This window comes from Hordeum vulgare, chromosome 5H (assembly GCF_904849725.1).
Source record: "Hordeum vulgare subsp. vulgare chromosome 5H, MorexV3_pseudomolecules_assembly, whole genome shotgun sequence".
Lineage (NCBI taxonomy): Eukaryota > Viridiplantae > Streptophyta > Magnoliopsida > Poales > Poaceae > Hordeum > Hordeum vulgare.
In genome coordinates this window covers 252,514,315-252,658,493 of record NC_058522.1, presented here as the reverse complement: position 1 = coordinate 252,658,493, position 144,179 = coordinate 252,514,315, and the positions used below count along the sequence as shown (strand labels likewise).

The 144,179-nt window shown below is 48.7% G+C and overlaps 2 protein-coding genes, 1 non-coding gene and 2 pseudogenes across 3 annotated transcripts; 2 read left to right on the top strand and 3 right to left on the bottom strand.

Annotated features, from left to right (window-relative positions):
* The first annotated feature begins 49,087 nt into the window (after positions 1-49,087).
* Positions 49,088-49,949, top strand: LOC123396569 (annotated as a pseudogene).
* A 22,039-nt stretch (positions 49,950-71,988) lies between these two features.
* On the bottom strand, positions 71,989-72,060 carry TRNAP-AGG. The gene has a single exon. It is a non-coding gene; the product is annotated as a tRNA-Pro (tRNA).
* Positions 72,061-72,114: 54 nt separating this feature from the next.
* Positions 72,115-99,211, top strand: LOC123452497 (translation initiation factor eIF-2B subunit alpha-like). Its single transcript, XM_045129154.1, has 5 exons — positions 72,115-72,543; positions 96,179-96,331; positions 96,412-96,553; positions 97,855-98,096; positions 98,788-99,211. Exons 1-5 carry the CDS (start codon positions 72,199-72,201, stop codon positions 98,992-98,994), a joined length of 1,089 nt encoding a protein of 362 aa, XP_044985089.1. The 5' UTR covers positions 72,115-72,198; the 3' UTR covers positions 98,995-99,211.
* LOC123452496 lies at positions 76,044-77,348 on the bottom strand (annotated as a pseudogene).
* An 11,318-nt stretch (positions 99,212-110,529) lies between the features above and the next one.
* Positions 110,530-124,923, bottom strand: LOC123395874 (proteasome subunit alpha type-5). The gene is made up of 9 exons (XM_045090905.1): positions 124,812-124,923; positions 124,592-124,673; positions 121,643-121,723; positions 120,826-120,939; positions 120,648-120,749; positions 120,505-120,563; positions 111,365-111,467; positions 111,015-111,080; positions 110,530-110,923 (listed from the first exon to the last, which is right to left on the bottom strand). Exons 1-9 carry the CDS (start codon positions 124,823-124,825, stop codon positions 110,831-110,833), a joined length of 714 nt encoding a protein of 237 aa, XP_044946840.1. The 5' UTR covers positions 124,826-124,923; the 3' UTR covers positions 110,530-110,830.
* Between the last annotated feature and the right edge of the window lie 19,256 nt (positions 124,924-144,179).

The following is a 144,179-nucleotide window of genomic DNA, read 5'->3' as shown; positions in this document are numbered from 1 at the left end:
CCCCTGAGGAGATTAGAGTTGAACCTAGTGTTGCTATTATCAAAGATCTCTTAGTCGAAGACATAGATGGGCATGTTATCAAATTCTGTGAGGACTCCGCTAGAATTGCTAAACCTCACGCGAAAGACAAATACGGACCTGTAGTTGGCCTGCCCGTTGTTTCTGTCAAGATAGGAGATCAATGTTACCACGGTTTATGTGATATGGGAGCTAGTGTTAGTGCAATACCCCGTTCCCTGTATGATGAAATCAAAGATGAGATTGCACCTGCTGAGCTAGAACCCATTGATGTCACTATTACGCTAGCTAATAGAGACACTATTTGTCCTCTGGGAATTGTGAGAGACGTAGAAGTCATGTGTGGTAAGACGAAGTATCCTACTGATTTCCTCGTCCTTGGTACTGCACAAGATAGCTTTTGTCCCATCATATTTGGTAGACCCTTTCTCAACACTATCAATGCTCACATTGATTGCATTAAGCAGACTGTCACAGTTAGTTTTGAGGGTGTGTCTCATGAATTTAACTTCTCCAAGTTCGGAAGACAACCCCATGAAAAAGAGTCGTCCGGTAGGGATGAAATCATTGCTCTTGCCTCTGTTGCCGTACCTCCTACGGATCCTTTAGAGCAATATCTGCTTGAGCATAAAAATGATATGCATATGGAGGAAAGAGATGAGATAGATAAAATTGTCTTAGAATAATATCCTATTCTCAAGAATAATCTGCGTGTTGAACTGCTTGGGGATCCTCCCCCACCGAAGGGTGATCCTGTGTTCGAGCTTAAACAGTTGCCTGATACTCTTAAGTATGCCTATCTTGATGAGAAGGAGATATATCCTGTTATTATTAGTGCTCTCCTCTCAGAGCATGAAGAGAAGAAGTTACTAAAAACTCTGAGGAAGCACTGTGCTGCTATTGGATATACTCTTGATGATCTTAAGGGTATTAGTCCCACTCTATGTCAGCACAAGATTAAAACCGATCTTGATTCTAAACCAGTTGCTGATCATCAAAGGAGATTAATTCCTAAGATGAAAGAGGTCGTTAGAAAAGAAATATTAAAGCTTCTGGAAGCAGGAATCATTTATCCTGTTGCTCATAGTGATTGGGTAAGTCCAGTACATTGCGTACCTAAGAAGGGAGGTATCCCCGTCGCTCCTAATGATAAGAATGAATTAATCCCACAAAGGATTATTACTGGCTATAGGATGGTGATAGACTTCCGGAAACTGAACAAGGCAACCAGGAAAGACCATTATCCTTTGTCGTTTATCGGCCAAATGCTAGAAAGGCTGTCCAAACACACACACTTCTGCTTTCTAGATGGTTATTCAGGTTTCTCGCAAATACCTGTTGCACAATCCGATCTGGAGAAAACCACTTTCACCTGCCCCTTCGGTACCTTTGCTTATAGACGTATGCCTTTTTGCTTATGCAATGCACCTGCCACCTTTCAAAAGTGTAAGATGGCTATATTCTCTGACTTTTGTGAAAATATTGTCGAGGTTTTCATGGATGACTTCTCCGTTTACGGGTCTTCCTTTGATGATTGCCTCAGCAACCTTGATCGAGTCCTACAGAGATGCAAAGATACCAACGTCATCTTGAATTGGGAGAAGTGCCACTTTATGGTTAATGAAGGCATCGTCTTAGGACATAAAATTTCTGAAAGAGGCATTGAAGTTGATAAGTCTAAGGTTGATGCAATTGAGAAAATGCCTTGCCCCACAGATATCAGAGGTATACGAAGTTTCCTAGGTCATGCTGGTTTCTATAGAAGATTCATTAAAGACTTCTCTAAGATTTCTAGGCCTCTTACCAACCTTTTGCACAAGGATGTTCCTTTTGTTTTTGATGAGGATTGTGAGGAAGCTTTCGAAATACTTAAGATGGCTTTGATAACCTCACCTATTGGAAACCACCTGACAGGAACTTGCCCTTTGAAATCATGTGCGACGCAAGTGATTATGCTGTTGGTGTTGTTCTAGGACAAAGAGTTGACAAGAAGTTGAATGTTATTCACTATGCTAGTAAAACTCTAGACAGTGCCCAAAGAAACTATGCCACTATGGAAAAGGAGTTTTTAGCAGTCGTGTTTGAATGTGAAAAGTTCACATCTTATATAGTTGATTCCAAAGTCACTATTCACTCTAATCACGCTGCTATTAAGTACCTTATGGAGAAAAAGGACGCTAAGCCTAGGCTCATCATATGGGTTCTCCTGCTACAGGAATTTGATTTGCACGTCGTTGACCGAAAGGGTGCTGAAAACCCTGTAGCAGATAACTTGTCCAGGCTAGAGAATGTCCTTGATGACCCACGACCTATTGATGGCAGCTTTCCTGATGAGCAATTAAATGTCATCTGCACTTCACATAGTGCACCGTGGTATGCGGATTACGCAAATTATATCGTAGCCAAATACATACCACCCAGTTTCACCTATCAGCAAAAGAAGAAATTCTTCTTTGATTTGAGACACTACTTTTGGGATGATCCTCACCTTTATAAGGAAGGAGTAGATGGTGTTATTAGACGTTGTGTGCCTGAACATGAACAGGGACAGATCTTGTAGAAGTGTCATTCCGAAGCCTACGGAGGACACCATGCTGGAGATAGAACTGCTCATAAGGTATTGCAATCACGTTTCTATTGGCCCACTCTCTTCAAGGATGCCCGTAAGTTTGTCTTGTCTTGTGACGAATGCCAAAGAATAGGTAATATCAGTAAGCGTCCGGAAATGCCTATGAACTATTCACTTGTCATTGAACCATTTGATGTCTGGGGCTTTGATTATATGGGACCCTTCCCGAGTTCCAATGGGTACACTCACATCTTAGTTGCTGTGGATTATGTCACTAAGTGGGTAGAAGCTATCCCCGCTAAAAATGTTGATCACCACACCTCTATTAAGATGCTTAAAGAAGTCATTTTCCCAAGATTTGGAGTCCCTAGATATTTGATGACTCATGGCGGTTCACACTTCATTCATGGTGTTTTCCACAAGATGCTCGCTAAGTATGATGTCAACCATAGAATTGCATCTCCTTATCATCCTCAGTCTAGTGGTCAAGTGGAGTTGAGTAATAGGGAGATCAAATTGATCCTACAAAAGACTGTCAATAGATCTCGAAAGAATTGGTCTAGCAAACTTGATGATGCACTATGGGCTTATAGGACTGCTTATAAGAATCCCATGGGCATGTCGCGGTATAAAATGGTTTACTGTAAGGCGTGTCATTTACCTCTTGAGCTGGAACACAAAGCTTATTGGGCAATCAAAGAGCTCAACTTCGATTTCAAACTTGCCGGTGAGAAGCGGTTGTTTGATATCACCTGATTAGATGAATGGAGAGCCCAGGCATATGAGAATGCCAAGTTGTTCAAGGAAAAGGTTACGAGATGGCACGATAAACGAATACAGAAACGAGAGTTCAATGTAGGTGATTATGTCCTGCTATACAATTATCGCTTAAGATTCTTCGCATGCAAGCTTCTCTCTAAATGGGAAGGTCCTTACATTATCGAGGAAGTATATCGTTCCGGTGCCATCAAAATCAATAACACGGAAGGAAATTTTCCTAGAGTGGTAAATGGGCAAAGAATCAAGCATTATATCTCCGGTACTCCATAAATGTTGAGACCAATATCATCAATATCATAACTCCAGAGGAGTACATAAGGGATGTTTATCAGCCTATTTCAGACCCTGAAAACGAAGAGGTATCTGTTTCGGTAAGTAATTGGACTCCGAAACTTTTCCAATAGGAAATTTCCTCCGTTTTGGAATTTTTGGAAAATTAGAAAAATAAAAAGCAGTCCGGAGAGCGCACGAGGCGGCCACAAGCTTGGTAGCCGCCACCTACCCCCCTGGCGGCGGCTAGAGGGCTTGTGGGCACCTCGTGTGCCTCCTGGACTCCATTTTCTTGCGGAGCACTCCTTCTGGTCCAGAAAAATCATTATATATACGCCCGAAGGTTTTGATCTCCGTATCGCTCAGTTTTCCTATGTTTTCATTTCGAGCCTGTTTCTGTGGCAGATCTAGATCATCATGACTTCCCCAAACGCTCCTAAGGACAAGATCTTCGAGAAGGTCATCAATCCCTACCTCACGGAAGTGCTGAAACACCCTCAATCTATCAAGATGAGCGAGGGGATGTTGCACATCCGTGATGTTGAGGGGCCTAAGAAGACCGGAAGCGTGGAGACGAGGCTCGAAGCAATGGAGCAACAAGTCTTCAAGTGCCAAGGGATGGTGGAGCGTGGACTCAATGCCAACCACATGATGATCACGTAGTTCACCATCAATCACAAGATGGATGCCATTGACATTGGGAAACACCTCTTGTTGAGGGGATAACCCCGGGGTAGGCTCATCAAGCATTCATTTCCGGCCCAATGGACATGAAGGTATGGAGATTCCCAAGGCCCAAGTCTTCTGATCGGCTAGGCATCACCTGCCGGCTGGAAGACGAGGCGGCCACCTTTCTGGCCGGCCAGGCAACCCGTGCCGGCTAGAATCCAGGCGGCCTCCCCTTCAGAGCCGGCCTGGCCCCGCCAGCCAGACTGAGGAGGAGGCGGCCACCCTCAAGCCGGCTGACCAAGCAGGCTAGCCGGCCGAGGATCACAAGTCACATCAGATCATAGGTCAGGAACAGACCTCATGATTAAAGGTAGCTACGCATCAGCAAAGGTACAGGATCAGGGCGCCGAGCAGGTACGAGCGTCGGCGGCCACGCCGCTGACCTACCCTGGCTCTGATCCATCACCTAGCATAGTGTCGGACCGTCACACTCCCACTCCATTACTGCACTCGGCATGGGGAACAGTGGAGGCGGTCGTACTGCCTGCCCATGAAGAATCTCGTGGGGCGACGCTCGACGTACAGCGCGTGCTCAGCGTCAGCCTTACGCGAGAGCCTCATTGGCCAGCCGGTGGGTCCCACAGGCAATCGAGACCATGCAGCCGGCGGGCCCCTCATCGACAAGACAAGACCCTTGTGGGCCCCTGGCCAGCCGGCGAGGCAGCCAGCCGGGTCCCACGCATGTACCCTTTATCCATATTGTAGGTCGGCGGGTTCGTCTATAGAACCCCCCAGCCGCCCCCCATGCAAAGGGGCCGATGACTCACCATTCATTCAACACTACACACTCACCAACCCACAGAGAGAGAGGCATAGACGAGCCGGCTGCTCCCCTCTTTCTCCTCCCAACACAGCTCCAGGAGCGACATTGTACTCTGTTCCCATACACCAAACACACCAGCAGGATTAGGGGTATTATCTCTACGGAGAGCCCTGAACCTGGGTACATCGTGCGTCCCATGCGTGTACCAACCTCGTTCCCAGCGTCCACCTTTGTCCCTTCGGTTCTCAGCGACTTTAGCCTACCTATGGCATATGTTGTGAGTATTCACCGACATTTGGCACCCACCATGGGGCCGATCGCGGCATCGGCTGGATTTACGCGCTGGGCGTGGCCCCGCACCTACACCACCGGATGCATCGCGCTCGGATCAGTGTGCATGCCCGTGGAGCTCGCTTTTGACGAGGCGACGCCCATGATGATCGATGTCCCCATCCGCCATGCGGATTTGGACGAAGGTTCTCATGACGAGGCGCTCCCTAGCGTCGTCGTCGCTACTATGGAGAACCTCAGCGTTCTATTCAGCGACCTTCACCTCAACGACGGCCCGCGCTACTTCGGCGAGGACTACAACGTTGAGGCGCTCTACGCCAGCTTCAGCAGGCTCTCTATTGCTGAGATGTCTGCCCACGATGTTTACCCTAGTAACATCCTCATCTTCGACGGCCCTCCGCCGTCGGTGGGGTTCTTCACCCCATACGACATTGCTGCCGTCACCAACGCCGTGGAGGTGATGGTTATCGGCGCTGGCACCAGCGCGGCTCCCGGCAAGGCCTCCGCAGGCGCCGGCGAGCCCGCTGCGGCCCCTGCTGACACTCTTTGGGACGCCATCGCCGGCCTAAAGACACCGGTCACCGCTTCCGCCGACCCTACAGACACTCGGGCCTCACTGGAGGAGGCTCGCAAGCGTATCTTGGAGGAGGGCATCGCCGTGGCCTCGGCAAAACGTCGGTTGGAGGCTACACATCGTGAGTATAACTCCGCATACGGTCTCACTCCGATTTCCGAGGCTCCCAGCCGGCTTGGATCGGTCCGCAGCTGCGGCCGGTTCATCACCGAGGTTCTAGGCAGGGACCTGCCCACCTACGAGACTCCCGCGGCCAACATGCGAGCGGCGCAGGCGGCCATGGAAGAGATGGCAAGCCTGGAAGGTGAGGAGCGCGCCTTCCAGGAAAAGCCTGTCAAGGATCTCCTTGACGCCGCTAACTAGCAGCACGCTCGGTTTGACCCCGGTCAGGCTCAATCAGAGTCCCCGGGACCGAACTCGAGGGCTCGCTGCAACCCTAGCGGCCAGCACCACGCTGAAGGATCTTCCTCGCATCGCCCTTCCGGCTGGAGGGGCGAGGGAAGCAAGACCGGCGTTCTCAGCGCCAAAGTGACCACACTTCAGGCTTGCGTCGCGGAGGTGACAAGGGTGATTCGGAGTACGGGGATCTTCCCCCGCGCAGAACTCACGCCTCCGGCTCCCGAGGCGCCTCCCCTCTAGCCACCGGGGCTGGCACCCCTCCACCCAGGATGAGCGGGACGCTCGCCGACGTATCATCGCCCTGGCCCATTCGGCCCTCCTAGAGGAAGACGGACCCGTCGGTCCAGCATGCTTCGGCCCCCGGATCCGAGGGGAGCCGTTCCCCCGAGGTTTCACTCTGCCTCGGGATACGCCGAAATACAACAGCACAGCCAAGCCAGAAGACAGGTTGATCGACTACACCACGGTCTTAGGTATCGCCAGGGGAAACAAGCGTGTAGCGGTTCACTACGTGCCACTCATGTTGGCCGGCTCGGTCCGGACTTGGCTTAACAGCCTCCCGACCGGCAGTGTCAACTCCTGGGTGGACTTCGAGGAGGTGTTCGTCCGCAACTTCACCGGCACCTACAAGCGCCCTGGCCGGCCCCGCCAGCTGGCCATGTGCGTCCAGAAGGCCGACGAACCCCTCCGCGACTACGTCACCCGGTGGACTGAGCTCTACAACTCGTGTGAGGGGGTGCATGAGGTACAAGCCATCCAATACTTCATCGATGGATGCCGATACGGCACCCTCCTCAAGCACAAGCTCATGTGCTCCGACCCACCTCTTTGGCGGTGCTCATGGCCAAGGCGGACAAGTACGCCACGGCCGACTCCGCAATGCGCATCAAGGTGACCGCCTTGGACAAGGTTGTGCCTGCCCTGGCTACTCCCAAGCCGGCTGGGGACAACCGAGGCGGCCAGAACAACTACAAGCGCAAGGCGGATCAGATGGATCCCTGCTCCAACAACAAGCTAGTGGCCAATGTGGAGGGCGAGGCGTCGGCTTCCCAAGCCGGCCCTCCACGAAAGCGTCGCAATTAGGGCAACCCCAACTGGCTGCCCAAGCAGTCTCTCGAGCAGCTGCTCGACTGCCCCTGCAAGATACATTCTGCGGCGACGCGGTCTACCCATACCCTTCGACAGTGCAGCGTCGCACGCCGACTGTCGCAAGGGGAGGGCATGCCGGCTCCTCTGGGTGCGCAGGCGGCGCCCCGTGCATCGGCTCCCCATTACGCTCCGCTTCCGCTGACACCGCCTCGCGATGACGGTCCTCACCCTGACGACTATCCTCACCAAGATGGAGCGTTCGTTGTCTTCACCAGCGAAGGCAACGACAAACACAGCGTGCGCCAAAGACAACGCTAGGTAAACGCCACTGTCCTCCCGGTTCCCCAGTGCATGCATTGGTCTGACAAACCAATCACATGGAGCCGGGTGGACCATCCTGCGGTGATGCCCAACCCGGGGTCATACGCACTCGTCCTCGACCCCACCTTCGCCTCCAAAAGGCTCACCTGCCGAGTCTCCCGGGTGCTGGTCGATGGCGGCAGCAGCATCAACATCCTCTACCTCGACACTCTCCGCAAGCTCGGGCTTAAGGATATGGACGTCCTGCCAACCAGCATTGTCTTCCATGGCATCGTGCATGGGCAGTCATGCTCGCCCATCGGCAAGATCCAGCTGGACGTTCTCTTCGGCGACAAGGCCCACTTCCGCCGAGAGTCCATATGGTTTGAGGTAGTGGACCTCAATAGCCCGTATCACGCGCTGCTGGGGAGACCGGCTCTGGCCAAGTTCATGGCTATTCCGCACTACGCCTACCTGAAAATGAAGATGTCGGGCCCCAAGGGCATCATCACTGTTGTTGGCGACTACAAGAAGTCACTCGAGTGTGCCCAAGATAGCAGCCGCCTCACCGATGCCTTGGTGATTGCTGAGGAGAAGCGGCAGATCGACCGGTTCGTGGCCCAGGCTATCGAGCAGCCGGCGATTCCTTCTCCTCCGTCCCAAACGGCTGGCGAGGGCTCTTTCAAGCCGGCTAAAGAGACCAAGCAGGTCCCACTTGACCCTGCCAACCCAAAGCAGTGCATCACCATTCGGGCTGGCCTCAACCCCAAATAGGAAGGCGAGCTCGTCGACTTCTTCCCTGAGAATCGGGACATCTTTGCATGGTCCCCCAAGGACATGCCGGGTGTTCCGAGGAATTACGCCGAGCACAAACTTCACGTGCGACCGGATGCAAAGCCGGTGAAACAACCTTTGTGCCGCTTCACCGAGGGGAAGCGGCGCACAATCGGAGAAGAGATCACCCGGCTCCTTGCAGACGGCTTCATCATGGAGGTTTTTCCACCCAGACTGGGTGGCGAATCCAGTCCTGGTGCTGAAGAAGAATAACACATGGCGAATGTGTATCGACTACACTAGCCTGAATAAGGCCTATCCGAAAGACCCTTTCGTGTTGCCTAGGATAGATCAAGTGATCGACTCCACTGCACGCTGCAAACTGTTGTCGTTTCTGGATGCTCAATCGGGCTACCATCAAATCAAGCTGGAGCCAGCTGATCGCCTGAAGACCTCCTTCATCACGCCCTTCGGGGCCTACTGCTACACCACCATGACGTTCGGTCTGAAGAACGCACGTGCGACATTCCAACGCTGCATGCAGCAGTGCCTACTGCCATAGATTGGCAGAAACATCCACGTCTATGTGGATGACATCGTTGTCAAGACGAAGCAACACTTCAGCCTCCTCGACGACCTGCGGGAGACATTCGCCAACCTGCGCGAATACAAGATCCGGCTCAACCCTAAGAAGTGCGTCTTCAGGGTCCCAGGCGGCAAACTCTTGGGGTTCTTCGTATCCGCCTGCGGCATCGAAGCGAACCCTGAGAAGATCAGCACCATCGAGCGGATGGTGCGGCCGGCTCGGATGCTCGACGTCCAGAAGTTCGTCGGCTGCTTGGCATCCCTCAGCAGGTTTGTCAGCTGGCTTGGCGAGAAGGCCCTTCCACTCTACCAGCTCATGAAGAAGACGACGAAGTTCGAGTGGAACGACCAGGTGGACGAAGCCTTCCGCGACCTCAAGCGAGTAATCTCGAGCCTGCCAATCTTGGCAGCCCCATCTGAAAGGGAACCCATACTCATATACATCGCGGCGACCACTCGCGTGGTCAGCGTAGTGTTGGTAGTTCAGCGCAAAGAGGAAGGCAAGGCCGTGCCAGTGCAGCGCCCTGTCTACTACCTTAGCGAGATCTTGTCCGCCTATAAGCAGAACTGCCCTCATTATCAGAAAATGTGTTATGGTGTTTACCTTGCTGCAAAGAAATTGAAACAATACTTCCAAGAGTATGCCATCACTGTGGTGAGCACTGCTCCTCTCTCAGAGATCATGGGCAACCGTGATGCCACGGGCAGAATTGCCTAATGGTCCATCGCCATGGTGGACCATGATATTCGGTACGAGCCTCGCACCGCCATCAAATCTCAGGTTGTGGCCGACTTCTTAGTCGACTGGGCCGAGACCCGGTTCGAGACACCGCCTCCAGACTCCACGCATTGGCGGATGCACTTCGACGGCTCGAAGATGCGGACAGGACTGGGAGCCGGCATCATCTTGACGTCTCCGAAAGGGGACAAGCTCAAGTACGCTCTCCAGATCCATTTCGCCGCCTCCAACAACGTCGCCGAGTACGAAGCACTGTCTCATGGCCTCCGGTTTGCCAAGGAGATCGGCATACGGCGGCTCATGTGTTTCGTCGATTCAGACTTGGTGGTGCAGCAGGTCTCTGGCGAATGGGACGCCAGGGACACCAACATGGCGAGCTACCGCTTCCTCATCGAGCAGCTCAGCGGCCCCTTCGAGGGTTGTGAGTTCCACCATGTTCCCAGGGCGGAAAATGAGGTGGCCGATACGCTCGCAAAGATCGGCTCCACGAGGCACACCATCCCAGCCAGCGTCTCCCTCGAGCAACTCCACAAGCCGTCTATCAAGCCGTCTCCCGAGTCGGCATCAATCTTCGTACCAGCCGACTCGACGATGCAAGCGTCGCCGGCTCCGCCAGTTATGCCGGTTGTGGACCCCATGCCGGCTGCGCTGGCGGCACCGGCTCCAAATGCGGCACCAACTGAGTCTACGGTGCAAGCCCTGTCGGCTCCGCCGCCTACGCCGGCTTCGGATCCTAATCTGGCTTCATTGGTCCAACCGACTCCAATAGCGGCGCCAGCTACAACGACAACCCCGGCTCTATCCGGGCTCGAATCCTCCCAGTGGGTGGACGTCATGGAGATAGACGGTGAGCCGGCTGCAGTAATAACACCATCAAGCTCGGGGGCTGCAGAAGCCCCCAACAGTCAAATCAAAGCGGAGGCGACCCTTGTGTCGGCTCCATCATGGGCTCAGGCCATTTTGGCCTTCCTTCTTTGCGGCAAACTTCCTCAGAACAAGGCGGAGGCGAGACAGATCCAGCGCAGGTCCGTCGCCTATGCCATCATCAATCGCGAACTGGTGCGACGCAGCACGACCAGCGTGTTCCAACGCTGCGTCGAATCAGAAAAAGGGCAGGAGATCCTCATAGACATCCACCAGGGGGGTGTGGGCATCATGCCGCCTCCAGAACCCTGGTGTCCAAAGCATTCCGCCATGGATTCTACTGACCCACAGCCCTCGAGGAGGCCGTGGATCTGGTGGACAAATGCGAAGGCTGCCAACGTTTCAGTGCACAAAGCCATATGCCGCCTTCAGCGCTGAAAACCATTCCCTTATCATGGCCATTCGCCGTCTGGGGACTGGACATGGTTGGGCCCTTCAAAACGGCTCACGGAGGGATGACACATCTTTTGGTAGCCGTCGACAAGTTCACCAAGTGGATCGAAGCCAGGACTATCAAGAAGCTTGACGGCCCCACTGCTGTCAGGTTCATCACAAACATCTCTATCCGATATGGCGTTCCCCACAGCATCATCACCGACAATGGCACCAACTTCGCCAAAGGCGCCCTGGCGCTCTACTGTTACAAGGTAGGCATCCGGCTTGACCTAGCCTCAGTGGCACACCCTCAGTCAAACGGCCAAGCGGAGAGGGCCAACGGCCTGATCCTAGCCGGCATCAAGCCGAGGCTGGTGGCACCACTTGTCAGGTTAGCCGGCTGCTGGATTGAAGAACTGCCGGCTGTGCTATGGAGCCTCCGCACCACGCCCAACCGGTCGACCGGCTTCACTCCATTCTTTCTGGTATATGGGTCTGAGGCTATTATCCCCACGAATGTCGAGTTCGACTCGCCTCGGGTCACCCTATACATAGAAATAGAGGCGAAGGAGGCCAGAGAAGACGGTGTGGATCTCCTCGAAGAAGCAAGGGACTTGGCTTTAAGCCGGACGGCCATCTACCAACAGAAGCTGAAATACTACCACAGCAAAAGGATCAGGCCTCTCTCTTTCAGAGAGGGAGACTTGGTCCTCAGAAGAATCCAGCGCACTGCCGGCCAGCAGAAGCTCTCACCCCCCCTGGGAGGGACCCTTCATCATCAGTAGGGCGCTGCACAACAACGCTTACTACCTGATTGACGCCCAGAAGCCAAGGAAGCGCAAGAGGGACGACTCCGGCCAAGAAACGGAGCGCCCATGGAACGCGGTGTTACTTCACCCATTCTATTGCTGAAAAGCAGAAGACAAGCAAAGGAAAGAGCATGCACATGTATCTTCCTCCCTCTTCAGGGAACGACGAAGGCAATAAAAAGAACATGCTCCATGTTTCTTTTTGTCAAGAGTTTTCACTCAGTGTACGGGCTACACAGCGTACCACCTCTAGCCAGCTCAATCAAGCTCAGAGGCTACGCAGCGCGGCCCCTTGCTAGCTTAAACAAGCTCGGGGGCTCGCTAGCCGCCTGAATGGTCCACCCTTATAACGGCCACATAGTGTACCGGCTGACTCCTAGTCCGTCGCTCGAGCCTGCGGGCTGACTCCGGTCGCTCGGTTCGCGATATGACGCCAGGTTAGGTCGAATACATGCAAAGTCCGGCTATACTTGGGATGACCGGCTCGGACTGGCTCGATCGTATATACGATCTCATTCAAGACTCAAGACGGCCTCTGACTGCCGGGAACAACAAATACGATAAAAAGAGCATGCTCCATGCTTCTTCTTGCTAAAGAGTTTTCACTCAGTGTACGGGCTACACCACGTACCACCTCTTGTTGGCTTAATCAAGCTCGAAGGCTACGTAGCGCAGCCCCTTGCTAGCTTTAAACAAGCTCGGGGGCTCGCCAGCTGCTCGGACGGTCCACCCTTGTAGACGGGCACATAGTGTACCGGCTGACTCCTGGTCCTTCGCTCGAGCCTAGGGGCTGACTCTGGTCGCTCGGTTCGCGATATGATGCCAGGTCAGGTCGAATACATGCAAAGTCCGGCTATACTAGCGACGACCGGCTCGAGTTGGCTCATTCAAGCCGGCCTCTGATTGGCTTATGTCTTGTGATTTATGTCTTGATGGCTTCGGATAAGAGAAGTCAACCAGGAATCAAAAGATGGGATCATAAGACAACACGCTTGGTGACGAATATAATGCTGAATATATACATTCATAAAAAGCATTGGCCCACGGCCCACGTTCGTTACATCCCTCCAGGGGTAGAACCAAAAACACAGAAGGACACCAGTTACGGGACAGCGGCCTGAGTGGTCGTCTCGGCTGCTGCTCCTGATGTGGTAGCATCGCCACCTCCGGCTCCTCCCAAGGTGGTTGCGCCGTCTCCCCCGCTGCGGCCCTCGGCTCCGCTGATCCCGGAGTCGGCATACGCCCCACCGCTGGAGGCGGCTGCAGATTCCGCAGCCCAGGCCTCCTCGTCGGAGATGTCGTCGGCATCGTAGGGTTGAAGGCCATGTAGATCTTCAGCGATCACACCGCCGTCTTCACCCTGCTCCAAGACGAAGTCGTCCCAGGCTGCGTACTCAGCGACGGCGCTGGCTCTCACCCGGAACTCCTCCTCCATGCCTTGCAGCTCCGCCTCTGAGCCGTCGCGCTGGGCAGCCAGCTTGCCCAAGTTCAGGTTATGATACCATGACTTGGCCAAGCGCAGGGCCATATAAGCCCCAGACCGCGCTGCGGAGGCACGCCAGGCGTCCAGGCGCTCTCCACCCGCTGTGAGCCAGCGGGCAAGCCGGCTCATGGTCGTCGGCTCCACGCCCTCCGGCCACAGGGCCGCCACCATTGACGAACCTGCAACCTGGAGCTGAGTCACAGACTCGCCCAGGACGTGCAGGCGGGCCCGAAGGCCCATCTAGATCTCCTCTGCGCTCCAGCCGGAGGTAGTATCTACCTCCTGCCGGGCCGCGCGGCGCTCCTCACGGCACACCTCAACGACGGTGTCGGCTGCGACCTGGGTCTCGGGGAAGAGGTTTGGGGTAACGGCAACCAGGACGTAAGAACACAGCAAGAGGAGGAGACGACAAAAAGACCAAACCCAAAACAAGGAAAAGAGACCCACACTGGAAGGCGTCGTCGGTCTCATGAGAGACCTCGAGGACCTCGCGCTCCCGCACCTCACTCGCATGAGTGAGGCGGGCGATTTCCTCCTGGAGGGTCGCGGCAGACTCCAGCACCTTGGCCAGCTGCGCTTGCTTCTGGGTAAGGGCTTCATCCTTCGCCCTCAAGGCGGCGTCCTTGAGGTTCACCTCCTCGAGGTGAAGCGACGCGAGGCGGTCCACATCGGCAGAGTAGGAGGCCTCCTTCTCCTGCAGCGTGGCCTGCAGCCGCTCCAACTCGACCCGGCCAGCCACCTCGAGCTCCTTCTTCTCCGCCTGAAGAAGGTCCAGCTGCTCTTGGAGCCGGCCACTGGCATCGCGCAGGGCATCACGCTCCGCGGCAGCCTCGCCCAGCCGGGCTTCAAGCTCGGCGATCCGGCTATCAGCCCCCAGGTGCTGGTCCCGAAGCTCGTTGTACGCATGTACCTGAGCATCGTAAAGCACGTGCCAAAGGGGAGAGAAAGGGAACAGGATTAAGATTCGACCTGGTTAAAAGCCTAACCAGCCCGATTCTCGGGGGCTACACCCAGTGGGTGCGCTTGCGCGCCCCCACTGAAGAAAACTGTGCAGGGAAAAAGGCCTCCAAGAGATTCGAACCGGTTGGCAATCAACCCGCCCGATTCTCGGGGGCTACACCCAGTGGGTGCGCTGACGCGCCCCCACTGACGACAAGAGAAGAGAAAAAGTGCAAAGAAAAACCAAAAAAGGCAAGGCCTACCTGGGTGCGGGCTTCCAGGCGCTCCATGTTGCCGCATACCACGCGGGCCGCCTGCTCCACCTTCGACCAGCCGCTGGAAAACAGCATCACCAGCTCCGGTACGCCGGAAAGAACGGTGTCGGCGGGCATTCGCGGGCGGGCCAAGTTCGCCGCCCGCCATGACTTCATGGGCCGGCTCCCAGCCCGGACCCCGGACCTTGGCACAACAGGGCCCTGCTGGGGGACGACGATGGCGCCGGCTCCTGGGGCCGGCTCGACGGCCGGCTCGGGCGCCGTCCCAACCGGCGCTACCTCCCCCGCAGGAGGCGGATGAGCCGCGTCCGGCGCATCCATGGTCGCCCCTGGGGCATCAGGGGCCGTGTTCGGCGCGGTCACATCTAGCACCGGCGCGTCAGGAGACGCTTCGGCCCTGGGAGAAACCGGGATCGTCTCCAGGTCCACCTGCTCCGGGGTTGCCGGTTCAGACGGCTGGGCCCCTTCGGTCCTTGGGGCCGGCCTGGAGGCGGCCTCGCTAGCTGGCTCCTCCACACGGGCATGTGTGGAGGGGTCCTGTCTAGCCTTCGCACACTTGTTCGCCAGCCTCTCGACCCGGCTGGAACGAGGCTGACCCACGGCGGCCTTCCCCGCAGCCGTATCCCACCGGCGCTTGGACTCTATCTCGAGCTCCCTCTCGGCAGCATCAGTTGCTGCCCAGCCAGCCCGCTCAGCTGCGGAGGTGGTGTCTTCATCCGCATCCTCCGCCTCCCTGTCAAGCCAAGCTTCTCAGGAACAAAGCTCATCTCAAGATGAGGAAGGGAAAAGAGGAGGAAACCATACCCTGCGACTACCGGGACCTGCCTCCGGCCACCACCACGGCGCCTTTTGGCGCCGTCTGCTCGCTGCCCGGCTGGAGGACCCGGCGCCAATCACTTAGAGGCCGGCCGGGAAGCTGTGGCACCCTTGCCCTTCTTTCCGGCTGCCTCGTCAGCAGCGGTCGCTCCGCCACCTTGACGCCGGCCACGCGTCAGTAGTGAGCTGGTGACCTCCTCCACCTCGTCGGAGTCTTCCTCGAAGGCTGCATCAGAACAGAATGAGGCTTCCTCATCATCGTCCGTCCAGTCTGCTACGGCATGCCACGGGTACTCACCATACGGCTCGGTCGCTTCCGACTCCAAGGGATCTTCCGAGCCGGCGGAGGAGTCTGAGCGGGGCTCCATGGAACCCTCATCCTCCATCTCGGAGGCGTCGGACACCTCCACATCAGGAGCAGGCTGACGAAGGGACCCGTGTAGGGTCTTGAACATCTACAAAAAAGGAATTCAACCAGGCTCAGCAGCGCCACCGGCTCCAAGACAAAACAACGGAGAGGAACGGAGAAAGGCTACCATCGGAGGCGGGTGAGCCCGGTTGAACGGGGGCATCCCCCATGTCCATTCCCCGCCCTCATCCATGCGGGCGGTGGAGATCAGGTTCACCCTTCGCGCTACAGCGCCCGGGGTGAACCTCTTGGCGGACAGCTGGCATGGATCAAGCCGGCCGCTCATCTCGCAGACCAGATGTGGCCGCCTCTGCAGAGGCAGAATCCGGTGGACCACCATGGTGGCAAGAAGGTCGCGGCCGAGGAGGCCGCTCTTCCCCAAGATGTCGAGGTGGGCGCAGATAAGCGCCACCTCGGGATGCGGCTTGGGAGTCTTCGCATTCCAGTTCCGCCGCGTCGGAGGAGCGATGGCGAACGGGGGCATGTCGAGGGCGTCCTCGGCCGGGTCGGCGCTCTTCACGTAGAAGAAGCCCTTCTGCCAGTGCTTGATGGAATCTTGCAGAGGCATCTAGGGGAAGTCGGACTTCAGGCGGTGATGCACCAACACGGCCCCGCACGGCGTCATAGGGCGCGGCCCCTTGAGCTTCTCCACCTCGGATTTCTCCATGGCGATGGACTGTTGCTTGAAGAAGAACAGGTTGCGCCATAGATCGACGCGAGGCTCGATCCCCACGAAACCCTCGCACAACACCACAATGGCAGCCAACTGCAGTATGGCGTTCGGTGCCAGGTGGTGCGGCTGCAGGCCGAAAAACTGAAGCCATTCGGCAAAGAAGGAGCTAGCCGGGAGCCCAAAGCCCCGGTAGAAGTGCTCGACGAAGACCACAACCTCTCCCGTGGCGGGTGCAGGAGCAGTCTCGAAGCTAGGAAGGCGCACCGACACTTGGGAGGCCGGGGGCAGCAGTAGATGGTGGCGAAGCGCATCAATGTGCCCCTCGTCGACGTCGCTGCCCAGCTAGGCCCCCTGCAAGGACGCATGCTGCGCCGACGACTTCTTCTAAGAAGATCCACCGGTCATGGCTGCGGGTGGCGAGAGCTCGAAGCGGTCGACGGAGGTCTCGGAGGCGAACATGAAGAAGACGAAGGGCGCGAGCTTTTCTTTCTCAGGACGCAAGGAGGAAGAGATCACGGAGCAGGGCGAGAAGAGGGGGCGAATGGCCTCCTCGAAACCCTCGCGTTCCATTTAAACCCCCACGAAGCGTTGTGGGGAGGGGATCCGGTGCGCGCCGGGCCCCATTAATTATGTGTATTACGGGCGATAACGCCCCCCTAAGTCCAACCGTCGCGGAGTAAATCCGCAGAGGATCTCCCGCGCGGAGGCCAAGGGGGTGTCGTGGCGGAACCCAGGGCCCAGGCCCGGTCCCGTCAGCAGTAATCGCCATCATTACGCCAGGCACGGCCCGGCCCGTGGCGTTCTCCGGGCCAGTTACGACTGGACCGAGGCGTCGCTTCGAAGCTACCCGGTTCCAAAGCCGGCGTCCTTCACCACGAACAACAGCCAGAATATCAAGACAAATCAACAAGCCGGTGAGGCCGCCCGCCCGCAGGCCGCAGATCTCGCCAGCTTCGGGGACTACTGTCGGGGGGATAACTCCGGGGTAGGCTCATCAAGCCTGTTCCTTCATTTCCGGCCCAATGGACATGAAGGTATGGAGATTCCCAAGGCCCAAGTCTTCTGACCAGCTAGGCATCACCTGCCGGCTGGAAGACGAGGCGGCCACCTTTCTGGCCGGCCAGGCAACCCCTGCCGGCTAGAATCCAGGCGGCCTCCCCTTCAGAGCCGGCCTGGCCCCGCCAGCCGAACTGAGGAGGAGGCGGCCACCCTCAAGCCGGTTGACCAATCAGGCTAGCCGGTCGAGGATCACAAGTAACATCACATCATAGGTCAGGAAGAGAGCTCACGATTAAAGGTAGCTACGCGTCAGCAAAGGTACAGGATCAGGGCGCCCGGCAGGTACGAGCGTTGGCGGCCATGCCGCTGACCTACCCCGGCTCTGATCCATCACCTAGCATAGTGTCGGACCGTCACACTCCCACTCCATTACTGCACTCGGCGTCGGGAGCAGTGGAGGCGGTCGTACTGCCTGCCCATGAAGAATCTCACGGGGCGACGCTCGACGTACAGCGTGTCCTCAGCGTCAGCCTTACGCGAGAGCCTCATTAGCCAGCCGGCAGGTCCCACAGGCAATCGAGACCATGCAGTCGGCGGGCCCCTCATCGACAAGACAAGACCCTTGTGGGCCCCTGGCCAGCCGGCAAGGTAGCCAGCCGGGTCCCACGCATGTACCCTTTATCCATATTGTAGGCCAACGGGTTCGTCTATAAAAAAACCCGGCCGCCCCCCATGCAAAGGGGCCGATGACTCACCAGTCATTCAACACTACACACTCACCAACCCACAGAGAGAGAGGCAGATACGAGCCGGCTGCTCCCCTCTTTCTCCTCCCAACACAGCTCCAGGAGCGACATTGTACTCTGTTCCCATACATCAAACACACCAATAGGATTAGGGGTATTATCTCTATGGAGAGCCCTGAACCTGGGTACATCGTGCATCCCATGCGTGTACCAACCTCGTTCCCAGCGCCCACCTTTATCCCTTCGGTTCTCACCGACTTTAGCCTACCTATGGGATATGTTGTGAGTATTCACCGACACATCTCCAGGCTCTATGACAGGGTTGACCAACTCCAGGGCCAGATCTATGACTTGCGGAACCAAAACTGTGAGTATGAGTATAGATCTAAATCAATAAGGTTGGCTGTAGATTTGAGGATTCCGACGACTCGTTCATCCTGCCATGATGGAGCACCTATGCCTTGGAAGACGGAGGATCAGACTACTTCAACAACTCCACCACCATCACCACCAAAGGAAGACAACTAAGCATTGGTATGGGCAATCCCCTTGGCTACTTCAAGTGCCAAGCTTGGGGGAGTTGCCCTGGTATCGTATCACCTTTATATCTTTTGCTTTTACCTTTGTATTAGTTCTTTCATTTTCATTTTTTATTTCTTCTCTTAGAGGAATAAGTCTTTAGTGTTTAGTTTGAGTCGTTTGCCTTGTGTATCCCCCGATGTATTCAAGCTTATGAGCTATATAATAAAGAGTATCTTAGTCAAGGGCTTTGCTTTATGTCGTGATCAAAAGTATGAAAAGAACGATAGCATGAAAGATCATGAGATGATCTTATGGAAAGTGATAGCTTCACATATGACACGTATGATGATTGAAACTTGTTGAGAATAAATCAACATAGACCTCAATCATTGTTGCAATTAATAAGAAGAAATAAGGAAAGAGAGGTTCACATATAAATATATCATCTTAGACGCTTTTTACAATTGTGAGCACTCACCAAACTATTACATGCTTAGGAGTAGATGTTGGACAAGGAAGACAACATAATGAATTGTGTTTTCTTGGTTCCAAACAATGTTATATGATTAGAGATCCCTTAGCATGTGACGATTGCTTCCACCTCATATTAGCCAAAACTCCCGCATCAAGTAGAGATACTACGTGTGCATCCATAAACCTTCAACCCAGTTTTGCCATGAGAGTCCACCATACCTACGTATGGATTGAATAAGATCCTTAAAATAAGTTGTCATCGGTTCAAGCAATAAAAATTGCTCTCTAATATGTATGATCTATTAGTGTGTGGAAAATAAGCTTTGTACGAACCTGTGATGAGGAAGACATAAAAGCGACAGACTGCATAATAAATTTCTTTATCACAGGAGGCAATATAAAGTGACGTTCCTCCGCACTAAGAGGACACGCATTCAAACCTCAAAAGCGCATGGCAACCTCTGCTTCCCTCTGCGAAGGGCCTATCTTGTACCTTTACTTTTTGCCCTTGTAAGAGTCATGGTGATCTTCACCAATTCCCTATTTTTGCCTTTGCCTTGGCTACCGTCACATTCTTGGGAAAGATCTATATACATATATCAACTTGGAGTTGAGTACTTATGCTTTATTATTGTTGACTTTACCCTTGAGGTAAATAGTTAGGAGGCAAAACTATAAGCCCGTATCTTCCTCTATGTCCAGCTGAAACTTTGATACCATGAGTACCACGTGAGTTGTAACAATCATGGAAAATAAAAGATATGATTGAGTATGTGGGTTTGCCTTACAAGCTCTTATTTGACTCTTTCTGATGTTATGATAAATTGCAATTGCTTCAATGTCTTTGGACTGTTGTTGGTTACTTCTCGGTAAGGTTTTTGCTTCATACTTTGCTTTGTGAAGGAATTGTTACTTTCCCATAAGAATCTTTATGATGTATTGTTGTTCTATGTGTGATCATGATGCCCTCATGTCCGTATTATGTTTTATCGACACCTTCGTCCCTAAACATGTGGACATGTTTATGGAACTTGGTTTTCGCTTGAGGACAAGCGAGTGCTAAGCTTGGGGGAGTTGATACGTCCATTTTGCATCATGCTTTCATGTTGATATTTATCGCTTTATGGGCTGTTATATTACTTTGTGGTACCATATTTATGCATTTTCTCTCTTATTTTGCAAGGTTTATTTGAAGAGGGAGTATTTAGGCAGCTGGAATTCTGGACTGGAAAAGGAGCAAATCTGAGTCCTCTATTCTGCACAACTCCAAATACCCTGAAAATTTATGTGAAATTTTTTGGGAATATATAAAAAAATACTAGGCGAAAGAAGTACCAGAGGGGAGCTACCAAGGCCCCACAAGCCTCGTAGCCGCCACCCTCACCCTGGTGGTGGCTACAAGGCTTGTGGGCTTCCTGACGGCCCACTGGCCCCCCTCTTTTGCTATATGAAGGGTTTCGTTCCAGAAAAAAATCAAGAGGGAGCTTTTTCGTGGTTTCGCCGCCGCCACGAGGCGGAACTTGAGCAGATCCAATCTAGAGCTCCGGCAAGACGATCCTGCTGGGGAAACTTCTCTCCGGGAGGGGGAGATCGTCGCCATCGTCGTCACCAACACTCCTCTCGTCGGAGGGGAGGCATCTTCATCAACATCTTCATCAGCACCATCTCCTCTCCAATCCCTAGTTCATATCTTGTAACCAATATCCGTATCGCGACTCCGATTGGTACTAGTAAGGTTGCTAGTAGTGTTGATTACACTTTGTAGTTGATGCTAGTTGGATTACTTGGTGGAAGATTTTATGTTCAGATCCTTGATGCTATTCATTACACCTCTGATCATGATTATGATTATGCTTTGTGAGTAGTTACTTTTGTTCCTGAGGACATGGCATAAGTCATGTTAATAATAGTCATGTGAATTTGGTATTCGTTCGGTATTTTGATATGATGTATGTTGTCTTTTCCTCTAGTGGTGTTATGTGAACATCGACTACATAACACTTACTTGGGCCTATAGGAAGGCATTGGGGAGTAGTAAGTAGATGATGGGTTGCCGGAGTGACAGAAGCTTAAACCCCAGTCTATGCGTTGCTTCGTGAGGAGCTGATTTGGATCCACTAGTTTAATGCTATGGTTAGACGTTGTCTTAATTCTTCTTTCGTAGTTGCGGATGCTTGCGAGAGGGGTTAATCATAAGTGGGATGCTTGTCCAAGTAAGGGCAGTACCCAAGCGCCGGTCCACCCACATATCAAACTATCAAAGTAACGAACGTGAATCACATGAACAAGATGAAACTAGATTGACAGAAATTCCCGTGTGTCCTCGGGAGCGTTTTTCCTCCTATAAGACTTTGTTCGGGCTTGTCCCTTGCTACAAAAGGGATTGGGCCACTTGCTACACCATTGCTATTACTTGTTACTTTTCGCTTGCTACGTTTCACCTCACTACACCATCACTTGTTACCACTACTTTCAGTGCTTGCAGTTATTACCTTGCTAAAAACTATTTACCAGAGCCTTCTGCTCCTAGTTGGGTTCGACACTCTTACTTATCGAAAGGACTACGATTGATCCCCTATACTTGTGGGTCATCACTCACACACACACACTACATGAATAGGTGCAGCATGAGGGCTAGGCCCTCTTGCACATGTGCATGTGCAACCTCATGCACACACACACACTCACATGTACATACACACACTCATGTACACATACACATACACATCCACATGCACTCATATGCTCGCACATGCACTCTAGGCCTTAAAAGAAATATAACATCCCCTGGTTTTGTTAAAAGAAACAAAACAGCATTACTTGCAGCAAAAGAAAAGAAAAAGAAAAAAATAGTTCAAGGGAAAACAAAAATGGGGAGGCCCTGGGTTCGAACCCACAACCTCCTGCACCACTACACGCCTATGCACCACTCGGCTACCACTTCGGCTCTCGACAGAGGAGAGGAAGGAAGCACGGTAACCTCTGTGCACTGCACTGCTACTAGCAAAACAATAGAAAATGAAAAAGTGGGCATGCGGGGGATCAAACCCGCGACGCGTTGCGCGTGCCCTGGCTCGGTTGCCACTGCGCTATGGGAAGGAACTTAACAAAGAAGGGGGAGATGCTCTTTTGAGCAGCCCCCTCTGCTCCTCCTACACACAACCACGACGGCCGAAACAGGGGAGGTTCTCCGATGACGCTCCGGTGATCTAAGCCGAACGGCTGCTACGGCTCGTGACGCGGGAGGAGTGGGGAACCCATTCCCATGCCAACCGCAGCAGGAGGAGGCCCTCGGTGGCGGCGCACCAGAGCACCTAGCTATGGCGACGGCGGCGACAACTACGTGCTAACAGAGAACTACGGCGAGGTGAGTAGGAGGGAGGAGGAAGAGGTGGTCACCCTGGTGTGCTCGGAGGCGCGCTTGCTACCGAGGAGAGGAAGAAGGGGAAGAATACCTGCGGCGACCCGACGCACCGCTCCGGCGAGGTCGTCGTGGAGGAGGCGCCAGGTAGGGGGAATAGCCTCACTAGCGAGGGGAATGGAACGGTGGAAGAACCCCCATCCTCGTGGACGCCTCAGACGCCGCGGGGAAGGCTGCCGGCGACAAGGAGGACGCGGGATCGACGACGGCGCTCTCTGAACCTCACCTTTCTCTCTCTCTCTCAACTTACCTGACGAGGAAGAATATGGAGGGAGAAGAAGGAGGGTGGCGGCAGAGGAGGAACCCTAGGCAGGGGCTCGCACGCCGAGGGGTTATATAGGTGGTCTCGACGTCCGTGAGGGCACGGCGTCGGGAGCTCTCTCTCTCTCTCTAGCGACGACCCTCTCTGACGGAAAAGAGGGGGAAAAGGGGATGGCGTCAGGGGAAGAAGAGGAACGCCGAGCGGGCTTCTACACGAAGGAAAGAAGAAAAGGGCAAGGCCCAGGTAAGAGGAGGGAGCCAGCCCACCTGGGCCTCTCTGAATAAGAAACAAAATGGTTTTCTCTTTTTAAAATAAACAACACACAAACAAAAATGCCCATAGCCACATAGTGGTTTGAAAAAAAAATACTTAGGGCATAAGGGAATTATGCCCTATTTCAATAAAATACAAAACTAATTTTTGGAGCAACTAAATTATATACAAAACAGGATTTAATATGTTGTTTTGTTAATAAAAACCCTATATGACTTAGGTTTAAAAAACCCAAGATAATACCCCTTCAAGCACAAGATAAAACACTAAATGATCAACATTTTTAAAACATGTTCTAGCAAAGTTTGACACACAAGTTAAATAAATAGAAAGGGGGAGAAGGTTTTGACATAGAATGAAAGCAAGGTGTTTGAAAGCATAGTTTTGAAACCCCCACATCATCACACACCACCACAAGCATAGCTAGCAACACCAACAAGAATGTAAATACAAAAGAAAAGAATGGTGCCATGATGCAAAGATGATGACAAGAGATGATCCACATGAAATGATTACTCATAACAACCACAACATGGTATTCCAAAATAGGAAAGGTTCAAATATGGCGAGGATTACATCTGGGGCATTACAGTACTTGTGGTTATCTCCTCCATGGGCCAGCCAGCGGTGGCGTCCACCTCAATGCTGGCAGCACGACGCTTGTCGCGACTGGCCTCCACGGCTGCTTCCGCCACCTCTCGTGTCCCTCTGAAGAGTCCTCGGGAGCAGGAATAGGGGCGTGGCGTGAGCAGGAAGAGAAAATAAAAGGTAGACAGCAAGAAAAAGACAAGGCAAGGCAAAGAAGGCTCACGGTTGAGATGAATGTCGACCTCGCCCGCCTACTCTAGAGCCCCACGGTACCGAACTATGCGCTCTTGAGCCAGGCGGGTGACCTCGCTCCGGAGGGTCTGGGTCGCCTCGGTCTCCTACGCCAACTGGGTCTGCGCTCCTTCACGGCGGCATCCTTCTGCGCCTTCTCATCAAGGTGCAGCTTCTTCTCCAAGCGTTCAAGGTCGGCGGTGTGGGAGGCCTGCTTCTGCTTTAGGGCGTCAGCATGGGCGGCGCACAACTAATACAGCTCCGCCTGATGGGCCGCCTCGCGGTCCTTCTTCTCCGTGTGGAGAAGATCCACCTCCTGGCGGATCCAACCATCTTCACCATGCAAGGCATCATGCTCCGAGACGACTTTGTCCAGTCGGCTCTGAAGGTCACTGGTCCGGCCCTCAGCTTCTTGGTTCCGTGCCAGCATCATGTTGTGAGCCTACACTTGGTTGTTATGAAGATCCTATGAAGAAAACAAGCAAAGCAAATCAAGAGTAAGACTCGGCCCGGCTAACTCTCAGTCGGCCCTACTCTCGGGGGCTACACCCAGTGGGTGCGCTGGCGCGCCCCCACTGAAGCAAAGGAAAGAAGAAGAAGAAAAATCTCAACAAAATCAACCAAAGGGTGTGGGAATTGAAGACTTACCGCGGTCCACTCCTCGAGGCGGTTTAGGTCTTCCTTGGCCACCAGAGCCGCCTGCGTCACCTTGTCGCGGTTGCAGGAGAACGCGGCCACCAATGCACGGACCCCACTCAGCATGGTGCCAGGAGGCAAGGTCACGCGTCTGGCCTTGGCCGTGTTCGAGGACTCTAGGGGCCGGCTCCCGGAGAACGAGCCGGCTCCGGAGGCGGACGGGCCACGGCCGGATACGACTATGGTGCCATCTCCTGGCGGTGCGCTTTTGGTCGGCTCCTTCGATGCATCGGTCCGGTGAGGCGCCTCCGAACCCTCGGTCAGCACGGTCTTGTCCCTTACCACGAGAGTCGTCTCCGTGTCTGGTGGTGGGATTTTCGCTTCCGGCACATCCATGGCCACCTCTGGTGCGGTGTCCGCTCCAACGTCAGGCAAGTCGGGCGCCGCGTCAAGATCCATGTGCGCGGAGGCAGGCTCTGGCCCAGTGGTCTTGGCGGTCTCGGCCGCGCTCGCGCTGGCCCGAGCCGGTTCGCTGGTCGGGGTCTCCACACTCACCCGCGAGGCGGGGTCGTTCTTCGACTTGGACCACTAATGACCCACAAGTGTAGGGGATCTATCGTAGTCCTTTCGATAAGTAAGAGTGTCGAACCCAACGAGGAGCAGAAGGAAATGACAAGTGGTTTTCAGCAAGGTATTCTCTGCACACACTGAAATTATCGGTAACAGATAGTTGTGTGATAAGATAATTCGTAACGGGTAACAAGTAACAATAGTAACAAAGGTGCAGCAAGATGGCCCAATCCCTTTTGTAGCAAGGGACAAGCCTGGACGAACTCTTATAAAAGGTAAAGCGCTCCCGAGGACACATGGGAATTCTGTCAAGCTAGTTTTCATCATGTTCATATGATTCGCGTTCGCTACTTTGATAGTTTGATATGTGGGTGGACCAGTGCTTGGGTGCTGTTCTTACTTGGACAAACATCCCACTTATGATTAACCCCTCTCGCAAGCATCCGCAACTACGAAAGAAGAATTAAGACAAAGTCTAACCATAGCATTAAACTAGTGGATCCAAATCAGCCCCTTGCGAAAGAACGCATAAACTAGGGTTTAAGCTTCTGTCACTCTAGCAACCCATCATCTACTTATTACTTCCCAATGCCTTCCCCTAGGCCCAAATAATGGTGAAGTGTTACGTAGTCGACATTCACATAACACCACTAGAGGAAAGACAACATACAACACATCAAAATATCGAACGAATACAAAATTCACATGAATACTTATAGCAAGACTTATCCCATATCCTTAGGAACAAACGTAACTACTCACAAAGCATAATTATGTTCATGACCAGAGAGGTATTGAATAGCATTAAGGATCTGAACATATGATCTTCCACCGAGTAATCCAACTAGCATCAACTACAAGGAGTAATTAACACTACTAGCAACCTTACAAGTACCAATCGGAGTCGCGAGACAGAGATTGGGTACAAGAGATGCACTAGGGTTTGGAGATGAGATGGTGTTGATGAAGATGTTGATGGAGATGAGTCCCCTCCGATGAGAGGAGTGTTGGTGATGACGATGGCAACGATTTCCCCCTCCCGGAGGGAAGTTTCCTCGGCACGACAGCCCTGCCGGAGCTCTATATTGGCTCTGCTCAAGTTCCGCCTCGTGGCGGCGGTGTTTCTTCCCGAAAGCTCTCCCCTGATTTTTTTTTCTAGGACGAAACCCTCCTTATAGCAAAAGATGGGATCCGGAGGGGCAACAGGGGGCCCACGAGTCCACCAGGCGCGCCCACGGGGTAGGGCGCGCCTGCCAGGCTTGTGGCCTCCTCGTGGCTCCCCTCCAGTACTTTTTCCGCCCATTATTTTTTATATAATCCAAAAAAATTCCTTGCTGATTTTCATGACTTTTGGAGTTGTGCAGAATAGGCATCTCAAACTTGCTCCTTTTCAAGCCCAGAATTCCAGCTGCCGGCATTCTCCCTCTTCATGTAAACCTTATAAAATAAGAGAGAAAAGGCATAAGTATCGTACCATAATGTGTAATAACATCCCATAAAGCGATAAATATCAACATAAAAGCATGATGCAAAATGTACGTATCAACTCCCCCAAGCTTAGGCCTCGCTTGTCCTCAAGAGGAAGCCGAGATCAATAAATATGCCCACATGTTTAGAGATAGAGGTGTCGATAAAACAAAATACGGACATGCACGCATCATGATCATATTTAGAACAGCAATATCTTCATATAATCTCTTATGCTAAAGTGACAATTCCTTCACAATGTAAAGTATGGATCAAGAACCTTACTCAGAATTAACAACCAATAGTCTTTAGTCATTGAAGCAATTGCAATTTGTCATAATATCGGAAAGAGTCAAATAAGAGCTTGTAAAGCAAATCCACATACTCAATCATCTTTTAATCTTCTACACTTGCTAAAACTCACGCGGTACTCATGAGATCAAAGTTTCAGTTGGACACACAGAAAGATAGGGGCTTATAGTTCCGCCTCCCAACTGTTTACCTCAAGGGTAATGTCAACAATAATAATCCATGATTACTTACTTCCAAGTTGATAAATGAATATATATCTTTCCCTAGCACATGACGCTAGCCAAGATAATAGAGAAATAAGGAATTGGTGTCGATCACCATGACTCTTTTAAAGATAAAAAGTAAAGGTAGAAGATAGGCCCTTCGCAGAGGGAAGCAGAGGTTGTCATGCACTTTTGAGGTTTGGATGTGTGATCTCTTAGTGTGGAGGAACGTCACTTCATATTGCCTCCTGTGATAAAGAACTTTATTATGCAGTCTGTCGCTTTTATGTCTTCCTCATCACAGGTTCATACAAAGCTTATTTTCCACACACTAATAGATCATACATATTTAGGGAGCAATTTTTATTGCTTGCACCGATGAGAACTTACTTGAGGGATCTTATTCAATCCATAGGTAGGTATGGTGGACTCTCATGGCAAAACTGGGTTGAGGGTTTATGGATGCACAAGTAGTATCTCTACTTAGTGCGGAAGTTTTGGCTGATATGAGGTGGAAGCAATCGTCATATGCTAAGGGATCTCTAGTCATATAACATTGTTCGGAACCAAGCAAACATAATTCATTATGTTGTCTTCCTTGTCCAAGATCTACTTCTTAGCATGTAATAGTTTAATGAGTGTTCACAATCAAAGACGATGTCAAAGATGATATATTTATATGTGAACCTCTCTTTCTTTATTACTTCCTATTAATTGCAACAATGACCAAGGTCTACGTTTGTCCACCCACAACAAGTTTCAATCAACATTCTTTTTATATGTGAAGCCATCACTTCCCATAAGATCGTTACATGATCTTTCATGTTTTTGTTCTTTTATTATTCTTTTCTTTAGATCATGGCATGTAGCAAGGCCCTTAACTAAAACACTCCTTATTCTACTCACGAACTCGATTACATTGGAGGTAACACAAAGCAAAACTCAAGCCTAGATCATACTAAGAACTTTATTCTACTAGAAAAAGATAATACCAAAAAGGATCGAACTAAGATAAAGGTAAAGGCAAAATATGTGATGGTGATACGATACCGGGGCAACTCCCCCAAGCTTGGCACAAGCCAAGGGGAGTGCCCATACCCGTGTTCAATTGTCTTCCTTCGAAGGTGATGGTGGTGGAGTTGTTGCAGAGTTCTTAAACTTGTTTAGTTTCCTTTTGAGCACAAAATTATGCTCCTTTAGATCGTTAATTTCCTCTTCGGTCCTCAATACCCTTTGGCATAATTCTTGCTTACTCTCCTGCAAAAGACGAGAAGGGGTAAACAAAATCTTAGGCTTCTTCCTTGAGTCAGGGAGGCTCGACTTCTTGAACTCCACATGTATGTCTCCAGGTTGGAGTAGAGGAGCCTCCTCTTCATCGGAACTTGTTCCTTCCTTCCCCTTGGGATCATAATCTTCTTCCTCATCAGTGGTCCAACCATAAGGATCCAAGTACCTGTAGACCTTGGGGTTAGCAAGGTAATCAGCCACATAGCTCTCCCCCTCTGAATCTTGAGAAGACATCTTGATTAAAATCTGCGGCAGAAACAGGCTCGAAACGAAAACACACGATATTTGCGTGATACGAGAGTCAGACCTTTCGGAAGAATATATAATGAATTTTTACCGACCAAAAGGAGTATTCCACAAGAAAACGGAGTCCGGGAGGCACACGAGGTGCTCACGAGCCCCCCAGGCACACCCAGGGGGGTAGGGCGCACCTCGCAGGCTTGTTGCCTCCTTGTGCGCTTTCCGGACTACTTTAAATTTTTCTATTCTTCTAAATATTCCAAAACGGAGAAAAATTACTATTGGAAAAGTTTTGGAGTTGGTTTACTTACCGCATCACATACCTCTTCGTTTTTGGAGTCTGAAACAAGCTGGTAAATATCCCTTATGTACTCCTCCGGAGTTATGGTATTAATAATATTGCTTTCAACATTTATGGGAGTACCTGAGATATAATGCTTGATTCTTTGCCCATTTACAACTCTCGGAAAATTACCTTCCGCGTTGTTGATTTTGATGGCACCAGAACGATATACTTCCTCGACAATGTAAGGACCTTCCCATTTGGAGAGAAGCTTGCCTGCAAAAAATCTTAAACGAGAATTGTATAGCAAGACATAATCACCTGCATTGAACTCACGTTTTTGTATCCTTTTATCATGCCACCTCTTAACCTTTTCTTTAAACAACTTGGCATTTTCATATGCCTGAGTTCTCCATTCATCAGGTGAGCTAATATCAAATAACCTCTTCTCACCAGCAAGTTTGAAATCAAAGTTGAGCTCTTTGATTGCCCAATAAGCCTTATGCTCTAGCTCAAGAGGTAAATGACATGATTTACCGTAAACCATTTTGTACGGAGACATGCCCATGGGATTCTTATAAGCAGTTCTATAAGCCCACAGTGCATCATGAAGTTTCTTAGACCAATTCTTTCTAGACCTATTGACAGTCTTTTGCAGAATTAGTTTAATTTCTCTATTACTTAGCTCTACTTGACCACTGGACTGAGGATGATAAAGAGATGCAATTATATGGTTGAAATCATACTTAGCAAGCGTTTTATGGAAAGCACCATGAATAAAATGTGAACCACCATCAGTCATTAAATATTTGGGGACTCCAAATCTAGGGAAAATAACTTCTTTAAGCATCCTAATAGAGGTGTTATGATCAGCACTACTAGTTGGGATAGCTTCTGCCCACTTAGTGACGTAATCAAGAGCAACTAGAATATGAGTGTACCCGTTGGACTTTGGAAAAGGCCCCATATAATCAAAACCCCAAACATCAAATGGTTCAATAACAAGTGAATAATTCATAGGCATTTCCTGACGTTTGCTGATATTACCTATTCTTTGACATTCATCACAAGACAAGACAAACTTACGAGCATCTTTGAAGAGAGTAGGCCAATGAAAACTATATTGCAATACCTTGTGTGCAGTTCTATCTCCCGCATGGTGTCCTCCGTAAGCCTCAGAGTGACACTTCTGTAGGATTTGTCCCTGTTCATGCTCAAGTACACAACGTCTAATAACACCATCTACACCTTCTTTATAAAGGTGAGGATCATCCCTAAAGTAATGTCTCAGATCATAGAAGAATTTTTTTTATTTTGTTGGTATGTGAAACTAGGTGGTATGTATTTAGCAACAATATAATTAGCATAATCAGCATACTAAGGTGTACTGCATGAAGCATTGATGACATTCAATTGTTCATCAGGAAAGCTATCATCAATAGGTTGTGGGTCATCAAGAACATTCTCTAACCTAGACAAGTTATCTACTACGGGTTTCTGAGCATCCTTCCTATCAACGATATGCAAATCAAATTCTTGTAGCAATAGACCCCATCTAATAAGTCCAGGTTTAGCATCTTTCTTTTCCATGAGATATTTAATAGCAGCATGATCAGTGTGAATAGTAAATTTGGAATCAACAATATAAGATCTGAACTTATCACATGCAAACACAACTGCTAAATTTCTTTTTCAGTACTAGCATAGTTTCTTTGGGAACTGTCTAGAGTTTTACTAGCATTGTAAATAACATTTAATTTCTTATCCACTCTTTGTCCTACAATAGCACCAACAGCATAATCACTAGCATCACACATAATTTCAAAAGGTAGGTTCCAATCAGGTGGTTGAACAATAGGTGCAGTTATCAAGGCCTTCTTAAGTATTTCAAATGCTTCTTCACAATCATCACAAAAACAAATGGAATATCTTTTTGCAAGAGATTGGTAAGAGGCCTAGAAATCTTAGAGAAGTCTTTAATGAACCTTCTATAGAAACCAGCATGACCAAGGAAACTTCTTATACCTTTAATGTCTGTAGGGCATGGCGTTTTCTCGATCGCATCAACTTTAGCCTTATCAACTTCAATACCTCTTTCAGAAATTTTATGTCCTAAGACGATGCCTTCATTAACCATAAAGTGGCACTTATCCCAATTCAAGACAAGGTTGGTATATTTACATCTCTGCAAAACTCGATCAAGGTTGCTCAAGCAATTATCAAAAGAAGATCCATAAACGAAAAAATCATCCATGAAAACCTCAACAATCTTTTCACAAAAGTCAGAGAATATAGCCATCGTACATCTTTGAAAGGTAGCAGGTGCATTGCATAAACCAAAAGGCATACGACTATAAGCAAAGGTACCGAAAGGGCAAGTAAAAGTGGTTTTCTCCTAGTCTGATTGTGCAACTGGTATTTGGGAGAAACCAGAATAACCATCTAGAAAGCAAAAGTGTGTATGTTTAGACAATCATTCTAGCATTTGGTCAATAAAAGGTAAAGGGTAATGATCTTTCCTTGTGGCTTTATTTAATTTCCTAAAATCAATTACCATTCTATAGCCAGTAACAATTTTGTGTGGGATCAATTCATATTTATCATTAGGGACAACGGTAATGCCTCCCTTCTTAGGGATACAATGCACCGGACTTACCCAATCACTATGAGCAACATGATAGATAATACCTGCTTCTAGGAGCTTTAGTATTTCTTTTCTTACCACCTCTTTTATCTTAGGATTTAATCTTCATTGATGATCGGCAACTGATTTGGAATCAGGATCAGTTTTAGTTTTATGCTGGCATGGAGTGGGACTAATGCCCTTAAGATCATCAAGAGTATATCCAATAGCAGCACGGTGCTTCCTCAGAGTTTTCAATAATTTCTTTTCTTCATGCTCTGAAAGGTTAGCACTAATAATAACAGTATATATCTCTTTTTCATCAAGATAAGCATACTTAAGAGTATCACGTAATTGTTTAAGCTCAAACACAAGATCACCCTTTGGTGGAGGTGGATCTCCAAGTAATTCAACAGGCAAATTATTCTTAAGGATAGGATGTTGTTCAAAGATAACTCTATCTATCTCATTCCTTTCATCCATATGCATATCTTTCTCATGTTCAAGCAAGTATTGCTCTAAAGGATCAATAGGAGGCACAGCAAAAGAAGCTAGAGCAATAATTTCATCCTTACTAGACAATTCTTTTTCATGAGGTTGTCTACCAAACTTGGAAAAATTAAATTCATGTGACACACCTTCAAAGCCAACAGTGACAGTTTGCTTCTCACAATTAATCTGAGCATTAACAGTATTGATAAAAGGTCTACCAAATATGATGGGACAAAAGCTATCTTGTGTGGTAGCAAGAACGAGAAAATCAGTAGGATACTTAGTTTTACCACACAAGACTTCAACATCTCTAACAATTCCCAGAGGGTAGATAGTATCTCTATTGGCAAGTTGAATAGTAACATCAATGAATTCCATCTCGACAGGTGCAATCTCATCTTTAATTTCATTATATAAAGATCAAGGTATTGCACTAACACTAGCACCCGTGTCACATAAACCATGATAACAATGATATCCTATCTTAACATAAACAACGGGAATGCCGACAACAAGCTTATGTTTGTCTCTAGCATGAGGTTTAGCAATTCTAGCAGCATCTTCTCACAAGTGAATAACATGCCCATCAACATTATCGGTCAAGAGATCTTTAATAATAGCAATGCTAGATTTAACTTTAATTTGCTCAGGGGTGTAGGTGTTCTAATGTAGCCCTTACGTATCACAGTTGAAGCTTTAGAATGATCCTTTATTCTAACAGGGAAAGGTGGTTTCTCATTGTAAGCACTAGGAACAACAGGATCATTATAAGCAATGACTTTCTCTTCAACTTGATTGGGTTTTACCACATTGACTTCTATGGGAGGATGATATTTAAACCACTTATCTTTAGGGAGATTAATATGAGCAGCAAATGATTCACATAGAGAAGCTACTATCTCAGAGTCAAGTCCATGTTAGCGCTAAAATCACAAAAAGTATTTGTTTCAACGAAGGATTTAACGCAACCGAACTTAAGATTCATACCTGACTCCTTACCTTCATCAAACTCCCAATCTTCAGAGCTGCGTTTAATTCTTTCCAATAAATTCCTCAATATCTCTCTTCATAAAAGAACCGGTACAAGAAGTGTCAAGCATGGTGCGATTATCATGAGAAAGCCGAGCATAAAAGTTATGAATAATAATTTCTCTCGAGAGCTCATGGTTGGGGCATGAATATAACATTGACTTAAGGCTCCCCCAAGCTTGAGCGACACTTTCTCTATCACGAGGCCAAAAATTATAGATATAATTTCGATCACGATGTACCAAATGCATAGGATAAAACTTTTAATGAAATTCCAATTTCAATCGGGTGTAGTTCCATGATCCAGTATCATCACATAGCCTATACCATTTCAATGCTTTATCCCTCAAATATAAGGGAAATACCTTCTTCTTGACCTCATCCTCGGGCAAACTTGCAAGCTTAAATAAACCACAAACTACATCTACATAGATTAGATGCAAGTCGGGATGAGATGTTCCATCTCCTGTAGAAGGATTAGCCAACAGTTTCTCTAGCATACCTGAAGGAATTTCATAATAAATATTTTCAGTAGGTGCAGTAGGTTGAGGAGCAACTCTTTGTGCTTCTGGTCGAGGTGAAGATACCCCGAACAAGCTCCTCAAAGGATTAGTTTCCATAGTGACAAGTGACAATAAATTTCAGCACACTATATAAATGTTTCCTTACCAAATTCCACTTAGCAAAGGCGCTTCACTCCCTGGCAACAGCGCGAGAAAAGAGTCTTGATGACCCACAAGTGTAGGGTATCTATCGTAGTCCTTTTGATAAGTAAGAGTGTTGAACCCATCGAGGAGCAAAAGGAAATGACAAGTGGTTTTCAGCAAGGTATTCTCTGCAGGCACTGAAATTATCGGTAACAGATAGTTGTGTGATGAGTTAATTCGTAACGGGTAACAAGTAACAATAGTAACAAAGGTGTAGCAAGATGGCCCAATCCCTTTTGTAGCAAGGGACAAGCCTGGACGAACTCTTATAAAAGGTAAAGCGCTCCCAAGGACACATGGGAATTCTGTCAAGCTAGTTTTCATCATGTTCATATGATTCACGTTCGCTACTTTGATAGTTTGATATGTGGGTGGACCGGTGCTTGGGTGCTGTCCTTGCTTGGACAAACATCGCACTTATGATTAACCCCTCTCGCAAGCATCCGCAACTACGAAAGAAAAATTAAGACAAAGTCTAACCATAGCATTAAACTAGTGGATCCAAATCAGCCCCTTGCGAAGGAACGCATAAACTAGGGTTTAAGATTCTGTCACTCTAGCAACCCATCATCTACTTATTACTTCCCAATGCCTTCTTCTAGGCCCAAATATGGTGAAGTGTTATGTAGTCGATGTTCACATAATACCACTAGAGGAAAGACAACATACAACGCATCAAAATATCGAACGAATACAAAATTCACATGACTACTTATAGCAAGACTTATCCCATGTCCTCAGGAACAAACGTAACTACTCACAAAGCATAATTATGTTCATGACCAGAGAGGTATTGAATAGCATTAAGGATCTGAACATATGATCTTCCACCGAGTAATCCAACTAGCATCAACTACAAGGAGTAATTAACACTACTAGCAACCTTGCAAGTACGAGTCGGAGTCGCGAGACGGAGATTGGGTACAAGAGATGAACTTGGGTTTGGAGATGAGATGGTGCTGATGAAGATGTTGATGGAGATGAGTCCCCTCCGATGAGAGGATTGTTGGTGATGACGATGGCGACGATTTCCCCCTCCGGGAGGGAAGTTTCCCCGGCAGGACAGCCCTGTCGGAGCTCTAGATTGGTTCTGCTCAAGTTCCGCTCGTGGCATCGGTGTTTCTTCTCGAAATCTCTCCCCTGATTTTTTTTTCTAGGACGAAACCCTACTTATAGCAGAAGATGGGAGCCACAGGGTAACAGGGGGCCCACGAGTCCACCAGGCGCGCCCAGGGGGGTAGGGCGCGCCTGGCAGGCTTGTGGCCTCGTGGTGGCTCCCCTCCAGTACTTCTTCTGCCCAGTATTTTTTATATAATCCAAAATAATTCCTCTCTTATTTTCATGCCTTTTGGAGTTGTGCAGAATAGGCATCTCAAACTTGCTCCTTTTCCAGGCTAGAATTCCAGCTGCCGGCATTCTCCCTCTTCATGTAAACCTTATAAAATAAGAGAGAAAAGGCATAAGTATTGTACCATAATGTGTAATAACACCTCATAAAGCGATAAATATCAACATAAAAGCATGATTGAAAATGTATGTATAAACCGTCTCTCCTTGGTGGTCGGCTTCCCACTTGCTAGGCTGGGCGTGGATCGGAGTTGCCTTCTGGTCCGCCTCCTCCCAAGGACGGTTCTCTTGCTCAATCAGCGCCTTCTTGGCGGCGGCGGCCTTGGCCCAGGCGACCTACTCTGCAGCTGCGACGTCATCTTCCTTTGCCGTCTGGGCCTCCCTGCTAGCCATAAACTGATAACGGGAGATCTCCTACCTAAGAATCTAGAAAAGGGGAAGAAAGGATGAATGCAATTACTTACCCTGCAACGACGGGAACCGTCCGTCTGCCAACGGTGACCCGCTGCTTCTTCGAGCTGGCCCCGCGACCTCCAGCCGGAGGCCCTGCCATAGTTTTTTTGGGAGTCGGCTTGGCGGTAGCAACCTGCTTGTCTTTCTACCGCGCTCCTTTGCCCTGCACGACCGGCTCGCGGGCGACTCAACGTTGTCGCGTCATGGGAGGGCTGGAGACCTCCTCTAGCTCTTCCAGGTCTTCCACATCGGCTGCATCGCATAAGGGAGGTGACACCTCATCATCATCTGTCCAGTCAAGCAATGCAGACGCTAAAAACTCACCGGCCGGCTCGGTGCCCTCCGACTCCGCCACCCCTTCCACATCTTCGGAGGCGGAAATTTGGAGCTCCACCTCGTCCTCATCCTCAATTTCTACAGGGTCCGACACCTCCACGTCGGCAGCCGGCTATCGATAGACTTGCAGGTGCTCGAACAACTAAGGGTGTAGCCGGTGTCCGGCATCAGATGCCAGATAGAAGTCAAAGAAAAACAAGGAACATACTCAATGAGGAGCATACCGTTGGAGCCAGATGGCTTCGATCGTAAGGGGCCATGCCCCACTCTCACTCACCACCTTCATCCATGGAGGTGGAGGAGATCAGGTTCACCTGCTGGGCCACCTTGTCGGCTCGATAGTTCTTCATCGAGAGCCGGCATGGATCATGTCGGCCTCCCATATCGCAGATCGGGTGCGACCGGTGCTGCAAAGGCAGAATCCGACGGGTCACCATGGTGACGAGAAAATCTCTGGCCAAAAGGCCATGAGCCTTCAAAATCTCAAGGTGGGCGCATATCAGCTTCACCTCTGGGATGGGCTTCGGAAGCGAACTCCTCCAGTTCAGCTCCACAGTCGGCGAAGCGATGGCGAAAGGAGGAAGATTGATGAAGTCATGGAGGGGATCCACATTCTTCACGTAGAAGAACCCCCTCTGCCACTTCTTCATCGAATCCTGGAGAGGCAGCTTTGGGAAGCCGGAGGCGGACCGGTGATGGACAAAGGCGGCGTCGCAAGGCGTCGTTTTCTTGACGTCGGGGTCGTCGATCGGCACCGACTGATGCTTGAAGAAGAATAGCTTGCACCACAAATCGAAGCGGGGTTCGATCCCTAGAAACCCCTCGCACAGGGTGACATAGGCGGCGAGCTGGAGGAAGGCATTGGGCACAAGATGATGCGTCTGCAAGCCGAAAAACACCACGAATCGCGAGAAGAACTCGCTGGCGGGAAGCCCGAATCCCCGAAAGAAATGCTCCTTGAAGACCACCACCTCGCCATCGCGAGGGTTCGGAGATCCTTCGGCGTCGGGGAGACGCACCTCCACACGCTCCGCTGGGAGCAGCATACGGCGGTGGCAGAGCACCTCAATGTGCCCGTCGGTAACGTCGCTGCCCTCCCAGGCACCTCGGAACTTCGCCTTCTCGGCGGTGGATTGGGACATGGTGGAGCGGCGGTGAGAAGCTCGGCAAGACGCACGGAGCTCCGGCGACACGGCGGAGAAGGTGCGGGCAGTATCTCCTTCTCTCTCTGGCTCTGGGAGGGAAGGGGCGCTCGAACGGAGCGAGGCCGGAGCGAATGGCCGCTTCGGTGCCCCCGCCCCTCCATTTAAACTACCAAAGGGATCGTGGGGAGGGGAGCCGGTGCGCATGATCCCCACCCCTCCGGATTGTGCAGGAGCTTTGATGAGCCCCAAAATACCAACCGTCACGGCGCAATCCGCAGAGGATCCTTGTGCGCTGGCCGAGTGCACGGCGTGGCGGGCCCCATGATGCAGGCCCAATCCCATCACGTGCGTGGCTTGTCACGGCGCAGCGCCCAAAGCCCTACACGTGGCGCACCGTTGATGCATGCGACGAAGCTAAGACGTCCACCGGAAGCCGGTCGGCTCCCGACCCGGACGCCTCCCATACAACGACTCCCAAGACGGTCGACCGGATACTCAAGCCGGCGAGGCCCCTCGCCTCAAGACGGTGGACCTCCCCTGCTTCGGGGACTACTGGCGGGGGGATAACCCCGGGGTAGGCTCATCAAGCCTACTCCTTTCTACTTTGGTATAAAGGGGAGGAATAGCTTCCTCAACTGCCGGCTCCTCCTGGTCGGCTATGTAGTACTTGCCAGCTAGGAGCGTAGCCGGCTAACCTCTGGCCCGCTGGCCATGCTGCCAGTCGGCTGAAGGGCACTTGTCGCATCAATCCCTAGGATGTGACTGGGGCCTTCAATTAAAGGTGAAGATACGTCAGCGCGGGTATGAGGAGAAGCGCACGCATGGCTACAGTGTCAGCGGTCGTATCGCTGACCGAAGCCGGCTCTGATCCGTCAACCATGCACAGTACCCACACACCAGCGCCCACTCCATTACCCGGTCCGATGTGACTATAGTGGAGACGGCCGTACCGGTGACCAACGTCGGGCATACAAGACGCGTCCTGCGTGGGCATCATGCACCAACCCCATAGGCTGGCCAGCGGGTCCCATGGCCAGATGGGACCTTATAGCCGGCGGCCCCCTCCAGTGACAAGGCTAATCCATAGTGGGGCCCCTGGATGGCCCGAGAGGCTGCCAGTCGGGTCCCCCATAATGTACTTATATCCATTTTGTAGGCCGGTGGGTTCGTCTATAAAACCCACCGGCCCCTCCATGCAGAGGGTCGGCCATTCGTACACCCACACACACCATATAGGAGAGGTAGAACTCGAGTCGGTTGCTCCTTCTTCCTCCTCCATCGAACAGCTCCAAGAGCACATTGTAACACTTTGGTTCATCAACCACTCCGGCAGGACTAGGGGTATTATCTCCCACGGAGAGCTGATACGTCTCCAACGTATCTATAATTTTTGATGGTTCCATGCTATTATCTTGTCAACTTTGGATGTTTTATATGCATGAATATGCTATTTTATATCTTTTTTGGGACTAACCTATTAACTCAGTGCCAAGTGCCAGTTTCTGTTTTTTTCGTGTTTTTGGCCCATTTTCAGACGGAGTCCAAATGGAATGAAACTTTACGATTATTTTTTGGACCAAAAGAGCTCCCCGAAGCTTTGGGACAAGGCCAGATGGGCCACGAGGGAGTCACAAGCCCTCACGCCGCCACCACCACCCCCCCCCCCCCCCGGTGGTGGCACGCAGGCTTGTGACCTCCTCGTGGGCCCAACTGACGCAATTCCACCCTGCCGGCAAAAATCAATTTGGAGCCTGTTTCGGCACCCTGCCGGAGGGGGAATCCATCTTCGGTGGCCATCTTCATCATCCAGACGATCTCCATGATGAGGAGGGAGTAGTTCTCCCTCGGGGTTGAGAGTATGTACCAGTAGCTATGTGTTTGATCTCTCTCTCTCGTATTCTTGAGATGTCTTGATCTCGATGTACCATGGGCTTTGCTACTATAGTTGGATCTTATGATGTTCTTCCCCCTCTCCCTCTTGTAATGAATTGAGTTTCCCCTTTGGAGTTATCTTATCAGATTGAGTCTTTGAGAACACTTGATGTATGTCTTGCACGTGTCTATCTCCTGTGATCAACTTGCGGGTTTGTGACAATTGGGAACCTATCCATATGGGTTGGCACACGTGGATTCATGTGAGTACTTGATGTATGTTTTGGTGATCAACTTGCGGGTTCGTGGCATTGGGAACCTATGCACAGGGGTTGGCACACGTTTTGACTCTCTGGTAGAAACTTTGGGGCACTCTTTGAAGTTCTATGTGTTGGTTGAATAGATGATTCTGAGATTGTGTGATGCATATCGTATAATCATACCCACGGATACTTGAGGTGACAATGGAGTATCTAGGTGACATTAGGGTCTTGGTTGATATGTATCTTAAGGTGTTATTCTAGTACGAACTCTATGATAGATCGATCAGAAAGAATAACTTTGTGGTGGTTTCGTACCCGACAATAATCTCTTCGTTTGTTACCCGCTATTAGTGACTTTGGAGTGACTCTTTGTTGCATGTTGAGGGCTAGTTATATGATCCAATTATGTTATCATTGTTGAGAGAACTTCACTAGTAAAAGTATGAACCCTAGGCCTTGTTTCCACGCATTGCAATACCGTTCGTGCTCACTTGTACCATTTGTTACCTTGCTGTTTTAGTAATTTCAGATTACAAAAACCTATATCTACCATCCATATTGCACTTGTGTCACCATCTCTTCGCCGAACTAGTGCACCTATACAACTTACCATTGTATTAGGTGTGTTGGGGACACAAGAGATTCTTTGTTATTTGGTTGCAGGGTTGCTTGAGAGAGACCATCTTCATCCTACGCCTCCTGCGGATTGATAAACCTTAGGTCACCCACTTGAGGGAAAATTGCTACTGTCCTACAACCCTCTGCACTTGGAGGCCCAACAACGTCTACAAGGAGAAGGTTGCGTAGTAGACATCAAGCTCTTTTCTGGCGCTGTTGCCGGGGAGGTTAGCGCTTGAAGGTATATCTTTAGATCTTGCAATCAAATCTTTTTGTTTCTTGTTCTTTCGCTAGAAAACTACAAAAAAATGGAATTGAGGATGCCTCATATGCTCCATCTTTTCAATGTCTTCGTGAGCATGATGAGAAGGAAAATTGTGCTCAAGTGATGAAAGAAGAATTACATAGAATGCTTGGCATAGAATATGTGAATGATGAGCATGATTGCAATGTTCTTAGCATGAACTCTTTGAATACCCATGATGCTAATGATATGCAAAGCCACAAGCTTGGGGATGCTATATTTGATAAAGATAATCTTTTTAGTTCTTCCACTTTGAATGATCAAAATCATTTTGATCAAAGCATGCCCCCTATCTATGATGATTATTGTGAGTATACTTATGCTTTAAAGAAGAGGGATGATAAAACTTGTCATACTCTCGAGAACCCTTTTTCTAAACCTTGCTTTTTCATTGTGGACACAATTTGTAGTGCTCAAGTATTTTACGATACTCCCACTACTATTCTTGAGAATAGATTTTCTTATGTGGAGAGTAGTAAAATTTCTATGCTTGTAGATCATGAAAATAATGCTTTAGGTGCTGGTTATATTGTTGAATTCGTTCATGATGCTACTGAAAATTACTATGAGAGAGGATCATATGCTTCTACTTATTGCAATAGTATCAAGCTTCCTCTCCATATGTTGAAATTTTTGAAGCTATGCTTGTTTTGCCTTCCTATGCTAGTTGATTCTTGCTCCAATAAATTGTTTGATCACAAAATCCCTATGCATAGGAACTGGGTTAGAATTAAATGTGCTAGCCATTTGCTCCATGATGCTCTCGTTGTGTTTCAATCCTTACCTTTTATGTGAGCATCATCGAAATCAATGCCTAGCTAAGGGCGTTAAACGATAGCGCTTGTTGGGAGGCAACCCAATGAATAAATTTTTCTTTGCTTTTTTGCTTCCTGTTTTGTTTTCTCCAAATCATCATAATTCTGTTATGATTGTGTCTTTTGTGTTTCTTTTTGTGTTTGTGCCAAGCAAAAACGTTATGATTAGTCTTGGTGATGATTGTTTGATCATGCTAGAAAAAGACAGAAACTTTCTGCTCACGAAAAGAATTTTCATTTTTATTCTATAAGAGATTTTGAGTTGATTCTTTTTTGTACTGATTTCTATGAAATTTATTCAGACTGTCGTAATGTTTTAGATTTTTTGAAGTACCAGAAGTATACGAAGTATACAGATTGCTACAGACTGGTCTACTGTTAACAGATTCTGTTTTTGTTGAGTTGGTTGCTTATTTTGATGAAACTATGGATAGTATCGGAGGGTATTAGCCATGTAAGATTGAAAATACAGTAACCCAACATCAGCATAAGTAGAATTTAAGTTTGCTACAGTACCTAAGGAAGTGGTGGTTTGCTTTCTCATACTAATGTTATCACGAGTTTCTGTTTAAGTTTCGTGTTGTGAAGTTTTCAAGTTTTGGGTGAAGTTCTTATGGACAAAGAGATAAAGAGTGGCAAGAGCTCAAGCTTGGGGATGCCCAAGGCACCCCAAGATATTCAAGGATGTCGTAATAGCCTAAGCTTGGGGATGCCCCGGGAAGGCATGCCCTCTTTCGTCTTCAATCCATCGGTAACGTTACTTGGGGCTATATTTTTATTCACCACATGTTATGTGTTTTTGCTTGGAGCGTCTTGTATCGTAGGAGTCTTTTATTTTTGTTGTATCACAATCATCCTTGCTGCACACCTAGAGAGAGATACATGCACTCACCGTGATTTTGTCGAGCTTCACTTATATCTTTTGGTAGACAATTCAGCTCACATGTGCTTCACTTATATCTTTTGAGCTAGATACTTTTGCTCTGTGTGCTTCACTTATATCTTTTAGAGCGCAGCGGTGCGTGGCTTGGTAGTTGACCTATGCTTTGAAAGTAGTCTCAAAAGGGGTAGTTATCCAAAGGGATATGAAAACTTCCACCTTCATGTGCATTGAATAGTTAGAGAAGTTTGATTCATCTCAATTAGTTTTGAGTTGTGGTTATGGTAATATTGAAGTCATGCTAGTAAGGTGTTGTGGATCTAGAAATACTTGTGTTGAAGTTAGTGATTCCCGTAGCATGCACGTATGGTGAACCACTATGTGATGAAATCTGAGCATGATTAGTCTATTGATTGTCATCCTTTGCGTGGCGGTCGGGATCGCGCGATGGTTTATACCTACCAACCCTTCCCCTAGGAGTATGCGTTGAATGCTTTGTTTCGATTACTACTAAACAATTTGCAACAAGTATACGAGTTCTTCATGACTAATGTTGAGTCCATGGTTTAGATGCACTTTCACCTTCTACCATCACTATCTTCTTAGTGTCGTGCAACTTTCGTCGGTGCACAAAACCCACCATTAGCCTCCCTCAAAACAGCCACCATACCTACCTACTATGGCTTTTTCAAAGTCATTCCGAGATATATTGCCATGCAACTACCACCATGACATGTGCCACCACATCTACATTGCCATTGCATGATCGTAAGATAGCTAGCATGATGTTTCCATTAATGTCTATGCCATGCTAGATCATTGTCACGATACACTACCGAAGGCATTTCAGATAGAGTCATCATTGCTCTAAGTTTTGAGTTGAAAGTGTGATGATCATCATTGATGGAGCATTGTCCCATGTGAGGAAATAAAAGAGGCCAAAGATGCCCACCAAAAAAAAGAGGCCAAAGAGCCCACCAAAAATAATATTAAAAAAATGACAGAAAAAGAGAGAAGGGACAATGCTATCACTTTTCCACACTTGTGCATATTAAGCACCATGATCTTCATGATTGAGAGTCTCTTGTTTTGTCACCACCATATAGCTAGTGAGAAATTTTCATTATATAACTTGGCTTGTATATTCCAATGATAGGCTTCCTCAAAATTGCCTTAGGTCTTCGTGAGCAAGCAAGTTGGATGCACACCCACTAGTTTTCTTTAAGAGCTTTCACATACTCTTAGCTCTAGTGCATCATTTGTATGGCAATCCCTACTCATTCACGTTGATATCTATTGATGAGCATCTCCACAACTCATTGATATGCCTAGTTAATGTGATCATCTTCTCCTTATTTTGTCTTGCAACCTCCACCACACTCCACACCACTTATAGTGCTAAAACCATGGCTCACGCTCATGTATTGCGTGAGAGTTGAAAAGGTTTGAGAAAGTAAAGGTATGAAACAATTACTTGGCCAATACCGGGGTTGTGTATGATTTATATTCGTTGTGCAATGATGATAGAGCATAGCCAGACTATATGCTTTTGTAGGGATAACTTTATTTTGGCCTTGTTATTTTGAAAGTTCATGATTACCTTGCTAGTTTGCTTGAATTATTATTGTTTCCATGTCAATAGCAAACTATTGTTTTGAATCTAACGGATCTGAACATTCATGTCACATGAGAGAAGTTACAAAGGACAACTATGCTAGGTAGCATGCAACATCAAAAATTCATTCTTTATCACTTCCCTACTCGAGGACGAGCAGGAGTTAAGCTTGGGGATGCTTGATACGTCTCCAACGTATCTATAATTTTTGATGGTTCCATGCTATTGTCTTGTCAACTTTGGATGTTTTATATGCATGAATATGCTATTTTATATCTTTTTTGGGACTAACCTATTAACTCAGTGCCAAGTGTCGGTTTCTTTTTTTCCGTGTTTTTGGCCCATTTTTCAGACGGAGTCCAAATGGAATGAAAATTTACGATTATTTTTTGGACCAAAAGAGCTCCCCGAAGCTTTGGGAGAAGGCCAGATGGGCCACGAGGGAGTCACAAGCCGTCACGCTGCCACCACCACCACCCCGGTGGTGGCGCGCAGGCTTGTGACCTCCTCGTGGGCCCAACTGACGCAATTCCACCGCCATAAATTCCTATAAATTCAGAAACCCCCAAAAAGAAACCTAGATCGGGAGTTCCGCCGCCGCAAGTCCCTGTAGCCACCAAAAACCAATTTGGAGCCTGTTCCGGCACCCTGCCGGAGGGGGAATCCATCTCCGGTGGCCATCTTCATCATCCCGGCGATCTCCATGATGAGGAGGGAGTAGTTCTCCCTCGGGGTTGAGGGTATGTACCAGTAGCTATGTGTTTGATCTCTCTCTCTCGTGTTCTTGAGATGTCTTGATCTCGATGTACCATGGGCTTTTCTACTATAGTTGGATCTTATGATGTTCTTCCCCCTCTCCCTCTTGTAATGAATTGAGTTTCCCCTTTGGAGTTATCTTATCAGATTGAGTCTTTGAGAACACTTGATGTATGTCTTGCACGTGTCTATCTGCTCTGATCAACTTGCGGGTTTGTGACAATTGGGAACCTATGCATATGGGTTGGCACACGTGGGTTCATGTGAGTACTTGATGTATGTTTTGGTGATCAACTTGCGGGTTCGTGACATTGGGAACCTATGCACAGGGGTTGGCACACGTTTTGACTCTTTGGTAGAAACTTTGGGGCACTCTTTGAAGTTCTATGTGTTGGTTGAATAGATGATTCTGAGATTGTGTGATGCATATCGTATAATCATACCCACGGATACTTGAGGTGACAATGGAGTATCTAGGTGACATTAGGGTCTTGGTTGATATGTATCTTAAGGTGTTATTCTAGTACGAACTCTATGATAGATCGATCAGAAAGAATAACTTTGTGGTGGTTTCGTACCCGACAATAATCTCTTCGTTTGTTCCCGCTATTAGTGACTTTGGAGTGACTCTTTGTTGCATGTTGAGGGCTAGTTATATGATCCAATTATGTTATCATTGTTGAGAGAACTTGACTAGTGAAAGTATGAACCCTAGGCCTTGTTTCCACGCATTGCAATACCGTCCGTGCTCACTTTTACCATTTGTTACCTTGTTGTTTTTGTAATTTCAGATTACAAAAACCTATATCTACCATCCATATTGCACTTGTATCACCATCTCTTCGCCGAACTAGTGCACCTATAGAACTTACCATTGTATTAGGTGTGTTGGGGACACAAGAGACTCTTTGTTATTTGGTTGCAGGGTTGCTTGAGAGAGACCATCTTCATCCTACGCCTCCCGCGGATTGATAAACCTTAGGTCACCCACTTGAGGGAAAATTGCTACTGTCCTACAACCCTCTGCACTTGGAGGCCCAATAACGTCTACAATGAGAAGGTTGCGTAGTAGACATCAAGAGCCCCGAACTTGGGTACATCGTGCGTCTTGCTTGCTAGTTACCAATCTCGTTCCCAGAGCCCGCCGGTGTCCTTTCGGCTCCAACCACTCTCGATAAGCCTACCTATGGCATATGTCATGAGGAAACAACGACAAGTACCACTTCCACTCCGACGATTTCTGTCGAAACCATCTCTGTGAGCTCTGCCCTTGTCAATCCTTCTCTGCACGAGTACATTTCTCGCATCAACTCCTGGACTCCGCTCATCACCGAACAGGCGTCTGTCGTCGTGTCGGGACACATGCGTACCACTCCTCGGAGGAGAATGCACCCGACGACGATCATCAGATGATAACGGGGAACGAACTGGTTTCGCCCCTAGTCTCTGTGTTGATTCTCTTGGTACCCCCCGTCTCTGCGACGCTGAGGTGATCCTGGACTGTAAACTGAACGAACTGTATCTGCTCTGGGTGATATACTGTGCAACCTATTGAGCGACTGTGATAAAGCTGAGTTTTGTTGTTGCGCTGCTTGAAGCAAAGTACAAAACTGCTCTAAGCCTCTACCAGCCTCTGAGTTTGATGGCTGAATAGAATCTGCTATTAAAGCGGCGGCTGCACCATTTAGTACCGGAGTACGATATACCTCAATGTTGTCATGTCGCCCACTCGAGAAGAGTTGTCATTGATGCCGGCTAGAAGTTGAATGACGACGTGCGTGTCCAGTCGACGGTTCTCCGACCTCATGTTCGCTGCGACCGAACCCGAGCGGGCTCTCCATAGAACTCGTCATGAAGACCTCCGTTGCTGGATTGTAGTTCTCGCACTCGGAAGGGACATCAGACTGATCTGACGCTGAGTGGATCGGGCTTCGGAGAGGTTCAGCAAGCTCGATGGCAGCGACCTGCGACGATGGTGGAAATGACGCCTAGCGAGCCATTGTGTGCTTCATCCATCGCTGAAGTCGTGAGCGACCGAATCGCTTGTGATGACGAACAGCGGAGCGAACGGTCAACAACAGAGTCAATGGTTGCCGAAGGAGTACACCGTAGGAGCTTCCACGAAAGTGCGTCGCCTCGCGGATCGGGAGCGCCTCGATGTCGAGAAGCACCTCTTGAAGCCATGTCGAGTCATCGGCAACAAAGATGAGCGCGCCGAAATGGATCTCGTCACCCAAAAATGAATCGCAGCCGGAAGACATGACGGAGAGTGAAGATTGCAAACTTGTCAGAAGTCGCTTAGACGCCTGCCCCAAGGTGGGCGCCAACTATCGTGGGAATGAACCTAATAATAGAGGAGTAGGGTACGAAAGGAGAGGGCAGAGTCCTAGCTACGACAAGCTTGTACGCAAGATGTATGAGTTCAGGCCCCCTCTCGTAGAGGTAACAACCCTACGTCTCAGTGCTCAGGAGCTCTTGCGGTATGGAATATGTGTTATAGGGGGTGCGAACCCTTGTGCTAGAGGCGAGGGGTGGCTTATATAGAGTGCACTACCCCTCATCCAGGCTCCAACATCTAAGGGTTTGATCAATAGAGTTTAAAGGTGTACGTTATTGATAACGTATGTATGTAATCAATGCTATTCATGATGATCAGCCGAATGCTCGCCTGTTGGCTTCCCTGGAGTGGCTTCTGGTCTTCCACGTCGACTGGTTTCTTCCGAGTGAAAGTTGGTTGTCGAGTAAAGGGAAACATCTTCCAAGTGACTTCTAACCGAGTGACTTTAGACGCCATGGCTATCCAGTCAAAATCTTCTTCATGACCATCAAGTCTTTAACTAGGTACCCTTGGGTAGGACGTCTAGGTCAAGCATGTGACTCTACCCTAAGTATCCCCATCAGTATCCAGGACGCCGAGCAGGATCCTCGAGCATATGGGATGAATCCCACCTTGCGCTCCACGTCGGGCGAGTCATCGGGCGTGGCCACGGTCAGTATCAGACCTGTGTGCCGCCAGCGCGTGGGGGTGGGATGAAGGAGTGGTGCAATAGTGTAGGGCAGGCGGGAGCCGGAGGCGTTGCATCTTGCTGGTAAGGCACGCATCACCCTTCCCTATTGTTGTCGGCCTGCCGCGGCAAGTGAGGAGCGAGAGTGTTGTGGTCGGTGTAGATTTTTTTTTCCTTTTTTTGGTCCCATGGCTGTAGAATTTCAATTTCTGCACCTTTTTAATTTATTTTTTCTTAAGACGTGTAACATGTGAACTCAGGTTTTTAAGACAAAACTAACAATTGTAGAATCTTGGTTAGACTTTATTTTTTAGCCGAATCTTGGTTAGATTTTAGGAGAATAAGAGCGTCGGTTTGGCATAGTGACCATAGTGATTCGTGGATAAGCTTGCATATGAAATGGATATGAACAAAGACATGGATTTTCAAGGGCCAAAAATGTACAAAAATATTTCTGTCTTTTCTCACACACGAACCCGTCGTAATATGGAGCTGGGGCTATGTGTCTAACTAAAAAAATAATATCTTTGTTCGGTCTCGGTTTAAAAAACAATATCCTTGTTTTGCTTGATCTAGATGTATGTTTTTTTCCATTTATGCATGTTGTATATGATAATATACTTAAATTATATTTGTGTATATATTTTTTATTTTTATGGAACATGTGAGGGACATATGCGCAAGTGTGTAAAATTTGATAGATGTAGCAAATTGCCTTTTTTTATCAAATTGCCTTTTTATCAATTTGCATTGCAAGTGTAGTGGGTTTTAAATATTACCAGATTGTGCATGTGTTTTTTTCCTCTCTATGTGTAAAATTTTAACATGTAATATGTTTATATAACTCCATGAAAATATTTCGATGGGTATGAATAAAGACATGAAATTTTGAAGGGCGGAAAATGTACACAAATATTTCAACCTTTTTCCCACACACAAACATGTCGTAATATGGAGCTAGGGCTATGTGTCTAACTCAAAAAATTATCTTTGTTCAGTTTGAGTTTAAAAAAAGTTTTCCTTGTTTTGCTTATTCTAGATGTATGCCTTTTTCCATTTTATGCATGTTGCATATGATAATATACTTAAATTATATTTGTGTATATATACTTTATTTTTGCGGAATATGTGAAGGGACATCTATACTACTAATAAAAAATCAAACGTAAACTTCACTAGGTACACACACCTATTACCCCACAAAAACAAACATCAATCACCACCATACTATTAGACAACAAATAAAAATCTAACGGTCTTCCACCATCCACGCAGCACCACCGTGTGCATTTACCAATTAAAGTAAGACTGACCGTGCTCCACCTCCTCCTCAAAGGAAAATGAACGCCTGGTCAATTAGGAAACTGTAATCACGAGTGCCTATCTAATCCCACAAAATCAGCCTCCTCCTCCCCCTCCCCGTCCGCCCCCTCCCCCCCCTCCCCGTCCGCCTCCTCCTCCTCCCCTCCCCTGGCCTGCAGCGTCCCCGCCGCCGCCGGCCCACCGCCCCACCCCACTGTTCCAACGTTGCCCAGCATCCCCGCCGCCGCCGGCCCCTGCGCCCGCCCCGCGCATCCATCCCCGCCGCCGCCGGCCCCTGCGCCCGCCCCGCGCATCCATCCCCACCGTCGGCGTCGGATTGGCAAGCAGGGTGAACTGAGTCCGGCTCTAGGTGAAAGTAGGCGAGGCGGAGGTGCAGGGCCTAGCCGACCGGGGCCGAAGGAGGCGAGATGGAGGTGCGGGGAGCCGTCCAAGGAATAAGCAAGCGACGCAAGGCGGAGGTGCAACGAGCCGGTAGGCAGCTTCGACGCACCCGACGGAGCCATGCCAGCTGGGAGCTTGGGCAACGCAGGTGCTGCTCCGGCTCGACGCGCCGGAGATATGCCGCCTCGCGCGGCTCAACCACGCGTTCCGCGGCGCTGCGGGGGGCAGACTTCGTGTGGGAGGCCAAGCTGTCGAAGAACTACCGCCACCTCATCGGTACGTAGAGGGCGGGGGCGAGGAGGGCAGGCGCCGGCGCCACCGGGCCGGCACCAAGGAGATCTACGCGAGGCTCTCCAGGCCTGTCTCTTTTGACGACGGCACCAAGGTCAGATATTCTTCTACATAAATATAGGTCCCTTTCCATGTGCTTGTCTATGAATTTTTTTCGCAAGGCAAACAAGACCCCTCATGAGCTTGTCTATATGATTTTGGCCAATTAGTTTTGTGCTTGAATCATTGTTATTTACTGAGTCTAATGTCTTAATCCACATATCTGTTTATCCTAGCCAAATATTGACATATGAGTTGTTTCATAGTTAATTAGTGCAACAATACGTCACAAATTGGAGCCCGAATGCCTGATTTAATTATTCTCTGAAATTTGAAACAATTTCAGCACCGAAAACTATCTTGGTTCCCTTTTTTATCTTCAGGGGCTAGGACTATTTTTAGTGCTAAATGGCTTATATTTTGTGTGCTTTGTAATTGCAGGAATTTTGGCTAGAGAAGAGCAAAGGTAGGGTTTGTATGGCGCTATCCTCCAAAGCTCTGGTCATAACTGCCATCGATGACAGGAGATATTGGACGCACATGCCGACCACAGAATCAATCTCAAGCTCAGTCTTTTCAAGCTCCCTGGCTATGTTTTCTTTCAAAGATCTACGCGAGGCTCTCCAGGCCTGTCTCTTTCGATGATGGCACCAAGGTCAGATATTCTTCTACATAAATATAGGTCCCTTTCCATGTGCTTGTCTATGAATTTTTTTGGCAACGCAAACAAGACCCCTCATGAGCTTGTCTATATGATTTTGGCCAATTAGTTTTGTGCTTGAATCATTGTTATTTACCGAGTTTGATGTCTTAATCCACATATCTGTTTATCCTAGCCAAATATTGACATCTGAGTCGTTTCAGAGTTAATTAGTGCAACAATACGTCACAAATTGGAGCCTGAATGCCTGATTTAATTATTCTCTGAAATTTGAAACAATTTCAGCACCGAAAACTATCTTGGTTCCCTTTTTTATCTTCAAGGGCTAGGACTATTTTTAGTGCTAAATGGCTTATATTTTGTGTGCTTTGTAATTGCAGGAATTTTGGCTAGAGAAGAGCAAAGGTAGGGTTTGTATGGCGCTATCCTCCAAAGCTCTGGTCATAACTGCCATCGATGACAGGAGATATTGGACGCACATGCCGACCACAGAATCAATCTCAAGCTCAGTCTTTTCAAGCTCCCTGGCTATGTTTTCTTTTAGTAGCAACAACTTACTACTATTGGTCAGTCTTCTCGAATCCCCAGAACAAGAATCTTCATGTTGCAGTGGTTCAGTAAGGACATTGGCAAGGGAGCCAATGCGATCACCGTCAAGTTGACCTAACTTAATGGGGATTTCATCGTTGTAAGCCCGGACCTCTGCCCCAGGGATATCTTTATTGGACACTGTGACTGTATTTCCCGTCAGTTCACAGGATTTATCTTCACGCACTGCAGTTAAACGTGAAGGTAGCAGTCAGTTTTCAAGACATTTGATGTGCAGGTCTCTCCTGGCTCACTTCCATTAATAAACATGAAAAAAGTATCCTGACGGTAGCATGACAAAATGAAGATGTCGAGGACCAGCGGGATTAATGTCTATTAGGGGATGGAACGGACACTGTTTACATCCACATCCCCGATTGATTCATGGAATGGCGCCATGCTTCCTATCCTTACTGAGAAAGTTGTCGTGAGTTCTGCTTACCAAACTTGCACTGATGAGATCCAATCTTATGTGATGTTCTTTATTTTAAATTCACTGATTTCAATTTTAATGGACTAAATCTACTTGTGCCAATAGTAGTCCATTTAAACATTAAAAAAATGTATTCCAAGGGTCCATGATATGTTCCAGCCTTAATCTATTCTTACAAGTTACAATCTAGAAGGTCCTTAGTCCGGTGATCTGTATATGAATATGTTAAATTATTTATGTAATTTCACTCATAGGCAAGCCTTGTTCTTGGATCAATGGACAAAAAGGCACACTTAAGGGCATCATTTGAAATTGTTGCATAATTGTTAAGATTCAACAAGTTTCGGCTTGACTCCACATTAATCTCAGGTTCTATATTTCCTTTGATAGGTTTAGTATCCTCCTTTGAAGATATTGGCAGAGATGATGGCATGGAATTTGCGCGGTCTGTGAAGTTGCCAAGCTCTTCCGGTTGCTTGGGTTTAATTTGGTTCCCCCTGTTTTTCTACCAAGGAAGGTGACGACCTCTCCCCCCCCCCTATGTTCAAGTTATTCATTAGAGAATAAATCTGGGAGCAGAATCATATGTGTAAGTATTTCATATTTCATTAGGGAAAATATATTGCTTGTACTCTGGCATGTTTGTAGGCACGTATCTAAAGACTTGACCCTTTTGATAGATGTAATGAGAGGAGAATCACCCTGATGTATATATATTTCCAGAGCCGGGTGTCACTCCCATATCGCCGACCCGCACCTGACGTTGCAAAGGTGAGTGTGTAATGTCAAACGAACTTTCAGATCACATGCCCTCTTTGTTGTATTCACTGCAGCTTACATGTATGGATTCCCGCTGCCAGTTCGGTTCCTCATCTTTGTTGCCAGCTTATTAGCCATTTATTTAATATCAGGTACGAGCTTTAAGGCGTGATAATTAACTCTGCATCTTAGTCGGTTAATCTCCGTCGGAACATTGTCATACCTGAAGTTGAAGGTTTGCACTGTATATATTTCTGCTGCTTCATGCACATTAGAGATTTTGTAGTGGAATTTGAGAATAACAGAACCAGAGATGATAATTTTGTGGTTAGTGAAACTCAGTGTATGTTTTCATCTGCTATGATATGATGGTGATTGATCATTGTATGTACTAAGGCTTTCTCACTACAGGTTCAAGTCCGTCGTCCGAATGGTACAACTATCCATGCGTTCTTGGGGTTATGGGATGAAAAAATGGAAATTGCTATTGTCACGGCATTCAATAGACGATATGTCTACCCTGTGGATACATGTGACACTCTAGATCTGACCGAGACATAGATAAGTTTAATCTGTTTGCTGATGGCCGTGACTTCACGACACTTTGATGAGCATAAAACACAATGATCCTCATTTCAAAGAACACTCGTAACAATCCTAAGATTATCTTACATGTTAACAAAAAAGCTGCTACTGAACATTTCGAGGAACTATGATTTATGTGTACAAGCAAGAAGCAACATGCATGTCATTGAATTTTCTCTGTTTTCCCCTTGTATGATAGAGTGCTCACTAGCCAAAGGTGTGGAAATAAATTATGTACTACCAGCTTAGTAATTTGTATTTTCTCTCAACATGTAACTTATGTGGCTATGTGTTGCTCAAAACTAAGTATTCTACTATCTCATGATAATCTTTCGTGTGCTGCAAACCTTTTTCTAAGATTACACGTATCTCATGTTAATCTTTCGTGTGTTGTAAACCTTTTTTCTAAGATTATACGTGCGTTGCACGTGCACGATTACTAGTATGCGCAAATGTGTAAAATTTGGTAGATGTAGCAAATTGCCTTTTTCTATCAAATTATTTTTTTATTAATTTGCATTGCAAGTGTAATCGAATGGAGGAAGTACTAGATTGTGCATGTGTTTTTTTTCCTCTACGTGTAAAATTTTAATGGGCATTATACAAGTAAGAAAACAAGTCAAAAGGTTATTGGGGCATTTTAATGGGCATTATACAAGTAAAAAAACAATGTCAAAAGTTTATTGGGGCATTCCGAGAATTGAACTCAGGACCTCTGGCACCCTAAGCAAGAATCATACCACTAGACCAAATTATATTTGTGTATATATCTTTTATTTTTGCGGAATATGTGAGGGACATATGTGCAAACGTGTAAAGTTTGATAGCTCTAACGAATTGCCTTCTTCTACCAAATTTGATAGATGTAGCAAATTGCATTTTCCTATCAAATTGCTTTTTTTATTAATTTGCATTGCAAGTGTAGTGAATCTTAAATATTATTTATTTTTATTCATTTATGCGACAAATTTAATAGATGTAGCAATTTTCCTTTTTCTACCAAATTGCTTTTTTATTAACTTGCATTGCTAGTGTAGTGAATTTTAAATATTATTTATTTTTATTCAATTATGTGACAAGTAATTTCGGACGGAGGAAATACTAAATTGTGTATGTGTTTTTCCTCTACTTTTAGAGATTTGAATGGGTATTATACTAGTAATAAAACAATGTCAAATAGTTATTGGGTTTCTATAAAATTGTTTTTTTATTTGTTTTTATTCATTTACGCGAAAAGTAATTTTGGACGGAGGAAGTACTAAATTGTGTATGTGTTTTTCCTCTACTTTTAGAGATTTGAATGGGCATTATACTAAGTAATAAAACAATGTCAAATAGTTATTGGATTTCTATCAAATTGCTTTTTATTAATTTGCATGGCAAGTCTAGTGAATTCTAAATATTATTTGTTTTAATTTATTTATGTGACAAATTTGATAGATGTAGCAAATTGCTTTTTTCTATCAAATTACTTTTTTTAAATAATTTGCATTGCTAGTATAGCCAATTATAAATATATATTTTTCCATTTGTGAAAATAGTAGATTGTGCATGTGTTTTTACCTCTACGTGTAAAGATTTTAATGGGCATTATACTAGTGAGAAAACAATGCCCAAAAAGTTACTAGGGCATTTATGTGACAAATTTGATAGATGTAGCAAATTGCCTTTTTCTATCAAATTACTTTTTTACTAATTTGCATTGCTAGTATAGTCAATTTTAAATATTATTGAATTTTTTTAATCTAAAGCGTGTGCACGCGTGCGTTCCCGTGTGGCGGGCTCGTGGGCGGGATTCCCGCTTCCGTCGCTATCCCGCTTACAGTATTTTGCTACAAGGCCATATAGGATTGATACTTGTGGATCACATGTGCTTCTCGTGCACTGCAAGTGCTCAGCAAGCATGTGTTGTTAGTACGCTATAGTGCTTTGCAATAGTAGACCTCATAACGTTTTTCGCTAGAGTGTCCGCTGATAGTGATGCTTTTTTGCGCAGAAGCTTGTTGTGCTTTTGCAACTAGCACACATCTTCTATTTACAGAATAATGTTGATTGCATTGTTATGTTATTAAAAATTCAACTGGGTATAAACAACACGGCAAGCTTCATGACAACTTAACACAATTAATCTGGTAGGCAAGCACAATATATAATTCTAGCAATTGGGTGTAATTTTTTTTGACAACTAGTAAATATTAAAATGACAATTACAACAAAGCATTTGTGACAAAGTGGATTTTATAAGCAATGAAAAGCTTTATGAGACAACATGGCAACTAGGTAGCATTAAAATGACAAGCACATCAAAAAGATTGTGGCAAGTGGATTTATAAGCATTTGCAAGCTTTATAAGACTACGTGGCAACTAGGTAGCACTAAAAATGACAAGCACAATTTTTTTGTGACAACTGGATTTAATGTGGGGACCCCGACTTACGAGTCGAGATCGTCGAATGATCGTGCTCAGTGATCCCAGAGATCAATGCTCACTAAACACACAAAAACTGAATGATAAGAGTCTTACATCCATACATACCGTTTGATACAATAAACGACCACTGTGGTCGAGTCTTACATATATAGGGCCTTAAGGCAAACACACCAAACTGGACCCATAGCGGAAATATTGGTTGAAAGTGTGAACCCATGCCATCAGCCTAACCTACATGCATTTTGACTGGGAAGCGTCCTAGCTCGCAAGTGCGTCACCGAGTTACTCTTCACCATATCCTGCTCTTTTATACCTGGTCGATGAAATAACCAGTGGCAAGCCAATGAGTACTTTTGATTGTACTAGCAAACAAACCATGACATGAACAATGGAAGTGAAGGATAACAATAACACGCATCTTTGGTGGAATTTCTCTTGGTGGCATGATCATGAATATGCATCAAATTAAAGAATTACTTTTGAAGAACAGGTTACATATATCAATATAACTGTCGAGGGCTGAACCACCCGGGTTCACCCTATATGCCAAGTCACCGAACTTGGTCATGTCATTACTTCCATAACAACTCCTTTTTATCACCACTCACACACACTTGGTTTATGCGGAAACAACTGGACATAGTTTAAGCAGGATTACCCAACTGTCCTTGACCGTGGACACGGCTATTCAAATAGTTTTACACTCTGCAGAGGTAGTACGATGGACCCACGAGATCCGGAAAACTTACGTGTCATCCACGACTTGCGGTATATAACATACCCGAGGTAAGTACCCGATTGATGCCTTTCCCCTGACGATACTAGACAAGAGGTCCACTTGATTGGTACCCAGCCCACATGTTGTACGTCTTAAGAGCACCGACTCTAGACAGTACCAACCATGCGGGGACCAACGGTGTGCCTGGAACTCATAAAAATGGCATAGTCGTCCTACCTGACATGACCCCATCACGAGAGTGACCATACATCACTCCCGCCACTAGTAATGTGGCTCTTTGCTAGCACTGGCCAGAGTAATTAACATAGCCCCGTCCCATAAGGGGTAACGTGGTCGTACTGGTAAGGTTGGGACGATCGACACATCATAAATCTAATCCCATTTCCGAAACCATACTTACTCAAATACCCGGTGCACCACTTCACCAAAAGTGGCCACCTAACTCATCATCACCCTCGGGCATTAGTGGCACCCGACGGGGTTTCATAAACCTTTGTCTTATGCCAACAACATGCTCATGCTTGTTTACTCTATCATTTCTTATCAACATTATACTAGCATGATCCTCAAAAGGGGTAGGATCAAGCTCAATGCATGTGCTCCGGAGGAGCCATCAGTAACATCATATCGGATGATTTACTGACACTTATGATCATATGCAATGGAAATACTTGCTATTTTAACATGCAATATAACATATGCTCAGTCATGGTCAAAGGGTTGCTTGCCTTTGCTCACATGTCTCCTCGGGATCTTCGAGGTCTTCTGCTCCAACTCCGAGTACTCCGTCTACCCGTTAATTGAAGCTTGCTATAGGAGGTTTGGATCATCAGGGATTTCTGGATGGAGGAAAGGAGGAGTAGGCGATTCTTTATGAAGCCCACAGAAGATATTATGATCCAAATGAGTGGAGGCACTCATTTAACAGAGAAAAATCTTAGAAATATTCAGGAAGTTGTTTCACTGGATTTGGAGTTGAAATGAATATTCTAGGAATTTCCTAATATGGAATAAATAGAAATAGGGAGCTATTTATTTAATGCAACAGAACAAAGCCTAACAAAAATGTTAACCAAGGTTCTAAAAATAGGGCATGATATTAGAAGGCTCTGGAATTTGGAATCACTCCATTTGAAGCTGATTTGAGTCCTCTAGGATTTTTACAAGTGGGGCCAAATATAATCTGATTTGGATTTAAATAGATACTCCACAGGAAGTTGCTCTGGAAAAATGTACCATGCACATATTTGGATAGGTTTTGAATTTAGGAACCTCTAGAAATTTGAATCATTAGAATCGAAGCTAAAATGAATTTATAATGGATTTTTGAAGTTATGCAAAAACAGGAAAAGAGAAAAGGAGCTCATCCTTCGGGGCTAACTAGCACCGAGGCGCTAGATAGGCCTTCGGGCCGGCCCAGCAGCTCGGTCCGGCCAGGGAGGAGGCCACGCCGAAGGCGCTTTCTGGGAAGTACGCCTTCACAACGGGGAGGCGACAAAAGGGGAAATCGTTTCCACTTAACCACGCGGGCCCGAGGCTCGTCTCTGTGACGGTGGGTCCCACCGGCTCTCTCTCTCCTCTCTCCCTGCTTCTTCTTCTTCCTCACGACGGCAGGGAGCAACAACAGAGGGAGGGGAAGCCGCGCCGGCCCCAGTGCCTCCGGCCATCCCCAGCCGAGGCGAGCGCACCGACGGGCTCAGTGGACCTAGCCACACTCGTTCCCCTGCTCGGCACCTGCAGGGGAGGGCCACAAGGGCGCCGACGACGAGGCTGCCGGAAGGCCGTCGGCCCTCTCTGGTTCGCCACCAGGGGCAAAGGGAGGGAGCTGGAGGTGCAGGGGAGGAGTTGCGGTGGTATGGGGGAACTCCGGCAGGGGCGGAAGGAGGCGAGGGGAGGCTCTGGGCACGCCAGCCCATGCGGAGGCCGGAGCTCTGCCCCGCGGCCATGGGGGAGAGGAGAGAGCCCGAGAGGAGAGGGGGCTCGAGGGGCTTCATAGAAGAAGACGAGGAGGGTCTCACGGAGCCAGAGAGGCTCGGGGGTGAGGAGATAAGAGAGGGGAAGGCCGAGAGAGCTCGAGAGCTCTCTGGAGCTCTCGGTGCATGGTTGCCACGCACCCCAAGAGGAGCTTGGAGGCTAGCTGATGGTGGGGAGTGGTTTGAACAGTCAAAATGAGGCTCTCAGACATAATGAGACATGCTGGTTCGGCTAGAAGTGGTCTGGAGGAAGGAGACAAAGTGCAGAGCACCATTTCTGCACTCTAGGGTGGTGGTCACCATGGCCACCTGTGCCTACATGGTCCTATTGACCAGTCAAACATGTCCAACACTTAAGGCACACATGCAGGAAGGTAACTCTGGAGTTTGGCTGCTAGTGGAGTTGGTTTGAATGGACTTTGACTGAGGTTAAGTTTGTAGCAGCAAACTTAGAGCTAAATAAAGTGGGTCTCAAATGGGGAGTATTGGGGAAACATGATGTCTGGCGGTGCTACCTATGCAAGAACTACAACACTGCCAAGTTTGGGCTCAAGAAATGAAGGGTAGCTTGTACTTGGTGTACAAAGCCATATCTCAGCCAAAAATGAACTTGTAGATGTGCTGCTCATTTTCTCCACATGAGCATGCCATCTCTTGGTTTGGAATGAAGCATTGGCATACTAGAGATGCTCTGGAAAGAATTGGGGGCTTTGGGTTAAGCAGATGTATGGGAAGAGAGGTAAAACAATGCTGCCAAGGGTGAAAATGAGAGGTAGTTACAAAGGGTCTCTCTCCAATAATTGACCAATGGCCATGGGAATGTTACTGGAGGTAAAATGTAAGTAGAGATAGTTGCGATAGAAAGTTGAGCTCAAGGGTAAAAGTGGAAGGGGTCAAAGAAGCCAATTTAGTGAGTGCACACAAGGTGTTTGATCCGTGGTTAGGCCATCAGTTAAATTCCAATGGCTATGAAACTTAACAGGATCAAATGATAGATGAAAATAAGCTTTTACACCAAATTTGGGATTTGCTGGAGAAGTTTTCCAATGTAGACTTGGAAAACCCATGAAATGGGCAGAAAATGGCTTTCTGCTTACAAAACTATTCAAATCAATTGCCATAATTAAATATTTGGTGTGGGGACATTATTTGAGCATTAAGGTATGCACAAAAAGTTTGGAGTCAATTGGAGAAACTTTATAATGTAAAGTTCCCTAGTCAGAAATCAACAGAGAGGGTTTTGAGGGTCTTAGGACAAGTTCTTCTATTCTCCTTGATGCACTACTTGGTGTGGATGCATTATTGGAGTAACAGAACATGTCCACCAAATTTAAGCACAATTGGAGAAACTTTACAATGTAGAGTTGCTCAAATTTGATTATGGACAAATAGGGTTTTAGAGTAATAAGGGGTGTCAAATCAACTGGGATTGAGATGAAACTTGGCAAGATCATCCAAAATATCACACGTGACATGCTAGAATCTTACTGAAATTTATTGAGAATATATCTTATAGAAATATTCCAAAAGCTTGAAATAGGAAACAAGGGTTTTGAAGGGGTTTGCCCACCAATTTAAACATGACCATGTGTTGAAACTCATATATATGAAATATATATGTCCACTGAGTTTTCCTAAATTTTCTCAAATATTTTAAAAGCAATAAAAATAACTTTCCTTCATAAGAGGTCACTTATAGCCTCATATGAAGGCTTTTAAATAAAATGGTAAAATAACTTTTTAAAATAATAACATTTTGGTTTTGGGAAGTCATTTTGATAATGGATTTTAAATAAAATAATTAGTGCAAAATAAATTTCCTAATTTGAGGACTTGTAGTACAAATCCCATCTCACAGGTTTTGAAAGCTTAATTCAAAGAAATGCCTTTTTTGTGACAATAGTATTTGGTAAAAATAATTTCTGGTCCTAAACACATGGCATGATCATTAGGCAAAGTTTGGATCAAGGAAGTGTGGCTGGAGAGTAAGAGGAAATTGTTGGAAATATGCCCTAGAGGCAATAATAATTAGTTATTATTATATTTCTTTGTTCATGATAATCGTTTATTATCCATGCTATAATTGTATTGATTGGAAACACAATACTTGTGTGGATACATAGACAAGACACTGTCCCTAGTACGCCTCTAGTTGACTAGCTCGTTGATCAAAGATGGTCAAGGTTTCCTGGCCATAGGCAAGTGTTGTTACTTGATAACGGGATCACATCATTAGGTGAATCATGTGATGGACTAGACCCAAACTAATAGACGTAGCATGTTGATCGTGTCATTTTGTTGCTACTGTTTTCTGCGTGTCAAGTATTTGTTCCTATGACCATGAGATCATATAACTCACTGACACCGGAGGAATGCTTTGTGTGTATCAAACGTTGCAACGTAACTAGGTGACTATAAAGATGCTCTACAGGTATCTCCGAAGGTGTTCGTTGAGTTAGTATGGATCGAGACTGGGATTTGTCACTCCGTATGACGGAGAGGTATCTCGGGGCCCACTCGGTAATACAACATCACACACAAGCCTTGCAAGCAATGTGACTTAGTGTAAGTTGCGAGATCTTGTATTACGGAACGAGTAAAGAGACTTGCCGGTAACGAGATTGAAAATAGGTATGCGGATACTGACGATCAAATCTCGGGCAAGTAACATACCGAAGGAGAAAGGGAATGACATACGGGATTATATGAATCCTTGGCACTGAGGTTCAAACGATAAGATCTTCGTAGAATATGTAGGATCCAATATGGGCATCCAGGTCCCGCTATTGGATATTGACCGAGGAGTCACTCGGGTCATGTCTACATAGTTCTCGAACCCGCAGGGTCTGCACACTTAAGGTTCGACGTTGTTTTATGCGTATTTGAGTTATATGGTTGGTTACCGAATGTTGTTTGGAGTCCCGGATGAGATCACGGACGTCACGAGGGTTTCCGGAATGGTCCGGAAACGAAGATTGATATATAGGATGACCTCATTTGGTTACCGGAAGGTTTTCGTGCATTACCGGAAAAGTTTCGGGCTCATCGGTAGTGTACTCGGAGTGTCGGGAGGGGTGCCGGGGACCATCAAGAGGGGTGTCACGCCCCAAGGGGTCTCATGGGCTATGGGAAGAGATAAACCAGCCCCTAGTGGGCTGGAATAAGTTCCCACTAAGGCCCATAAGGTTTGAGAAGGAAAAAACACAAGGTGGAAAGAGTTTCCAAGTGCGAAGGTGGAATCCTACTCCAAGTAGGATTGGAGTAGGACTCCTCCACCTCCAATTTCGGCCAAACCTTTAGGTTTTGAGGCTGCCTCCTCCCCTCCCTCCCTCCTATATATAGTGGGGTTTTAGGGCTGATTTGAGACAACTTTGCCACGGCAGCCCGAGCACATATCTCCAGGGTTTTACCCCTAGATCGCGTTTCTGCGGAGCTCGAGCGGAGCCCTGCTGAGACAAGATCATCACCAACCTTCGGAGCGCCGTCACGCTGTCGGAGAACTCTTCTACCTCTCCATCTCTCTTGCTGGATCAAGAAGGCCGAGATCATCGTCGAGCTGTACGTGTGCTGAACGCGAAGGTGCCGTCCGTTCGGCACTAGATCGTGGGACTGATCGCGGGACGGTTCGGGGGGGGGCTGATCGAGGGACGTGAGGACGTTCCACTACATCAACCACGTTCACTAACGCTTCCGCTGTACGGTCTACAAGGGTACGTAGATCACACATCCCCTCTCGTAGATGGACATCACCATGATAGGTCTTCGTGCGCGTAGGAAATTTTTTGTTTCCCATGCGACGTTCCCCAACAGTGGCATCATGAGCTAGGTTCATGCGTAGATGTCTTCTCAAGTAGAACACAAAAGTTTTTGTGGGCGGGATGTGCATTTTGCTGCCCTCCTTAGTCTTTTCTTGATTCCGCGGTATTGTTGGATCAAAGCGGCTCGGACTGACATTACTCGTACGCTTACGAGAGATTGGTTTCATCGCTACGAGTAACTCCGTTGCTCAAAGATGATCGGCGAGTGTCGGTTTCTCCAACTTTAGTTGAATCGGAATTGACCGAGGAGGTCCTTGGATGAGGTTAAATAGCAATTCATATATCTCCGTTGTGGTGTTTGCGTAAGTAAGATGCGATCCTACTAGATACCCATGGTCACCACGTAAAACATGCAACAACAATTAGAGGGCGTCTAACTTGTTTTTGCAGGGTATGCTTGTGATGTGATATGGCCAACGATGTGATGTGATATATTGGATGTATGAGATGATCATGTTGTAATAGGAAATATCGACTTGCACGTCGATGGTACGGCAACCGGCAAGAGCCATAGGGTTGTCTTTAAACTAACGTTTGTGCTTGCAAATGTGTTTACTATATTGCTATGATGTAGCTTTAGTAGTAATAGCATGAGTAGCACGACAACCCCGACGGCGACACGTTGATGGATATCATGATGATGGAGATCATGGTGTGACGCCGGTGACAAGAAGATCGTGTCGGTGCTTTGGTGATGGAGATCAAGAAGCACATGATGATGGCCATATCATGTCACTTATGAATTGCATGTGATGTTAATCCTTTATGCACCTTATCTTGCTTAGAACGACGGTAGCATTATGAGGTGATCTCTCACTAAAATTTCAAGACGAAATTGTGTTCTCCCCGACTGTGCACTGTTGCGACAATTCTTCGTTTCGAGACACCACGTGATGATCGGGTGTGATAGACTCAACGTTCACATACAACGGGTGCAAAACAGTTGCACACGCGGAACACTCGGGTTAAGCTTGACGAGCCTAGCATGTGCAGACATGGCCTCGGAACACATGAGACCTAAAGGTCGAGCATGAATCGTATAGTTGATATGATTAGCATAGAGATGCTTACCACTGAAACTATTCTAGACTCACGTGATGATCGGACTTGAGATAGTGGATTTGGATCATGTACCACTCAAATGACTAGAGAGATGTACTTTTTGAGTGGGAGTTCTTAAGTAATATGATTAATTGAACTAATTGTCATGAATATAGTCTAATGGTCTTTGCGAATTACGATGGAGCTCGCGCTATAGCTCTACTGTTTTTATATGCTCCTAGAGAAAATTTAGTTGAAAGTTGATGGTAGCAAACTTTGCAGACTGAGTCTGTAAAGCCGAGGACTGTCCTCGTTGCTACGCAGAAGGCTTATGTCCTTAATGCACCACTCGGTGTGCTGCACCTCGAGCGTCGTCTGTGGATGTTGTAAACATCCGACATACACGTTTCTGATGACTACACGATAGTTCAGTGCAAAATACTTAATGGCTTAGAAGCAAGGCGCCGAAGATGTTTTGAAACGTCACGGAACATAAGTGATGTTCTAAAGAGATGAAATTGTGATTTCATGCTTGTGCCCTTGTTAAGAGGTACGAGACCTCCGACAAGATTCTTTGTCCACAAGGTAAAGGAGAAAAGCTCAATCGTTGAGCGTGTGCTCAGATTGTCTGAGTACGACAATCGCTTGAATCAAGTGGGAGTTAATCTTCCAGATGAGATAGTGATGGTTCTCAAAAGTCACTGCCACCAAGCTGTGAGAGCTTCGTGATGAACTATAACATATCAAGGATAGATACAATGATCCTTGAGCGATTCGCGATGTTTGACACTGCGAGGGTAGAAATCAAGAAGGAGCATCAATAGTTGATGGTTAGTAAAACCACTAAGTTTCGAGAAAGGCAAGGGCTAGAAGGGATACTTCGTGAAATGGCAAAGCAGTTGCTGCACTAATGAAGAGACCCCAGATTAAACCCAAGCCCGGGACTAAGTGCTTCTGTTATGAGGGGAACGGTCACTGAGGCGGAGCAACTCTAGATACTTGGTAGATAAGAATGTTGGCAAAAGTCGAAAGAAGTATATTTGATATACATGATGTTGATGTGTACTTTACTAGTACTCCTAGTAGCACGAGGGTATTGGATACCGGTTCGGTTGCTAAGTGATTAGTAACACGAAATGAAAGCTACGACATAAACAGAGACTAGCTAAAGGCGAGGTGACGATACGTGTTGGAAGTGTTTCCAAGGTTGATATGATCAAACGTCGCACGCTCCCTCTACCATCGAGATTGGTGTTAAACCTAAATAATTGTTATTTGGTGCTTGCGTTAAGCATGAACATGATTGGATCGTGTTTATTGCAATACGATTATTCATTTAAATAGAGTAATGGTTACTCTATTTGCTTGAATAATCACCTTCAATGGTTTATTGAATCTCGATCGTAGTGTTACACATGTTCATGATATTGGTGCCAAAAGATACGAGGTAATGATGATAGTACCACTTACTTGTGGCACTGCCGCTTGAGCCATGTTGGTATAAATTGCATGAAGAGGCTCCATGCTGATGGATCTTTATACTCACTTGATTTTGAATCACTAGTGACATGCAAATCATACCACATGAGCAAAGCCTTGTTTTCATTGAGATGAAACAAGATAGTAACTTGTTGGAAGTGATACATTTTGATGTATGCAGTCCAATGGGTGCTGAGGCACGCAGTGGATATCATTATGTTCTTACTTCAATGACGATTTGAGTAGATACAAGAATATTTACTTAATGAATCACAAGTCTGAAATATTGAAAATTTTAATTCTGTTTCGGAGTGAAGTTCGTCGTAACAAGAGGATAAACGGTCTACGATATGATCATATAAATGAATATATGAGTTACGAGTTTTGGTACGTAGTTAAGACAATGTGGAAATTGTTTCGCAGTTCATGCCACCTGGAACATCATAGTGTGATGATGTGTCTGAACATCATAGCCACGCACTATTTGGTATGGTGCATGCTATGATGTCTCTTATCGAATTACCACTATCATTTATGGGTTATGCATTAGAGACAACCGCATTCACTTTAAATAGGGCACCGCGTATTTCCGTTGAGATGACACAGTATAGACTGAGGTTTAGAGAAATCTAAACTGTCATTTCTTGAAAGTTTGGGGCTTCGACACTTATGTGAAAAAGTTTCAGTCTGATAAGCTCGAACCCAAAGCGGATAAATGCATCTTCATAGGATATCCAAAACAGTTGGGTACATCTCCTATCTCAGATCCGAAAGCAAAGTGTTTGTTTCTAGAAATGGATCCTTTTCTCGAGGAAAGGTTTCTCTCGAAAGAATTGAGTGGGAGGGTGGTAGAACTTGATGAGGTTATTGAACCATCACTTCAACCAGTGTGTAGCAGGGCGCAGGAAGTTGTTCCTGTGGCGCCTACACCAATTGAAGTGAAAGCTGATGATGGTGATCATCGAGCATCGGATCAAGTTACTACAAACCTCGTAGGTTGACAAGGTCGCGTACTACTGCAGAGTGGTATGGTAACCCTGTCTTGGAGGTCATGTTGTTGAGCAACAGTGAACCTACAAGTTATGAAGAAAGCAATGGTGGGCCTGGATTCCGACAAATGGCTGGAGGCCATGAAATTTGAGAGAGGATCCATGTATGAAAACAAAGTGTAGACTTTGGAAGAACTACTTGATGGTCATAGGACTATTGAGTAAAGATGGATCTCTAAAAGGAAGACAGACGATGATGGTGATAAGTCACTATTAAGAAAAGCTCGACTTGTCGCAAAGATGTTTCCGACAAGATCAAACAGTTGACTATGATGAGACTTTCTCACTCGTAGCGATGCTAAAAGTCTGTTAGAATTATGTTAGTTTTTGCTGCATTATTTATGAAATATTGCACATAGGATGTCAAAACATTGTTTCCTCGACGGTTTTCTTGAGCAAACATTGTATGTGATACAACCAGGAGGTTTTGTCGATCCTAAAGATACTAGCAAGTATGCAAGCTCCAGCGATCCTTCAATGGACTGGTGCAAGCATCTCGGAGTTGGAATATACACTTTGGTGAGATGATCAAAGATTTTGGGTTTGTACAAGGTTTATGAGAAACTTGTATTTCCAAAGAAGTGAGTGGGAGATTTCTGATAAGTATATGTGGTTGACATATTGTTGATCAGAAGTAATGTAGAATTTCTGTAAAGCATACAAGGTTGTTTGAAAGGAGTTTTCAAAGGAATACCTGGATTGCGCTACTTGAACGTTGAGCATCAAAGATCTATGAAGATAGATCGAAAGCGCTTAATAGAAGTTTCAACAAGATGCATGCCTTGACAAGTTTTTGAAGGAATTCGAAATAGATCAGCAAAGAAGGAGTTCTTGACTGTGTTGTAAGGTGTGAATTTGAGTAAGACTCAAAACCCGACCACGGCAGAATAAAGAGAATAGACGAAGGTCGTCTTCTATGCCTTAGCCATAGACTCTAGAGTATGCCATGCTGAGTACCGCACCTGATGTGTGCCTTGCAGCAAGTCTGTTAAGAGGTACACAGAGTGATCCAGGATTGAATCACTGATCAACGATCAAAGTTATCCTTACTAACTAAATAGACTAAGGAATTTTTCTCGATTATGGAGGTGGTTAAAGAGTTCGTCGTAAAGGGTTACGTCGACGCAAGCTTTAAAACTAATGTGAATAACTATGAGTAGTGAAACGGATTCGTATAGTAGAGTAGATATTTGGAGCATTTGCGAATAGCACGTGTTAGCAACATCTATAAGATGACATAAAGATTTTTATAGAACGCACGGATCTGAAAGTTTCAGAACCGTTGACTAAAACCTCTCTCACGAGCAAGACGTGATCAGACCCCAGAACTATATGGGTGTTGGATTCGTTGAAATCACATGGTGATGTGAACTAGATTATTGACTTTAGTGCAAGTGGGAGACTGTTGGAAATATGCCCTAGAGGCAATAATAATTAGTTATTATTATATTTGTTTGTTCATGATAATCGTTTATTATCCATGCTATAATTGTATTGATTGGAAACACAATACTTGTGTGGATACATAGACAAAACACTGTCCCTAGTACGCCTCTAGTTGACTAGCTCGTTGATCAAAGATGGTCAAGGTTTCCTGGCCATAGGCAAGTGTTGTTACTTGATAACGGGATCACATCATTAGGTGAATCATGTGATGGACTAGACCCAAACTAATAGACGTAGCATGTTGATCGTGTCATTTTGTTGCTACTGTTTTCTGCGTGTCAAGTATTTGTTCCTATGACCATGAGATCATATAACTCACTGACACCGGAGGAATGCTTTGTGTGTATCAAAAGTCGCAACGTAACTGGGTGACTATAAAGATGCTCTACAGGTATCTCCGAAGGTGTTCGTTGAGTTAGTATGGATCGAGACTGGGATTTGTCACTCCGTATGACGGAGAGGTATCTCGGGGCCCACTCGGTAATACAACATCACACACAAGCCTTGCAAGCAATGTGACTTAGTGTAAGTTGCGAGATCTTGTATTACGGAACGAGTAAAGAGACTTGCCGGTAAACGAGATTGAAAATAGGTATGCGGATACTGACGATCAAATCTCGGGCAAGTAACATACCGAAGGAGAAAGGGAATGACATACGGGATTATATGAATCCTTGGCATTGAGGTTCAAACGATAAGATCTTCGTAGAATATGTAGGATCCAATATGGGCATCCAGGTCCCGCTATTGGATATTGACCGAGGAGTCACTCGGGTCATGTCTACATAGTTCTCGAACCCGCAGGGTCTGCACACTTAAGGTTCGACGTTGTTTTATGCGTATTTGAGTTATATGGTTGGTTACCGAATGTTGTTTGGAGTCCCGGATGAGATCACGGACGTCACGAGGGTTTCCGGAATGGTCCGGAAACGAAGATTGATATATAGGATGACCTCATTTGGTTACCGGAAGGTTTTCGTGCATTACCGGAAAAGTTTCGGGCTCATCGGTAGTGTACTCAGAGTGTCGGGAGGGGTGCCGGGGACCATCAGGAGGGGTGTCACGCCCCAAGGGGTCTCATGGGCTATGGGAAGAGATAAACCAGCCCCTAGTGGGCTGGAATAAGTTCCCACTAAGGCCCATAAGGTTTGAGAAGGAAAAAACACAAGGTGGAAAGTGTTTCCAAGTGGGAAGGTGGAATCCTACTCCAAGTAGGATTGGAGTAGGACTCCTCCACCTCCAATTTCGGCCAAACCTTTAGGTTTTGAGGCTGCCTCCTCCCCTCCCTCCCTCCTATATATAGTGGGGTTTTAGGGCTGATTTGAGACAACTTTGCCACGACAGCCCGACCACATATCTCCACGGTTTTACCTCTAGATCGCGTTTCTGCGGAGCTCGGGCGGAGCCGTGCTGAGACGAGATCATCACCAACCTCTGGAGCGCTGTCACGCTGTCGGAGAACTATTCTACCTCTCCGTCTCTCTTGCTGGATCAAGAAGGCCGAGATCATCGTCGAGCTGTACGTGTGCTGAACGCGGAGGTGTCGTCCATTCGGCACTAGATCGTGGGACTGATCGCGGGACGGTTCGCGGGGCGGATCGAGGGATGTGAGGACGTTCCACTACATCAACCGCGTTCACTAACGCTTACGCTGTACGGTCTACAAGGGTACGTAGATCACACATCCCCTCTCGTAGATGGACATCACCATGATAGGTCTTCGTGCGCGTAGGAAATTTTTTGTTTCCGTTGCGACGTTCCCCAACAGAAATTATATAAAATCAAACAGAGGCATACAAGCAAGCAAGCAGGCAATGGTCACTTCAAGCATCACAAGCATTCACAATTTTTTTGGTCCTAGTTTTTGAAATAAGTTAATTAAGGACAGTAAAACTCAGCCTAATCCCAGCCCTCTCACGACCTCAACGATTTGGGACGTCGGGTCTCGTGATTCAGTGATCCTAAGCCGTTTGATTGCTGTCTTATATCTCGTAGTTGATCGCTACGTGGACTGGCGGTCCTGGGGGTGGCTAGTCCCATGGAAAAATCGGTGCACCGTGATGAATTGGGCCTCCCTCCCGTACAAAGCCCATCTAGCGCAATTGGATCTTCAGCGTCAGTAGCCCGGTACACTCTCGACTCCTAGACCTAGGTTTAGATGAGTCGTCTCTGCTGTCATCGCCACAACCATCGACTGCAGCGGCGCCTCCTCCCAGTTCGCCCATGGCCTCGTGCATCTCGTCGCCGTCTGCGAGCTGCTCATCGTGTAGCCTTTCCCACAGGTCGAAGATGCCGCGCCTTCCGACCCTGGCCTCCTTTCCGCGTGATCCACATGCCACAGCCGCTACACCCCCTCTAGCACCGCACTCCTCCCTCCTCCACCCTCATCCCTCATCAGTCGGTGCCGCTGCCATCATTCCGCCTCCCTCCTCTCTATCTAACACCCACGACGACCACGCCGCCGGGAGGAAGTCGTTGTCTGCGGCGTCATGTCGCTGCTGTGGTGGTCAGGGGTAAGGGCGGCCGCCATAGCGAACCAGGGGAACATAGGAGCAGCTGTCGCGGTTGGACACCTCCCCGATCCGACGTGGTCGCAAAAGCCTCTTTGCATCCTCCGCAATCCGGATCTGGACCTCGATGGGGAAACATGCAAAGAGAGAGAGATGAACCGGCGTACTGTTGCCCTGCTCGTCTTCTCCTCGGCATTGTCTTGCCCATCCAGTCGCATTGATAATCTTCTTCAGGCTTCTGCATAGACTTCTTAAGGGCTACATGTACCCACGCCCGGTATTAATTTGAGGTGATGCCTGCCTCCCCATTTGCCTAGCTTCTCAAACCTGACGGGCTACATGTTTTAATTGTAGAGTGATAGATGTATCCCGTCAACGTTGTGGAGCTAGGTGCATTAGGCATTTAGGATCAAGCATTCAAGTCAATCTACTGGTAAGCACCAAAAATCAACTTCTGCTCCTTCGTTCATTTTTCCAATCATACTGCATGCATCCATTAGTTTGCACACGGAATTTGTAGCCCATTTACATGCTTATGCGTTTGCACATTTAACTCATAGGAACACAATTATTCTTTGCAAACTGGACTACTAATTTCTTATAATGTTTTGCTATTTTTTCTTCTCTCTTATTACATCGCACTTGTTTCTGCAATGACATGTTACAGTTTGGATGTGGCAACTGCACGATTTCACTTTTGGGCAGTTTTATCAAGTAGGAATATTATGGCAATTCATAATGCATTTTTTTTCAGAATTTTTAGGAGAGCCGAATAATTGGAGCAGTTAACAGGGATGTTTAATCTTTATGTTTGTAGCATGATTTCATTATGCAAAAACTATACCTCATCTAGAGAGAAACAACACTTCTGATTGTAGCTTCCTGACAATTCCAACGTTGCAGCAGTAGCAAAAAGAAGAGATAAGAGATAATATTCGTACAAAGCATTCTAATGTTTGTAATATCAAGTAAAAAGGGAGGTATGCCACACTATTTTTGTGGTGTAACATACTATTAGAAGATTGTAATATTTTATTAAAGTTTGGACTGTAATCCTAACATGCACATGGAACACTGCAGGTTATGTACTACTTGGCTTTCATGGTCCATTTTGCCAATTCATTTATGTACTCATTGGTCGGAACAAGTATCCAAACATGTATTCTAAAGCTTAAGACACAGTACCCTATTCTGTGTTCAGGACTTGGGGACAAATGCCGATGCATATTTGTTTTGACATATCGATTTCATGTGCTTCATGTAACATGCATTTCCCGAAGGTCATATTGACTAGCATATGTGTGCTTTCAGTTGTTCGTTTGCTGTTTTTGGCCAATTTCAGGGGGTTGAGAAGCTCTGAAACTTTTTTTAAAAGGGATGAGCTACAAGACAATAAACTCAATCTGTCTTTATATCTTACCACACATCAAAAAATGACTTTAACTGTCATTTATAAAAAGAGATTTAGACTAATATCTCCGGTAAATCCTTGACCTCAAGTTGCCTATGATGCAGTGTAACTATCATTAGGAGTCACTTAAGGAGGTATAAGCTAGGTTATTTCGTGGAAAGTGCTACTTTGATAGTTTGATTAGAAAAAATAGATGTAATATCATTGTATAGTTAGGCTTCCCTTACAAACATATACACATGCACGTGTTCCATTTCCATTTTAAATATCGTCGTTAGTTTCTTATATGTGTTTCCTATTGCTTTTTCCCAGTTAGGAAACTATCACATGGTAAATCTTGCATTGTTTGTCACTTTTTGCAGTTCAATTATATTAAACTTAATATGCACTTAACCATATTATCTCCATATATTGAAAACTATCTGAAAACATGGTTTGATTTTATGTGATTATACAACTATTTCAGTTGTTCCTACTATTGTCTGTACAATCACTCCTTACTACAGTCAATATATTATTTATGTGTTTCCTTCTACTTTGTAAGTGAATGATGTTTCCGACCGAGACTTCACCCTGAAGATCGTTAATCCCAATGTTTATGAATGAATAAAAAGGAGGAAATTCTTGCTTTCTTTACTCTTGAACAAAGAATTAGGTACCAACTTGTCGTCGAGCAATCTTGGGACATACTCCCTCCCTCCCATAATATAAGATGTTATTACAACCAACTTAGATGGAGAAACAATGATCGATTTTGATTGTGATGGTGTTGATGCTGGTGATGGAGTGGTGGTATGTACAGGGCACTAAACTTCGAGAAAAGGCTGCACAGATTTTTTTGGGGCATGTAACACACTAATTTCAGTTTGTTTCATATTATTTGTTGTGCTAAAGCTTGTATCAAATGATGATGTTGTGTTTTGTAAATGATTTTCTTCAGATTTATTTCATATACACCATCTGAAATCATCACGTTTGTGTTGTTCATATTCTATTACAAAGATTATCATATAGCTTTCCCAAATATTTATATCCTTCTTTCAAAATGAAATGAGTGGGTGCACTATTATCCATGTTTTTTACATAAGTTCACAAATGCTCATTTTATCGATGAAATGGACGGGCGCGGCAACGCGCGCCATCTATGTTCTAGTTAGTCAGGAAAGCTAAACAGAGGGTGTTACATTTAAAAACACCAACAAGCATTGTACGAAACAACATTGAAACATGGCAATTAAGTTATTTCTCTCAGGCAAGTAAGTGATTAATAATATGACAAGTGAGTAAAACAATGTGGCAAGTACGGACATGAAAAAAGTTGTCGAAACATATCAATATGAGATATAGTTTTAAAGAACTTGTCGCGAGAAAATGACCGATGAAAATGAATCATCGATCGAATTAATAATTTTGTAGATAATTTTTTTTAAATTTCAAATATTAAAAAGAATTTTAATGATATTATTGCATGCATGTACGATGAAAATGAATCATCGATCGAATTAATAATCATCGATCGAATTAATAATTTTGTAGATAATTTTTTTTAAATTTCAAATATTAAAAAGAATTTTAATGATATGCATGTACGATGAAACGAGGAAGAATTATCATAGCAATACATAAGCCCATTACGCCGCTACCTAGCAAGAAACAATGCCCAAAAATTTATCGGGGGCATTCCGAGAATTGAACTCGGGACCTCTCGCACCCTAAGCGAGAATCATACCACTAGACCAAATGCCCTTGTGTGTGCAGAAATTGATATTTACGCAAATTATTCTGGGGAATTCCTGTAAGAGGGAAGCCTACCAACCGCAGAGATGTCCCTACACCCTTCTCCCTGACCAGTGATTACCTCTGCTCTGCCCCCTCCTCCTTCCCATGGAGCTCGACGCCGCCCAAAACCCTAACCCCGCCCCTCCCATCTCCGCCTACTACCAGACGCGGGCGGAGCACCATGCCGTCGTCTCCAGCGACTGGCTCGACCACGCTGCCGCTGCCGCTGCCGCCTCTCTCCCCGATGCGGACGCCGACGCCGCCCCTCCCCCCTCCCCCGGGAGCAACGGCGGCGGCGTCATCGAGGAGTTCAACTTCTGGCGCCGCAAGCCGGAGGCCGCCGAGGCGGTTGCCGCCATCATGGCGCTCGCCGCCGTGATCCGCTCCAGCAGGGCCACCACCATGATGGAGCTCGAGATCGAGCTCAAGAAGGCTTCCGACAAGCTCAAGGTCCCTAAAACCCAGTGCCTCCCCTATTCCGTCCTGCCGCTTCCATGTGGTTGTTTGGAGTGTTTTATACCGCATTGCAACTGGCACGATTTTTCAGTTTTTATCTTCTTGGTGCTATTAGCTATTATTATTAGTTCATCACTGTAGTGATAAATTAGTTCCTACGACGTTCCGTGTAAGGCCCTGTTTGGAACCACAGTAGATTATGATAATCTGAATTATGAAGATAGATTATATAATCTGGTTTATAAAAATAATCTAGGTGGGCATGTTTGGAGGCCAGATTATATAAATTGTAATCCAGATTTTACATTGCATAATGTCCTGTCTGCTCTCTGTTATTTTTAAAAAAGGAGGGGGGTGGTGGTATAAATGTAATTATCTCCAACTTTACAAGGGTAATGGGTCGTTAGCAACCCATAATCTGATTTTTAGCTGGGTAGAGTAGGACCCTGTTTGGAACCACAATAGATTATGATAATCTGGATTATGAAGATAGATTATATAATTTGGTTTATAAAAATAATCTAGGTGGGCATGTTTGGATGCCAAATTATATAAACTGCAATCCAGGTTTTACATTGCATAATGACCTGTCTGTCCTTTGTTTTTTTTAAAAGAGAAGGGTAACGGTGGCAGGAATGTAATTATCTCCAACTTTACAAGGGTAATGGGTCATTGGTAATCCATAATCTGATTTTAGCTGGGGTAGAGTAGATTGTAAGTTTTTAATAATCTACCCATCTAGTTTTTATAATCTACATCATAATCTGTCCTGTTTGAAGACATAATAGATTATAAAAACTGGATTATATAATCCGAGTGGTTCCAAACAGGGCCTAGATTGTGAGTTTTTAATAATCTGTCCATCTATTTTTTATAATCTACACCATAATCTGTCCTGCTTGGAGACAAAATAGATTATAAAAACTGGATTATATAATCTGAGTGGTTTCAAACAGGGCCTAAGCCCCTGTTTGGAATCACAATAGATTATGATAATCTGGATTATAAAGATAGATTATATAATCTGGGTTATAAAAATAATATAGGTGGGCATGTTTGGAGGCCAGATTACATAAACTATAATCAAGGTTTTACATTGCATAATGACCTGTCTGCCCTTTGTTTTTTCTAAAAGAGAAGGGTGGCGGTGGCAGGAATGTAATTATCTCCAACTTTACAAGGGTAATGGGTCATTAGCAATCCATAATCTGATTTTAGCTGGGGTAGAGTAGATTTTGAGTTTTTAATAATTTGTCCATCTAGTTTTTATAATCTACACCATAATCTGTCCTGTTTGGAGAAAAAATAGATTATAAAAACTGTATTATATAATCTGAGTGGTTCCAAACAGGGTCTAAGAGTAGCGATGGTGGATCTAGCCTCTCAAGCACGAATCAGGTAGCAATGGAAAAGAAAGAGGAACATTCGCCGTCGCCGGTGCCTGATCCTACGCGGATGCCCTTGCCGATGGGGTCAACTCCCTTAACTAGCCGCTGTCGCTGGGCCGGTTCGATGCACCCACTCTGGGCCGAAGTATCGCGTGTTGGTCTTGCGCGAGCGGCCCACCCACGCGCCGGTCACCTCCCTTCCACTGCCAGGTGGGGTCGCGTGGTCAGGGCCCTTGACATCCCCTCCTTCTTCGGAAGAGGCTTTTCCCCAAGCCTCAGCATGGGGAAACCTGGCTTGCAGCGATGTCTTGTCTTCCCAGGTGATGCCGAGAGCTTCAGTGGACCACTTCACCTGCACCTATTCTCGCATCGTGTCATTTTTTCTGGCGCCATCTTGATTGGAGCACTGCCACTGGCACTGCCAAGTTCTCCCTTGCTGATGGCAGTGCGTCGGAGACCGGCGTGCCCGGAAGTAGGGCTTGACGAAGTTGCGAGACGTGGAAGACCGGGTTCACTGTAGCTTGTGGAGGGAGCTCGAGCTTGTAGGCGACATTGTTGACCTTGGCGATGATGGTGAAGGGGCTGTAGAACTTGTAAGACAGCTTGTCGTTGGCTCTTGGGGCGATGGACGTCTGGATGTAGGGCTGCAACTTGAGGAAGACACGGTCGCCCACCTAGAATTGCCGGAACGAACGCTTCTTGTCCACTTGGTTCTTCATGAGTTGCCTTGCGCGATGTAGTTGTTGCTGAATCACGTTCTGCATGGTTGCGCGGTCCTCCAGCCATGATTGCAGTGCCGACACCGTGTAGGAAGTAGTCGCTGTGATTCCCCAGTGTCTTGGTTCGCGTTCGAACGTGGCCTTGAAAGGTGTCATCCCGATCGCCGAGTGGTGGGACGAGTTGTACCAGAACTACGCCAATGGCACCCAGAAACTCCAGCGCTTGGGGCAAGCCTGCACGAAACATCGCAGGTACGTCTCGATGCATTGGTTGACGCGTTCCGTTTGGTCGTCAGTCTAAGGGTGATGCGTCGTGCTCATGTGCAACTCGGTACCTGCATATTTTAAAAGCTCTTGCCAAAAGTGGCTGGTGAAGACTGGATCACGATATGAAACAATCGCTCCTGGAAATCCATGCAGCTTATACAGTTGTTGCATGTATAGCAGAGCCACTTTGACAGCCGTGTAGGGGTGCGTCAGCGGCAGGAAGTGAGCGAAGCGCGTGCGCTTGTCGACAACCACCAGGAGGCAGTTAAACTATCCAAATTGTGGTAGCCCATCCACTAAGTCCATGGTGATGAGATCCCATGACTAATTCGGAATGGGTAAAGGCATCAACATGCCAGGGGAAGCGGCACGATCAGGCTTGGCTTGCTGACATACCTGGCAACAGCGGATGTACTGCTGGACATGCATCTTCATCTTTGGCCAGGCGAACAGCCGATGAATGCGACGGTATGTGACCGGGAATCCCGAGTGACCTCCCATGACGATGTCGTGGAAGGCAGCGATGATGCGCTGCTCCATCTCCGTGGAGCCTTCGAGCCAGTTCCTGTTGCGGAAACGTATCGGGCCTGGTTGCAGCTTGAATCGCCCCTGGGGTCCTCACGGATGGCCAGTTGCTCCAGAAGGCGTTGTGCTTGAGGGTTGCTGTTATAACTGTTGACCACGTCCTCGAGTCATGCAGGCTGACACGAGCTGATGCCATGTAGGAGTTCAGGCGCGTCGGCGCGAGAGGGCGTCGGCCGCTGTGTTGTCGCTCCCTTTCTTGTAACGGATGGAGAACTGCGGTCCGAGGAGCTCAGTGAACGCCTTCTGTTGCCATGCTGTGGTGAGGTGCTGCTCGTTGAGATGGATGAGACTGCGTTGGTCCGTCTGAATGATGAACTCCGCGTGCTGCAGGTAGGGGCGCCACTGATCCACTGCGACAATCACTGCTAGGTACTCCTCGTATGTAGAGAGGCCCTGGTAGCGTGGGCTCAGGGCCTTGCTCATGTAAGCGATCGGGTGCCCTCCTTGCTGCAGGACTGCGCCGATCCCTTTGTCGCTGGCGTCGGTCTCGATGTCGAATGGCTTGGAGAAGTCCGGCAATGCCAGCACTGGTGCCTCAACGAGCTGTTGCTTTAGGATTTGGAACGCTGTCTCGGTCGTTTGGGTCCAGACGAAAGATGTCGTCGAAGAAGACCAAGACACACACTTGCAGCAGGGGGTGGAGGGTGGTATTTATGGCGCCCAGAAATGTGCTTGGTGGCCCGGCGAGGCCGAACGACACCACCCTGAACTCGAAGTGTCCCGAATGCGTTTGGAACGCAGTCTTGTACTCCTCCCCTTCAACAAGGCGAATCTGGTGATAACCGATGCGGACGTCGAGTTTGGAAAACCAAACTGCGCCGTGCAGCTCATCCAGGAGTTCTTCGATCACTGGCACATGATACTTGCTGACACATGTGAGTGCGTTGAGCTGCCTGTAGTGGATGCAGAGACGCCATGTCCCGTCCTTCTTCTTGACCAGAATGACTGGAGAAGCGAAGGGGCAGGTACTTCGTTGGATGATGCCCGTGCGGAGCAGTTCGGCGACCTGGGCATCGATTTTGTCCTTCAGATCAGGCTTGTGTCGGTACGGTCGTATGTTGACCGGCTGCGCCCTCGGGATGAGAGGAATGCGGTGGTCACATGCGCGTCGTGGAGGTAGGCCGATGGGCTCGCGGAAGACATCTTCGAACTCGTCGAGGACGTGCTGGATGCAGACTGGGGTTGGGGTGGCGATGTTGTCTTCCGGAGTGACCGCGCACACATGCGCGATGTGTGCGACCGCGCCCTTGACACAGAGGCTTTGTAGTTGCAGGGCGTTGACGACGATGCAAGTCGAGGAAGAGTTGTCGTGCCCGCGAAGTGAGATCACACCATCGGGCGTGGGGATCTCGATGAGCTTGGCGCGCCAGTCCATCGTCATCGGGCCGTGCTCCTCGAGCCAGTCCATGCCCAGAATGGTGTCGTGGACCTTCATGTCGGTGGAGAATTGATTCTCGTGCGAACACCAGGTGCAATTTGGGACGTTGGCGGAGCAGATGAGTTCCCCGCCGTCTTCCACACGCACTTTGTACTCATGCGATAGAGGTCAGACACTGATGATGTTGGCTGCCAGTTGATCGTTGATGAACGGCGTGGTGCTACCGGAGTCCACCAACATCAGCACCTCGTGCCCTTGAATCTAGGCGCGGAGTTGGAACGCGCGTGGTGACACGCCGCCCGTCAGGGCCGATCGGGAGATCGCCATGACGATGCCCGGAGGTGGCTCCTCCTCCAGGCTGACGCCTTGGTCCTCTGGGTGTCGATGCCGAACAATTCCAATAGTTCCTCGACGACGTGGAGTTGAACGGATGTGGGGCGGGTGTGGTCGTGCCCCCATCATTTTCCGCACTTGAAACAGAGGCCCCTTGCTCTTCTGTAGTCCCGTAGAGTTCTGACCTTGGAGGCTTCCGCTCTTGCCGCATCCGTCTCGCGGCGGTCGGTCGCCCCGATGGGAGGTGTTGCCCGCGGGGGTGGCGGTGGTAGCGGCAGCGCGTTGGGTGCGCGAGTCGTGGTGTCCGAAGGGCGCGCCGCTGGTTGGCGTGGGCCCTCTGGGCAAGCTCCGTCTGCGACCTCTTCTTGAAGCAGGCCAGTGCGCACGCTGTGTCGAGATCCGGTGGCCTTTGCACCATGACCACCGTACGGATGTTCGGTCACAGCCCTTCCACAAAAAGAGTAAGAAAGTAGAAGGGATGAATTGTACCTGAATATGAGCTCAAATAATTGGTAATAAGTTCAATTCTCTCTGCTAATCAGCTACCGTGGTAGTTTGCCGCAGCGAATAAAATTGGCGGATCAACATCTGGTGCCGATCATGCTCGAAACGAGTGCATAGCATCGCAGAGAAGGATTCCCAAGTGAACTCCCCTAACTTCTTTTGGACAGATTGCAAACAGAGAGCAGTCGGGCTCGAAAAATTCAGGGCAGCCATGGGCACCCAAAACGTATCATGGATGCCGAATATGTAGAAATACTGCTCACACATGGTCTTCCATAGATTGGGGTTCTCCCCTTAGAACTGTGATAAGGAAATCGAAGGGTGTGCTTGGTCAAGGGCCGCAAGCATTTGGCTAGCATGCGCGAAGGGGGAGGTTAAAATAGTGGGAGACGGAGTTCGAGCCGACCGTTGGTCGGGAGGGGAGGCGGTGTCTGGAACGACATCGCCGGCGTCCCCCGTTGGATCATGAAGACGCCGTGGTCATTTGACCCGCGAGATGCCTCCGCCGCGCCGTCGGTAGCATGAGGTGCCGTGCTGCGAGTCGCTGGTGGCGGCGTTGTGGGGTTCGGCGCCTGAGGATCCTCACCTTGGGGAGCTGCGCTTGCTGGAGCGCGTCAACCGCATCGCCTAGATCGGTGACACGCCGCTCGAGATCGGGCCGCCAAGTGGCCAGATCATCGAGCCGGACGGTGACCGCAGTCAGGGCCGCGCTGTTGGCCTCCATCATGGAGGAGAGCTTGTTGAGGTAGGTCTTGATGGCCGGATCCATGTGCTCCAGCTGTAGTAGGTCTTGATGAAGACTGCGCGTCTCGATGAACTGCGCCAGAGCGCGCGGCGGTGGGTGGTGGTGGCGACTGATACCAGATGTAAGAGTAGCGATGGTGGATCTTGTCGGAATCGGGGCTCCACAGACCCATAAAGGTTCGAACTCTGGGGTGCACTCGCTCTCCTACCCTGTTCTGCCTGTCAACCTCACGACGACTCTCCGGTGGCTCGAGCTAAGGAAGACGAACAAGAACACACGCGCAGTTTATCCAGGTTTAGGCCACCTTGCGGTGTAAAACCTTACTCCTGCTTGTCTGGATTGCTTGAGGTGGAAGATGAGTACAAAGGGGGGGTTCTTGCCCTAGTGGAGTCGGTGGATCCCCTTGCTACAAAGGCCGGGCCTCCTTTTATACAACCTTGGTCCTCTTCCCCCCAAAAACACACACTTGGCGGGAAGGGTCGCCGCAACGGCCATTTTGAAAGTGGACAGGACTGCAGCCTACCCTGACAAAGGTGGTCTTCGCCTGCTAAAGCTCTTCGCCATGACGTGCTGGTGGGCTCGGGGGTGACCTCCGTTCTGCTGAGCCCCCAGCCTTGGACCTCTTGCACCAAGTAGGAAACCTTTGGTGGTTGCTTTGGGAACCCGCGGGCTGGCTCTGCTCCCTTAATACCAAAGGGGAAAACTTCTCTGTCCGTGCCTGCTGGTACCGACCCTAGCGCCGTCATGCGTGGCTCACGTCACCCATGTGAGGGTGCAGGGTCATGCGATTTTGCTGGCTGCCCTTGTTAAGTCCGCCCCGCGAGGGCGACGTCAGGAGGCGGCTTCTCGACGCGGACCTCAGGGGGAATGGCCCCGAGGGGAACTCCGTCGGTTCCTAGCAACCTTCGATGATCTGCACCTCGCAAGGAGGGGGCCTTGCGAGGGTCGGATTCCTGGGCCCACAATGTGCGACGTGCCCTAGGCCGCAGGCAGGCGGGCCTGGGTGCCCTCAGTCCTAGGACCCGGACAGCAACCCTCGAGCCCGCGGCATGCACGACCCGACCAATCGGAGGGCGAAACAGTGCGGGCTCTCACCGCCTGCGGGCCATGCCGAATGCGTGGCGCGTGACGGGGCACGGGGCGCTCCGCCTTCCCACAGGGCCTTGGCATCTGCCCCGGCTGACATAAAATGGGCACGTGGGATGGAGCCATCATTACGCACCTTCACGCCACACGCACCTTTCTGCATCTTCTTCCTCTACGCAAGACCGCTCGAGATCCAATCTCCGCGCAAGTCACCTCCTTGCTCCTCTCGCGGCCCCGGCCCACGAATGGCTCCTGCCAACAAGAAGGGAAAGGCCGCGGCAGTCGCCGCCGGGCTGCTCTCATGCCCTCCCGCATCTCTATGGAGGACTTCGGCCCGCTGGTGGCTAGCGACACGGACGAGGGGCGAGCAACCGACATCCGGCCAAGTTCGGCAGCGCCGAGCAGCCTGGTGAAGACCGCCTACCCCTTCTTCCTCCACAGCATCTACGCCGGGCTGGTCCCGCCGTTCTCTGATTTCTTCTACGCCATCCTTTCCCATTATCAGATCCAGGCCCTGCACCTTCAGCCCAACTCCGTCCTCCTCCTGGCTATCTTCGCCTTTTACTGCGAGGCTTTCGTGGGCGTGAGGCCCTCGGTGGCGCTCTTCCGTCACTTCTTTAGCTTGCGGTTCACCGCCCCGGGCCAGCGCTCCGCGTGCATCTCCTTCATTGATGTCGCGGGCGCGGGCTCCCACCTGAAGGCTCCCACCCGTCGTTCTCTGATTTCTTCTACACCATTGGGTCTTCATGGACGCGCGCCGCGAGAGTCCGCTCCTGGCGACACCCACGGGTCCGCCCGAGCAAACCTTCGGGTGGAGCCACAAAAAGCTCACCGACCCGATGGCGGGGCCTGTCTTGGAGTGAATCGCCGCTCTTGCGGAGGCCTGCCTGACGGGGGCGAGAGGGACCCGATGCGCCTACATGTCGGTGGCCTAACGCACGACGAGCTGGATGGAGCCTTGGGGGCTCTGCTTGGCTCCAATCCCAAGGACCTTCCGCCTGCCACACCGTCGCTGTATGCCTGCGACAACGTGAAGGAACTGGTCGCGAAGATGCCTGTCTTTGACGAGTGGGGGCTCGTCGGGTTGCACAGGGGTTCCTCCATCGCGGTGTCATCCTTGGGTGAGGACGACAACGACCAAGACTCAGAGGCGACGGAAGGGGAGCAGAACGTCGGCCGGATACCACTGCCCGATCTCCATCCGTCCTTGCGCAACCTCGGGGACGACGTTGCCGCGGATGAGCGGCGCCGGGCGATTCCCCCTGGACCCGTGGCCTCAGGAGAAGGAGCAGGATCGAGCCCCATGGCAGCCGATGCACTGGCGGCGGGGGCCTCTGACGATGGTGCGGTGCGTGCCCTAGCGACGGATGTACCTCTCCGGGGGACCCCTCAGGCCCCCGGAGAGGAGGGGGGCCAGGGCGAACTCTGATGGATAAGTCTATGTACCATGGTCTTTGTGGGGCTGCAGCACATAGTCCTTTGTGGGGCTGCAGCACATGGTCCTTGTGGCTGTTAGGATAGAATCCTTGACCATCAAGGACTGGCAGTTAGGATAGCATCTTGGACTAGCATCTTAGCAGCATCTTAGACTAGCATCTTAGACTAGCATCTTAGCATATGCTTGGCTGGCTAGCAGCCTATAAATATGTATCCCCAACCCCTCAGGTTGGCATGGCATTGTGTGAGAAATAAACCAACGAAAATTGTCCCAACTCTCCTAGTGTCATCCACAACTATCAATGCTCAGGCGGTGGACGACGGCTCGACGCCGACGTATGACGACTTCATTGTCGAGTACGTCCACTTCAAGGAAGCTGGGGGAGCAAGCAGCTCCTCTTCGCCGAGCACGTCTACCCCAGCCCCCAAAACTACATCAACTCAGGTGCCTGCTACGCCGACGGCACCACAACAAAATTGTCCCAACTCTCCTAGTGTCATCCACAACTATCAATGCTCAGGCTGAAAGGTCTAACAAGTGGTATCAGAGCCTCGTTATCTTGTACCCTGAGCATTTCCTGCTCACCTCTCTCACCGGGAGCTGAGCAGCCTAAGCCGGTAGCAGCAGCTGCTCCGACTGCCCCTAGTTACCTCCCTCCCTCCGGACTGTTGAGCAGCAGCTCGTCAGCAACAACCTCCTCTTCACGCAACAGCCCCCCTGCAGCGAGCCATGTCTGCAGGTCGCTCTCAGCACACGGCTACCTCGAGCATACGGCGCCGGTAGGAGGCCGAGCGCGCCGTGGCAGAGGAGCGTGAGCGAGCAGCTGTAGCAGCAGCTGCTGCGGCAGCAAGGGTGTCAAGGCTGGCTGCAGCGGATTGGTAGCAGCCAGAGCGGAGGTAGAAGCAGCCAGGGCGGAGGTAGAAGAAGCAGCAGCAGCAGCGGAGGCAGCACGTGAGGCTACAGCGGGTGCCAAGGCACTCCGCGTCGGCTCCGGCAGCTCTAACGGCTCCGCGCCCGCGGACGACGGCGCCGACGCAGACCGCGCCAAAGTGGCGCAAGAGCGGACAGCGCAGTGGGCAGCCGAGCACGCCCGCGCTCCAGGTGGAGGTGCGCACGGCGACGACGGCTGCAACGACCAGGACCGCGGCCTCTACGAGGTCCGGACTGTGGTCAGGGATGTTGGTCCTAGTGTTGGGTGGCCTACCCTCACTAAAACCAACTACGTCGAGTGGGCCGCGATCATGAAGATCAGGCTCCAGGTGCGGCGGCTGTGGGAGGCAGTCCAGGACAGCAACGTCGACCACCAAGAAGATCGACGGGCGCTGGACGCCCTCATCGCCGCAGTCCCGCCCGAGATGCAGTTCTCGCTTTCCAACAAGCAGACTGCCAAGGAGGCTTGGGACGCCATCGCCGCGGCACGCATCGGCAGCGACCGTGCTCGCAAGTCCACACTGCAGGCACTTCGTAAGGAGTGGGAGAGCCTGGCTTTCAAGCCAGGTGAGGACGTTGATGACTTTGCTCTCCGTCTCAACACTCTGCTGCAGAAGATGGTGAAGTTCGGCGATGCCACCTACACCGAGGAGAGAGTTGTCGAGAAGCTTTTCCGGTGCATTCCCGAGAAGTACAAGCAGATGGCTCGCTCGATCGAGTCTTTGCTGGACCTCTCCACGATGACGATCGAGGAGGCGATAGGTCGCCTCAAGGTCGTCGACACCGGCGAGCCACAGCCTCCCTCGGGGCCCATCACCACCGGCGGGAAGCTGCTCCTAACTCGGGAGCAGTGGGATGCCAGCCTTGGTGACAAGAAGAAGGGGGAGCCTTCTTCCACGACGGGCGGCCGCAAGCGCGGCAAGCAGCGCAAGGCGCGAAGGGGCGGCAAGGCACAAGGACGTGCCGAAGGTGACGCCCGCGGAGGCGCCAAGGACGGCGTCGCTGGCAAGCCCAAGCCGGCACAGGACAACAGCTGCCACAACTGTGGCCGGCTTGGCCATTGGGCCAATGAGTGTCGCCAACCACGACAAGGCCAGGCTCACGTCGCACAGGCGGCGGAGGAGGAGACGGCTCTGTTCATGGCGCATGCAAGCATCGAGCTACCTTCAACGACACCAGTCGCAAAGGCTCCCCTCCACCTCGACGAGCCAAAAGCACACGCTCTTCTCGGCGATGGCTCCGGGAAGGACAAGACTGCGGGGTGGTGCCTCGATACCGGCGCCACCCACCACATGACCGGTCGAAGGGAATCCTTCGCCGAGCTCGACTCCGACGCGTGAGGCTCCGTCAAGTTTGGGGATGCCTCAGCTGTGGAAATTAAGGGCATCGGCTCCGTCATCTTCACCACCAAGACGGGAGAGCACCGGCTGCTCACCGGTGTCTACTACATCCCCGCGGTATGGAACTCCATCATCAGCTTGGGACAGCTGGATGAGAACGGCTCACGCGTGCTGATTGAGCATGGGGTCCTACGCATCTGGGATCGCCAGCGTCGCCTTCTCGCCAAGGTACCCAGAGGCGAAAATCGACACTACGTCCTTGATGTGCAGGTGGCACAACCGGTCTGTCTCGCTGTCCGTCGGGACGACGAGGCGTGGCAATGGCATGAGCGCTTTGGGCACCTTCATTTTGAGGCCCTGAAGCGTCTAAGTGCCAAGGAGATGGTGCGAGGCCTGCCATGCCTCGACCATGTGGAGCAGTTCTGCGACATCTGTGTGCTGACGAAGCAGAGACGACCCCCCTTTCCCCAGCAGGCGAGTTTTCGGGCCAAGGAGAGGCTGGAGCTCGTGCACGGAGATCTGTGTGGCCCGGTGACGCCAGCCACACCAGGAGGTCGACGCTACTTCCTGCTGCTCGTCGACGACCTCTCTCGCTACATGTGGGTGATGGTCCTCGGCAGTAAGGGAGAGGCGCCGGACGCCATCAGGCGTGCGCAGGTTGCTGTGGAGGTGGAGAGCGGCCGCAAACTGCGCGTGTTGCGCACTGACAACGGTGGCGAATTCACGGCGGCTGAATTCGCGTCGTACTGCGCTGATGAGGGCATCCAGCGCCACTACTCCGCGCCGTACAGCCCGCAGCAAAACGGCGTCGTCGAGCGGCGCAACCAGACGGTTGTGGGGATGGCTCGGGCTCTCCTCAAGCAGAGAGGGATGCCGGCTGTTTTCTGGGGAGAGGCGGTGCTAACGGCCGTCTACATCCTCAACCGCTCGCCTACTAAGGCACTCGACGGCAGGACGCCGTACGAGGCCTGGCATGGGCGGAAGCCGGCGGTCTCTCACTTGCGGGTCTTTGGCTGCCTTGCGTTCGCCAAAGAGCTCGGCCACATCGGCAAGCTCGTCGACAGGAGTACTCCGGGAGTCTTCATCGGCTATGCGGAGGGCTCAAAGGCCTACCGCATCCTCGACCCAGAGACACAGCGTGTGCGCACGGCGCGAGACGTCGTGTTCAACGAAGGGCGAGGGTGGAAATGGGACAAGGCGGTGGACGACGGCTCGACGCCGACGTATGACGACTTCATTGTCGAGTACGTCCACTTCAAGGAAGCTGGGGGAGCAAGCAACTCCTCTTCGCCGAGCACGTCTACCCTAGCCCCCAAAACTACATCGACTCCGGTGCCTGCTACGCCGATGGCACCACAACCGGCGACGCCGCATACTCCAGCCCCGACAGTCACCACTCCGGGCTCGTCTTCATCAGCACCAGCTCACGCAGAGCACAACCCGATGAAGTTCGCTTCCCCGCTCACTCACGACGAGGAGCGCATCGACGCGTATCATAGCGGCGAACTGCTACGGTATCGTACGATGGATAATCTACTCGGCGACCAGCCGGTGCCGGGACTGGTGCCACGCGACCTGGAGGCGCAGCTACAACTCGCGTGTGAGGACGGCGAACCTCGGTCTTTTGCAGAGGCCGAGAAAGACGCGGCATGGCGCGCCGCGATGCAGTTGGAGATGGATGCGGTCGAGCAGAACCGCACCTGGGAGCTCGCTGACCTCCCTCGTGGTCACCGCGCAATCACCCTTAAGCGGGTGTTCAAGCTGAAGAGGGATGGAGCCGGCGCCATCATCAAGCACAAGGCTCGCTTGGTGGCCCGAGGCTTCTTGCAGCAGGAAGGAGTCGACTTCGACGACGCTTTCGCTCCCGTGGCACGGATGGAGTCCGTGCGACTTCTCCTTGCACTAGCTGCCCAGGAGGGCTGGCGTGTCCATCACATGGATGTCAAGTCGGCATTCCTCAACGGCGACTTGAAGGAGGAAGTCTATGTGCATCAGCCACCGGGATTTGCGATCCCCGGCCAGGAGGGCAAGGTACTCCGCCTGCGTAAGGCTCTCTACGGCATACGGCAGGCACCTAGGGCGTGGAACGCCAAGTTGGACTCCACGCTAAAGAAGATGGGCTTCGAGCAAAGCCCGCATGAGGCGGCCGTCTACCGACGGGGCAGTGGAGGAAATGCCCTGCTGGTGGGCGTCTATGTTGACGACTTGGTGATCACCGGCATCAAAGATGCAGAGGTGGCGGCGTTCAAGGAAGACATGAAGGCCACCTTCCAGATGAGTGATCTGGGGCTCCTCTCCTTCTATCTAGGGATCGAGGTGCACCAGGATCACTCCGGGATCGCGCTTCGACAGTCCGCCTACGCCAAGCGCATCGTTGAGCTAGCTGGGCTCACCGACTGCCACCCAGCTCTCACTCCGATGGAGGAGAGGCTGAAACTGAGCCGCGACAGCACGACGGAGGAAGTGGACCCTACGCAGTACCGACGCCTTGTGGGGAGCCTTCGCTACCTCGCCCACACACGGCCGGACTTGGCATTCTCCGTGGGCTATGTTAGTCGGTTCATGGAGCGACCGACGTCGGAGCACCAGCAGGCAGTGAAGAGGATCGTCCGCTACGTGGCAGGGACCCTCGACCACGGCCTCCACTACCCTAGGTGTCCGGGGGCGGCACACTTCGTCGGGTACAGCGACAGCGACCACGCCGGCGACATCGACACCAGCAAGAGCACGAGCGGGATCCTCTTCTTCCTCGGCAAGTGTCTCGTGAGCTGGCAATCGGTCAAGCAGCAGGTGGTGGCCCTGTCCAGCTGTGAGGCCGAGTACATAGCGGCCTCCACCGCCTGCACTCAGGCGCTCTGGCTCGCTCGACTGCTTGGTGATATCCTCGTCCGAGACACCAGAACGGTGCAGCTCCTGGTGGACAGCAAGTCCGCCCTGGCTCCGGCAAAGAACCCCGTTTTTCACGAACGGAGCAAGCACATCCGATTGAGGTATCACTTCATCCGCAGCTGCTTGGAAGAAGGGAGCATCGAGGCGAGCTACATCAACACCACGGACCAGCTCGCAGACCTGCTCACCAAGCCACTTGGGAGGATCAAGTTCCTCGAACTCTGCTCCAGGATTGGGATGATTCGACTCTCCCACAAGACGACGTACAAGACTTAGGGGGAGAATGATGGATAAGTCTGTGTACTATGGTCTTTGTGGGGCTGCAGCACATAGTCCTTTGTGGGGCTGCAGCACATGGTCCTTGTGGCTGTTAGGATAGAATCCTTGACCATCAAGGACTCGCAGTTAGGATAGCATCTTGGACTAGCATCTTAGCAGCATCTTAGACTAGCATCTTAGCATATGCTTGGCTGGCTAGCAACCTATAAATATGTATCCCCAACCCCTCAGGTTGGCATGGCATTGTGTGAGAAATAAACCAACGAAAATTGTCCCAACTCTCCTAGTGTCATCCACAACTATCAATGCTCAGGCTGAAAGGTCTAACAAACTCGTCGGGGACCGTGTCAAGCGCCCCTCAGGTGGCGGCAGGGCGGCGCGTGAGGGCGGCGAAGGCGCGCCACCCTCCGTCGAGAAGAGGAAGTGGGCCGCCGGGACGAGCAAGTACCTTAGTCATCCTCATGATGTTCATTCGTGATTAGTTTATTCAGGCGAACCCTTCTTCGACGCAGGCGCCCTGGTGGCGGCGAGGAGAAGAAGAAGAGGGCCACCATTGGGGTGAAGGTGACGCCTGTCACGAGGGTACCCTCGTCCGTTGATCGGGGTCTTGGCAGGCGCGGGGCGGCTTGCGCTGGCCTGGTGTCGTGCTCGGGCGTATGGGCGCCACTGCAGCTCCAAGTGTCCTCTCAGCGGGCGAGAGAGCCCGAGCGCCACGGACGCGACGATCCAGCCCCAGGCGCCACCAGCCAAGGCCACGACGGTCCAGCCCCCGACGCCATCTGTCGAGGCTGCGGCGGCCCAACTCACGCGGGAGGAAGGAGCGTCTCAGCCTTCGTCGACCGTCCTGACCCGCAGCCAGCCCCGACGCACGACGCGACGTGGGCCGTCCTAAGGCCGCAGTGATCTCCTCGGGGCCCCCGAGGTTGGTGCGACAGCCTCTGCAAGTGCGCCGCTGATGCCAGGCGTGGGGGAGAACCCAGAGCCCCCTGCGTCTCAAGCGGAGGGCGTCAGGGCCGCTCTGGTTACGGCAGCGGGCAGCGCTGGGACGGCGGCCCCTCGGGAGGTCCTTGCCCTTGCGGGCCAGGACGGGTTGCTCAGGTGTGGGGCCCTGACCGACGCCCGAAATGCGCTCGCCCTACTCGGGGATGGCTTTCGGGATGCGCTCGACCTGCTCGAGGTGGATTTCCAGGACACCCGGGCGCGCTTGGCCGCGGAGCGTGCGAGGTCGGCCGCGGGGTGGCGCCAACTTGACGCCTCCACCAAGGAGGCCCAAGACAAGGCCGAGGCCGTCCGTGCAGAGGGCCAAAGGGAGGCCGCCGAGGCGAAGGCCGCTCGTGCAAGTGCTCTTGTCGAGAAGGAGGCGCTCGCCAAGCGCTGTGAAGAAGCGGAGGCCAGCTTGAGGGCGCTTTAGGAGCGGGCTGAGGAGACGCAACAACTCTAGTTGCGGGAGGAGGACGCAACAACGCAGTGAGGACGTTAGTCGAGGCGGCTCCAGATCGAGGCCTCTCCACCGGACGTGGTTCCCACCAGCCCGCGGACGCGGCTTCCTCTCCAGCGGACGCGGTTCCCACCAGCCGCCGCGACAGCCAGATCGTGGCTCCTCGTCAGATCGAGGCCCTCCTGCGCAGCGTTCCCATCGGCATCGGCAGAGGCTGTTTCCACCAGCCCAGGCGGTACCCACCAGCGGACGCGGCTCCATCAAATCGCGTCCCATCAGCAGAGGCGGTTCCCTCGAGCCCGCGGACGCTATTTCCATCAGCAGAGGCGCCCGCGTCCCATCAGCCCAGGCGGTTTCCACCAGCGGACGCGGCTCCTCAGATCGCGCCGCCCCTGGCCCTCAACTCCATCCGTACCAGATCGCATCTGAGGCTCTCCTAGATCGAGGCGGCTCCCCCATCGCCAGATCGAGTCCTGCTGTCTGACGCGGTTCGTTGACTACAAAAAAAAAAGAAAGAAAAAAAAATGTCTGCTGCATCCGGCTACGTTGCTGTTCCTCGTTGTCCAGTGATCTTTGATGGCACTAACTACACCGAGTTCATTGGCTTCATGCGCATTCACATGCGTGGCATCCGCCTATGGGGTTTTCTTTCCGGCGAGGTCTGTTGTCCGCCATGTCCGGTTCCTCCCGTGGCTCCCACTCCGCCGATCCCACCGGCTCTTCCTGCGGATGCTTCTCAGGCCGCAAAGGATGCGACTCAGCTTGCTGATGAGGCCGCTGTGAGTGCTTATGATGAGAAGGTCTTGGCTTATGAGGAGGCTCTTCAGGTGTATCATGATGCTCTGTCCGTTTACACCCAGTGCCTTGATGATGATGCTCGTGCTGCCGCTGTTCTCACTGCTAGTGTTCTGCCTCAGTTTGCTTCTAAGTTTCTGGGCCTTCCTACTGTATTTGAGATGTGGACCCGCCTTCGTCAGCGCTATGAGCCCTCTGGTGATGCCTTATACCTCTCTGTGGTCCGTCATGAGCATGCTCTTCATCAGGGTGACTCTACTGTTGATGACTTCTATGCACAGAGTTCTGCTATCTGGCGCCAGCTTGATTCTCTCCGCAGTGCTGGTTGTCGTACTTGCCCCTGTTGCCAGGCTGTCCAGGCCGACTTGGAGTTTCATCGCGTCTACGAGTTCCTGTCTCGGCTCCGTAAGGAGTTTGAGCCCCGGCGTGCTCAGTTGTTTGCTCGTGGCCGTATTTCTCTCATGGAGGCGCTTTCTGAGATTCGTGCTGAGGAGACTCGCTTACGTGGTGCTGGTTTGCTGGAGGTTCCCTCGGTGCTCGCTGCTCGGACTTTTTCTACGCCACCTGCTGCACCGATCCCTTCTCGCTCGAGTGCTCCGCCGCTCTTGCCCACTCCTTCTGGCGGCTCAGGTCGCCCCCGTCCACATTGTAACTACTGCAACAATGATGGTCATATTGAGCCCCACTGCTACATGAAGAAGAAACACTTGCGCAAGGTGCGGTTATCATCTACAGCGACTTCGTCATCTACCTCGACAGCTTCAGCCATCGCTTTGACTGAGCAGGATATTCTGAGACTTAAGCGTCTGCTCGCTGCTTCAGGTTCTTCCTCCACGGGTACTGCTGGTTCTGTGACTGAGGCTTCCCGCACTGAGCAACCACCTTCTACACAGTCAGGTACATCCCCATGGGTTCTGGACTCTGGAGCTTCCTTTCATATGACTTCTAATTCTTCCACTCTGTCCTCTCTTCGTTCGCTTGATTCTCCTGTTCATGTCCTCACCGCTGATGGTACTCCCCTTCCTGTCGTTAGTAGAGGCACTCTTACCACTCCTTATTCTGTTCCCGATGTTGCTCATGTTCCTCGACTTACCATGAATTTGTTTTCCGCTGGTCAACTTGCTGATTCTGGTTGTCGTGTCATCCTTGATCTTGACTCTTGTTCTGTCCAGGACCGTCGCACGCACACTTTGGTTGGGGCTGGTCCTCGCCGCCGTGATTCTGAGGGTCTTTGGGAGTTGGACTGGCTTCATGTTCCTTCCGCTGCCCATTCTATCGCCAGTTCTTCCGCTTTGGTCGCCTCGGCTACTGGTTCTTTCCAGCAGTGGCATCATCGACTTGGTCATCTGTGTGGTTCTCGTTTGTCGTCGTTAGTTCGTCGAGGTCTTCTGGGGTCTGTCTCAGGAGATGCCTCCTTAGAGTGTCAGGGTTGTCGTCTTGGCAAGCAGATTCAGTTACCATATCCACATAGTGAGTCAGTGTCTAAGCATCCTTTTGATTTAGTCCATTCCGATGTATGGGGTCCGGCTCCCTTCGCTTCGAAAGGGGGTCATAAATACTATATTATTTTCATAGATGACTTCTCTCGTTACACATGGCTTTATTTCATGACTTCTCGTAGTGAGGTGTTGTCCATTTATAAGCGTTTTGCTGCCATGGTTCATACTCAGTTCTCTTCTCCCATTCGTGTGTTTCGTGCTGACTCCGCTGGCGAGTATATCTCTAAGATGTTGCGTGGTGTTCTTGCTGAGCAAGGGACTCTCTCTCAATTCTCTTGTCCTGGTGCTCATGCTCAGAATGGCGTGGCTGAGCGCAAGCATCGTCATCTTCTTGAGACGGCTCGTGCATTGATGATTGCTGCCTCTCTCCCGCCTCATTTTTGGGCTGAGGTCGTCTCCACCTCCACCTATCTCATCAATTTCCAGCCTTCCGCTGCTCTACAGGGTGGTGTTCCTTTCGAGCGTCTTTTTGATCGATCTCCCGATTATTCGACGCTTCGCTTGTTTGGTTGTGTTTGCTATGTTCTTCTTGCCCCCCGCGAACGCACCAAACTGACCGCTCAGTCTGTTGAGTGTGTCTTCTTAGGCTATAGTGATGAGCATAAGGGCTATCGTTGTTGGGATCCTATCGGTCGTCGGATACGTATCTCTCGGGATGTGACTTTTGATGAGTCTCGTCCCTTCTACCCACGCCCATCTTCCTCGACTTTTTCAGTGGAGGATATCTCTTTTCTCACTTTTCCTGACACGCCTATCACACTCGTCGAGCCTTTGCCTACTCATTCCGCTCCCTCTGCTTCTCCACCTCCAGTCGATTTGTCGCCACCATCTTCCACGGTCTCCTCGTCTAGCATGTCACCGGATTCTACACCTTCATCTCCGGTGACTTCTTCGTCGCCACTCTCCGATTCTACTTTAGCGATTCCTCCTTCCATTGTTCCATCTTTTCCTCAGTGTTACACTCGTCGTTCACGTTCTGTGGATGCCTCTCTGGATGTGCCGTCATCCTCGTCTCAGCCTACTTATGGCTTGCGTTCTCATCCTCGTCCGCCTGTTGATCGCTTAGGATTTTCCACCGCTGGAGCTGCTGTTCTTGAGCCAACTACTTATCATCAGGCTGTTGTTCATCCTGAATGGCAGTTTGCGATGGCTGAGGAGATTGCTGCTCTTGAACGCACAGGTACGTGGGATCTTGTTTCCCTTCCTCCTGGAGTCCGTCCCATCACTTGTAAGTGGGTCTACAAGGTAAAGACTCGCTCCGATGGTTCTATTGAGCGTCACAAAGCTCGTCTTGTGGCTCGTGGTTTTCAGCAGGAGCATGGTCGTGATTATGACGAGACTTTTGCTCCTGTGGCTCATATGGCCACTGTTCGTACACTTCTTGCCGTGGCCTCTACACGCCACTGGTCTATCTCTCAGCTTGATGTTAAGAATGCTTTTCTTAATGGTGAGCTGCGTGAGGAGGTGTACATGCAGCCTCCACCTGGATATTCTGTTCCTGATGGCATGGTATGCCGTCTTCGTCGCTCTCTCTAGGGCCTTAAGCAAGCCCCGCGAGCCTGGTTTGAGCGTTTTGCCTCTGTGGTGACTGCCGCTGGTTTTTCACCCAGTGTTCATGATCCAGCATTGTTTATTCACCTTTCTCCTCGTGGTCGGACTCTTCTTCTTCTTTATGTTGATGACATGGTCATCACTGGGGATGACCCTGAGTATATTGCCTTTGTCAAGGCTCGTCTTAGTGAGCAGTTCCTTATGTTTGATCTTGGACCTCTTCGCTACTTTCTTGGGATTGAAGTCTCTTCTACCTCTGATGGCTTTTTTATATCCCAGGAAAAGTATATCCAGGATCTTCTTGCTCGTGCTGCTCTTACTGATGAGCGCATTGTTGAGACTCCTATGGAGCTCAATGTTCACCTCTCTGCTACTGATGGTGATCCCCTGCCTGACCCGACGCGCTATCGTCATCTTGTTGGCAGTCTTGTTTATCTAGCTGTCACTCGTCCGGATATTTCTTATCCGGTTCATATTCTGAGTCAGTTTGTCTCTACTCCCACATCGGTTCACTATAGTCATCTCCTCCGTGTTCTCCGATATCTTCGGGGCACAATCTCTCACCGTTTATTCTTTCCTCGCTCCAGTTCTTTACAGCTTCAGGCCTATTCGGATGCTACGTGGGCTAGTGATCCTTCAGATCGCCGTTCACTTTCTGCTTACTGTGTTTTTCTTGGTGGTTCTCTCATTGCCTGGAAGACGAAGAAACAGATTGCAGTTTCCCGTTCGAGTGCAGAGGCTGAGTTGCGAGCGATGGCTCTTTTGACGGCAGAGGTGACTTGGTTACGGTGGTTACTTCAGGATTTTGGTGTTTCTGTCACTACACCGACTCTGCTCTTATCTGATAGTACAGGTGTTATTAGCATTGCGCGCGATCCTGTGAAGCATGAGCTCACCAAGCATATTGGTGTTGATGCTTTCTATGTGCGCGCTGCTGTGCAGGATCAGGTTGTTGCTCTTCAGAATGTGCCTTCCGAGTTACAGTTGGCGGATTTCCTGACGACGGCTCAGACTAGAGCACAACATGGTTTTTATCTCTCCAAACTCAGTGTTGTTCATCCACCATGAGTTTGAGGGGGGGGGGTGTTAGAGTTATAATACAAGTCATGTACCCTTTTGTATTTATCCCAATATATAAGGGGTTTTCCTGCATATAGTCCATAACCTGTACATGTATATATATCGGCCTATGGCCTCATGGGAATACAAGTTGCTTATTCCTAACAGGACCAACATCCCTGACCACAGTCCGGACCTCGTAGAGGCCGCGGTCCTGGTCGTTGCAGCCGCCATCGCCGTGCGCACCTCCACCTGGAGCGCGGGCGTGCTCGGCTGCCCACCTCCACCTGGAGCGCGGGCGTGCTCGGCTGCCCACTGCGCCGTCCGCTCTTGCGCCACTTTGGCGCGGTCTGCGTCGGCGGCGCCGTCCGCTCTTGCGCCACTTTGGCGCGGTCTGCGTCGGCGCCGTCGTCCGCTGGCGCGGAGCCGTTGGAGCTGCCGGAGCCGACGCGGAGTGCCTTGGCATCCGCTGTAGCCTCACGTGCTGCCTCCGCCGCTGCTGCTGCTTCTACCTCCGCTCTGGCTGCTGCCAGCTCCGGTGCAGCCAGCCTCGACACCCTTGCTGCCGCAGCAGCTGCTGCTACAGCTGCTCGCTCACGCTCCTCTGCCACGGCGCGCTCGGCCTCCTGCCGGCGCCGTATGCTCGAGGTAGCCGTGTGCTGAGAGCGACCTGCAGACATGGCTCACTGCAGGGGGGCTGTTGCGTGAAGAGGAGGCTGTTGCTGACGAGCTGCTGCTCGACAGTCTGGAGGGAGGGAGGTAGCTAGGGGCAGTCGGAGCAGCTGCTGCTACCGGCTTAGGCTGCTCAGCTCCCGGTGAGAGAGGTGAGCAGGAAATGCTCAGGGTACAAGATAACGAGGCTCTGATACCACTCGTTAGACCTTGCAGCCTGAGCATTGATAGTTGTGGATGACACTAGAAGAGTTGGGACAATTTTCGTTGGTTTATTTCTCACACAATGCCATGCCAACCTGAGGGGTTGGGGATACATATTTATAGGCTGCTAGCCAGCCAAGCATATGCTAAGATGCTAGTCTAAGATGCTAGTCTAAGATGCTGCTAAGATGCTAGTCTAAGATGCTATCCTAACTGCCAGTCCTTGATGGTCAAGGATTCTATCCTAAGAGTCACAAGGACCATGTGCTGCAGCCCCACAAAGACCATAGTACATAGACTTATCCATCAGACGGAGGGGGGGGGCGAAGCGAGCGGGAGGGCGCCTAGGCCTCTCCGGCGGTGGTAACGAGCTCGGTGGTGCGGCCCAGCCATGCGTCGTAGCCGGCATCCGCCAGGCGTTAGCGAAGCAGCTCGCGCGCCATGAGCAGCGCCGCTTGCGCATTCATACATTCGAGACGGGCGTGGGAGGAGGAAGCCGTGGCGGTGCGGCCCTCCCGTTGCACGGAGGGGTGCACGGAGGAAGCCTGTTGCTCGCGGGAGGTGGGGTCAGTGGCCGCGGCCTCGGCCCTGGCGGAGTGACGGCGGGCGCCAGGGCCCGCAGGCACGGTCACGACGACCCGGGCAGCCCTGCACTCAACGCGCACACGACGAGTGTCTGCCATGGGGTCGGTGAAGCTGGAGCCAAAACTGGAGCTAAAGAACGGTTGCACACCCCTACCCGACGCGCCAAATATCGGAATCGGGGCTCTGCAGACTCAGAAAGGTTCGAATTCTGGGGTGCGCTCGCTCTCCTACCCTGTTGCGCCTCTCAACCTCACCACGACTCTCCTAGTGGAGTCGGTGGATCCCCTTGCTACGGAGGCCGGGCCTCCCTTTTATACAACCCTTGGTCCTCTTCCCCCCAAAAACACACACTTGGTTGGAAGGGTCGCCGCAACGGCCATTTTGAAAGGGGACAAGACTGCAGCCTACCCTGACAAAGGTGGTCTTCGCCTGCTAAAGCTCTTCGCCGTGACGCGCTGGTGGGCTCGGGGGTGACCTCCGTCCTGCTGAGCCCCAACCTTGGACCTCTTGCACCAAGTAGGGAACCTTTGGGGGTTGCTTTGGGAACCCGCGGCTGGCTCTGCTCCCTTAACACCAAATGGGAAAATTTCTCTGTCCGTGCCTGCTGGCATCGACCCTGACGCCATTCTGCGTGGCTCACGTCACCCATGTGAGGGTGCAGGGTCATGCGATCCTGCCTGGCTGCCCTTGTTAAGTCCGCCCCGCGGGGGCAGCGTCACCACGTCAGGAGGCGGCTTCTCGACGCGGACCTCAGGGGGAATGTCCTCGTGGGGAACTCTGCCGGTTCCTGGCAACCTTCAATGATCTGCACCTCGCGAAGAGGGGGCCTTGCGAGGGTCGGATTCTCGGGCCTTGGCGGGAAGCGCTCCTGGGCCCACAATGCGCGCCTTGCCCTGGCCCGCGGGCAGGTGGGCCTAGGTACCCCCAGTGCCAGGACCCCCACAGATCTAGCCTCTCAAGCACGAATCATGTAGCAATGTCGATTACAACGATTACATGAACGGGAAAGGAAACAGGAACATTCGTCGCCGCCGTCGCCTGATCCTACGCGGATGCCCTAGCCGTTGGGGTCGACTCCCTTAAGTAGCTGCTGTCACTGGGCCGGTTCGGTGCACCCACTCTGGGCCGAAGTATTGCGGGTTGGTCTTGCGCGTGCGGCCCACCCGCGCGCCGGTTGCCTCCCTTCCATTGCCAGGTGGGGTCACGTGGTCAGGGCCCTTGACATTCCGATCAATGATTGCTTACATTAGGGGTGCCCTTGTCAAGTTAGGAAGGATAGTATACGGTTTTTTTGGGGCTCGGCTCCGCGTTGGCGATAAACTGAGGCTTTAGCTCTCTGGTGGCATAAATCATGTCTCTGAATGTACATTCTAGTGGGGTTAAAATATTACTCTCAAAAGAAGAGATACTCCCTCCGGCCCAAATTATTTGATGCAGACTTAGTACAAAGTTGCACTAACTTTATACTAGGTCTGCGATAATTAATATGGATTGGAGGGAGTAGCATTTTGTACATTTTTTTTTCTTTCTTTGTGAGAAGCTTATGAAAATCCAATGAGTAGTGCTTCTTATTATGGCTGTCATGGTCTGAAGTGTCCCACTCAGATTGTTTCACAACTAAATATATTTTTCTAGAGAAGATATAATTAGAAATGTCACTTGTGTTGGCTCATTTTGCCCTTTTGCACTATCTCTCATGTTTTCTGTGGTGTTGGAGATAAAGGCCCTTGTGCAATGGCATAAAATCAGTTTGGTATGCTTGTAGTGGCATGTACGAAATTCCACCCATCATGTGTCTCTCTAGTCCTAGGGTTTGAATTCTGTTCAGAAGTTGATGTTGTCTAATGATGAAGTGATTAAGCTGCTTATAGTCTTCGAATGTTTCGTTATGGAAGCCCTCATGCGGTGCTGACTACTTGAATTCACACTGAAAACTATATTTCAGTCCTGGGATGCTACTTCAATTTCGCTGTCTGCTGCTTGTGACTTGTTCATGCGCTTTGTAACAAGAACATCACATTTGGAGCATGAGAAATTTGATGCAGCAAAATCACGCCTAATCGAGCGAGGGGAAAAGTTTGGAGAGATATCATTGAAGGTTACCCGTAATTTACTATCTACTGTTCTTGTAAGATGGTTTATGCATTGAACTAAATTGGTAGAAGAATATTTGTGTAGGCCCGTAAGACAATTGCAATGCTCAGCCAGGATTTCATCTCAGATGGGTCCACTATGCTGGTACATGGTTATTCGAGAGTGGTGTTGGAAATCCTGAAGCTAGCTGCCTCAAATCGCAAACTTTTCCGTGTACTATGCACAGGTATTTTGCTCTAGTCCTTTTCCTATTCAGTGGTCTCAACACGTTTGTTGTGTATTCTCCATTAAGGGTCATCAGTGTGATACTTTACTGCGAGGGCTTGGGAGATCATATTCATGCAGAAAGCGGTGAGGGTTGAGGGTGATCAACATCTTTTTCGTGTACAAAAAATAGACGACATGTGAGGGCTGGGAGTGATCTGAACACCTTTTTCGTGTACGAATAGTAGACCGCAATGAGGGTTGTGACTGATCTCAACATCTTTTTCGTGTACAAAAAATATACCGCAGTGAGGGCTAGAGATCATATTCATGCATGAAACTGCATCCTAATGTGTTTTGACTGAAATTCTATTTTCTATACGACTATATAGTGTAGCAGTTTTGAATGAATCTAGAGCATCAACCCTAACCATTGGTATCTTATAAATTCAACAGTTGAAAGCAGCTGGATTCGCATAAACAGTAGCCAGCAGGTGCTTCCGTGCTGTTCTAGAACCATCGCATCATCCTTGTCATAAAAAGGTCCATGCGCCCCAAGCCAGCTTGCAGCCCTAGCAGAGGGCGTGCTTAGCGAGTTTGAGATAGTCTAGAAAGAAACGCCGGAACAGGGAGAGAAGGGAGCTAAAGTAAACAGTTAGATTTGTTAGTGTGGATGAGTGGATCCCACCAGTTATAGTTTGCCAAAAAATCCCCACCAGCTCCATGCTCTTTGTTTTTTTACAAACAACAATCACTGGGGTTTACGCTCTTCTATTATTTCATTTCTGTGTTTCCTGTGCGTTGGATAATTTCACAAGGCAGTCTACTGTTTATCTACTTTTACCAAAATCACTTCGTAACGTTCAGACGTGCATTGCATGTGTGTACGTGCTACTCCCTCCGTTCCTAAATATAAGTCTTTTTAGGGATTTCATTAGGGGACTGCATACGGAGAAAAATGAGTGAATATACACTCGAAAGTATGTCCTATACATCCGTATGTAGTCCCTTAGCGGAACCTCTAAAAAGACTTATATTTAGGAACGGAGGGAGCAGTATACAGTAGTTCTTTAGTCACATCTTACCTTTTTTTATCTCAGCGGTTAGATGTCGTGTTGAATTGGTACATCTTGAGTGGATGTATGCTCAAAGTGCTAACACTACATCATCTGAGAATTACAGTTCTAATGTTTTGTTGTTAGCCTACCTCATGGCTAGTAATCACGATCACAAATGTGGCAACTTGTGTTCATGTATACATGCAAACAGCATGCCATTAAGTGGAATTTCTCATGTTTGTCTGTTATGTTTATTTGTCTACAGAGGGCAGACCAGACAGAACTGGCCTACGAATGTCAAATGAACTTGCAGCATTAGGTATCCCTGTTAAGGTGCTAATTGATTCAGCTGTTGCTTACTCCATGGATGAAGTTGACATGGTATTTGTTGGTGCTGATGGGGTTGTTGAAAGTGGAGGAATTATTAATATGATGGGGACTTATCAGATAGCTCTTGTAGCTCATAGCATGAATAAACCTCTATATGTGGCTGCTGAAAGTTATAAGGTACTGCCTGCTATGATAATCTACTTCAAAATTGTATCACTATGTTGCTCTGCAAACTATTACTATCATGTTACTTTCTGTAATATGAATAAATGAAACATAACTGTTGAATATTTAAGAACAGCGAGTAAGAACTGTTGTATATTTAAGAATATATAGTAAGGACCTCTATTTAACACGGAGACTCACACTTGTTAGGGTGTTGCCGTTTTCTTTATTGTTGCTAGGGATAATTTTCGTGGATCCTTAAGCTGATCAGTCATCCATAATGCAAGAGCAATTTGATATGTCCTTGTACATTTTAAGGAACTTTGTCTTAGTATTCTGCATTCCGCTGATCTACACGTCATGACCTGAGAGAAACTACTTGCACAAATCATTCGTCACATTACTGCATGTCTTATTTCAGGATTTATTATATCTTTCTGTAGGAATTTACCAAAGTTTATTTTACTTAAAACTGTCGCAAACAGTTGATGGCTACATAGTAAATTAGTTCTAGATTGTAGACAAGTGTATTAAATGATGGGTTATCTTACTTGCATCCTACTCCCCCGTTCATAAATAAGTGACTTACCGGAGGTAGTATTATATAAATATCCATGACTGTTTTCGTCTATAGCATGATGATCGCTTGATGATGTGTTAGTGTGTTTGATGACATAGCACTGTATATTTGATACTCTTGTAGTTTGCTCGTCTATATCCCCTGGACCAGAAGGACATGACACCAGCTCATCGGCCGATAGATTTTGGAGTCCCTATACCTGCTGGTGTGGAAGTTGAGACATCGGCAAGAGACTACACTCCTCCCCAGTACCTCACACTTCTTTTGACTGACCTTGGTGTTCTGACACCATCCGTTGTGAGCGATGAGCTCATCCAACTGTACCTATGATCACTGCTAAGATATATGTTGTCCAGATGAGATGTAATGTACTGTGGTTGAATCGGGGTTTTGCCTGTCTCTCACTGTATGTTGTTATCTTCTCCCCGCTGCTGAAATGTCTAGAAGAATTCTCTAAAACATTAGGTGAGGGGATGATCCAGTTTTATCCTAGTGTTCTGGAGTCAAGCAATAATTTTGGTCTCAAGTAACATCGTACAAATTTGCAGTGTTCGCTTACTAGTTACTACGTACTTCCTCCGTTCCTAAATATGAGTCTTTTTGAAGATTTCATTAGGGGGCTACATTCGAAACAAAATGAACGAATGTACATTCTAAAGTATGTATGTAGCCTCCAAGTAAAACTTTTAAAAAGACTTATATTTAGGAATGGAGGGATTAGATTCGCATGAGTTTGAACTGACAAAGTTTGTCTTTCCTTGTGGCATTTGTGCATTTACAGAGTACTTCATCTTTGGTATTGAACCTTCTGCCTCGATTGCTAATTGATAGAGTTGAATGGTACCGTCTTGCCGTGCTAAACAATATGGCAAACTGGTGGTTGATGCCAACTATCCTAGAGATTTGGATGGTGGCATCGGGTATGGAGCATAAAATAATATCACCTCTTATAAATTATAAGATGTTTTGGATATTTTAATATGGATTAAAATGAGCAAATAAATACACTAAAACACATGTGTATACATCTGATTTAGAAAAAATGTTAGCAACACAATTGACACACCAATCTAGCACTTTTATCTTTTACATTTTGTTCATTACCCCATTTTTCTTGTTATATGTTCTTCGTGTTCAACAACAACGATTCATGGTCCTCATAGCCGTTGATCAGATCCAAAGGATGTCGAGCTGGCATTTGGGGTTCTTCAAACTCGTTTTGTCATTGTTCATGGCCGTGCACACTTTTAACATCAAAAAGAGTTGTGGCGCATTACGACAACATGCATGATATGGCATAACATGTCATAAAGGATGATATTGCATAACATGTTATAGTATACGTGGATTGCACTAGCCTGGTTTTTCAAACTCGTTTTGCCATTGTTCATGGCCCTACACACTTTTAACATAAAAAAGAGTTGTGGCGCATTACGACCACATGCATGATATTGCATAACATGTCATAAAGGATGATATTGCATAACATGTTATAGTATATGTGGATTGCACTAGCCCTTTTCATCAGTTTGAACTTTTGATTGCGTTGGCTAGTGCATGAAGCTTAAGATGATATCGGAGCTAAGGTCCCGAGTTCAAGTCCTGCTTTTCGCAACTTATTAAAAATTGCTGGTAGCCCTCCTTTGTATCTACGTAGAGGCCTCTTGACTCATATCTGAGTTTTGTACGCTGTCGTTCTCTTTCGGTTACACGTGTTGACTTATCTTTCCCGTCACACATGAGAGGGGGTGTTATATGTGGATTGCAGTAGCCCTTTTTATCAGTTTAAACTTTTGGTTGCGTTGGCTAGTGCATGACGCTTAACATGGTATCAGTGCCTAAGGTCTTGAGTTCAAGTCCCGGCTTTCACATTTTATTCAAAAATTGTTGTTGCCCCCTATGTGTCCATGTATAGGCCTCTTGAGCCATACCTCTGAATATGTCCACGTGTTGACTTTCCGCGTCACATGTGAGAGGGGTGTTGAAGTGTATATGTGGATTTCCTAGCCCCTTTCATCACTTCGGATTTTTGATTGTGTTGGCTAGTGCATGAAGCTTAACATGGTAACAGAGCGAAGGTCTTGAGTTCAAATCCTGGCTTCCACAATTTATTTTAAAAATTACTGGTAGCCCCCCGTTGTGTCCACGTAGATGACTCATGAGTCATACGCGAGTTTCATGCGTCGTCGCTCTCTTCCGGTTGCACGTGTTGACTTGTCTTTTCTGTCCCATGTGAGAGGGTGTGTTACAGTATATTTTGATTGCACTAGCCTTTTCCATTAGTTCATATTTTTAATTGTGTTGGCTAGTGCATGAAGCTTAACAGAAACATTCGCATGACCTTACATACCACAAGTAAGAGAAGGATGAACGACGTTTGCAAAAAATTCTTGAAATGCATCGACGGATAGAAGTGCTCATCATGAACAACTCCATAATGATTTACTTGAGCATTTGTGGGCACTTCATGGAAGCATCGGTTATGTTTGAATTTGAATTTGAATGTTGGAGCTAAATTTCATATAATGTTGCTTTCAGATTATTATCAATATTTTGAGTTTGATGTATTATTGTTTGAATTATTGTGATGACATTAGACATATCCATGTGTCATTTGTATTTATGTTTAATGGAAAATAGGAAAATTAAACTTTTAGGGGTAGGAGTTTTGGAAAGATTTTTAAGGGGCTGTTGGAGTTGCTCTAAGGACAATAGGGACAAACTTTACAAATAGAATTCTGCTGAATCTGAGTGAAGATTTGGATCTGGATCCTAGAACAATCTATCAGATGGGTAAATGGACAAGAACTTGCTCCGTATTTTCTGAATGAAAGCATTGGAAGGGGGCAACCCTCTCACAAACCCGCACCAGTTAGTGTTCATAATGACGCCAAAGTCTAAATATTCCACTAGTGGAATCACGAGTCTATACTTTTGTTGTTGAAAGTTCGTCTCATATTTTTGAAGAACATAAAAAAGTGTGTGAGATATTTTTTTGAAACACAGGCAAAAGATTTTAATTAAGAAGAGGATAGACTTTTTGTTACAAGCCCGAAACTGCATGGAGCTCACTCTCGTGGTACAATGGTGCCCAAATTTTTTTGCTCCTCCTACAACCCAAAGTTTGATCTCGGCTTTAATATTGTTGAGCATGATTGTTGTTGGCATATTCTTGTGTTGAAAGATGCGGGTGTTGCGCTCATTCCAAATAGTCCACCCGACAAACATTGTAAAGGACGCCAAGGCCTTCCTGTTGGACGTGCTGCCGTCAGATTTCTTGGCCCACCAATCACTAACGGAATTCTCAAGATGCTAACCTGAAGTATGAAAGCCAATTAAGTGGATCCACTTGTTCACCATGTTCCAAAGACGGGTGTGAACTGACACTTATAGAAGAGGTGAAGCCCAGATTCCTCGACTTGCTTGCAGAGTGGGCGGAGGTCACAATTAGGCCATCCATGCTTGGCTAGTCGGTCGACAGTCCAAATACGGTTTTGGGTATCCAGCAAGGAGAAAAACTTGATCGTGTGAGGCGCCCAAGCTTTCCATATCATTTGCTCCATTAGAGAGTAGACCGTACCTAGGAATTGGGCCTTATAGGCGGAGGCTGCAGAGTAATGCCACCTATTTGTGTGCTTCCATAAAATATCATCTTCAGCATGCTCATCAAGGTGTAGGCCTTGAATGTTCGTCGAGAGGGTCACAAACTGTCGAATATGCTCCATGGTGAAGTTGGCCGAAACTTTGATCTTGGCTACCCATGCCCCATTATTGAGCGCCTGTGTGACCTTCCAATTTTTGCACGATGAAACCTCAAAAATGAGTAGAGCAATGCCCTTGGGTTTCTGGTTATTAATCCATGGAGCCTCCCAAAAAGGGATTCTTTCACCGTTCCCCATAGTGATGGTGGTGGAAGCGTAGAAGAGGTTGAGGTCTTGAGCGTCGCAGGGGTTGCCATGCCAACCCACGATTTGGAAGGCTCTTTCCATTCGAACCATGTCCATTTGAGTCTCAAAGCTCGCGCAAACTTGTGTGTGTCGAGCACTCCAAGCCCTCCACGCTCGTACGGCCTACAAACCAAGTCCTAGTTGACCTTGCATTTCACCCCTCTTGTCTTGTCAGAGCCAGCCCATAGGAAGGCTCTTTCCAATTTGTTGGTACTGTGGAGGGTGCTCGATGGAACGATGCGGGGCGTGATTTAGTATAACACTTGGGAGGAGAGGACCGACCTCACTAGAGTTGTGCGGGCTATGGGAGTGATGTTGCCACCATCCAAAGGAGTGAGCTTAGCTGTCACCTTGTCCTCCAAGAACTAAAAGTCCACCTTCTTCAGTTGCCAAACGGAGAGAGGGTGCCCTAGATATCTCATTGGGAAGGAGGATATTTTGGTCGATAGGTTGTGGACGATGGGCGTCAAGTTGATGTTGCCGCATTTGATGGGAACTACCAAACTCTTCTGGAAGTTTTTTGCAAGGTCTGTTACCTTGACAATGCAGTGTGGGATCTAAGTTAGACGGTCAATATCCCTCTTGATGGGAGCCATGAAGACCGTCGCGTCATCCGCATAGAGAGGGGTACACAATGAGGCCCTCCGTCCTTGAATCTTGTGCACTAGGCCCTTTGTGGTGGCGTTATCCAGAAGCCGCTGAAGAGGATCTATGGCGATGACAAACAGGAGTGGAGACATAGGATCTCATTGTCGTAGTCCACACCCGTGCTTGATCTGTCGAGCTGGCACCCCGTTGAGGAGGACCCTGGAAGAGAAGGTGCGCAAAAGGGTTGTGATCCAATTTCTGAACTTGGAGGGGAAACCTCTTTTTTGCAGAAGGTCGAGGATGTATTCCCATTTTATTGAATCGAAAGCTTTGCGGATGTCCAACTTGAAAAGGAGCAACGGGTTTTTGCTCTTGTGTAGTCTCCTAGCAATATTTCTGACGTACATGAGTTGTAGTGGATGCTCCTTCTCTTGATGAATGCACTTTGTGCATTGGAGACAAGGTCGTTTATGTGATAACGCAATCTGTTCGCTAGGACCTTTGCAATGATCTTTCCCATGGCGTGAATGAGGCTAATTGGCTTGTAGTGTGATAACCCCTCGGGGCCTTCTGTTTGTGGCAGAAGTGCCGCATTGGCTGAATTAAGCTAGTGAAGGTTGGCACCATGACGATCCTCAAAGAGATGAACACAACCATCACATCTTCCTTCATTGGTTGCCAACGCTTTCTGAAGAAAAGACCGGTGAAGCTGTCAGGGCCCAGAGCCTTGTCTGTGGGCATGTCGTTGATCGCGGTTTTGACCTCCTCATCAAAGATTGGGTCCTCAAGATGTGAGAGGTCGTGAGACTCCAGGTTTAGCTCACCTAGTTGAAGTCAAGGGACCTTGGTTCCCCTCTGCCTAGGACCGCACTAAAATTGTCAAAAATGAGTTCCTCTTTCTTTTGGTGCTCAGTGACCCACCCATGATTGTGTTTAAGCATGTTGATGTGGTTTTTTCATCTTCTCGCATTAACCTTCCGACGGAAGTATTTGGTGTATGCATCGCCCTCCTTCAAGTTGGTCATTTTCACACACTGGCGCTTTCGAGCTCTCTTGATGACATATAAGGAGATGACCTTTGGTTTTAACCTCTTAGAGCATCTCCAACAGTCGCGCTAAAACAGCGCCGCATTGCAAAAATCGTCGTTTTAGCGCGCGCGCAATAAAAAAAGTTGCTCCAGCGGTCGCGCGATAAACGCGCGCGCGGCATAAAGAGTAGAGCGTGCGGTCGGAATCGACATCGCGCGCTGCTTATTTGGTGCGTCCGCTTCGGCGCGTTGCACACTCGAGCGCCCGCGCCTCTCTCTCTCCACCGCGCCACCTTCGCCCTACCGTGCGCCGCCGTCGGCGAACTGCCTGATGGACGCCCCCGCCGGCACCCCCTTCACCCCTTCCTACACCAGCGACTCCTCCGCTGCGGCCATCGCCGCCGCCCCAAACCCTAGGGCTGGGAGCTTTGGCTTTGCCGCCGGTGCCACACCTCCAAGCACCGGCGTCGCGCCCGGCCTTTTCATGCCGCCACGGATGACCTCGGCGGCGGGTGGCCTCGCACCGGCGCCCGCTGTGAACCCACATGCCCCCCTCTTGCAGCTCTCAAATGTGGCGCGGGCGAAGAAGGGCAAGGTTTCCGCGAAGAAGAAGAAGAAGGTGGACGGCTCCGGCTCCTCCAAGCCGTCGAGAAAGAGACTTGTAGGGCGTGTGACGGCCGCGGGGGCTCCCGAAGCACCGGCAAGCTCACTTGTTGAGCCGCCGTTCGACGCGCAAAAGGTATTCGAGGAAATGCATCAAAGGTAAAAAAAATGTTGTTGTTATTTTTTGAATGCATACATATAGATAGCTCATTTGCTTCGTTATATATACTTTCTAGTGTCAACGATGAGGCATATATTTTAACTAAGAGTGTTGGCTCCAACAATTCTCATTGGTCTCAAACCAATGACATGCATTTCGATGACCATGAGTTCGAGGTGGACGAGCATGGTGAGGGCAATGTCGACGCATCGAAAGGAAGAGGAGGCAACTACACCAACGATGAAGACATATTGCTATGCAATACTTGGTTGCAAGTATCGAGGGATCCATCCATTGGAGGTGATCAAAGTAAAGATGCATATTGGAACCGGATGAAGGAGCACTTTGATCTACACAACAAGAGTGGAATTGACCGCTCCGCACGATCTCTTCGCTCCCGGTGGTCGACAATCAACCGAGATTGTCAAAAGTGGGCGGCCGCACAAAAGGCGGTTGACAAGTTGAACCCAAGTGGCACTAATGATATAGATAGGGCAAGTGCCATTTCATCCATGTTCATCATGCTTGTTCTTGGTGTTTGTAGTGCTAACTTGTTTTCTTTTTTTGTAGTTCAATTTGCACAAAACTTGTTCAAAGGAGAGGGGAAGAAGACCAAGAAAGGGAACATCAATAAAGGGAGACCATTTACCTTGCCTCATTGCTATGAAGAATTGAAGGATGATGAGAAGTGGAAGAAGCATGATGGCATCGATGATGTTGATTAGAGCAACAAACGCAAGAAAACAATTGAGTTGGATCATGATGATGAGGAGGCATCAAGTGATGATGGCAAGAGAAACCCTACACCAAACTCGGTTTCATACTCGAAGCCAAAACGACTGTGTTAGAGCATATATCTCCATATGTGGTTTTGGTAATTGATGACAATTCCTATGGACTAATGGTTGCCTTAAGTTACATTTATAGGATTTGTCCATAGGCACTTCTTGAAGTCCATCTGTTGGGTTCAAGGAGTTTATATGATGACCAAGATGGTATTCAAGGTATTATCCAAAGAATGGTCATAGAGACACATGGTTGATCAAGATCTCAGACAAAGAGTAAATCAAGATGATCATCACACAAAGCGTACAAGATGTACCGAGAGGGATCAAGTGATCCCATGGTATGGTAAGCATTGTCCATTACGTGTTTGTGTACTAACCCATGGTCTTCGTGAGAGTTCTATGTGGGGGTTAGGTGTGTTTCCATGGGCTTGCGTCAAAGGGAAGATCTCATACAACCCACGAAGTATGACGTCAAGTTGTGATCGTCATCAAGATTGCGATGTGCAAGTTCAAGTGGATCAGCACGAAGATATCATGCTTGAAGCTTGCTGTCCATTGTGGTGGCAATGGACTTGTGAAGATATGCTGAAGAGTGGCTCACCCATAGTGAGTATGGGGGAGCAATCAACTAGTCTTCATCAAGCCAACGCAATCAAGAAAGGTGGTCCATCTTGAGGAAGCCAAGATCATCATCATCTAGCTCAAGAGGACGAGGTGCAAGGTATAGGTTTGCCCTTGATAGGTTTTCTGTTTAGGATAGATTGCTGTACTATCAAGGGGGGCTCTCAAGTGAGTAGCTTGATCGTATCGTTCGTTGAGAGCTCAAACCATTTGCATCCTTGCATCATACTTCTTGGTTCTTGTTTGGTGTTTCTCTTTGTGAGTTTTAGAGCTTATGGTCATCTTCATGACAAGCTCGAGTTCATCGAAAACGGAGTCCATATGCATCTACTATGATGTTTTCGATGTTGGAGTTTTTGCTGGTTCTTCATTCATAGAGGACTCACATCTCTATATCATTGGCATTTTCATATCTCATGGTCTTAAGATTCGAAGCTCGTATGCGAATCCAACAAGCTTGGGTTTGCTCGATTCAAAGCTCGTATGCGAAAGTTATGGCTATTTCAGTGGCGAGCGGTAGTACCGCTGGACCTAGCGGTAGTACAGCTGGATCTAGCGGTAGTACCGCTAGAGTTGGCGGTAGTACCGCTGGCCCTAGCGGTAGTACCGCTAGAGCTGGCGGTAGTATCGCTGTCCCATCGGTAGTACCGCCCCTGACCAGCGGTAGTACCGCTCCAAGTTTTTAGTACCGTCATCTTTGCGGTTGTACTGCATCGGACATTTTTGCGAAGACTTTCTTGGCGGTGGTTGGCCCGGTAGTATCTTTGCGCTACCATGGGCTCAGCGGTAGTACCGCTGCAGCCAGCGGTAGTACCGCCGGAGGGTCAGTGGTAGTACCGCTGGAGCCAGCGGTAGTACCGCTGGGCTCGGGCTGTAAGTGGGGGTAACGGTCTGATTCCTTCCCCCACTATATAAAGGGGGTCTTCTTCCCCCTTGGTCTTATCCATCCGTTGAGCTCTTGTTCTACCTTCATTGTTGACATTCTTAGAGCTTGCTTACTCTCAATCCCTCCAATGATTCTTGCTTGTTCTTGAGGGAAAAGAGAGAGGAGATCTAGATCCACATCTCCACCAATCACTTTCTCCTCTATGTGAGGGTAACCCCTTGGATCTAGATCTTGGAGTTCTTTGTGAGCTCCTTGTTCTTCCTCTCATATTTCTCCATAGCTTTTGTTGTTGTGGAGGGATTTGAGTGTGAGGGACTTGACCACTTCGTGTGTTCTTGCCATTGCATTGGTTGCATCGGTTTGAGTTCTCCACGGTGATACGTGGAAGTGAAGTTTGAGAAGCTTATTACCTTTGGTACTTAGTACCCTAGATATTGTTCTTCATGGATGCTTTGGCGTCCTAGAAGCTTGGTGGTGTCTCGGAGCTCAATCATTGTGGTGTGAAGCTCCGGGCAAGCGTCGGGGTCTCCAATTAGGTTGTGGAGATTGTTCCGAGCAATTTGTACGGGTACCGGTAACCGCCCCCAAGGGTTGCCACGTGTACGGGTTCGGTGACCGCCCCCAAGGTTTGCCATTTGTACGGGTTCGGTGACCGCCCTCAAGGATCCCTTAGTGGAATCACGACATCTTGCATTGTGCGAGGGCGTGAGGAGATTACGGTGGCCTTAGTGGCATCTTGGGGAGCATTGTGCCTCCACACCGCTCCAACGGAGATTAGCATCCGCAAGGGTGTGAACTTCGGGATACATCATCGTCTCCGCGTACCTCGGTTATCTCTTACCCGAACCCTTTACTTATGCACTTTACTTTGTGATAGCCATATTGTCTCTTGTCATATATCTTGCTATCACTTAGTTGTTTATCTTTCTTAGCATAAGTTGTTGGTGCACATAGGTGAGCCTAGTTGTTTGAGGTTTTGTGCTTGACATATTAAACGTTAGTTTTATTCCGCATTTGTTCAAGCCTAAACCTTAATTATTTTAAAGCGCCTATTCACCCCCCCTCTAGGCGACATCCACGTCCTTTCAGACTGGATGGGTGCAAGAAAGATGCAAAAGAAAAGAAGAAGAGGAAGGGGATGATGAGCTCAAAAATGCTACGGAAGCTATTGTGAAGGCAAGAAAAGAAGCGAACGAGGTGAGGAAGATGTCAAGGACCCAAGATGCCGCGGCCGAGGGGAGAAGGTTGGCAGCCGAGGAGAGGAGGTTGGCGGCCGAGGAGAGGAAGGTGACATTGGAGGAGAGGAAGGTGACCATGGAGGAGCGATCTAGATTGTTGGAATGGGAGAAGTATTTGTTCTTCTTGGACACATCTACTCTCAATGAGGCGCAAAATGAGTATATCAATCTTACCCGTGAAGAGGTCTTGATACAAAAAAGAGCCATGCTTCGCGGCATGGGTGACGGTGGCATTGGCGGCATGGGTGGCGGTGGCATAGGCGGCATGGGTGCCATGGGTGGCTTCGGAGCACCTTCGGGCGGCATGGGTGGCGGTGGCATGGGCGGCATGGGAGGCATGAATGGCTTCAGAGCAGCTCCGGGCGGCATTGGCAGCATGGGAGGCATGGATGGCTTTGGAGCACCTCCGGGCGGCATTGGCGGCAAGGGAGGCATGGATGGCTTCAGAGCACCTCCGGGCGGCATTGGCGGCATGGGAGTCATGGATGGCTTCGGAGCACCTCCGGGCGGCATTGGCGGCATCGGAGGTATGAGTTTTGCGTCTCTCATGGGAGGCATGGGAGCACCTCCGGGCGTCATGTGCGGCATGTCTTCCGGTGTGCCAACACCTTCGCATATAATCTTGCCAACACCCGTGAAGAGGAGGAGGAAGAATCCGCTTCGGATGATGAATCGGAGAAAGAGGAAGATGAAGATGAAGATGAAGAAGAGGACGAGGCTTGATGTGGGCATGAATTTGAACTAGCGGGCATGAACTTGGTTGGATGATTATGTGGGCATGAACTTTTTATGTCATCATGAACTTGTTTGTGTGATTTAAATTATGCCATGTCTTTCTTTTGATGTTTGAAATTCATTTTGTGTTCAAAATGGGTAAAAAATGCAACACATGGCAAGTGTCGGATGATCGGGCGCGCTGCATTTTAGCGTGCCTGCTGGAGCTACGCGCGGGCGCTGCATTTTAACGCGCGTGCTGGAGCCAACGCTGGCCACCTCGTCAAAACAGGCAAACCGCACGCTGAAAACTGTATTTTAGCGCGCCCCGGGTACCACGGCTGTTGGAGATGCTCTTACGGAGGTTCATTTCTGCCACGGATAGTGCTTTGCTTTCCTGGGCTATGTCATGGTGGAGGATGACTAGAAGAGCGGCATGAACATGGACTTTGGATTTGAAAAATAGCTTCCGACTCCACTCTGTGAGCCTTGTGTCCGTTGTTTTCAGCTTGTGGTACAAGACCTCACAAGGCTCGGAGCGTGAAGTTGGCTCCGACCACACTTTTTGGACTATGTCTGTAAAGCCCCACATCGAGGTCCAAAAGTTCTTAAACTTGAAGGAGCGAGGTCTTCGGAGCCCTTTGTCTTCCGTAAGCAGGAGAAGGCAGTGGTCCGAAACAGACGAAGAAAGCGCATGAAGGATGTGGGTTTTGCATAAGAGTCCAGCTTGCTCATCGTTTCAATCGGGTTGCAGAAGTCCAGTCCAGCTTGCTCATCGTTTCAATCGGGTTGCAGAAGTCCAGCTTGCTCATCGTTGGGTTGGTTCTTTATTTCGTTGCTCCATGTGAACCGCAGATTCTAAAGATGTACTCCCTCCGTTCCTAAATATAAGTCTTTTAAACGATTTCACTAGATGTCTACATACGAAGCAAAATGATTGAATGTACACTCTAAAGTATGTCTATATACATCCGTATGTAGTCCAGTAGTGAAATCTCTACAAAGACTTATATTTAGGAACGGAGGGAGTATTTTTTAGAGTGGCACAAAAACGATTGATGCAACCTCGGTTGACGTTTCACTTGTTCTTATTTCAAGCGCGGTAGATTTGATTAAAATCACCGTGCACCACCGTGTGTGAGGGATATGATCCACAATGTGAAGAGAACAAAAATGAAATCATATTTTTGTTGTGGAAAGTTTCAAGCACACCTGTTATTTCGTGACACAAAGAAAAATGGCTATGTTCAACAGAAAAATAATCCAAAACCATACGGTGCAGACGACAGTTGTTACTCAAATACTGCATGCTATTGCCACAAATCCTTCGTATAAAAAAAAGGTGTACAATCTCCTTCCCGGCACGTGAGAAGGCAACAACATCTAGGCCTCTAAACCTTCTTGTCAACACCACATAATAATTATTATTTTTTGAATTTTACAACACCACATAATCAAACCAAAAGAGGCAAACATCAGTGTCCATATCATCGAGCAATTGTGCTTCTGCTAAATTAAAGGCATCAGGATGTCAGACACACAGCAGAAGGAACATATGAATCCTGATTGACATTCGACAAAGATTTCCGCTTTTCACAATCGTGCTATGACTGCTTCGACCTCTGCAGGGGTGTAAAGGTGGTAGTTCGGTGCGACCTTGGCGATGTCTACATTAGTTGGAGTCACCTGTTCCAAATAGCAATTTAACTCCAGACACTTGGCGGGGATTCTTATTGACTGAAATCACAAACATGAGACTGGACTGAGATGCCCCTACCTTTTCTTCCATAACCTGTTTCAGGATAGATAGAGCAATGGTTTCAGCCTCCTGAAGGGCCAGCTCCTGCAGAAGAAACTCAATCATCAGCTTTCAGAAACATGGTGCAAGTATCAACATCCAGCAGAGTGATGTGGTCACGTCATGGTTTTCTTCACAGAAGATTAGAAACACATCACTTTCAACATTATGGTCTCCTAGCTATAGCTATATTATTCCCAAAAAGATCCAATATGATCCATCGAGGTAGCATTACAGCTGACTAAGCAGCATGTAAACTTCCTTTGCATATATACAAATCATGTTGAAGTTCTCATACAGTTCAGAGCTACTTGATCTTGTTGTGTTACCTTGTTAAACTGCTCCTGTAAGGAACTATCGGCACCTTCAGAGCCTGACCCTATTGCCTTAGCATTGCACTGCCAAAAGGTTCCAGATGGGTCAGTGTAGTACCTGCGACACAAAATGCAGACATAATTTCAACAAACCTATATAGATTCCTTCTTTTACACCGTCTAGGCACTCTTAATTTGCTTTCTAAAAAGAAATAATTCTAGGCTTAGTAGAACAAGCTACTTTATTTTATTTTTAGAAAGGAGCGAGGGGTGTAGAGAAATCGTTGCCACATGCAATACAGCAATGTGATGAGGATGCGAAAAACAATGTTCAAAAAAGCGGAAAGCATAAGCGAAGCGGAAGGCCACAGCTTAGAGCAATGGGCACTTAAGCGTAGCTTAACCGCGCTTAAGCGTTTTCTGAAATTGACTAGAATTTGGCAGATTTTGAATAATATACTCACAAAAATAGGAAACATGGCACATGGGTAATTGAAATAGCATCTAAAATTCAGTTCACACAATAGCAAATGCAAATCAGGTTCACATAGCAAGCAAAATAACAACTAAAATGGAGTCCAGTTCAAATAGACATAAGCAAATAGAGATCATGTGGCCAGAATTTTGCCAGAATATGAAGAAAATAGTTGCCAAACAGAGCCTAATAATAAGATAAATGGCATATTGCCATTATTGCGCAAGCAGACAGGCAGAAGTTGTTATGACCGGTACAACGTACCAACGGAGGAGGCCCAATGGGCAGGGTTAGTGAAGTTATCTTAGCTATCTTCAAGTCCAAGTTATATTAGAGTCCAAGATATAAGTTATATTAGAGTCCAAGTTATCTAGGGTTTAGTGAAGATTGTCCTCCTTTATAAACACATGTACCCGTACAATATTAATCAGACAACAAACAGTATTCTGTTGTCGTCTCCCTCAGGAGACGGGAGCCCCAAACCCTAGCCGCCTCTCTCTCTCTCTCACGCCGCGACGGCGCCCAACCGTCGGCGACGGCGTTCCCCGCCTCGCCGCCCGCACTTCCACCCCTACAACCTACGTCCGAGACCTAGTAGAACCCTAGCCTCTACCAATTTGGTATCAGGTAGCTTGGGTTCGATGAGTTCGTCGGACCTTCTCACCACCGCAGCCGCCACCACCGCCTTCCCCGCCACCTTGCAGCAGCAGCCGCCGCCGCACCAGTCACCGCCGCCGGCCACCTCAGGTCCGTCCGCCTCCGGTACTGCGGCCCTGGGGGCCGAAGCCGCCCCCGTCCTCTCCCTGGCGGAGATGTCCTCGGCGATCCGCGACCTCACCTTGGCGGTCTCGAACCTCCAGACCTTCCTCCAGGCTCCATACGCGCCCCCGCCACCACCACCTCCGCCAGCGGCGCCCTTCGCGCCACCGCCGCGCCCCATGGCCTGCCGATCACCCAGGTCAGGTGGCCGCCGTCGCCGTCCCCGCTGCCAACGTGGCTCGACACGCCGACCTACACGACGACGCCGCTCCAGCCGACGATGTTGCAGCCGCCCGCCACCACCTTCGGGGGGTTCGGCGGATATACTGACTCGTACGCCGGGAGCTCCGTGGTGCCGCAACACCCTCCTTCCGCCGCGGCGGGTCGCCACGAGGGCACCTACACGGCCTCGCTGCACGTGCAGCAGCCGCCCCGCTTCACCAAGCTGGAGTTCTCCACCTACGACGGCACCGTCGACCCCCTGAACTGGCTCAATCAGTGCGATCAGTTTTTCAGGGGGCAACGGACCATGGCGTCCGACCGCACCTGGATCGCCTCCTACCACCTCCGTGGCGCCGCACAGACGTGGTACTACGCCCTCGAGCAGGACGAGGGCGGGATGCCTCCGTGGGAGCGCCTCCGGTTCGGCCCCCCCATACGTGGGAGCCGCCTGGCCGAGCTCGGTCGCCTTCCCTTCACCACCTCGGTGCAGGACTTCGCCGACCGCTTCCAGACGTTGGCCTGCCATGCACCTGACGTCACGGCTCGCCAACGCGCCGAGCTCTTCGTCGGCGGCCTTCCCGACCACATCCGCATCGACGTCGAGATGCGCGACCCCCAGGACCTGCAGACGGCCATGTACTACGCGCGAGCGTACGAGCAGCGCGCCAACGCCCTGCAGCAGGCGTTCCCGGGCCGCAACACGCGTCACCCGACCCGCCCCGCCCCGGCGGCCGCCACCCTGACACGCCCCGCCCTGCCGGCCACTACTGTGGCTGCCCCTGCGCCGACACGCCCCTTCCGACGCTTGACGTCGGCTGAGCAGCTCGAGCGGCGCCACAAGGGCATGTGCTTCAACTGCGACGAGCCGTATGCGTCGGGTCATACGTGCGCCCGCCTGTTCTACTTGGAGACCGTCGACGACACGGAGGTGGAGACCCTCACCGCGGAGCTCGACGTCACCACACTCTCCGAGGCCGGCGTCGCGACCTACGGGCCGGTCGATGCGACCGCCTTCGTAGTCTCCCTTCATGCCATGCTGGCATCAAGACGGCAAAAATGATGCTGCTTCCGGTGACAATCAACGGGGAGCGTCTCACCGCGCTCGTGGACACGGGTTCGATGCAAAACTTCCTGTCCGGGGACGCCATGCGCCGCCTCGCACTCTAAACGGCGGGCTCGGAGAAGTTCAGCGTCACCGTCGCCAACGGGGACCGCCTTGCTTGCCAGGGGGTGGCGCGGTAGGTTCCCGTCCTGATCGGCGACGAGCGGTTCTCCATCGACTGCATCGGCATCGACCTGGGCTGCTACGACTTCATCCTCGGCATCGACTTCCTGTCCACTCTCGGCCCCATCCTTTGGGACCTCGATGTCCTGTCCCTCATCTTCTGGCGCGAGGGCGGCCGTCGCGTTCAGTGGACGGGCATCGGCGGCTCCGGCGCCGCGACTCCGCAGCTCCAGTTGATGGCGGCCGCATTGGACGAGGCGCATCCCCTCCTGGCCGACCTCCTGCAGCAGCACAGCGACATCTTCGACGAGCCACAGGGCCTCCCTCCCGCGCGGCCCTGTGACCACCACATCCACCTGCTGCCGGACACGGCGCCTGTCGCCGTGCGCCTGTACCGGTACCCTCAGCTGCAGAAAGACGAGCTCGAGCGTCAGGTGGCGGTCATGCTCGCGCAGGGCATCATCCGGATTTCGACATCGCCGTTCTCCGCCCCGGTGCTCCTTGTGCGCAAGCCCGACGGCACATGGCGCTTCTGCATCGACTACCGCGCGCTCAACGCCCTGACGTCCAAGGACAAGTTCCCCATCCCCGTCGTGGATGAGCTCTTGGACGAGCTACACGAAGCGCGCTTCTTCACCAAGCTCGACCTTCGCTCGGGCTACCATCAGGTGCGCATGCACCCTGACGACATCGAGAAGACGGCGTTCCGCACTCACCATGGCCACTTTGAGTTCCTGGTGATGCCGTTCGGCCTCTCCAACGCACCGGCGACCTTCCAGGCCCTGATGAACGACGTGCTCAGCCCATACTTGCGCCGCTTTGTGCTTGTTTTCTTTGATGACATTCTTATCTATAATGCATCTTGGGCGGAGCACCTACAACACGTGGCCATCATCTTCAACGAGCTTCGAGCGCATCGTCTTCACCTCAAGCGCTCGAAGTGCTCGTTCGGCACGACCTCCGTCGCGTACCTGGGGCACGTCATCTCGGCGGACGGGGTAGCGATGGACGCGGACAAGGTCGCCGCCATCGCCGCGTGGCCGACCCCGCGGTCACCACGGGCGCTCCGCGGCTTCTTGGGCCTCGCCGGCTACTACCGGAAGTACATCCGGGACTTCGGCCTCATCGCCGCGCCAGTGACGCATCTCCTTCGACGCAACGCCTTCTCCTGGGACGAGGAGGCGACTACGGCATTCGAGGCTCTCCAGCGGGCGCTCACAACGGGACCCATCCTCCAGATGTCGGACTTTGATATGCCGTTCGTGGTGGACTGCGACGCCTCTGGCATCGGCTTCGGCGCCGTCCTCCACCAGGGCGAGGGACCGCTCGCCTTCTTCAGCCGCCCCTTCGCCGCTCGCCATCACAAGCTCGCGGCCTACGAGCGCGAGCTTATTGGGCTGGTTCAGGCGGTGCGCCGCTGGCGGCCTTATCTTTGGGGCTGGTTGTTCCGGGTGCGCATGAACCACTACAGCCTCAAGTTCTTGCTGGACCAGCGTCTCTCCACCGTTCCGCAGCACCAGTGGATCAGCAAGCTCTTCGGCTTCGACTTCACCGTTGAGTACCGCCTCGGCCGTCTCAACACGGTCGCCGATGCCTTGTCCCGCCGCGACACTGAGGATGTCGCGGACGACGTCACCATCGCTGGCACTATCATGTGCATCCGCTCCGGGCCATCTTTCGCCTTCATCGACGACATTCGCCAGGCAACTTCGACGGCCGCGGACGCACAGGGCCTGCGCCAGCGCCTTGACGACGGCGAGATGGCAGCGCCCTGGCACTTGGACGAGGGACTGCTCCTACATGGCCGCCGCATCTTCGTCCCCAACCATGGCGACCTGCGCCACCAGGTCCTGACCTTGGCGCACTCTGCAGGGCACGAGGGCGTGCAGAAAACTCTCCATCGTCTCTGTGCTGAATTTTACATCCCCGGTGGTGACGCGATGGTCCACGACTTGGTGCGGTCGTGCGTGACGTGCCAACGAAACAAGACGGAGACACTACGACCCGGGGTCTACTGCAGCCGCTCGACGTACCCTCCCAGGTGTGGGCGGATATTTCCATGGACTTCATCGAGGGCCTTCCCAAGGTGGGCGGCAAGTCCGTCATCCTCACGGTGGTTGACCGCTTCTCCAAGTACGCGCACTTCATCGCCCTGGGTCATCCATATACAGCCGCCTCCGTGGCGCGGGCCTTCTTCGACGGCATCGTCCGCCTCCACGGTTTTCCTTCGTCCATCGTAAGCGATCGTGATCCCGTGTTCACGGGACATGTCTGGCGGGATCTCTTTCGACTGGCGGGCGTGAAGCTCCGCATGAGCACGGCGTTCCACCCTCAGACGGACGGCCAATCCGAGGTGGTCAACAAGGTGATCGCCATGTACCTGCGCTGTGTTATTGGTGATCGTCCACGAGCTTGGGTGGACTGGTTGGCGTGGGCGGAGTACTGCTACAACACCTCCTATCACTCCGCCCTGCGCACCACGCCTTTCGAGGTGGTCTACGGGCGCCCTCCTCTGGCGATGCTCCCTTACGAGCCTGGGACGGCTCGGTCCGAGACGGCGGGCGACTTACTCCGCGCCCGCGACGACATTCTGGCTGAGGCGCGCCAGCGTCTTCTCCAAGCACAACAGCTGACCCGGAAGTACTACGATGCTCATCATCGCGAGGCGGAGTTCGCGATGGGCGATTGGGTGTGGCTGCGCCTCCTCCACAGGACCACGCAGTCTCTAGATCCGCGCTCCAAGCGCAAATTGGGACCTCGCTACGCCGGTCCCTTTCGTGTGCTGGAGCGTGTCCGCACACTCGCATACCGCTTGGAGCTGCCAGCTGGTTCTCGCCTCCACAACGTCTTCCATGTCGGCTTACTGAAGGCCCACCGCGGGAACCTTCCTGCAGCGACGCCGGCCCTTCCTCCTACTTCGGATGGCCGCCTCCTTCCAGCTCCCGCGCAGGTGGCGATGGTGCTGCAGGCGCAGCAGCGCCGCGGCGTCTGGCATGTCTTGATACAGTGGGCCGGCCTGCCAGAGGAGGAAGCGACTTGGGAGAAGCTCGACGATTTCTGCCAGCAGTTTCCAGATGTTCAGCTCAAGGACGAGCTGTTTGAGAAAGCGGGAAGAGATGTTATGACCGGTACAACGTACCAACGGAGGAGGCCCAATGGGCAGGGTTAGTTACGGGCTTAGCCCAAGTTATCTTAGCTATCTTAGAGTCCAAGTTATAAGTTATATTAGAGTCCAAGTTATCTAGGGTTTAGTGGAGGTTGTCCTCCTTTATAAACATGTACCCCTTCGATATTAATCAGACAATAAACAGTATTTTGTTGTCGTCTCCCTCAGGAGACGGGAGCCCCAAACCCTAGCCGCCTCTCTCTCTCTCTCTCTCACGCCGCGACGGCGCCCAACCGCCGGCGCCGGTGTTCCCCGCCTTGCCGTCCGCACTTCCACCCCTACAACCTACGTCCGAGACCTGGTAGAACCCTAGCCTCTACCAGAAGTAGTTCAAAAACAGCCAAATTTAAAATAAACGCTTAATCTACCGCTTAGGGCAAAAGCGAGCGCTCAGCGCTTAAGCATCGCTCAAAAACGCTTTCTTGAACACTGGCGAAAAAAGACAAACTTATAACCAAGGGACCATTCTGCCGTTTGCTATTCAACAATGTTTAAGAAGTAGAAATACTTAAGAGGTTTAATTTTCTGAGAATATATCCTACACAAAATACAAAATTTTAGAGCATTGTCTGTGGCATAAGCTCACACATCAAATTAACTTGGTGGACGTAGCAAATCCCAACTATATTAAGCAACATGTAACATTTTGTTGGTTAAATATGATGCCATTATCCATTCTGTTACAGAGCATCTTAACCATAATAATTATGGGAAGATTATGAAAGGTTTTCCTCAAGGAGGAATGGTCAGCTATTAGTTATCAGTCAGAATACTGTGCACAGCTGGCCCTTGCAGCATGTGCAGCACGACCCATAAGAGTGTAGTAGCCATCTATACTATAGGTGCATGAGTCCAACTGTTTATTGTCAACTCCAATCTTATGGGGCAGCAAGGAGACCGTGACAATTGTTTCAAGAGTTTCTTGGGAAATACCGAAATATAGTCCAGAAGAATTAGCAAGCCAAATGTTTCCAGTTAGGAAGCTGTTAGACATGGAAGAAGCTAACATCCCGAATATACTGATGCTAGGACTCTAAAAATAGTAAGGAGGGAACAACCAACGTCTCAAAAGTCTTGGTACCCATTTGTGAATGTTCACCCCACAGAATGTTCAAATGGTCAGAATCAAGGCTAGATGAGAGGTAGTACATACTAAGGCTTATGCAAGCAAAAGAGAAACTGTGACATGATAACAATAGGTCCTAACCTCTGAAGTTATTCTGTAAGAATCTAGATAAGTTGCAAATTGCAACTAACATAATTTTTTGTTTGTCACCACAGGAAGTCAATGAGCATGACTACAACATCAAATAATACTAGAACAGACAAGCAAAACTGAAAGCACACTCAAAGACAACTGTAAGCATGGTTAAAAAAGGCGCACCTAAGCGAGCGCTTAAGTGCGCATAGGCTCTAGGCGATAGCAGAACGCCTAACGCATAACTGCGCTCAATCTGCGCATAAGAGCAAGTCTAGTAGAACCCTCAAACCCTTAAAACAAAAACCAGTTTTAAGGGTCGAGAATTGCACATTTTTGACACTTCTAAGGGTTGAAAAACAGGGGCAAAGACTAGAACCCTCAAACCCAACCCTTATAACGGAATATTCTGTTATAAGGGTTGGGTTTGAGGGTTCTAGTCTTTGCCCCAACCCCAAACCTTAAAACTGTCATTTGGCATTGCATAATTTTCACAAGACAAACATAATAAACCTTCAAACAAACACGGAAATAAAAATCATTGATGCATGGTTTAATAGTTTTTACATCACACAATCATCATCTTCTCCCTCTCATCGGCACCATCACCAAAAAGTTGCACTTGGCGCCATTTCCTAGACCACTTGCACGTCCATCAAGCACCTCCATTGGAGTCATCCACACCGCCATCGCCACCACCACGGAAAGTAGAGGACGCACCATGGAATATCCTCTTCCTTGAAGCGACCGGTAACTGCGAGAGAGGAACCCACAATTCTTCGGCTTGATCCTACAATAGTTGTCCTCGATCCTTTGCCAATACCTTTTACCGGTTTGATCGGTGCCGGTGGTTGCATCCATCCCCACAGATGCCCAAGCACGAACCAAGAGGATATCTTCCGCTTCGGTGTAGTTTGTCGACCGCACGTGTGGGCGGGAAGCGGCGGTGAATGCCTCCTCCCCTATCTCGGCCACCTCCTCCTCATCATCCCCTACATCCTCCTCATCTTCTCCAACCTCCTCACCAAAGGGTTCTAGAGGCGGAGCCCCGAGGTCCACCTCCGCGTCTTGAAGGAGGTCCATGAACGAGGTTGGGTTTGCCATTTCCTCGAACACCTCGTGCGCGGCGGGAGGAGGTTCGGCGACGGCGACGGCGACGACCGGGGGCGCGGGCTTCTTCCGCACCGTGACCTTCTTCCGCTTCGGGGATGCGCTGGCGGCCTTCGAGGAAGCCCCTCGCGGCCCACGCGAGGAGACCTTCGGCCGGCTCTTCTTCGCGGGCTGGACGGTGGCCGGGGCTGCCGCGGTGGCCGGGGCGGGGGCGGCAGCGGCCGGGGCGGGAGGAGGCGGTGCGAGGCCCGCCCGCCGCCGCTTGGCCCCGACGTGGGTCGCCGCCACCACGTCGGCCACGGTGGCCGGGGCGTGCGGGGCGGGGGCGGGCGGGGCTGAAGCGGCGGCGGCCTGGGCGGGAGGGGCCGGCGCGGGGGCGGGCGGGGCCGGCGCGGCGGCTGGGACGGGCGGTTTCCCTCCCGCGCTCGAGATGAAAAGGAGTGCGGGTTGGGATTGGGTTTGCCCTCTCAACCCTCACTTCTACAGGCTGCGAGGGCGTTTACAGGTTCGACCTCTAAATTTTTTTACGGGTTTAAGGGTTTAAGGGTTCTAGTCTACGTCGTTTTTTCGACGAAAACTGTAAAAAAGCGGTTATTTTCCAGAATTTAAGGGTTTGAGGGTTCTACTAGACTTGCTCTAATTGCGCATAAGCATACGGTTTGGTCAGAAAAGCGCAAGGCGGTGGCAAAACGCACAATTAACGCCTAGTGCTTTTTCCTAAGGGGACTGTAAGTATGCCTCCTGGATTGCAGCGTGATCTCCGGATAGGCCCTCCATAGGCGACGACGATTTACTTCTACATGATTGCATTACATCTGTTGCTGTTTTACTATTTTTTGTTTTTCGAACTGTGGCTGTGTGCATCCTAGTTATGCAGAGGCCGGTGTAATGCTTAAAAAAAATTAAGTAATAAAAGCCCTTTATAAAAAAAAAAAAAAAAAAACTATGCCTCCTGAATTTAATTATAAAGTCCGTGTCAGTTGTGATGATTGGTACTTACAAGCTCGGCCCATTTTCATCATGACCAGCAATAAGAAGAGAAACTCCAAAAGGTCGTGACTGCAGAAGCAAATAAGTAGATCAGAAACTCTTGTGGCAGTGTTGTGTTTGGATAGTAACACTGTAATAGCACAAAATGCTCACCATAGACTCTTCTTCACCTTCTCCAAAGCGAAGAGCTAGATCGCAAATAGCTTGTGTGGTGGACTCAACTGTCAACGGTTCCCCATATGAGAATCTATGGTTCTGATTATGAGCATACAGTGAGATAACAGATAAGGTAATGGACAAAGTGAATAAAGTATACAAGAAAGAGAAGTACTTGGGTCTCCACACGAGCATGCTCAACCAATGTTCTTGCATCAGCAATAAGGCCACTCATGGCACAGCCTACATGCTCATCAATTTCCATAATTTTCTCAACACTGCTAGGTTCCTGTATGAAAGGCAAATTTTGGTAATCTTACTTTTGACACAATTGGACATAACACGAAGCAAAATATCAGTACAAAAATATTGTGGCAATCAAGACACATAATACTTCTCAAAAATGAAAATGGAAGGGTTTTATAAATTAATAGTTACAAAATATTATATCAAATATCCAAGATATAATGGCATAAGTTGCAAAAAAAAATGCGTATGCCAGTCATTCATAATATGTGAAGCATCCCAGGATGAGGAAACCAAGTGAGCAGAAAGATTCCATTATCCTAAATCCAAGACTTGATATGTGGCTTTTACATTATTCATTATATATACTAGAAAGTCAAATATCACAAACAGCTACCTACTGACACATTTATATGGAACATAAACTGGGAAATATATAGTACCATGGAAACTTGAGTAGTGTTACTATTGAGACAATTTAATCCACTGATACATCAGAAACAGCAAAAAGAAGCCCAAAAACAAAATCCCTAAGAGGGACAGGATTATCATAAAGCAAAACTAAGCATAAGAACTCATCCATCACACCGAAAACTCAAGGATCAGTGATACAGAAATTTAGAGAAGTTGCATTGAAATTGAGTATGCTAAAATAAAATAGATAACAGTCCCAAAAGTACACTTCAATGATATAAATGGACAACCAAACAGCACTTTTTTGCAGGGGCACAACCAACAGCAGTTACCAGCAATGGAGACGTCACACGTTTCTCCACAGCAAGAACAACCCCATCCTTCGTCTTCAACCCGATTGCAGTAGATCCCAACTGCAAAAGGCATGAGCATCAACAAAACCATCACTCGTATGCACAAACCAATTTAAACAGTGAGATTACAGCTTAATCTCGCTACAACTATCACGACAATGACCCATAAAATGCCAACGATATAATCAATGAAATCACCTACAAATATAGAGACTTCAACGTGTGAGTCCACAAGAGGACACGACCAAGCCTAAATGAGCGTAGAACCCTAGTCCAAATTACTTCAGAAAGAAGTCCACATACCCCCCCTGAACTCTCGGATTTCGAACACATCACCCCCCAAACCGGAAAACAGGAATCTTAATCCTCTGAACTCTCAAATACCAGACAAATCACCCCCTGATGGCGTTTTGGGTGGTTTGAGACACCTGTTTTGCATACGTGGCTGCCACATCAGGAATAGTTCGTGGATGCGGTCTACTGCACCCCCCGCCTTGCCTCGAGCGCTCCCCATTGCCTTTTCACCTCCCGCTCCCCTCTCCTCTGTCTCTGACGAAACGGCGGCCACTGAGGCGACCACGGCGGCGCGGACGACGATCAGCACCATGTTCTAAACAACTCGAACGGCGGCCACAATCAGGTATGTGCGCTCAACCTTTGTGCTAAAAATCTTGCTTTTTGCCCAAATTGGGGCCATCAGTTTGGGGTTTTCAGGGGATTTGATTTGGGGGCTAGGGTTTAGTTCAAATTTTTTAGAGAATGGTGGAAGAAGTTACTAGATGGGCTCTTATTAGGGCCTGCTGTAGTTCAAATTGTTGTGCATATGCTCTTATATGATGAGATGATCTAGGGTTTGGTTGATCTGAAGAAAAAGACAGTTTTTTTCAGAAACATTCAGTCCATTACACTGAAGATTTACTTATTTTGCTTCTGACTTAGGCTTGTTAATTGTCTCCTGTTTTGTTTAGGGTACAACCATGGACCCCCTTGATTACCTGTCTGTCAGATTCCACTATGGATTTCACCATGGAGATGACTTTGAGCATGATGGAAATGATTGGGTTTACTTGGAGGAAAAACTGGGATGCCGGCAATTGAATTTCCCAAGCTGTCAGTGTCTGAGCTTAAGAAGAACCTTCCAGATTTTGTTTCATGTTCTGATTTAGCCCTGGAAAATACTAAACTGCATTGGAAATATCTAGATGGTGATATAGCAAATGCTTTGCTTGTACTGGAGGATCAAAATTCAGTGGAGATGATGGCTAAACATGTAACTGATGCTGGTGTTATTGATATATATATGCTGTCATTCCTGCTGATGAAAGTCATGAAGGCAGTGATTGGGGGTTTGATTTGCAGAGCAGTTTGAGGCAGTGCATAGAGAGGAAGGTCAGGCAGAGGAGGTGCAGGCAGAGCATTGTTATGCAGAGCAAGTTCATGCAGATGAAGGGCATGGAGAGGAGTTGCAGACAGAGCAAAGAAATGCAGAGGATGTACAATCTAGGCCCAAAATACCAGTGTTCAGGGCTGCAAGTTCAGGTGTTGCAACTGAGGAGATGCAGTTTTCAGGTGAATCTGACAGTGACAGTGACTTCTAACAGGGCAAAGAGAGCTGGCCTGTTTCTGACAACCATAGACCACACCCTCCTGTGAGGGTTAATAATAAACCTGGGAGGAAGAAGACAGAGAACTAGAGAGGAGCAGGAGAAGCCCAACAGCAGTAAAATTTCCAGGAAAAAGGGCAAGAACACACCTCAGCACCATGCTCTCAGCCAACAACAAGTTCACAACCAGCCACTTCCCAGCCAACACAAAGTTCACAAGCAGCTCCAAGTGCCCCATCTCCAAGGGCACAAGCAGCTCCAAGTGCTCCATCTCCAAGGGCACCAACAAGGGCTCCAGTAGCTACAAGGGCACCAAGACCATTTAGGGCACCAAGGGCTTCAAACTCTCAGGCAAGCACATCTTCATCACAAGTTCCATCTTATGGTGATGACCTGATGGGAGGTTGGAGTGGCTTCTAACAGGAAGGAGGGGATAGTGTGCTTATGCTTATTTATGAGCAATGGTGATGTGCAGCATCAGTGATAAGCTTGAGCTGTTGTTGATGTAAAACATCATCTTAAATTATGTGTTTTGGTCATGCCAAACTTAGCTTTAGTGGATGATGAATGACAGTGCAAAACTACTGCATTTTGTGAATACAAATAGAATTAGTAAGTTTCATAGTATGCACCAGAATTTGACCACAGAATTTGGCACTTCCATACATCATCCATCAGAATAAAGTTTAACATGACCAAAAGCACAAAATGCAGTAGTTTTGCACTTCCATACAAATCCCCCCCCCCTCCCCTGTAGCAAGGGAATGACAGTGATATTGCTGCAGGGGAGAGAGGGGGGGGGGAGGGATTTTTCCCGCGTGAAACAGGAACCCTTGCTGCCAATTCCCACGCGAAACAGGCGCCTCTGTCAATCCTACTTGGCAAAGCATCCGCCAATTATGCAAAACCGGTGTCTCAAACCACCCAAAACGCCATCAGGGGGTGATTTGTCTGGTATTTGAGAGTCCAGGGGATTAAGATTCCTATTTTCCAGTTGGGGGATGATGTGTTCGAAATCCGAGAGTTCAGGGGGTACGTGGACTTCTTTCAATTACTTCACTGCAAGCCCCTAAAGACTACGGAAGTTGTCACCCTGATTCACAATGTCAGGAAACAGCGATCCATGCTGCATCTAGCCATTGGTTCGTCCTAACAGCACGAATGTAGCGGCCTAAAACATACATCTTCCGAAACAACCCCGGGTAACTACTCCCTCGCCTGCAGGCAACCGATTCCTCACGATACACCGCAGCTGCCTCCTCACCAAATCTACACCGAGATCGGGAGCGAAGGAGGAGTGCTCAGAAGGGGTGGGCTCACTCACCTTGATGGCCTCGATGGCGTACTCGACCTGGAACAGCCGCCCCTCCGGGGAGAAGGTGTTCACGCCGCGGTCGTACTCCGTCCTGCGCCAAACAAAACCCAAAACAGAATTTATCCCGAAATAAGATGAAAATTTCACAACAGAAACGACACGGCGGACGCGGGATCCAGCAGCGGGTCGGGGAGTGGAAGATTTTTGGCTGAGAAGGGTCGATTCTAACCTCGTGAGGAACATGGTAGCGCGTGGTTTGCTTGGGCTATGGGAAGATGGGTTTGTGGCCTTGCGGGAGACGAGAGGAAGGTTCTGCTTTATGGCTTGTTCGGTTAAGCAACTCGAACGCAGTACCGCAAAGGGAATCGATTCCACCCGCCGCGCCCGCCGAAACGACGCGCGGGTCGCCCCCTCGCGCGCTGCCATGGAACATTTTTTCTACCCCACACGTTTCGTTGGTCAATGGATGCAACATTTTTTGTTTAAATTTATTGCAACCAGCGTCATTTTTGTTGCAAACATCTTTTTACTATATTTTGTCCTAGTAAAAAAGTTGCATATATGTTTGGTTGCAACTCAACTTCGTCGGATTTTTTGTCACAATCGATGTTTTTTACTTTTGTTACAACCGTGTTAATTTTTGCTACAACCAGCATCATGTTTTGCTGCAACCGTTCACTAAAAAGTTGCATACACGTCACGTAATTTTTTGTTACAACCGACGTTCGACTTTTGCTACCACGTACCATCAGCTTCGTTTTTTGCTACAATCACGTAGATATTTTTTTTGCTACAATTTTTTTTTTGCAACCGTTGAAAAAAATTGCTGCATCAAATTAAAATTTTGCTGCATAGCGAGGAAAAAGTTGCATGCGGATCCAACGGTGCGGACGCGCGGGGTTGATGGATCGTGCGGCCCGCGCGCGGCCGGCCGAAAGTTTGGCCGGCGCGCCGGCGTAGATCACTTCCCTACCGCAAATGGACTTCCGTTAAGTCCCGATTTCGTGGCATCTTGTCCACCGAAGACCAACGGGGTGGGACGATACCACGATGGTCTTACCTACTAACAAAGCAAATAGTGCTTCTTTCAAATTGACCTTAAAGTTGACTAAAATTACCCACCAATGCCACCTATAAGTCATAAAAAACGTTTCAAACAGGAAAATCTCCGGACTAGGCCGGCCCATATAGGCACCTCCTATATTGTGCTCTCGGTGTTAGAAAAAGATGCAGCGCACCTGTTTGGATTGGCCCATGCATGGGGGCCTGTTTTTTTAGTTTAGTTTTTTTATTTTTCTTTTCAGTTTCATTTTGTTTTTCTACTTTAAATAATTTAGAACTTCAAACAACTTTTCTCAGTTTTAAGAAACTGAGAATTTCGAAATAAAATATTCAAGAAAACACATTTTTTGAGAATTCAAAAACTACTCAGGAGTTTTGAAAAATGTTTGCATATAAAAAAATGTTTAAACTTTGAGAAAATGTCCATAAAATAAAAAAGTCAACGATTTTAAACAAAAGTCCGTGTAAAAATCTTAAAAACAGTTTGTGCCTCTGTTTTTAGTCTCATTTTTTATTTTCATTTTTCTGCTCCATTTTTTAGTTTAAATAATTTAGAACTTTGAAAAACTTTTGCAATTTATAAAACTGGGAATTTTGAAATAAAAGTTTGAAGAAAATATAATTTTTGTGAATTCAAAAAATGCTCAGGATTTTTGTAAAAATATTCGCATATTCAAAAAAATGTTCATACTTTCGAGAACAATGTTGGTGAAAACAATTAAAGTCCATGATTTGAAAAAATGTTTGTGTGTTATTTTTGAGTGCAATTGAAAAAAATGTTTGCTAATTCAAAAAATGTTCATGCATTTCAAGAAATGTCCTAAATTTTTAAAGACATAATATAATCAGCATCATTGAAGATTATAATTGTTTTTCTTCCGTTGCAACGCACGGGTCCTTTTGCTAGTAAGGCTAATCCTCGTTGGCTGGTTGTTATATATGTAAAAAGAATCTAATGCAGTGTGACAGCCCGATGCCGACGTTTCAGAAGATTCCCCTTTTCTTTCCGTTTTCGTCGTGTGTCTATTTTCTTTTGTCGCATCATCATGCGCATCATCAACATTGCATCGGCATCTCCGTGCCGCCAGTTTTCAAAAAAACTTGCATCCGTTGTTAGTTGCCGGTTCTCGTCGTTGTCCGTTCTGAGCCCGACCACACACGCACGCGCCCGCGGTACCGTCGAAACCCCGTTTTAAAAGTGCGATTAAAACTTTCTCTGATCGGGGTGAAACTTGGCATGCAGACGTAATTAGTTATAGCCAGCCCGCCTGTCAAATTTCGTCGTGATCGGAGACCGTCTGGTACCCGAACGGTCGACCGTAGCGGCACCGTATTCGGTCTATCGTTGGACGTGTGTCGGTGTATTAAAATGCGTTGCCGCGACGCCCGCTCTCCCTCTCGTCTCCGGACATCCCCTCTACACGGCCTTGTAACCGTTCCCGCGTGCGGAATCGTTCGAATCCGACCCCGCGGTTGGATCCCGAACGCGATTTTGCTAAACCTAGACCCCCCCATTTGCCTATAAATAGACCCCCTCCTATTTTTTTAGGCAGCCAACCCCCTCTCTCCTCGAAATTCATGCAAACCCTAGCCTCCACCTTCTCCAACTAATCCTCAGATCCGATCTGGACCGTCGGATCGAAGATCCAACGGCCCACACACACCCATGCCGGAAATACTCCTCCTGCCCGAGCTCCTCAGCTCCCAAGGCCGTGCTCCAGCGCCTCCATGGTTCTTGCCGCAGTGCGTGCCTCGCCGCGCAGCCCCTGCCTCCTCCTCTCGGGCCGCATGCCCTGCGCTAGCCCTAGAGCGCGCCGCCCTGGATTCGTGCCGTCCCGCCTTCTCCTCCCTGACCGAAGCCAAGCCGCCGACGATCTCCTCCTCCGGCCACCGGCTCGGGCTCTCACCGGCGGGAATGGGCCCGGAGACCCCGGATACGCCCGGATCCGCCGCCTCCCAGCCGCCTCCGCGCCCTCGCCGGCCGCCATCGCCTCCGGCCGCCGCCTCCATGGCTGCTGCCAGCCCGTGCACAAGGAGCACGACGGCCAGCGCGCCCTCGCCCCAGCTGGGCCTCTCCCGCGAGCAGGCCTCGGCCTCCTTCCCTGGCCGAGCCAGCCCAAGGTATCTAGCGCCCCGTGCACCCTGATGCTATCTCGCGCCACTATAGGCCCGTTAGTTATTTAGGTTTTTATTTTCGGAATTAATAAATTCCAGAAAATAGGTAAATATTTAAACGTCCGTAGTTTTCAACTCGTGTGTCGGATCGGAATGTGTAGCATATGGATTTGGTGTAGAATTTCGTGTACATTTCGAATTTCTAACTTGCATAATTATTTGAGGCAGTTTTAAGTGCCTAATGCATAGTTTTGCGTGCTGTTTCAATAGAATCCGATCCGTAGTTATTTCTCGTGCGTGTCCGGATTGCCCGTATACCGTAGATTAAATGTCCATGTTTTAGGGACCATTATTCCATGTATTTTAGAGCGGTCATTGGTATTTTTACGTGTAGGAATTGTCGCTAATTTATTTTCCCGCGTATAGGATATTTTCTCGTATTTCCGTGTGGCATTATTTTGTTGTGCAACCCCACATATTTCATATGTTTTCGGGGTAGAAAAATTCATGGGATTTTGTTGTGCAATTAGGTTTAGCTTTTGAGCAAGTTAGTTCGCGCTATATTTTGCCATGTTGCCCTCTTGTCTTTTTCGTAGGATTTATTTCGTGCTCCGGTTGATTAAGTTGTCAACTAGGGAGTTGTTCTTGGGTGTTTAGACTAGCCCCTGGTATTTTTAGTTGCAATAGAAATGCATGTTTAGGTGTGGTTTGCTTGCTCTCAAGTTGCTAGAAATAGTGCTGATTTGGAGGAGCTGAAATATTTCCGAGTCTGGAATCTGTTATATTTTGTTGTTGTCTTGTCTTGCTTGTATCTTTTGATCTGTAGCTCTTTTGAGGTTGGTCCAATGGAGTTAGTTGTAGCCCTTGTGTTTCTCTAGCATGGTGTGAGTTTTCATGCCATTTGGAGTCCTGTAGCTATAGGTTTTGCTGCTGTCAATATGGCTTCAGATCGAAAGCTGCAGCTTCAAAAACTGCTATTTTCACTAAGTCTGAAATTGTGTGTGAGAAGCCATTTTGTGACTTCTTTCTCTAGTGATCCATGATGCCATGCTAGTTGTTGTTAGTTGCTTGTTGTAGTGCTTCTTTCCCTCTTTCGCGTCATGCCTTGGTTGATTATAATTGAGTTGAGTAGCTCGTAGTTGTAGGGTGTAGAAAATGCTATGCGGCTGATTTTGGCAGATTGTATAGATTTCTTGTTTTGCTCGTAGTTGTTGAACCGTAGCTCCGATTTGATCATGCCCTACATGAAACTTGCTTAGAATCTCGCGTAGTTTCATTTTCTCTTGCTGGTTGTATGTTTTGAAGTGCTCGTAGCCGTCGTTGCACACATATTGCATTCATGCCATCATATCTTGCGGTGCTTGTATCTTTTGATCCGTAGCTCCGTTGGAGATGTTCTCTATGTGTAAATTTCTTGAAATGACGCGTAGAATCACGTGAACCTATTTGTTCTGCTGTTTAACAACTAATTAAATGTGTTAATTCAGATCTGGACAGAATTGTAAATTAACATGTGAGGTCATCTCGGAGATGCTATATGTCATTTCCGACCTCATTTAAATTGTCTAGATAGGTAGTTTAATTTACGCTTCACCTCTTGCCATGTTTAACAACATTTAATATTGCCGTGTATCTAAACGGGATAGAACTAAATAAATAAACATGGAGTTTCGTCAATATGCAACTCGTTGCATATTGAACTTCACTTAATGTGTAGTGTTTGATTGTGTGAATTGTCATGCCGTGACTTGCATGTATTCAGCTGCTCATGCATCATATGTGTTGTGCATCGTGTGGTGGACTCCGTGTGTTGATTCTTGTCTCCGGTTTCCTCCGTCTCGATAGAGTTCCGCAGCGTGCCGGATTGTGAGGACCCGTTCGACTACGTCGGTTCGTCTGCTTCACGGAGGCATTCTTCTTCCAAGCGGGATCTCAGGCAAGATGACCATTTCCCCAGATACCATTACTATCATTTCCATGCTAGTTTTACCGCTTCTATCGTTTATGTCTCGTTTCCTACCACATGTTAAATATCATCCTCTCAACAATGCCATGATAACCTTCAACCTGTTCAACCTAGCAAACCACTGATTGGCTATGTTACCGCTTGCTTCACCCTGTGTAGCGCTGCTAGTTCCAGGTGCAGTTGCTACCATGCAAAAACATGGGTTCCTTGTCATATCACCACATTAATGCTATTAAATTTAATGCACCTATATACTTGGTAAAAGGTGGAAGGCTCGGCCTTTCTAGCCTGGTGTTTTGTTCCACCTTTGCCCCCATAGATTCGGCTACCGGTGTTATGTTCCATATTTGAGCGCTCCTAACACGATCGGGGTTGTTATGGGGACCCCCTTGATAATTCATTTTAGATTAAAGCTGGTCCGGCAAGGCCCAACATTGGTTTTACATTTGCCCAACATAATAATTCTGATAATACTGAGATGCATAGGGAGTTAGCGCTACCCGAGGAGTAATTCTACATAATACAGGAGGGGCCAGTGCTGATGGTGTTGCTCCCAAACGGTCTGCCTGCGGGGCCACCGCGAGGAAACTCGAGGTTTGGCACTCGTAGCTAGTTCCATCCGTCGTGTCGTGAGAACGAGACACGCGGCTCCTATCGGGTACATCGACACGTCGGGCGGCCTTGCTGGATTAGTTTTACCTTTGACGAGATATCTTGTGCATCGGGATTCCGGTGATGCTTTGGGTAATCTCAGAGTTGAGGTTTTCCACTAGGGAATTCGACGAGATTGCGAGCTTCGTGATTGAGGATTTCTATGCGACTTGTGGTAATTTATGATGGACTAGTTGGAGCACCCCTGCAGGGTTAAATCTTTCGGAAAGCCGTGCCCGCGGTTATGTGGCAACGTGGAAACTTTGTTTAACACTGGTTCTAGATAACTTGAAGTAATTTAATTAAAATATGCCAACTGTGTGCGTAACCGTGACTGTGTCTTTCGTGAGTTCTTTCTCCAATCGAGGACACGGTGGGGTTATGTCTGACATAGGTAGGTGTTCAGGATCATTCATTTGATCATCAACAGTTCACGTCCGTTATGCGTAGATCATCCCTCTCTTATTTCTTGTACTCGGAAGTTAGCCACCAAATATATGCTTAGCCGCTGCTGCAACCTCACCATTAACCATGCCTCACCCATTAAGCTTTGCTAGTCTTGATACCTTTGGAAATGAGATTGCTGAGTCCCGTGTGGCTCACAGATTACTACAATACCAGTTGCAGGTACAGCTAAAGGTTACTTGACGCGAGCGCATTTATTGTTCATTTGGAGTTGCTTCTTCTTCTTCTTCTTCTTCTTCTTCTTCATCGATCTAGGATGGGTTCCAGGCCGGCAGCCTGGGATAGCAAGGATGGACGTCGTTCTTCTTTTCTCGTTTATTTTCGTCCGTAGTCGGACCCTGCTCTTACTCTTGATGTTTATGTAATGTACTGATGTGACTCTGATGTAGCTTGTGGCGAGTGTAAGGCAATTCTTTATATATATCTCTTCTTTTCAGTACATGTACTTGTAACGATATCCATTCTTGCGACACGACGAGATGCACTTCTATCCCTGACGAGGCCTTCGTGCCAAATTGAGGATAGAGTCGCATCTTGGGCGTGACAAGTTGGTATCAGAGCAGTACCGACCTAGGAGCCCCTTGATTGATCGAACTTGGCCGAGTCGAGTCTAGTGAAAAACTGCTTTGAGTCTAGTTATATGAGTAGGATTCTTTTTTCTCCTCTTCTATGCTCTAGTGAGGAATCTTGACGTAATATTTTAATTCTACTCCTCTTCTCACTCAATTTTTTTTAGGATCACGCGGATATTTTTGAGATCTATATGATGCCGATGTGACGGAGTTCTGTCTTGGTGCCTCCTATCTTCTTTAAGTCTTAGGGGAGTTGAGCTCCAGGGGATTCTTGAGCACATCGTTATCATTCGGATTTCTTACTATCTCAGTACGAAGGATGTTCGTAATTTCTTCAATACTAGTAGTGGTGAGATAACCCCGATGTCCCAAGTACTGGTGCAGATTGTTCGGGAGTACTGCCATACTTTGTATCGTTGTGATCACGAGGGTCTATTGTAGATGAAGGTCCGAGATTCTGGTCGTGTGTTGACGGATGTGATACACGTGACGGGTTAGTATAGGAGTTGTATGATATTACTCCTTGTATCCGTGTACTAGATTGCATGACCAGATATTTCGGGAATTCATAGGTGGGAATTCAAGTAGTTGCTTATAGGACAATCTCCAACAAATGCATGATGTTAGGTTTGGATTCGACATCTAGTGGATTCTTTTGTTCACGGTCGACTTACAGCGGTACACGTTGTGTCTTAAAGAGTCCTTGTAGCTTGCTACGACTCGGGGACGCTTCGTATGTCGGGTGCACTGCCTTGCACTTGATGGCTACTGTAAAATCGAGCCCGTGCGATCCTGTCCATGAAAATATCGGACGAAATCTTTCTCATGAGTTTGTTCTGGCTTGTTTCATAACCCTCATCCCTTGTTTTTGCTGAATATGGTAATTCAAGTTGCTTCGAGGTCAAGTGGTGATTTCAAATCTTTTGTAAGTGGTGTTCTCATATTCATATGAGAGTGCTAATCCTTTTGCTCAACCAATTGTCTTATCAACTTTTGTCAACTGGAGTTGTTATGTCAATTCTTTTTCAACCGGTGTGCTTCTCTTCAAGTGTAGTCTACCCTCTCTAATTTTGCAAGATCATTATCTCATTTTATTCCGGAGTTTATCTCATCTGTCCCAAGTTGTCTTTGTTTTTCATGCCCTCCCACCTTTTTTCTCAGTGATTCAATTTTCATCCAAGAGTTTTCTTTTCATTGTGCTTCCGCTGTGTGTTCTTTTCTCTCTTACCCGGTGATTCATTGTGAAGATTCTCAGGAGCTTCGTGTTCATATTTGTTTATTCTTGTCATCCTTACCAGTGAATTTAATTCAGTTATCCAGGGTCATCATATCCTTTTCAAACATTAAATTCTTTCCTATGTTGGGAATTCTTATGAGCCTATCTTGTTATTCATTCCTCTCTCTTTCTATCCGGAGTGTTGAAGATATTTCAGAAGTCCTGATTCTCGATCCTTCAGTTATTTCGAGGTGCTAACCTCATCTAGTTCTCTTATACCGGTGCAATTTCTCTCCCTCCGAGCAATCCTTTCAACGGTGGTTTCTTTGAGTGGGCCCATAACCCACAGGTTCTTTCCCAGGATCTTTCCTGGCTCTTTTAATCTTTTCTCGGAGATAATTAATTTTTTTCAACTATGACGTAAGTATGAATTTCATCAGTCATATTCCTTCTCAAGATCAATTTGAATTAATTCTCATATTTGGCTCAACCTTGCATTCTTCTTTATTCCAGAGTGTCTCAATTATCCTTGGTGCTGTTTCCCGTCATCATTTTCAACTTCAAGACCGAAGGAGTGTTTTTCTCAATCGTGGTCCATTCTCTCCATGATTCATCGTTTCAGCCTTCTGGCATCGTCTTGAATTATTCCCAATCATGAGTATCCCTTTATTGCTATCCAGTACATTTCTGAGTTGTTTTATTTCTCGTTCCTCCGAAGGCCATCATTTTCAGAAGATTCTTCGTTCTCAGCTTTCAGCTATCATCCTCAATTCTTCTCAATTGTTGTCTCTTCGTTCGTCTCCCGTTTATCCGGTGCCTTGTTCAAAATTCTTCTCTCAGGTGGCTCATGATCTCTTCATTCTCATGTATCTTCATTAATTTGTGGTGTTCCCATTTAATTGTGAATTCTTACCGGTGCTTCCTTAATTTTACTTCAAGTGGTGCTTATCTCTCTGTCTCTTCAAGTTTCCTTTAAGAAGAATAAGTTGTATGCTAAATCCGTTGCTTCTCATCAATTAAATTTGATGAAGGATGAGCATAACATAATTCTTATTCTTGTTCATAGTAATCTGAATTCTTCTTTCGGAGTGACTCATGATGTCAATTCTTTTCGCAAGTGCTTATCTTTCTTTTCCGGAGTTCCAAGTTCTTTTAAGTATATCTTTGTGAGGCTTCTTCTAAATCCTGGCAAGGTCATAATCTTATTCTTTTCTACCTTCATATCGTTGCATCATTCATTTGTATACGGAGGTCCTTCATGGTGTTTCATCAAGGTTTCAATTCATTCTCAAGTGTTCTTCAAGATTCTTGTTGGAGAACCTCAAGTATCCTTTCTCTTGCATTTATATGTGCAATTGTTCTTCCTTTATCCTGTGAGGTGGTATTATAGCATTCTTGTTAGTTTAGGAGTCTCGAAGAGATTTCCTCTCAAGAATGAGATAATTAAACCACCAATTCTATGATCATGAGATATTTCTACCCATGATTTCTTCATTGAGCTATCTTGCTTTGGTTTTCACCTAAAGCTTTTCCTATGGATTATGCTATCATGGTGCTTGTCACGAATCCCAGTTCTCAATGTACCCTCTTGGTGTAAGAATTGTTCATATCTTGTTTCTCCAAGTCTATCCTTGTTCTTTTAGTGGTTGGTTGTCACCTCATATTTGTTGAGATGATTTTCATAAGCCCACTACTATCTTGTTCTTTTCGTTGTTGGTTTTCCAATTACTAAGTCAATTCTCTATCCGGAGGCTCTTCAATTCTATTGTGATGATAGTTGGCATTCTTTCTTCATTCTCTTCATCCGTATGAGCTAGTTCCTATTCTATTGTTCCGGAGGCATTGTAATGTTGCTCTTTTCGGTCTATTATGTTGTTCTATCAAGATCATGGTGTTCCCTTGTTCTATTTACTTGTTTGTTGTGAATATTGTCTATTTCTTCCACCTTTTTGAATTTTTTGTCCCATTTTCCTACCGAAGTGCTGCCAAAAGTTTCCGTGAATTCTTGCTTCTTCTCATATCATTCCTCATCTCTTTGCAACCTTCAAGGATCGTTGGTTTCACTCGTTTGTCAAAGAAGCGACTAAATTTTTACCTCTTGCTTTCTCATCCTCTCCCCCTTTCATTCTTGGATCTTGGGGCGAGATCCTCTTGTAGTGTAGGAGAGTTGTGACAGCCCGATGCCGACGTTCCAGAAGATTCCCCTTTTCTTTCCGTTTTCGTCGTGTGTCTATTTTCTTTTCTTGCATCATCATCACATCATGCGCATCATCAACATTGCATCGGCATCTCCGTGCCGCCAGTTTTCAAAAAAACTTGCATCCGTTGTTAGTTGCCGGTTCTCGTCGTTGTCCGTTCTGAGCCCGACCGCACACGCACGCGCCTGGGGTACCGTCGAAACCCTGTTTTAAAAGTGCGATTAAAACTTTCTCTGATCGGGGTGAAACTTGGCATGCGGACGTAATTAGTTATAGCCAGCCCGCCTGTCGAATTTCGTCGCGATCGGAGACCGTCTCGTACCCGAACGGTCGACCGTAGCGGCACCGTATTCGGTCTATCGTCGGACGTCTGTCGGTGTTTTAAAATGCGTTGCCGCGACGCCCGCTCTCCCTCTCGTCTCCAGACATCCGCTCTACACGGCCTTGCAACCGTTCCCGCGTGCGGAATCGTTCGAATCCAACCCCGCGGTTGGATCCGGAACGCGATTTTGCTAAACCTAGACCCCCCATTTGCCTATAAATAGACCCCCTCCTATTTTTTAGGAAGCCAACCCCCTCTCTCCTCGAAATTCGTGCAGACCCTAGCCTCCACCTTCTCCAACTAATCCTCAGATCCGATCTGAGCGATCTAGATCATCGGATCGAAGATCCAATGGCCCAGACACACCCATGCCCAAAATACTCCTCCTGCCCGAGCTCCTCAGCTCCCGAGGTCGTGCTCCAGCGCCTCCATGGTTCTTGCCGCAGTGCGTGCCTCGCCGCGCCGCCCCTGCTTCCTGATCTCGGGCCGCATACCCCGCGCTAGCCCTAGAGCGCGCCGCCCTGGATCCGCGCCGTGCCGCCTTCTCCTCCCTGACCGAAGCCAAGCCGCCGACGATCTCCTCCTCTAGCCACCTGCTCGGGCTCCCACCGGCGGGAATGGGCCCGGAGGCCCCGGATCCGCCCGAATCCGCCGCCTCCCAGCCGCCTCCGCGCCCTCGCCGGCCGCCATCGCCTCCGTCCGCCACCTCCATGTCTGCTGCCAGCCCGTGCACAAGGAGAACGACGGCCAGCGCGCCCTCGCCCCAGCTGGGCCTCTCCAGCGCCCAGGCCTCGGCCCAGCAGGCCCCGGTCTGCCAGCCCCAGCGCAGCAGGCCTCCCGAGCCCCGCGAGCAGGCCTCGGCCTCCTTCCCCAGTCGAGCCGGCCCAAGGTATCTAGCGCCCCATGCACCCTGATGCTATCTCGCGCCACTGTAGGCCCGTTAGTTATTTAGGTTTTTATTTTCAGAATTAATAAATTCCAGAAAATAGGTAAATATTTAAACGTCCGTAGTTTTCAACTCGTGTGTCGGATCGGAATGTGTAGCATATGGATTTGGTGTAGAATTCCGCGTAGATTTCGAATTTCTAACTTGCATACTTGAGGCAGTTTGAAGTGCCTAATGCATAGTTTTGCGTGCTGTTCCAATAGGATCCGATCCGTAGTTATTTCTCGTGCGTGTCCGGATTGCCCGTATACCGTAGATTAAATGTCCATGTTTTAGGGACCATTATTCCATGTATTTTAGATCGGTCATTGGTATTTTTACGTGTAGGAATTGCCGCTAATTTATTTTCCCGCGTATAGGTTATTTTCTCGCATTTTCGTGTGGCATTATTTTGTTGTGCAACCCCACATATTTCATATGTTTTTGGGGTAGAAAAATCCATGGGATTTTTTTGTGCAATTATTTTTAGCTTTTGAGCAAGTTAGTTCGCGCTATATTTTGCCATGTTGCCCTCTTGTCTTTTTCGTAGGATTTATTTCGTGCTCCGGTTGATTAAGTTGTCAACTAGGGAGTTGTTCTTGGGTGTTTAGACTAGCCCCTGGTATTTTTAGTTGCAATAGAAATGCATGTTTAGGTGTGGTTTGCTTGCCCTCAAGTTGCTAGAAATAGTGCTGATTTGGAGGAGCTGAAATATTTCCAAGTCTGGAATCTGTTATATTTTGTTGTTGTCTTGTCTTGCTTGTATCTTTTGATCTGTAGCTCTTTTGAGGTTGGTCCAATGGAGTTAGTTGTAGCCCTTGTGTTTCTCTAGCATGGTGTGAGTTTTCATGCCATTTGGAGTCCTGTAGCTATAGGTTTTGCTGCTGTCAATATGGCTTCAGATCGAAAGCTGCAGCTTCAAAAACTGCTATTTTCACTAAGTCTGAAATTGTGTGTGAGAAGCCATTTTGTGACTTCTTTCTCTAGTGATCCATGATGCCATGCTAGTTGTTGTTAGTTGCTTGTTGTAGTGCTTCTTTCCCTCTTTCGCGTCATGCCTTGGTTGATTATAATTGAGTTGAGTAGCTCGTAGTTGTAGGGTGTAGAAAATGCTATGCGGCTGATTTTGGCAGATTGTATAGATTTCTTGTTTTGCTCGTAGTTGTTGAACCGTAGCTCCGATTTGATCATGCCCTACATGAAACTTGCTTAGAATCTCGCGTAGTTTCATTTTCTCTTGCTGGTTGTATGTTTTGAAGTGCTCGTAGCCGTCGTTGCACACATATTGCATTCATGCCATCATATCTTGCGGTGCTTGTATCTTTTGATCCGTAGCTCCGTTGGAGATGTTCTCTATGTGTAAATTTCTTGAAATGACGCGTAGAATCACGTGAACCTATTTGTTCTGCTGTTTAACAACTAATTAAATGTGTTAATTCAGATCTGGACAGAATTGTAAATTAACATGTGAGGTCATCTCGGAGATGCTATATGTCATTTCCGACCTCATTTAAATTGTCTAGATAGGTAGTTTAATTTACGCTTCACCTCTTGCCATGTTTAACAACATTTAATATTGCCGTGTATCTAAACGGGATAGAACTAAATAAATAAACATGGAGTTTCGTCAATATGCAACTCGTTGCATATTGAACTTCACTTAATGTGTAGTGTTTGATTGTGTGAATTGTCATGCCGTGACTTGCATGTATTCAGCTGCTCATGCATCATATGTGTTGTGCATCGTGTGGTGGACTCCGTGTGTTGATTCTTGTCTCCGGTTTCCTCCGTCTCGATAGAGTTCCGCAGCGTGCCGGATTGTGAGGACCCGTTCGACTACGTCGGTTCGTCTGCTTCACGGAGGCATTCTTCTTCCAAGCGGGATCTCAGGCAAGATGACCATTTCCCCAGATACCATTACTATCATTTCCATGCTAGTTTTACCGCTTCTATCGTTTATGTCTCGTTTCCTACCACATGTTAAATATCATCCTCTCAACAATGCCATGATAACCTTCAACCTGTTCAACCTAGCAAACCACTGATTGGCTATGTTACCGCTTGCTTCACCCTGTGTAGCGCTGCTAGTTCCAGGTGCAGTTGCTACCATGCAAAAACATGGGTTCCTTGTCATATCACCACATTAATGCTATTAAATTTAATGCACCTATATACTTGGTAAAAGGTGGAAGGCTCGGCCTTTCTAGCCTGGTGTTTTGTTCCACCTTTGCCCCCATAGATTCGGCTACCGGTGTTATGTTCCATATTTGAGCGCTCCTAACACGATCGGGGTTGTTATGGGGACCCCCTTGATAATTCATTTTAGATTAAAGCTGGTCCGGCAAGGCCCAACATTGGTTTTACATTTGCCCAACATAATAATTCTGATAATACTGAGATGCATAGGGAGTTAGCGCTACCCGAGGAGTAATTCTACATAATACAGGAGGGGCCAGTGCTGATGGTGTTGCTCCCAAACGGTCTGCCTGCGGGGCCACCGCGAGGAAACTCGAGGTTTGGCACTCGTAGCTAGTTCCATCCGTCGTGTCGTGAGAACGAGACACGCGGCTCCTATCGGGTACATCGACACGTCGGGCGGCCTTGCTGGATTAGTTTTACCTTTGACGAGATATCTTGTGCATCGGGATTCCGGTGATGCTTTGGGTAATCTCAGAGTTGAGGTTTTCCACTAGGGAATTCGACGAGATTGCGAGCTTCGTGATTGAGGATTTCTATGCGACTTGTGGTAATTTATGATGGACTAGTTGGAGCACCCCTGCAGGGTTAAATCTTTCGGAAAGCCGTGCCCGCGGTTATGTGGCAACGTGGAAACTTTGTTTAACACTGGTTCTAGATAACTTGAAGTAATTTAATTAAAATATGCCAACTGTGTGCGTAACCGTGACTGTGTCTTTCGTGAGTTCTTTCTCCAATCGAGGACACGGTGGGGTTATGTCTGACATAGGTAGGTGTTCAGGATCATTCATTTGATCATCAACAGTTCACGTCCGTTATGCGTAGATCATCCCTCTCTTATTTCTTGTACTCGGAAGTTAGCCACCAAATATATGCTTAGCCGCTGCTGCAACCTCACCATTAACCATGCCTCACCCATTAAGCTTTGCTAGTCTTGATACCTTTGGAAATGAGATTGCTGAGTCCCGTGTGGCTCACAGATTACTACAATACCAGTTGCAGGTACAGCTAAAGGTTACTTGACGCGAGCGCATTTATTGTTCATTTGGAGTTGCTTCTTCTTCTTCTTCATCATCGATCTAGGATGGGTTCCAGGCCGGCAACCTGGGATAGCAAGGATGGACGTCATTCTTCTTTTCTCGTTTGCTTTCGTCCGTAGTCGGACCCTGCTCTTACTCTTGATGTTTATGTAATGTACTTATGTGACTCTGATGTAGCTTGTGGCGAGTGTAAGCCAATTCTTTATATATATCTCTTCTTTTCAGTACATGTACTTGTAACGATATCCATTCTTGCGACACGACGAGATGCGCTTCTATCCCTGACGAGGCCTTCGTGCCAAATTGAGGATAGGGTCGCATCTTGGGCGTGACATGTGGCAAGCCAATTAATATTAGAAGAGCAATGAGTGTGGTGATCTAGGAAGAAACAATGCTAAATACGTGAACCTAGATAAAATAATTAAATGAAAGAAATGCACCAATGCATGTAGAACTTTAGTTGTAAAAGCATTAAATAAGGAGGCTTAGCTCCAATAAGCTAAGCAACTATGCATTGGAGATTTTAGTTGCTACACTATTTAATATATTTAGCACCTCATCTTAACATCAATGTATTGGAAGTGGCCTAATGATTCCAAAGGTTAATACATTGAAAAACGTAACCCAGTTTAGACCAATCAGCTTATACAATTTAGTATATAAAATAATTACAAAAATGATGGCATCTCATTTGAATGTTCTTTTGTCTGAAATTATTAGTTGAATTCAAAGTGCCTTTGTGCCTGATAGATTGATAACGGATAACATCTTGATAGCCTATGAGTGTTGTCACACAGTCAAAAATAAAAGAGAAGATAGAGAGGGCTTGTTTGCTATAAAAGTCGATATGCTCAAAGCTTATGACAGAGTTGAATTACCTTTTTTGAAGGGGATTATGTTGAGACTGGGTTTTCATGAGGATTGGGTGAACTTTATTATGGAATGTGTCTCAACTGTTGAATAGAGAGTAAAGATAAATGCGGAGGAAAGTGAGAGTTTTAAGCCTACTAGGGGACTAAGACAAGGTGGCCTCATCATACCTATTCTTGTTGTGTATGAATGCTCTACTTACACATGCAGAGAAAAATGAAAATATTTCAGGAGCGAAAGTATGCAGAGATGCCCCACCCATCACAAACCTCCTTTTTGCGGATGACTTTTTGATTCTCATGAAGGCCAACCAACGGAGTGCAGATGTTCTGAAATCAACGCTAGACATACTGTGCGACATCGGGACAACTGGTAAGCATTGAAAAGTCTAGCATTTTCTTTAGTCCGAACACGAAGGTGGAGATTTGTCACGCCCAAGATGCGACCCTATCCTCAATTTGGCACGAGGGCCTCGTCAGGGATAGAAGCGCATCTCGCCCTGTCGCAAGAATGGATATCGTTACAAGTACATGTACTGAAAAGAAGATATATGTAATAGAATTGCCTTACACTCGCCACAAGCTACATCAGAGTCACAACAGTACAATACATATCATCAAGAGTAAGAGCAGGGTCCGACTACGGACAAAAACAAACGAGAAAAGAAGAACGACGTCCATCCTTGCTATCCCAGGCTGCCGGCCTGGAACCCATCCTAGATCGAAGAAGAAGAAGAAGAAGAAGAAGCAACTCCAAATGAACAATAAATGCGCTCGCGTCAAGTAATCTTTACCTGTACCCGCAACTGGTGTTGTAGTAACCTGTGAGCCACAGGGGACTCAGCAATCTCATTTCCAAAGGTATCAAGACTAGCAAAGCTTTAATGGGTGAGGCAAGGTTAAGTGGTGAGGTTGCAGCAGCGGCTAAGCAAATATATATGGTGGCTAACTTATGAGTACAAGAAATAAGAGGGGGGAAGATCTACGCATAACGGACGTGAACTACTGATGATCAAATGAATGATCCTGAACACCTACCTACGTCAGACATAACCCCACCGTGTCCTCGATCGGAGAATGACCTCACGAAAGAGACAGTCACGGTTACGCACACAGTTGGCAAGTTTTAATTAAGTTAACTTCAATTTATCTAGAACCAGTGTTAAACAAAGTTTCCAGGTTGCCACATAACCGCGGGCATGGATTTCCGAAAAGATTTAACCCTGCACGGGTGTTCCAACTAGTCCATCACAAATTACCACAAGCCGCATAGAAATCCTCAATCACGAAGCTCGAGATCTCGTCGGATTCCCTAGCGGAAAACCTCAACTCTGAGATTACCCAAAGCATCATCGGAATCCCGGTGCACAAGATATTCCGTCAAAGGTAAAACTAATCCAGCAAGGCCACACGGTGTGTCGACGATCCCGATAGGAGCCGCGTATCTCGTTCTCAGGACACACCGTCTATGCAAAGTGGACGGGAACCAAACCTCGAGTTGCCTCATGGTGGCACCGCCGACTGCTAGGTGGGTGGACCAACACTCATGAGGAGCACTGGCCCGGGCGTTGATTAAATTATCCTCAGGTTAATTACTCCCTATGTAGTTAATTAGTTATTAGGCAAATGTAGTACCAAAGTTGGGCCTTGCCAGACCAGCTTTAATCTAAAACGAATTATCAAGGGGGTCCCCATAACAACCCCGATCGTGTTAGGAGCGCTCATTTATGGAACATAACACCGGTAGCCGAAAACTAAGGGGGCAAAAGTGGAACAAAACATCAGGCTAGAAAGGCTGAGCCTTCCACCTTTTACCAAGTATATAGGTCCATTAAATTAAACAGCAGTTAATAGGGTGATATATCAAGGAACCCATGTTATCACATGGAAGCAACTACACCTGCAACTAGCAACGCTATCAACAGGGTTAAGCAAGCAGTAACATAGCCAATCAGTGGTTTGCTAGGTTGAACAGGTTGAAGGTTTCATGGCATTGTTGAGAGGCTCATATATAACAAGTGGTAGGCAACGAGACGTAAAGGGTAGAAACAGTAAAACTAGCATGGGAGTGATAGTAATGGTATCTGGGGAAATGGTCATCTTGCCTGAGATCTCTCTTGGAAGAAGAACAACTCCGTGAAGTCGGCGAACCAACGTAGTCGAACGGGTCCTCACATTCCGACACGCTTGCGGAACTCTATCGAGACGGAGCAAACCGGAAACAAACATCAACACAGGTATTCACCACACGATGCACAACATGATGCACAACCTACTATGATGCATGATCAGGTCAACATGCAAGGGATGGCATGGCAATTCACCTCACGCAAACACTACACATTAAATGAAGCTCGATATGCAACGAGTTACATATCGACGAAACTCCATGATTAATTATTTAGTTCACTCCCGGTTATTTACACGGCAATATTAAATATGGTTAACATGGCAAGGGGTGAAGCGGTAATCCTACAAGTCATCCTAGTCGGTTAACACGCGGAGCATAGATCGGAGGTACATCACAAGAAACATGCAATACAAGATAACATGCCATGAATGCGACATGCATGCAAGTTCAACATCACGGGCAAGAAGAGAAAGAAGCATATGTTGCCACGGCAAGCGAAAGGGAACCATGGCGGCAAGACGAAAACGAAGCCACGACAACGTTCCTATCCCGATAACTCGTCGAGATATCGTGCCAACGTATAGGAAGCGTGTGCGGGAACGCTAAATAAGGAATGGGGTGATCCCGGTTACCGGGTTCCCATGTGTCGAGGCACAACAAAAGAGGTACACGTGCAACGGGCAACATACGGTGCAAACATACATTAAACTCATACAACACATGCATTCGGTCACGACACGTCCCATCGGTATACCTTCGAAGCGTGCATATCGGAGCGGATTGGATCGTAGCGGACGTCGTGGAAGTCGGGGTACTACGGTCTCGTCGACGGTAGTCGTTCGCTCGACGTTGGTTCACGGGTCTTCGGCGTCAGTTCAGGGTCTTCACATCGGTAGTCGAACACGTTCTGAAGACGTTCGGGGGTCATCGAGGACGTCATGGTACTCGCCGAATTTGTCGAAGACTCACGACAGGCGGGGATGGTCTAAGTGGCGACGACAAGCGGCAGCACAATCAACTAGCTAGCAATAGCTGCAACTAGTACTAACAACAACAACTAGCATGCATCGGCTAGGCTAGCTACAACTAGCAGCAACATACATCAGCAACTAAGCAGCAGCTCGCATGGCAGCAGCAAGGCACGCAAGCTAGCTCGGCAGCAACAACAATCGCCAGCAACTAGCTACCTACAGGCAGCAGCAACAAGTTCATGCACCAGCGGCACAACAACAACAAAACACAACACCTAGCAACTAGTCTACGGCGCCAGCAACGACAAATAGCAGCAGCATCGGCGACACCCAGCGGCAGGCAGCAACATGCAACAGCAGTGGCTGGCTCGGCAGGGGTAGCAGCCGGCGAGGCGGGGAACGCCGTCGGAGGGCCTCAACCAGGGCGACGACGGCAGGACGGCGGCTGACGGGGCCTGCTGCAGGCAAGGGGGAGCTCACCTGACAGAGGTTGCACAGGGGAGCGAGGCTCCCTCGAGGCAAATGACGGTGCGGGATGGCGAGCGAGATGGCGAGCTGCTGGCGCGCAGGGACGGCCAGGGTGGCGAAGGAGGCTGCCGGGGAGGCGCGGGGCCCGGGCGCAGGCGGCGGGGAGCAGGGACGGCCAAGGCGCGGTCGCGCGGGGACGGGGAGAGGCCAGGAACGGAGAGGAGCAGGGGCGCTCGGGCCTGGGCAAGCCGGCGGCGCAAGCGCAGGCGGCCAGCTCGGGCAGGGGAGGCCATGGCGGAGAGGATTAGAGGGAGAGGGAGAAGCGCTGGGAGAAGAAGGGGAGGGATCAAGGGGAGGACGGCGCAAGGAGGACGAGGGAGCTGCGGGCTCCCTTGCTAGGCTTGGAGGGGAGGGGAGGCCTTGGGCCTTG

Coding starts and splice junctions, on each gene's coding strand:
- LOC123395874 (XM_045090905.1), bottom strand. Junction 121,724..124,591: donor ACGCCATCGAGGCCATCAAG/GTGAGTGAGCCC, acceptor TGCCTTTTGCAG/TTGGGATCTACTGCAATCGG. Junction 111,468..120,504: donor GATGAAAATGGGCCGAGCTT/GTAAGTACCAAT, acceptor TTTGTGTCGCAG/GTACTACACTGACCCATCTG.
- LOC123452497 (XM_045129154.1), top strand. CDS start 72,199: ATGGAGCTCGACGCCGCCCAAAACCCTAACCCCGCCCCTCCCATCTCC. Junction 96,332..96,411: donor TTGGAGAGATATCATTGAAG/GTTACCCGTAAT, acceptor ATATTTGTGTAG/GCCCGTAAGACAATTGCAAT. Junction 96,554..97,854: donor TTTCCGTGTACTATGCACAG/GTATTTTGCTCT, acceptor ATTTGTCTACAG/AGGGCAGACCAGACAGAACT.